General features: G+C 38.2%; 2 protein-coding genes across 6 annotated transcripts; both read left to right on the plus strand.

The window, feature by feature from the left end:
• Positions 1-16,890: 16,890 nt before the first annotated feature.
• Positions 16,891-77,273, plus strand: LOC6543275 (mitogen-activated protein kinase ERK-A). 3 transcript variants are annotated; one of them, XM_026982803.1, is made up of 8 exons: positions 16,891-17,051; positions 17,213-17,401; positions 45,966-46,092; positions 47,172-47,282; positions 57,226-57,360; positions 69,070-69,354; positions 69,409-69,597; positions 76,787-77,273. In XM_026982803.1, the coding sequence occupies exons 2-8, from the start codon at positions 17,244-17,246 to the stop codon at positions 76,910-76,912; spliced, it is 1,131 nt and encodes a 376-aa protein (XP_026838604.1). In that variant the 5' UTR covers positions 16,891-17,051; positions 17,213-17,243; the 3' UTR covers positions 76,913-77,273. The 3 variants fall into 3 exon arrangements, with proteins under 3 accessions (XP_026838604.1, XP_015014683.1, XP_026838605.1); XM_015159197.2 differs by having other exon boundaries at positions 16,893-17,051; positions 17,230-17,401; XM_026982804.1 differs by lacking the exons at positions 69,070-69,354; positions 69,409-69,597; positions 76,787-77,273 and adding an exon at positions 64,849-64,911 and having other exon boundaries at positions 16,898-17,051; positions 17,230-17,401.
• Positions 77,274-113,172: 35,899 nt separating this feature from the next.
• On the plus strand, positions 113,173-136,713 carry LOC26527072. Of its 3 annotated transcripts, XM_026982814.1 has the most exons (7): positions 113,173-113,589; positions 130,982-131,086; positions 135,053-135,267; positions 135,337-135,448; positions 135,507-135,662; positions 135,718-135,885; positions 135,938-136,713. In XM_026982814.1, exons 3-7 carry the CDS (start codon positions 135,061-135,063, stop codon positions 136,099-136,101), a joined length of 807 nt encoding a protein of 268 aa, XP_026838615.1. In that variant the 5' UTR covers positions 113,173-113,589; positions 130,982-131,086; positions 135,053-135,060; the 3' UTR covers positions 136,102-136,713. The 3 variants fall into 3 exon arrangements, with proteins under 3 accessions (XP_026838615.1, XP_026838616.1, XP_015015599.1); XM_026982815.1 differs by lacking the exon at positions 130,982-131,086 and having other exon boundaries at positions 135,337-135,367; XM_015160113.2 differs by lacking the exon at positions 130,982-131,086 and having other exon boundaries at positions 113,174-113,589.
• The last annotated feature ends 7,466 nt before the right edge of the window (positions 136,714-144,179 follow it).

A 144,179-nucleotide genomic window follows, 5' to 3' on the forward strand; every position in this document is an offset into this window, starting at 1 on the left:
TACGCTTGACGATTTCAATTTTCAATATATCTATTTCACACGATCGTACTTAGAGCCTAGCTTAACGGAGGTTGGCAATGAGCGAGAGAGAACTTTATTGTGCTCCCGCCTTCGCACTAAACTAACTTACACTAAATGTTTTCCTTGTTCATACATCGACAAAAAAAAAAAACAATAAACAACTATAACATAACCTCCACGGCTTCAACCAATTGGCAGCGGAGCCAGCTTGTGGATCGCCCTCCGATCAGCCCGTCTCTCCTGCTAAGGACGACGACTCTCCATGCCATCCTCCCCTGCGTGCGTCGCGACGAATCTTCCCAGCAGCCACTGTTGAGGCGGCAGGTTGTCCTCTGCTACGACGACGAGTTGGCCCTCCTCGACGTTGTTCTGCCAATTGCCACGAATTTTAAAGCCCAGGACAAATAAGGCAACGTAGGACTTGTACGAAGGCCTTCCTCGAATTTTCAATGTCGAATAGACGGGCCACAAGAATCAACGCCACATATCATAATGGAGAGGAGAGCACGGAGTTTATCTGCGGGTAGATTTCCCATAATTTGTGTCATTAGTCGAGGCTTGCATTTAAAGCATCGCAAACATTATCGAACTGTCTGACTGCAGAGTTCCTGAGCGTTTACGGCCCAAATACGCTGTCGTAGGATGCTCACAAGTGCTCGAGGGCCGACATGAAAGTTTAAAAAGTGCAGATGCCGGACGTAGCTCTGCCCAAATTGGGAGGTATAGGAGAGTTATCAAGTCGCCCACGAACTCGCAATAACGAGAAGTTACACCAAGTGCACGTGTCCTTATGAATGTATAGCTATCGATTTTTTAATTCCTATTTGATACTCTTGCTTTTAAACTGTTTCGGTACTCTTATAAAAAGCTTCATTACATTCAGTCGGTTGTAGAGTTTCTTCGAAAACTATTCTCCTATTTTTTCATTTTCTTATAAAGCGGAACATCTAAGCACTTTGAAGTGTGACGAGAATTCCTCCTCGATGACATTCAGCATATGAGAAGTTTGCTTCCTTGCTTCCGGATGCAAGACATTCTTGGGTCATTTTTCCTCTTCGTCTCTCAGAAATGGTGGTCCAGTGAATCAAGTTAACTCGCCAGACCTAGAGAGAGTTACCCAACCCATTTGGATCGGACTTAAGCCGCAGCCTAACTTCATACCGTCTTGATACCAATACCTAAGTAGTCTTCCTGTAATGGTCTTCACATAACTTGTGCTCAGGCGTCAGAATTTTCTATAGTGTAGCGTTCCTTCACTACAACTGAAACTATTCACAACTTGTTTCGGGACCGCAGATCTGCCCGAGACAACCCAACCCAGAAGGTCTCTTGTAAAGTTGGCCATCAGCTAGCAATTCGAAATATGATTCTGCTCTTATCAACATATAAATTTTTTGTGACTTGTAGAAATATTGGTCTGTTAATGGTAGGTTCTTCGGCATCTTCCAATTACCGACTTTCTCCGATGGCACAGGATTGTAACCAGAGATCGATTTCAAGATCGAAAAATGGAACGAGATCTCGCTACCATTTGTTCTCGACTTCACCACTGTGTGTATCTTTTTCTTAATTTGAGAATTTTACTCGCCAAAATTCGCTCTCTTTGTGGGGTGGCAACGCTAAATTGATCTCAGGCAAAGTGTATCTATGTAGAAGAATGTGGTGTGAGCGGTCATAAGCTCACAGCATTTATTAAAAGCGTGGGCGTGGCAATTTTGGGCGGTTTGTTTGCGTTAGAGTGGGCGTGACAACATATGGAAACAAACTTGCGCTGCATCTATGTCTCTGGAAGCTGCATACTTAATCTCAACATTCTAGCTTTTGTACTTCCTGAGATCAAGGCGTTCATACAGATCGACTCGGCTATTGATCGTGATCAAGAATTAACATACTTTTTATGGTCGGAAACGTTTTCTTCTGCCTGTTACATACTTTTCAACGAATCTAGTATACCCTTTTACTCTACGAGTATAAATATTAGTTTGGCAAATATCCCCCTTCCGCCTTTTTGTCTTTTGAATTTCGCGGCTATGTACAAAGCGCTACAGAGCTCGTATCTGGCAATACTATACATAATTTGAAAGGTCTTGACATAACCTACAAAACGCTATGCATGATTAGTTTAAATATTGCGTTCAACAGTTATAGACGTGTAAACGTGGAGTTCACTAACGCCGAAATTCGCGCTATTTTAAAGTTTTCCTTCGTTAAAGGCAAATCCGCTAGAGAAACGTTCCGTGAGATTAATGGTTTTTTGGGGGATCACTTCGAACCGCGGAGGAATGGTTTCGACGATTCAGAGACGGTGAACACGACACCATGGATAAGCCAGCCGGCGGAAGACCTGTGACGACAAATACCGATCAAATCATGGAATACATCGAATTAGACCGGCATGTGGCATCTCGTGACATCGCCCAGGAGATAGGAGTTAGTCACCAAACCATTTTAAACCATCTGCAGAAGGCTGGATACAAAAAAAAGCTTGATGTTTGGGTGCCGCATGATTTGACGCAAAAAAACCTTCTGGACCGAATCAACGCCTGCGATATGCTGCTGAAACGGAACGAAATCGACCCATTCTTGAAGCGGATGGTGACTGGCGACGAAAAATGGATCACATACGACAATATCAAGCGAAAACGGTCGTGGTCGAAGGCCGGTGAATCGTCCCAAACAGTGGCCAAGCCGGGATGGACGGCCAGGAAGGTTTTGCTGTGTGTTTGGTGGGATTGGAAGGGAATCATCCACTATGAGCTGCTCCCATATGGCCAGACGCTTAATTCTACCATCTACTGCGAACAACTGGACCGCTTGAAGCAGGCGATCGACCAGAAGCGTCCAGAATTGGCCAACAGGAAAGGTGTATTGTTCCACCAGGACAACACTTCGTTGATGACTCGTCAGAAGCTACGGGAGCTCGGATGGGAGGTTTTATCGCATCCACCATATAGCCCGGACATAGCGCCAAGTGATTACCACCTGTTCCTGTCCATGGCGAATGCCCTTGGTGGTGTAAAGTTGAACTCAGAGAGACTTGTGAAAAGTGGCTGTCCGAGTTCTTCGCAAATAAGGAGGGGGGCTTCTACGAGGGAGGTATTGTGAAGTTGCTGTCTAGATGGAAACAGATTATCGAACAAAACGGCGCATATTTTAACTAAATCCGATCACTGTAACACTTTTTATAAAGCATTGAATAAAGAGCAAAAAAGCGAAAGGGAGATATTTGCCAACCTATTATATCAGGTCGTCTGAAGTTTGGGGTGTTGTTGGTTCTTCCATAGTTGGCCATTTTTGTAAGGCTGCGCGCATCAACGAGTTTCTAGTTCATAGGAGTGGTACCGGGATTCCACAGATGTAGTCGTTGTGCTGAAGTATTCGATCACATGGGGTTTATTGTTTATTCGGTGCAAAAGTATTGCTCCATATCCAAATGTCTGGTCGAAAATTACCAGAACAGGTTCATTTGTGAGAATCGTCAGACCTTTGAATCTGATGTCTTCAAGCTCAGCGTTCCATGTAACGCTACCGTTACCACATGATAGCGAATACAAAGGTTTCATAATCTGGGAAAACTAGACACGAGTTTGCGAAAGTATTGTCTAACGACAGTAACAGTTTGAGGAGGAGGCAAGGAGATTAACGAAGCTATATTTTGTGAATTAGGACGAATCTCTCCCGCTCGTACTTCATAACCTAGATACTGAACCGTTGTTTTGATAAATCTACAGTTACTGAGGTTAATGGTGAAACCAGCATTCAAAACAGTTTTTTTGGGTAAATCAGAAGAGTTTTCATTTCACCTGTATTTAATCGAGTATAAAGTATACCCTTGGTAAATGAAGCTGAGTGCTTTGAAGTAACTCAATGAATAGAGCTTTTTAATTATCGATTAATTCGATTAATGTCGGACGAAGTAAACGATCGCTCAGTAACGAAACAGTTGTAAACAGTTTTTGATTTTATAACTTTAAACTTATCAAATGAAAAAACTACGCAAAAGCCCTGTTGAAGTATTTGTCGCCCTATCAAATTATCACTCTTCAATTGGTCATTCGAGACTACATAATATAATATTTCCATAGTATTTTCGTTAATGGTGACTTCGCTCAAGACATGCAATGTACTGCACACACTGCCACCACCGATGCATCCTCTTATCATTACAATGTTGTTTATGTGTTTCCCAGATAACTTATTACTAATTTCATCCTTAATCAGGGAGCACTATGCGCCAGAGTCAAATCAAAAAGGGATACCCCTCACCTCGTTGCCGCAAACTTCCTATTCGCGAAACAAAACATTGGTAAACGGTCTTCTTGTGAAACATGTCTTATTTAGCTGCATTTCCGTTTTTGGGACACTGATTGAAAACATGTTCCAGTTGACCGCACCGATAACAAATAACATTTGATTTTTCACGCTGTGGTTTCGCTTCTATATCCGGTCGCATTTTACTTCGACATTCAGAAATTTGATGTCCCGGCACAATAGGTACTCTACGGTGCTTTTGGTCAGGCCCAAGATGGTCACGAGCATGTCATTTTTTGTCGAACGTAAACGCTTTTAATTCCGCCTGTAGTGTACTCCTACTGCGCACAATGAGATGTAAAAAAAACGCTCTGCAAACGACTGTCAATGTTTGCCGAATATTATTCACATATTTTATTTTAAAAAAAATTTCAAACCGAAGGGATGCTGAGGAGCATCGTTTTGTCAGTCTTTTAATTTATATGTTTTTTAGTTCGGTTAAGGTTATCCTGGATACGGCATCTGCCCTAAAATTGTATTTTCCCTTTAGATACTCGAGTAAAAAGTCATATTCTTCCTGAAAGACCTCTCCAACCATTCTCACTTTGGGTAGACTTAAAAGGCCTCTCAAACAATCTTCACCCGGGTAGACCTAAAAGCCTCTCAACCTTCGTCCACTAACTGGTAGACCTGAACTGCCTCTCAAATTTTGTATCGTTCACAGACATTGGGAAACTCGTCACTGTGAGCCCAGAAGGCTCTTGGGCTAGCACCTCGGGATTTGGTGCGAATCCACGCACGCATCCGCTGCCGAGCCGCACATCGACCGGCTTCGTCCTCTCCTATGGGACCGGGTCTGATTGTCTTTCAGACCATCCCTAAACCATCCGAGCACTGACAGATCATAACATTAGCGCCCGAACAGGTGTAGGGGTTGCAAGAGAACCAACATCGAGAGAGGAATGTCAAACAGTTGCGAAGAGAACGGATCATAGCGGAGCAGTTAAACAGAGATCCGCAAAGCTAACGTGTAAAGACAAAAAGTATAAAAGTCCAGCGCGCAATTCGACACCAGAAATAGTATTAACGCTGGCAGCGGAGCAGAAAGGGGAAATGGACACAGAAAAGGATACGAAGAAGGAGCGAAAAGTCGAAAGTCGGAAATCGTAGACCGGGTACGAAACAGGGGTATCCGATTTCAAGGGTCGAGCAACCCGTTAGAATTTCTGAGCAAGATGGAGCAAAGGGCCACCGGTTAGACCAGGTCGTTCAGACGATGCCGTTTATCCTGGAAGGAGCGATTGGTGAAATGCCACCCAATCCAAGATAAACAGCTGGGCTGAGCTGACAACAGAACTCCTGGAATACTTTTTGCCACCGAGATACGAGGAACAGTTAGAAATGCAGGAATCGCAACTACGACAACGGGAAACGGAATAGGTACGGCAGTATGTGATCAGCTTGCGAAAACTAATGCGGTTCACCAGGATATTCGAGGAAAAAATACTCAACCGGATCTACAGGAACTGCAGAAGCAAGATAAAGCTATACACGCGTAGAACGGGATTCGAGACGCTCAAACAGTTCCTCAAGCTGGTAGAAGAAGTGGAGGAGATAGAGGCCTCCGAGAACCAGCAGCTACGACCACACGAACAGGTTACGCGGCACGAACCTGTGGCAACCCGCCGATGGTGTTCTTCTGGGTCTGCGGAAGGAACGGCAGGAGAATGACAGGATGCTGCAGAACGGGGTCGGGAAACGCAGGAGGCCTAAGAAGATAAAGCTTACGGCTCAGGCGGCTACACAAGAGCCAGCAGAGGGGGAACAGTTGAGTTGCGATGGATTCAAAATAATAGCCTTGATAAGAGTAGGAAGGAAACTGGCGAAGGGATAAGCGTGTGATAAGCTTGAGAAAGTACAAGAACCTCAGAGAAAAGGTCAAATGGAGCGGAACCCGATCAGAGATAACCCTAGGACTAGGACTAAGATCAAAAGATGGGCGCTACGACTGCAGCCGTTCCAGTTCGAGGTACGGTACCGAAAGGGAAAGTTAAACGCGGTAGCTGACGCGTTGTCAAGGACACCCGAGATCCAGTTGAAAACAATCAGTACGAATACCTGGTGGGAACAGAAACATCGAGAAGTGGAAATTGGAAAAGACAACGAGAAATTCTGGATAGAGGGTGGTAGACTTTAAAAGCAATGCGTTTAACGAAACATCCGAAGTAACTGGCTAGGCCTAAAAATGACCTAAGCTCATACAGATTCGTTGGTTCTGGGTATTCTTTTATCGCTTTTACTTTTTCTGGGTCGGTTTTTGCACCTCCATTGGTTACAATAAATTCAAGGTATTCCACACTTTGTTATAAAAAATGGGTCTTTTCATTGGACACCTTCATGTTGGCGTCACATAAAACCTAACATGGTCTTCTTTGTAAACATAGCACGATTTGCCAATTTGTTCTCGTAGGACATCTTCGATCGCTCTTTGGAAGATGCTTCCAGAATTTTTCAAACCAAACGGTAGTCGACAAAACTCATACTTTCCGCCATTCACCGAGAAATCGGGTTTCTCGCGGTCATGATCGGCCAAGTAGATCTGGTGGTGGCCGGACTTTAAATCCAACGTTGTAAAATACCTGGCTTTACCTAAACTCGCCAGTATCATTGGGATGTTGGGCATTGGGTACTTGTCAGCAATGGTTTTTTGTTAAGTTTCCTAAAGTCTATTCTTTCAAAGCGCTTATTCTTATTCCCCAGATCATCGTGACCATTTTTGCCAACGACCCATGTCGGGTTGTTGAAAGGCGACCTTGAAACTCTAATAATGCCTTTTCCTTCCTTTTCTGTTATTTCTTGTTTTACAAACTCTGCCACACCTAAGGGATGGGGGCATGGTTTGGAGAATATTGGATTCGCACTTGTGCGAATCGTGGCAACAACGGATGTGTTAAGCGGCAGGACCTCGTTAGAGGCTGAAATGCCTTAGAAATGTTTGTGATCATGTTTCGAAATTCGATTTTTACAGATTCTGGTACGGTAATGTCATTCACGTTAGTAAAATTTACATTGTCGCCATTATGATGCTACAGCTCTTCAACAACTTGAGCTAGAAAATCAAAACCTATAATGCCATCAAAGGGCGTTAATTGCATTCAATTGTCGAACCTACATGTTTTTCTTCCTAACTTCCTAACTCTTACAGATTCCGGTACGGTAATGTCATTCGCGTTGGTAAAATTTACATTGTCGCCATTATGATGCTGCAGCTCTTCAACAACTTGAGCTAGAAAATCAAAACTTATAATGCCAAAGGGCCTTAATTGCATTCCATGGACGAACTTACATGTTTTTCTTCCTAACTACCTTGTTAAGATATTAACTTCTTTATGTTCGTTGGGCGCCAAATTATGTATTTCCTTATGGTCCAGATGTCCAGATAAGTGCCTCCGGCAGATAAGAAGTACGCTGACATGCCGTAGTCACATTTGCCGACGTCGTGTGCGCCACCTACAGGTCGCGATGCGAGCACGACGCAGCCGATGGTATCCAGAACTTTGCAGATTAGTTCTCGGTATGGGCAAGGCGTTGAAATCAATACCATCAATGAAATCGTTGGATTACACACCCGCTTCCTAACTATTAAGCGCAATATAATACCAGGTTGTTCTCTAAATTTTGAGAGGAAAAAACCCTGACAAGAAGGATGACATCTCCCAATCTAGCTACAATTGCCGATCAAATCGTTTGGGACTTCTCGCGGACACGCCAGCTGATCTTGGAAATGACGAGCAGTCCAGCACTAGCCGCCAAGCTGGTATAGCTGCGCCGCAAACGGCTGCTACTAGCACAGCCTATAGCGCATCCAAAACCACCCTTAATTATGCTTAAAGGCGTCAACGACGTCAATTTGTTGATGAGGGGCATTAAAAGAGTGGTAGATATTAGCAAAGTCGAAGCTAGAGCATCACTGGATGGTGTCATCAGACTTTACGCTGCGGATGCAAGCACGTTTCGTAGTATCGTCAGCTGGCTCGAGGACGAGCAATAAGAGATTCATTGCTACCAGCTTAAGGAGGACAGACCGTATAGAGTCTGCATAAAAGGTCTGCACCATAGCACACTGTCCACCCAGATAAAAGAAGAAATTGAAAAAGTTGGTCACAAGGTGCTTGATGTGCATACGCCCCTAAAGCGCAGAGAGCCTGGCACTCCCACAAATAAGCCAGTCAATATATTCTTGATCAATATTGCCGTTACGGCCAATAACAAGGTGATCCTAGCAGTGAAGATTCTATGCCATATGAGAGTGGTAATAGAACCACTTCGCAAGCGCACTGCTATAATGCAATGCCATCGATGCCAGCAGTTTGGTCACACGGCCAAATCCTGCCGCAAAGTTCACATCTGTGTGAAGTGCGGTGGAGAGCATCCTGCCAAGGATTGCACTCGACCCCGCAGTGAGGAATGCACCTGCTACAACTGTGGTAAGCAGCACCCAGCCAACTATTCGGGCTGCACCAAGTACCAGGAGTATCTACAAAGCTCGAGGCCCAAGAGTGGACTTGGAAGCAAAACCGAAGGCACTGAGAGAAGTTTGCTACACCACCGGAAGTAGGCCGACTGCTACCCTTCTAGGGCAGCAGCAGACCACTTTAACGACCGGAGCCGTAGCCGAAAAAGGGCGACGAGAGAGCCACTACAGCATTCGATGGACCAACAACAATATCGAAGCCAAATCGAAGTCGCTGAGTGATAGCATCAACTCCATCCTGGCGTTCCAAGAAAAACAGATGGAGATCATGATGATGTTGCTAAAGCAGCAGCAACAACAGACACAGCAGCAGTGGCAGATTCTTAATCTGCTCACTGCCGTCCATGCACAGCAAGCCCCATTATGATGCCGCTGCGCATCCTAGTGTGGAACGCGTATCCACGAAGTTGCCTAAAGTGGAGTGCTTCGTATGACGTCACGAAATCGATGTTTTACTGCTCAGCGAGACACACTGCAAGGGGGCAGAGGCAACCAAGTTATTCGGCTATGTAGCTTACACTGCCCATGATCCGTGTGCTGGCAACGCCAAAAGCGGGGCAGCCATCATGATCAAATCTAGTCTTGCCCACTTCCCGCTTACACCAATAGCCACTAAGAAGGTGCAACTTGCGCTGGCTATCGAACCAGCACTTGGCTCTATAAGCTTTGGAGCGGACTACGGACGCGTTCAAGGACATTCTGGAAGATTTTCGGACTAGATTCAACGTTGCTGGCGATTGGAATGCATCCCACTGGCTCTGGGGTGCGGTAAGGAGGCCTTGCACAGGCGAATCTCGTCCTAAACTCATAGGTGAACTCACTAGCAACAGGAGGACCAACAAGATACCCGTACGGCAGTAAAGGCTCTCCGGGCTACATTGATTTTGCGCTGACAAGGGGTGTGCTGGGCATCCACGCTAGCATATGTGCGGTTGTTGAGCATAGCTCCGACCAGCTGCATCTGGTAATTACGGGGATGCGGGGGCAATATGCTACCCCAAAATGGACCGGCTAATCACTAGGCGCACTAACCTGGAGGTATTCCAATCGCAACTGGAGTCAACTCTGCCCCTCAACACTGCCTTAAACTCCGAACAGGATGTTGATCTGTTCACCAACAACATAAAGACAGCAGCTAGATTTACAGCCCGCGGCTGAGAAGAGGAGCTTACGCACTAGGGGTGGATGAGCTCACGCCACCCGCTGGAGAAGACGGAATGGAACCGAGCGCTTCGTAGGCTCCGTTGCCCGTTGGTGCTGTACAAATCATGGTTCGACGAAAGGCTTTCCAACACTAGAGTCGAAAGTAAAGCGGCGCTATCAAAAGGCGTTACACGAGGAAGGCGCCTTTAGTCGATAGTAACGGGACATGCTGTCGGACCGACTTGGGGCAAGTGGAGGTATTCGCTGACCACCTCGCCGAGCGATTTCAACCATTCAATCTTGCCATCCTGCAACGGGTTGAAGAAACTCAGGACAAGTTGACCCAAGAGCTTCAAAGGGATCACACCGTTTGAATCTTGCGAGAGCCGATGTCATTGCGAGCCAGAGTAGCAACAAAACACCAGAACAGGACGTTATCTGCAACGCCACATTGAAGGCACTGCACAGTCATGTGAACATGCGTTGGGTTTTAATGCTATTGTGAGGTTGCAATACTTCCTTCATCAGTGGAAGCTCGGGATAATCTCCATGATCCACAAACCTGGAGAACCGGAAAGGAAGCCCGCCTCCTACCGGCAGATCAGCCTTCTCCCTTCAATTTCAAAGGTGTTTGAGAGACTGATTGCTGCCGGGATTTTAAGGATCATGGAAGCCCAGGGGATTACCCCTGAGCACCAATTCGGTTTTTGTGCTGGCCACTACATTCGAGAAGCGTTTGATCGAGTGTGGCACATTGGACTCCAACTAAAAATCAAACAGACGCTATCTGCTCCATATTTCGGGTTGCTGAAATCATACCTGGAAGGAAGGCGATTCGTTGTGCGTTTCCATTCATAACTTTCCACCGAACATAATGTGGCAGCTGGAGTTCCGCAAGGTAGTGTCCTCGGCCCCCTGCTTTACTGCCTGTATAACCACGACATGCCGCAGCCGGATGTAAGCCTATATCGGAAATCTATGTTGGCCACATTTGCCGACGACATGTGCGTGACCTAGAGGTCCCGATGCGAGCACGACGCAGCCGATGGTATCCAGAACTTTGAAGACTGGTTCTCCGTATGGGCAAGGCGATGGAACATCGGCATCAATAGCAGTAAATCCACCAACGTCTGCTATACTCTAAAGCGGAGAATGCCACCGACCGTCCATATCAAGGAAGCCCCCGTACCACAGCCGAACTCAGCAAAGTACCTCGGAGTGCTGCTGGATTGTATAATCACATTTGCCAAGCATGTGACTGCCATCAGAACGCAGTTACGTGCTAATATGGCGAAGCACTACTGGCTACTCTATACGCGCAGTAAATTGTCACTCTCCGACAAGCTGAAACTTCCAAACTGGAAGTACGGATGCCAAATCTGGGGCTTGGCATGTAACAGCCAAATCAAAAGTATCCAGGCTATCCAAAACAAGGTCGCAAGACTCATCACCGGCTGCAAGTGGTTTGTGCGAAACACCACCCTGCACATATAAACAAGCACTCGAGTCGAAACCATTATAGGCTGCCAGCGCTCTAAACAGATTTCGTCCACCAAGGACGCTAGATAAAAGGCAACCGAGGGATCTCATTTCCCGATCTCCTTTGACAAGGATCAGCAGAAGCTGACGCTTATCATACATTTTATTTGTTATCTGTGATTGTTATGTTATTGTTGAAATTTTGTTAAATTTGATAAAGCTAAGTATACCATAGTTAGCCGGCGCGCCCAAATGGGCTGAAATAATAGAGAAAAAATTCACAAAGGGGTTCCAAGATTTCCCTGTATGCCACATTCAAAAACATTAAAAAAAACAAAAAAAAATTCTTGTTTGTGTGAGTGAAAACAGTAAGCAAGAAAGTCTTTATGTGTGCGTACTAGAAGACGATGGGCTAGAAGACGATTTGCGGTCCGAAATCATCTATGAAACGAATTTGATTAATGTTTTGGTCAATTTCGTTGTAATATACGTATCTAATAAAATATTATTAAAAAAGTTTATGCCTTGTTTCTAGTTTTTTAACTATTGCGTTTTGATGTATTTTATGTATGTACACTTATTTTCAGTCAATTAATTATATATTTTTTAACATGTAGGAATTATCACTTATCACCAGTTAAGTTTTTTTTTTTATCAGCTATCACAGTCCACTTGCAATGTTAAAAAGGTAAAACTTTTATGAGTTTGTTTAAAAGATCAATTTGATGCACATAACATTTATTATTTGAGTGTAACCATAATGAGAAATCGATACTTTCATTTGTGCACTTAATGCATTGCTCTACATCGCAGTAGTTTTCTATTATTAAAACAAAATAATTATTAAATTATAAATATTAAAACAAACAAAATAGAAAAAAAAGGAAAAATGTTAACCTCCCCCCAGGATAATAAAGGGGAATTATCAGCCACTGCTCAGCGATGGCGGTGTACAATTCAGGTACTATCGGCACTAAACTCGTGTCAAACAGCACTTAGAAAGCCCCTCGGCCTGCTCTCAGCGCAAGCGGGAGGCCGCTATTGTCTTGTTATTTCTATAATTGAGTAATTATAATTTCTTTAATTACTATTTAGTAAATAAATCGTATTAATTGTAATAATGGACCAAAACTCAATCATTCGCTATCTAAAGATATGCATGATTTTTAGGAGATGAGAAAAATAGCTGGCGCAAGCTCTAAAACAATACGATCCCAAATATTAAACAGCATCAGCCGATATTAATTATTCGGACTCATTGCACTCTTACCCATCGGTAACAACAAGTAGTAACACTGAAGTTACCTGCACTATCACCATGCACTATCACCATGACAGTGGATCACCTACAACAACTTACACCGTTGCGGCTACTGCGGGATCCAATACCTCTCAACAAAACAACGACATCTACAGTCCCAAAGAAGTGTTTGTTTCAAACAGCAGGCATGAAACGTAAAGTAGTTGCTCAAGCACCCCAAGTTACTCGTAAATCTAGGAAACAGATTACTAACCTGCCCCCAAGGTTGTGATAATTTCCCCATCGTCAAAGTCTCTAAGCAATAACCGATTTGCAGCTTTGGCTGAAGAAGAGGAGCTTATGATGGATCAAGACTTGCATGAAACTGTTCCTAGACCTTCTGATTCCAATATCAGTGGAAAAGAGTTCTCAAATATGCCATCTAAGCCTCCAGCTATATTGTCTCGGAATATCCGGGATAATATTGTTTATTATCGTTTATAAACAATCCCCACGCCTTTGAACAGGCACTAAATACGTGCGTTGGTGAGAATAACTATAATATTTGCACCTCTTGATTCGGTGTATCACGGATTTACACAGCCAACTCTGATGCTTTCCGAGCTGTTTTAAGGCATTTATCACTGATGAATTATAAGTTTTGGCATCATCAACTTAAGGAGGACAAGCCATACCAAATTGTGATTCGGGGAATACACCCAAACATGCCCAAAGCACAAATTGAAATTTATTTTGCTGACCTTGGATTTGAAGTCCTTTATGATATTGCCCGAGAAAGCAGATTGGCAAAACAAATAGATCTCTGAAGATGACGACGAAGCAGTAATCAACTACAAGACATACCTATTTTTCGTTAACCTAAAACATGGACCGAATATCGACAAAGCACTGAAAATAACTCTGCTTGGCAGATATCGAGTCACTGTAGATCTCGGTCGCCGCCGAAAAGACATGTTACAATGTCTCCAGAATCAATTTGTGGTAAATGTGCTGGATACCACACAACTGATTTTCTATTGTGACCCGTGAATTTATTATGCATCAATTGTGGTAGTGACTACGCTTCAACTGACAACATCTGCCCAGTTAGTGTTGAAAAATTAAGTAGGCTAAAAACAAGACCAAGGACCTTTAGTTCAATCTCAAATGGCAACACTGCAAAATCAAAAAATTCGAATTTACTCCTAAGGCGGATTCATTCCTGCTGAGGCAATAAAAGGTATATTTCATATACCGATATAGCTCGACCTATTGGGGCTCAAATTGTCTCAAATACGACAAAGCATTCTCAAAGAGAATCAGACTCATCAAAAGATTTTGGTGTCGGGAATAAATTCCAGGCACTGGAAACAGCCATCCTGGATATTAACGCTAGAATCGAAAAATGTTTAAATTAAATTAAAGCATTTCGAGAAGTGGTCCAGCTTCTTTTAACTCGGATTCCAAAATGACTGAACCAATCATAACAATTGGATTGTGGAACGTACGGGGGCTAGCAAGAAAGTGTGATGAGCTCCGTGTCTTCCTAAATGTGCATAATTTAGATATCATGATCTTTACCGAAACACACATGCGTGAAGGACAGCGCATCTATCTACCTTCTTACAACTCTTACCACGCCCAGTGGCAATAGCAGAGGAGTTGCCACAATCATCGTGCGTTCATCCTTGTGCCACTGCCCCCAACTTCCCATCTCAACGAATGACCGACAAATAGCGATAGTTCAGCTGCAGACATCGGAGGAGCTGTGTAACTCCCACCCAATGAGCGATTGTTGAAATCTGTGATTGAATCCTAACTAGGTATGCTAGGCAACAAATTTATAGCAGGTGGCATAATGACAATGCAAATCACGCTTGGTGAGGCAATCCTAGGAGCTGCACTAGAGGCAAGTTGTTGCAGGAAGTCGTTGCAAACGGCCGGTACAAAATATTAGCAACGGGAGAGTCAACATTTTACTACTCGAACTCTCGATTAACACCATCTGCACTCGATTTCTACAGAACCAACGGGTACGCCATGAGCAGGTTCAATATCCGAAAGCTTCATGAGCTCTCATCTGATCACACTCCACTTCTGGCAGAATTGCACACTATGCCGGTGAACAAGGTACAACGCATACGGTTACTTACTCATGTTGCTAATGTAGAGGCTTTCAAGACAATTGATCTGAGCATGGAAAATATACAAACTTCCCATCAGCCTCAACTACCCTCCACAATCGCTAATCTTCTTCGGCTTAAACGAAGGGTCAGAAAAGAATATACGAGAACAGAAGATACATACTAGAATCCAGCAAATTTAACATAGACTTGGAATCGCCTTCATAAAGTTCCGCCTGGTAGCGGAGTCGGTAGAACACCCTTCCCTAAATCACTTCCTGTTGAACCAGTCACTCTTAAAGAACTATAGTGTCTGGTCTCTAAATTAACACCAAAGAAAACTCCGGATGAGGACCTTCTGGATAACAGAACCATTCCAATGTTGCCAGATCAAGCCTTGAGGTTCTTCGCAAGCAAGTCTGGAAGGTTGCTAACATTATCATGAACCTCAAACCACAAAAACGATCAACTGTTGTGGACTCCTATGGACCAATCAGCCTTCTTTCCTCTTTCCGAAAGATTTCAATACCAAAATTTCAATTTGGTTTCCGGATCCAGCATGGCACACCGGAACAGCTGCATAGATTGGTCAACTTTACATTAGAGGCGATGGAGAGGAGAGCAGCATTCTTGGACATCCAGCAAGCATTTGACAGAGTTTGGCACCTTGGGCTCCTGTACAAAGCCAAGAGACTCCTCACACCACAGCTGCTTCAACTTGCTAAAAAAAAGCTTCTTGGAAGATCGGACATTTTTCGTGACGTGCGATGGATGCAAGTCTTCCTTAAAATGCATTGTGGCAGGTTTTCCTCAAGGAAGTTTTCTAGGGCCAACATTGTATCCATCTTTACTGCAATCCATCTTATATGCCCACAACAATTACCAGTCGTAATCGGAGTGATATGTTAATTGCCACATATGCTGATGACACAGCAGTCTTATCTAGAAGCAACTGCATTAACCAAGCAATTAGCGGACTGCAGCAGTATTTATATGAATTTCAGAATTGGGCTGTAAATTGGAACATCGGCATTAATGCAGACAAATGTGCAGACAAATAATGCAGACATTTACAAACCGGACAAAAAGCTGCCCTGGTGTCTCACTTAAAAGAAGAGTTTTATTACATAAGACCCACTACAAATACCTTGATATCATTCAAGCTAGAAAAGTAACCTTTGGAAGACACCTAACCTCGATACATGATATCTGTAATATTATATATCATTCTGCATTTCCTTATACAACTCTTGTACAACTTGTTTTTGAATTTATGGGCAACAATTTTTTTTTTATATCATTTTTTACGTTCCATTAAAATAAATAAAATAATGTATTACATAAAATATTAAACGGGGTATAATATTTTAAATGTTTATACTTGGCGTATTTGGTATTTCTTAGAAATCAGGATTAACAGTAAAAAGATAATGTAATGAAGTTCATTCGGATTTTGTTGTAGTCAACAAATGTACATATAAAGTTATTTGACATTTGATAGTATTTTGATTGAAGAGAATAGTCCATCATTTGTCGCAGTGGAGAAATTAAAATAAAAAAATAAAAAAAAATTTTCTTGTACATATATAGCTTCTGAATAGTAGGGTGTTAAAAAAGTTTTCCTAATAAAAAATAAAAACTATTTATGGATTTGTTAACATTTGATTATACTTTTCGTTTCAGCTTCTTGAGTTATCATCAATTTTATGCATTGTCCTTACTGCATCTGCATCAAACCTTAATAATGGGAAGAGTACTTTTAGTTCCGCTTTCACTGCTTTTAGTCTGTTAACTGCTTAATTTTTTATTTTTAATGGGAGAAAAATTGGTTAAAATTAGGAATATAAAAAAAATCAATAATTTTTAATCATTTCCGACCATAGGCAAATGTTGTTAGAAGAACTTTTCAACCTTACATCTCGCCTAATGTTGAAGGCCAGTTTCCTCCTTTAATACCAAAAAAAAAATAAAATAAACATTTTAAATTATTAAATAAAGTTAAAGATTATATATATTGTTAAATGGTCAAATTTTTTATATTCATCAAGTTAAGCTTAGTTACTATTCTGTCTGAAATTCCCACTAGGGATGTGCTTTGTGTGATTGGGTTATAAACAAGTCGCTAACTGACTAGTGTCGTTAACTTTACATGTTCTTTATGATTTACAACGTCGATTTTGATAAATCATATTAATCCGTTTGTGTTTGGAGTAAATAAAAAGTTAAAATATATATTCATCTCTTAATTTATAAACTTCAGGTAAACCATAATAAAGTAAATAATATTTTTTTTATGTATTTATGTTTATTTAGACGCCATAAAGGTTATTAAAAATATTCGATTGCAAGAGTGTTATTTTAATCTACACATACCTTGCGAATTTTAGAGATACGGTGTATTTTGTATTATAAAATATTTAGTATTTCAACTTTTCCAGAAACAACGTTAGACATGGAGGAATATAATTCGAACGGATCAGTGGTTAATGGTACGGGGTCTATGGAAGTTCCGCAATCTAGTGCTGAAGTTATAAGGGGCCAAATATTCGAAGTGGGTCCTAGATATATTAAACTAGCCTATATAGGCGAAGGAGCTTATGGCATGGTTGTGTAAGTACATATTAACTATTCTCAGTCTACAAATGTACAACTGTATTCTGTATGCGTTTTATCAAGAACAAAAAAAAACTGTTTTGAAGACTTTAATCTGTAATGTTTTCACATAATATAGCCATTCCTTATTGTTAATTTGTCCACAATTAATAATTTTTACTATCTTTATATTATATCTTGTTACTATCATTACGGGATAGTTTCTCACATTTTGTATTTCTTCCTTTTTGTCTGGACGTGGACATGGAAAACCAGCTATTAATATCTAAATTGCACTAAATATATAAACATATATCAGATCCGCAAGCTGTTTATCATCTAAACTGGGATAAGAGAATTCCTTTATTGTATGGATTAATATGGTTCTTATCTTACCTTATAATTTAATTCAATGATTTTGCCACGCCCATAAACCCAAAACTGTCACGGCCACCTTTTTGAAAAATGTTTTGATATTTTTTTCATAATTTTTTAGACTTGTAATTTTTTTTTTATCGATTTGGCAACAAAAAGTTGCTCACACTATTGAAAAATTAAAAATTTTTTGATTAAATTTTTTTGTTTTCAATTCCACTACCTGAGTGTGGGTAGTAACGGGTATCTGATAAATAAACACTCATGTGTTTATTTTGTGAACTATGCGGTCTTTTTTCTGAATCCAGAAACGGATTAAATACAGTGCAGCCATCAAATAAAACTGAATGGATATGCATCCGTTGGGAGTCTTAAATTTTCCTTACTCATTCCTTACGTTGGTTCATGAAGTAAAATTAAAATTAAATTAAATAGGAACAACGGTTCTTATATTTTATAGATATTTAATTTCAATATCAATGCTTCAATGCATCATCTGTGTGCTTCGATCATGGGAATTTGCTGACACTTGCACTTCACATACATTTTGCGAGTCCGTCAGCTTTATGTTCAGGCTTTTATGTTTACGTACACTGCGCGACAACCGATTAGCACACTCTATGCTGCTCGTCTTAGAAACTAAATATCAGGAAAAATAAAAAAGCATTTCAAATAATTTTTTTTCCCCTTAAAAGAATTCCACACGGAAATTAAAAGAAGATAGGATACTAACTTTATTAATAATATTTTAAATTAATGTAAACAAACATAACATAAAAAATTCACTATTATTTTTGAGACAGCCGACTAGCACAGTCACTTGAAAACTTAAAATAACAAAGAAAAATGTGTTCAAACTTCATTCAAATTGTTTTTTAATATTAATTTATATATTTTTAACCTATTTTGAAACGTTTGTTTCTTACAACTCTTATTTTTTTGAAAAACACCGACCTTCTTAATTTAAGTCTCAAACTGAACTCTCCTTATTGATCTAGATTGATTGACGTTCAAGCCTCTGTTTCGAGCTTTTCAAATATATATGGACTTTGGATTTTAGGATTAAGGGAGAGATTTGGAGTTATTTGCATTTCTCTTGGATTCAAGTGCATTCGCTCTAGGATACAAGTGCTCTTAGATTCTTAAGATTTTGTTTATTTGCAATTTAAAACTTTTGTTTTCGAGTTTGCGAGTCCGAACTTTGAACGTGGGAACGTGACAATTATGTGAGGGTTTAGGCAAAGAATGTTTAGTCTACCAGTGGGTTATTTGTATCAATTGCATCCTGTACTCATATGACAGTCTGGTTCTTATCGATTGGGTGGGTACATAATGGGTAGTGTGGGGTGTATTGTTTATACTCAGTAGGCTTAAGACTAAAAAACTTGAGGATATGTCACTATTTATATGATGTTTATGATATTGCTTATGTATGGATATAGTATGGATAATTAATAGAAAATCTTCAATCTATCTTTATGTACGTTTTGTTTTTTATTTGTATTATTTGATATTATTATGTTATCATTGTTTTCTACGCTTTCTACATTACATGGTCCCGTATATTTGAAGTCTTGCTTGTGACCAGTTATTATCATATGGTAATGAGCTAGTAATCGTGTGCCATAGAGGGCGTAGTGTTGAAACAGTACGTGAAATACGGGAGCCAAGTCCGAATCGGTTTTGTCTATTGAAATGTAGGACGTAATGAATTTACAAAATGTTCTATGACTTATTTCTACGGTTCCTAAGGTCTGGTGATGGTGTGTTATGTTTTGGATGTTTAAGTTTTTACATAAAGCTTCAATGATTGAATTTTTGTATTCTGTTCCCATGCTCGTTCTTCAGAATAAAATCTTCAAATATAGCTTTCGCTATACTTTGCCTTGCACTTTTGTTTTTAATTGGGATTGTAACAAGGTATTTTGTTAAGTCGCAGATTAAGGTTACTGCATATTCATTTCCTTTTACAGATTTGGGTAGTGGACCGATCGTTTCCACAATTACCCCGTCGAAAGCCGTTTGTGGCGTTTCAGTTATAGTCAAAGGGGGTTTGTGTGTTTAGTTATTTTTTAATTTTGGCATTTCGGACATTGTTTTATATATTTTGGTGTTTATCGTGTTATGTTTATCCAATAATAATGTTTTTTTATTTTAGTAAATTTTCTAGCTATGCCTGTATGATTCTTGTTTTGGATCATCATGGAATGTAAACAGTATTGCTTCTTTATCTTGATCACCGGTCATCGGCTTGAGTAGTGCTACTCTAAGAGATTGGAATATTTTATTGCCCATTTTCTTAAAAGATTCTGTTGCGATGTTATAATCTTTTCGCTCGGGTTGAGTTGGCTGATTTAAAGTATACCGGTTGTTTTTCAAGCCTTTGAAAGAACTGACCTATGTCGAGAATTTCATTGGTAATCGCTAACATATATTCTTGCTATAACTTTTTTCATATGTTTCATTAGACATAGTGAGTCTGTTACTCGCAAGGTCACTACTTTTCGTACTTCGTCATTTACAATGACTTTGTATATGTTGGGCTGAGAAGCTTTATTTTGAGTTAGAATTTTTTTTATTACTTTTATTTCTGGTATGTTTATGTTTTGGTTTATGTTTTTTTAGATCAGATATCGTTATTCTTGATAGTGCATCTGCTACATGGTTGTCTTTTCCCTTAAAATATTCTACAGTAAAATCTAGTATCACGCGTTTAAATTTTGAACTGGGGTTAGTCATAGAAAACAAGTATGTTAGGGGTCTGTGGTCGGCTTTTACAGTGAGATGTTTGCCATAGGTATATGGTCGAAACTCTAACTCTTGTTCAGTAGTATTTTTGTTTCTCTCTCCCTTGGTGAAAGATCTTGATGCCTAAGCTACAGGTAACTGTGTTCCATTATGATCTTGTGTTAGCGCAGATCCACAAGCTTGCATCTGTTGCATCTCGAAATCTGAATACTTTAATAATGTTGGTTTCATTAATTGAACTTTTAAATATTTGAAGGCTTTTGGCATTTATCTGTCCATTTGAATTTTAAATTCCTTTTACATAATCTGTAAAGAATGAATAATCGGAAAAATGTTGTATAAATCGTTCGTAATAATTGCTAAATGTAACGAATCTTCTAGCGCAGGGTATTTTCTATTTTTCCGAAAATTAACAATTTTCTGGGTGCAGGTGAAGATTTCTTTTTCTACATAAGTCAAAAAGGTTTGTGAGGTTTTTGATCATACGTTTTTCTGAACATCCGATGACAATTAGGTCATCCATATACATACAATAAAGCCTGAGAAGGTTCGATACCTGAATATGCGATTGTCATTCTTTTTTAAATCCTATGATAATCGCGTAAAACGATAAGACCCATTGCACTTTAAAAATAAGGTAATATTTTTGGAATTTTCTTCGAGTTCTATTTGATGAAAACCTGACATTAAATCTTTAGCTCTTCATAATTGGTCAAGAATATCATCTATCTTTGGTAATGGAAATTTATCGTATACGATTTTTTAGTCAATTACTAACCGCAATCTCTTATTAGTACAATTTGGTAAAGCCTTTTTGGGTACTATACCTAATGGTCTGTTATATTCAGGTTCTAGATGGTTCTACTATTTTGACTTTTATTAATTTGTTTACTTGTTAGTCTACTTCTTCTTTTTGACCATGTGGGATTCGGTAGTTTTTTATATATATTGGCTCCTCATCCTTTATTCTTATTTTTTGTTTGCAAAAATTATTAGTTGATCGGTTTCAATTCCGAATATATCTACGTACTTGGTGTAGATTTTGTTCAGATTTCCTTTGAATTGTGGTTGAAAATTCTTGATCAATTTATTTAAAATTTCTGTCTGATTTACTTGTTTTTTAGTTTTAATTATTTCGTAATCTTCTAGAGGTTCTACTTTTAATTTACTTATTTAATTCAATGATTACTTTTTTATTTGTTGTGTTAAGAATTCTGAATTTGGTATCAATAGCGTTTACAATGAATATTGGATATGAATATTTCCATTTTTGATTTCTTGGTTTGGTATAAGAAAACTTTGTGTCGGATTGTATTGAAATTTTTCGGACGACTTCGGATCTTGCTGGTAAAACAGTTGAATTGTTTTGAAGGTTATGGTGTATTAGTATTTTAATTGGGTGATGGATATTATCTGGCCTCAGTATGAACCAGTCGATTTCTGGATTTAAGTATATTTGACAGTTAAATTTTTTCATGAAGTCTATGGCTATTATGCCATCGAACGGAATAGGGAAATTCGAGTTTAAAGAAAGAAGGTCTTTTGATACAAATCCTTTTGAACTTGTTGTTCCTTCACCAATGCCTGATATTTGAGAAATTTCTCTGTAATCTATGGTTCTGATTGAATCCGAACTTTTTTTTATCAAAGAATTTTCTGCACCTTTATCAACTAATAATGTGTATCGTTTTTTAGTATTTTCGTTTTTTATAGAAATAAGAAGGTTTGAGCTTAGAATAATACAGTAAATTTTTTGTTTTAATTGTTTTACCTTAAGGGGACTGTCGAACATTATTATTTTGTCTGTTATTGACATAATTGTTGTTGTTAGTGTTGCCAATATTGGCTCCACCCTGGTTGTTTCCTCTGTAATTTCCTTGACCTCCATTGTAGTTATTGGTCTGGTTATTACTTCTGTAGTATCCATTATTTTTGTAGTAGCCGTTGTTGTATTAGTCACTACGATTGTTTCCTCTAGCACGATAATTACTTCGATAGTTATTACCGCGATAGGGCTGATCTCCCCTGGTATAAAGTATTGACTAGGCATTTCCTGTCATGTCATTGCTACTTTGTATATATTTTGTGACAGCTTCGTTCATGGTCTAAAAATTTCCAGCCTCCAGGATTGTCTTTTGTCTGCCATGTTCACAATTTTTGATCATCGTGGTAATGGCTTCCTTTGTACTGAATTTGTCTGCATGTTTGGCTGTTGAACCCTCATCCATGTACGATGGTTCAAGTCGCTTTCTTAAACCATCTATTTCAGATGTGAATTTTTCTTCTGTTTTTCCTTTTTGGATTTTTCCTAATTTGCTTTTACCACGTCTGATGTTTCTCCGACGACAGTATCTTGCAATTTTTTTATTATTGCTTTTATTGTAGTTTCATCTTGTATTTTGTAACGAGTTACTCCTAAAATTTTATATTTTATTACTTCAACTGCTATGACTTCGTAAGGTCGTTTTGTTAAATTGACCAGTCCGCAGTAACAAATCTTTTCAAATGGATCTTTTCACCATTGAATTGTGGAATGGCATTTGAGATGTGTTTTATGTATGCCCGTTGGGCAATTACTTCATCTGCCATTGTTTCGCTTTTTATTTCTGGTATGCTAATGCTTGAATCTTAATCTGTTATTTCTTGACCTGATGATATATCTTGAATTCAGAATTCTTCTATTTCAGAATTCTCAGTATCAGATTGTTCTTGCTCTTCCGAGTTAATTGTTTCTGTTGCAACTGATTCTGATTTGCTTGATACTAATGTTAAAGGGGTATTGTTATATTCAAATTGTATTTATACCCGTTACTAGTAGAGTAAAGGGGTATACTAGATTCGTTGAAAAGTATGTAAGAGGCAGAAGGAAAAGTTTCTGACCATATAAAGTATATACAGCTGCGGTAAATAGCACGACTGCAGGTGGAAAGTTTATTTCCTAAAAAAAATGATTGAATGTTTATTTTTTTTAAAGTCAGTTTGCATTAATAATAAGTACCATATGTTGTCTCTCTGAGCAAGAAATTTTTACTCTCTCAATGTAACGGTTCTTTTTGTTTTTGGGCACTTTCTGTAAAAGCGCCCGAAATGAGGCGGTAACAAAACTAGCACTGACCACGTATTTGCTGAATAAAATTAATAGGAGTGATTGCTTTGGGTTTTTTTTTCGACAAATTTTGAAAAAAGGAGTTGCATTAAAGGTTTTAATTGAATTTTTTCCAAACGAAGACCAAAAATTCTCTAGTCATGGGTCGCGGAACGCATTGTACCGTCGAATAAAGAAATTTGATTAAAAACATGGTCTCTGAAGGAAAAACCTACGCTAAATTTGGTCGAATTTTTAATTGTTCAAACAAAATGATCCGCAACGCACTGCTGTTTGTCGAAAAGAACGAAACACGTGGAAGAAAGTCCTCAATTTCCAACGTGGAGATCAAGCGCTTGGTTCGGCAAAGCAAGAAGGAGCCTTTTAAGCCGGCGACGGAACTGAAGAAGGAGCTTCAGATAGCTGAAAGCGTGAAAACAGTATGTAAACACTTAAGACAAAACAACTTTAATGCGTGGAGTCCCAGAAAAGTCCCGCTTTTGACTGTGAAGCATGTGGCATAGCGAATGGAATTTGCCAAGATACACAAGGATTGGTCTGTGGAGAAGTGGCGCAACATTTTGTGGTCAGATAAGAGCAAAATTGTGTTGTTTGGTGGAAAAGGCTCTCGGTCTTATGTTTGGCGTCCACCACGACCTGAATATAATCCTCGCTTCACCTCTAAGACGGTAAAGAACGGAGGATCAAACATAATGGTATGGGCGTGCTTTTCATACTATGGAGTAGGTCCGATCCATTGGATTCAAAGCATCATGGATCAGCATATTTACACAGATATCCTGGAAAATGTGATGCTGCCATATGCCGAGGATGAAATGCCGTTAGTTTGGACATTTCAATAAGGTAACGACCCAAAACACACGAGCAAGAAAGCTCGAAAGTGGTTTGAGCAGAAATCGATCAGAGTAATGAAATGGTCTGCTCAGTCACCCGACTTGAATCCAATCGAAAACCTTTGGGCGGACGTGAAAAAAAAGGTTTCTGAAGCCAAACCCAATAATATCGAGGAACTTTGGGGTGTGCTCAAGGATGCATGGAGCAAAATTCCTCAAAAACGGTGCCAGGACTTGGTGGACTCCATGCCAGGACGATGCGCAGCTGTCATCGCCAACAAAGGTCACGCAACCAAATATTAAGATTCTTTAAACATAGTTCTTAAGATATAATTCATTTGTTGAATTCTTTTTTTTATTTTTTTGCTTAGTTTTAGCAAACTACGAAAAAAGTGCTATTTTTGTTATCGCCTAAATTTGAAGGTTTTTTTTTGTTTTGCCAATTATTTTTAAAATATCCATTAGATCTGTTACTAATTTTGTTATTTCGATTGAAAATCATTGTAGTATTTAAGTTTAGTGAGTAAAATGATGAAAAAGTGTCAGAAAATACAGAATCGCTGGGACAAACACGAAATGTGCTTATGGTGCTATTAATGTCTCCGCAACTGTATATTCTTGATCAGGATCCAGATGTCCGTCAGTCTGAATGCCTCGATCTCAGGAACTACAAAAGCTAGACCGCCGAGAATAAGCATACAGCTTCCAGAGACATTGACGCAGCGCAAGTTTATTTCCAAATGTGCCACACACGCCCACAAACCGAACAAAACTGTCACGCTCTCAATTTTAAAAAATGTATTTTTTTTATTTTTGTATACATTTTGAAAATTTCTACAGATTTGTCAAAAATCTTTTTGCCACGGCTACCTTAACGCCCAAAACTGTTAAGCCCACACATTTAAAAAAATGGGATTTTTTTTCACTTTTTTATATATCCAATATTTGCCAAAAACTTTTTGCCACACCCACTCCAACGCCCAAAACTGTTACGCCCACACTTTTACAAAATGATCCAATTTGATCGAAGTCTGATCAAAAATTTTGATACTTTAGACCAATGGGCCATTTCTAATTTGTCTCCCTGTTTATGTATAAATGTTCCTGCGTTGTTAAAACTGTCTACTAATATGCGTGCAAGTTATATAACCCCTAATACAGTGACCCGCATTTGAAGCATAAACACTTTCGTCCAAAACAAGTACGTTCATTTGTTGCCTTTGTATCTAGCAATTGGCTTTTGCCTTAGCCTTCAAATCAATTCACACAGCTTTGACTTTTATCGTTGCCCATGCCCTTCAGCTGGACCACCAGCGAACATAAACATAAACAGAAGCTTCCGCTTCTACTGCGCATTAGTGCAGCACCAATTACATACGCAAAACAATCGAATGTCATCACAAGTCGAAATGAGCCTAGCTCAATTCAATTGCAAAAGAAAAAAATAAAGTAAACACCATCTGGCCGAGGTTCGTTGGAAGAAATCTGGATCCGCAAGATCCAGTTAATTCGACACCGTGAAGATCAACGGTTGTGCAAATTGCATCAAATTCCAACTAGCTTAAGCTAGCGCGTAGTCAATCTCAATGTATTTCCAAATATTCAATAAATAATACAAAAACTAAAAAATATATTTTTTTAAATGAATTCGTAAGAGAATTCTTAATTGGCGCCCAACGTGGGGCGGTGCTAACGAAAGTTCGGACTAAAAAATTCGGTGAATAAAAAGTCGAATCATAATTCACGGACTCGCGCCGCCAACCCAGCAGTGAATGTTCAGGTGAAAACTGAAGGTAGATGATAAAAAGTCATACCATCACCACGAACTAAGTACTACAGTGAAATATTTTTTGTGAAAAAATAAAAAAATGTCGCTCGATTTTGATCAAATTAAAGCTACTGTATATTCAATTAACACGCTTTATAATAAAAAAAAAAACAAGGAAGATTGCATTTTTATAAATTTAATAAAAGCTAAGGTAATCATTTTCCGAGTGTTCCTTTGGTACCTACGCGATATATAATATGATAAAGTCAAAAGATTTAAAATCAGAAAACAAAATTATCAAATAACAACAAGCAAATCAATCCAATGTAACTGGTCAGATGAAAAGCCCAACAAATATTTTTTTGGAAAAATTGTTTTTGTTTATTCAACATAGTTCTTACCCTTCAAGGGTATTACCATTTCAATACCATTTCTGTAGTACGTTTTTTCCTTTGCTCCAAAATAGACCTCAGTTTCGGCGATCATTCGACGAAAATTTCTTCCCAGCGAGCATTCTTTTGAGATCTGAGAATACGGTGGATGGGAAATTCTTGGATTTTTGACATCGTGTTCACTGGCTTCTGACGTGGTGCATTGTCTTGGTGAAGCAGTACTTTCTTTTTTCAAATTCAAATTTTTTTCAAACCACGATTACGATTACGGCTTCACACTAACTTCAACTCGGCTGTACTTTTTGATCTGAATCTTTTCAAAGTGACATCAGTCTTATAAAATCATTGTTATTGATTTTTATAGCATAAGCCTCACCCAAATTTATACTGTCTTCAATGTTTCCCACAAGTTACTTGATTTAACCCTTCAATTATGTATATTACAAGACATTATGTTCTAACATTGAGTTTCTAAATGTTCTACCGACGGTGAATATAATTTATAATACCAACTGCTGTGGCACACAAACAGGCACAAACCGGCATCAGTAACCTTTTTGCTTTTTAATTTTTCTACCGACTTTGAGTAGCCTGTTGTCTGGACTGACCAAGATATTTTTGACACGATTCCGAAAATCTTCAATATCATATATTATATGCCTATTGTATATACCTGGTCACTAAACCCCTACCAACATACTACAAATGAACTATATTTGACAAACATATTAGTTTGGCAAATATCTCCCTTCCGCGTTTTTGTCTTTTGAATTTCGCGGCTATGTACAAAGCGCTACAGAGCTCGTATCTGGCAATACTATACATAATTTGAAAGGTCTTGACATAACCTACAAAACGACGCTATGCACGATATGCACGAAATATCTCCCTTCCGCGTTTTTGTCTTTTGAATTTCGCGGCTATGTACAAAGCGCTACAGAGCTCGTATCTGGCAATACTATACATAATTTGAAAGGTCTTGACATAACCTACAAAACGACGCTATGCACGATATTGCGTTCAACAGTTATAGACGTGTAAACATGGAGTTCACTAACGCCGAAATTCGCGCTATTTTAAAGTTTTCCTTCGTTAAAGTCAAATCCGCTAGAGAAACGTTCCGTGAGATTAATGGTGTTTTGGGGGATGGTACTCTATCACTTCGAACCGCGGAGGAATGGTTTCGACGATTCAGAGCCGGTGAAAACGACACCATGGATAAGCCAGCCGGCGGAAGACCTGTGACGACAAATACCGATCAAATCATGGAATACATCGAGTTAGACCGGCATGTGGCGTCTCGTGACATCGCCCAGGAGATGGGAGTTAGTCACCAAACCATTTTAAACCATCTGCAGAAGGCTGGATACAAAAAAAAGCTTGATGTTTGGGTGCCGCATGATTTGACGCAAAAAAACCTTTTGGACCGAATCAACGCCTGCGATATGCTGCTGAAACGGAACGAACTCGACCCATTCTTGAAGCGGATGGTGACTGGCGACGAAAAATGGATCACATACGACAATATCAAGCGAAAACGAAAACGTGAATCGTCCCAAACAGTGGCCAAGCCGGGATTGACGGCCAGGAAGGTTTTGCTGTGTGTTTGGTGGGATTGGAAGGGAATCATCCACTATGAGCTGCTCCCATATGGCCAGACGCTTAATTCTACCATTTACTGCGAACAACTGGACCGCTTGAAGCAGGCGATCGACCAGAATTGGTCAACAGGAAGGGTGTAGTATTCCACCAGGACAACGCCAGACCACATACTTCGTTGATGACTCGTCAGAAGCTACGGGAGCTCGGATGGGAGGTTTTATCGCATCCACCATATAGCCCGGACATAGCGCCAAGTGATTACCACCTGTTCCTGTCCAGGGCGAATGCCCTTGGTGGTGTAAAGTTGAACTCAAAAGAGGCTTGTGTAAAGTGGCTGTCCGAGTTCTTCGCAAATAAGGAGGGGGGCTTCTACGAGGGAGGTATTATGATGTTGCCGTCTAGATGGAAACAGATTATCGAACAAAACGGCGCATATTTGAACTAAATCCGATCACTGTAACACTTTTTATAAAGCATTGAATAAAGAGCAAAAAAGCGGAAGGGAGATATTTGCCAACCGCTTCATGAATGGGTCGAGTTCGTTCCGTTTCAGCAGCATATCGCAGGCGTTGATTCGGTCCAGAAGGTTTTTTTGCGTCAAATCATGCGGCACCCAAACATCAAGCTTTTTTTTGTATCCAGCCTTCTGCAGATGGTTTAAAATGGTTTGGTGACTAACTCCCATCTCCTGGGCGATGTCACGAGATGCCACATGCCGGTCTAATTCGATGTATTCCACGAATTGATCGGTATTTGTCATCACAGGTCTTCCGCCGGCTGGCTTATCCATGGTGTCGTTTTCACCGGCTCTGAATCGTCGAAACCATTCCTCCGCGGTTCGAAGTGATAAAATACCATCCCCCAAAACACCATTAATCTCACGGAACGTTTATCTAGCGGATTTGCCTTTAACGAAGGAAAACTTTAAAATAGCGCGAATTTCGGTGTTAGTGAACTCCATGTTTACACGTCTATAACTGTTGAACGCAATATTCAAACTAATGCATAGCGTCGTTTTGTAGGTTATGTCAAGACCTTTCAAATTATGTATAGTATTGCCAGATACGAGCTCTGTAGCGCTTTGTACATAGCCGCGAAATTCAAAAGACAAAAAGGCGGAAGGGAGATATTTATATATCTCGGAGAAACAACAATATTATTGGTCCGCCTACACCGGTTATCTATATCACTTTAAAGGCACTGGCAGACCTTAATAAAAGAGCTTAAGGCGACTAAAACGACATTTGACAAGTCGTATAAATGTCTCAGCCAGAACAGACAGATTCAACAGGGCACTATAAATAGGCATGAAAATTAAGAATTCTCTTACGAACTAAAACGACATTTGACAAGTCGTATAAAGGTCTCAGCCAGAACAGACAGATTCAACAGGGCACTATAAATAGGCATGCAAATTAAGAATTCTCTTACGAATTCATTTAAAAAAATATATTTTTTAGTTTTTGTATTATTTATTGAATATTTGGAAATACATTGAGATTGACTACGCGCTAGCTTAAGCTAGTTGGAATTTGATGCAATTTGCACAACCGTTGATCTTCACGGTGTCGAATTATCTTGCGGATCCAGATTTCTTCCAACGAACCTCGGCCAGATGGTGTTTACTTTATTTTTTTCTTTTGCAATTGAATTGAGCTAGGCTCATTTCGACTTGTGATGACATTCGATTGTTTTGCGTATGTAATTGGTGCTGCACTAATGCGCAGTAGAAGCGGAAGCTTCTGTTTATGTTTATGTTCGCTGGTGGTCCAGCTGAAGGGCATGGGCAACGATAAAAGTCAAAGCTGTGTGAATTGATTTGAAGGCTAAGGCAAAAGGTAATTGCTAGATACAAAGGCAACAAATGAACGTACTTGTTTTGGACGTAAGTGTTTATGCTTCAAATGCGGGTCACTGTATTAGGGGTTGTATAACTCTCCCCCTTCTAAAATGGATCGTCCCGATTCATGTTGTTAATTGTGGTTTTACTATTAAATGTTATTAGAAATGATCCATTTAAATTAGGAGTTGTTTACAATATTGTATCCACTAAGAAAAATGGCACCGTCTTGGATGATATCTATTTTCTTATTTTTTTCTCTTATTTTCTTACAAGTCGATTTCTCTCCATTTAATAACTTGGTAATACAGTTTTTTTTCTGATTTATTATACCGAAATTGTTAAAGATTGCGGTCTTAAATGTAGACATTTCATAATACGTATCGTCGCATTTTGCGACTTGATTGCTTATTATTAGTTTTCCATCGTTTTGGGAGATGGCTTTAGCATAGTATATATCGCACCTGTTATCAATTATAGGGTATTTTATATAAATTATTAAGAGTTCTTTGTGTAGTGTAATTTTGAATACTGATATATCCATTAGGTCTGCAATGATTACCGGTCTTTGTTCGTGATTTAGTATTTCTTTTGTCTTCGTTGTTTGAAAAATTTAGTATTGAAGACATCAATTTTCGCCTATGTGATAGTATCGATTAAATTTTGCAAATCAAATGTTAAAAGTCTTAGGCGATGTTTTCGTAATGGTAAATCTTGATCGATAAATACATGTTTAAATTCATCAGAAAGGGATTCTATTTCCATGAACAATTTGGCGTTGATAATAAACTGTTTATTATTATTTTCTATTAGGGCATTGATTTTATTTTGTACTTTGATGAAGTCATCATGGTCTGGAGTTCCAGCTAACCATTTCCACACAGTGCCTAACTCGGTAATTCCCCTTTTTGGTCTAGTTGATATTAACTGTGACAAAATTAATTCAATTACTTCTTTTATTAGTATTATTAGTTTCTTTCTATTTATTAGTATCTTTCTTAATGTTTTTTATGATTCAATATTTATTATTTCCTTATAAAAACTTAAATTGGTTACGTGGAATAAATCATTATAGGACTTATAAGTAAGGACACCCTTTTTGTCCTTGAACAAAAAGAACTCATGGTTTGAGTAATCGATAATTTCGGAACTGGCCAGTATAAAGATTGATACTAGGTGTATTAAGGAATGCATTTTCTGTAAATTCAAATAAAGGTATATATTACGCATTGAGATTATCTTTATGTATTACTCGGTTTCTATTATGGATTATTATTTTATTAGGTTTAACCTCCTTAACTACTTGTTCTTTGTATCTGGGTTTGAGTTTATTTCTTTCCCCAATTTTCTTTTCGTAAACTACTTGTCCGATGTGATAATCTTTTTCTGTACGATTTTTATTATGAAAGTTTAACATTTTTTCCTGGGCGTCCTGTAGTGTTTGTGGATGTTGGATTTGGTTATAGAGTATTTCAAATGGTTTTTGTTTAGTCGTGGAGTGAATTGTTTTGTTGTATGCCTGGGCGGCTCTAATTAGTATCTCTGAATGATCTACTAATCTGAATTCTTCTTTTATACAGCGAGCTAATTCTGTTAGTGTAGAGTGTGCTCGTTCTACTTGACCGTTAGTCGTACTGTGCCTTGGATCGGTAAACATTAGGGTTAATCCACATCTTTGTGCAAAGGATGTGAATTGCGCTGAAGTGAAGCTAGGTTCATTGTCCAGCATAATTATTTTGGCCATTGGGAACTGCTGTAGCAATTCCATTACTTTGTTTTCGATATTTAATTTGTTTTGAATTTCCTTTACTACTAGGAATTTCGAATACGCATCGATACATGTCAAAAACGTTAATTTTTGAGCGTAGTATATGTCGATGTGTAGGTTTTCTCCTTCTTTTGTTGGGATTGGAACTTCCCCTATTGGGATCTGGATTGGATGTCTATTATATTTATTTTCGTTGCAAATTTGGCCATTTTTAATATATTCCTTTAACTTTATGTATAAATTTGGCCAGTAATACAGTCTGGTTTTTTGTTTGTAGTTTTCGTCAAGTCCCCTATGAGCTCTACAATGCGTTTCCTCTATTATTAAAGCCTTGTCTTCGTTTTTTTCAATATCCTGCAAAAATATTCTTGTATAAAGAAATTTGTTATTGAAGTTATTTTTTAGAAATTCTTGAATTTGATATAGGTCTTCTATAGTACAGTGTATTCCTATTGTTGGGAGGTAAATACTCTCTCAGTATTGATACAGATTTTCTGGTGTATCATATTCGATTATGTGTCTAACTTTGTCGAAGACTGTTAGGCGTTCGTGTACCGTGAGCCTACCTGTGGTTAACAACAATTGTTGTTGAAATTGGTTCAATAGCTTTCCGGTTTCCTAAATGAAATTCTCGAAACTACTTTCGGCTGAATGCTGGGTATTAATATCTGAGTCATCTACGTTTTCTTCGTCACTTTCAGTGAGGTTGTTTAGCTTTAGCCTGGATAATGCATCGGCTACAACATTTGTTGTGCCCGGTTTATACACTATTTTAGGTGTAAATCCTTGTATGAACGAATACCATCGTTTCATTTCTATATTCGGATTTTTGTCTGATATTGAGAACGATAATGACTGATGGTCAGTCTGTATTTCAATACCAATTACCCCATATAAATAATTCCTTAGATTTTTTAAAGCCCATACGATCGCTAATAATTCATTTTTATTTGTCGCGTATAACTGCTCTGTTTTATTTAGGGTTTTGGATATAAACGTGATTGGTTTATTGTCCTGCGATAAAACTGCACCTATGGCTATGTCTGAGGCATCTGTAGTTAAAACAAAATTTTTGTTGTAGTCTGGTTGTGCCAGTTCTAACTTGGGCTATCAGATTTTCTTTTAGTTCATTGAAAGCCTGTATGGCTGCGGTGCTTAGCTGGATGGAAATCTTGGGAGACATTTGTCTCGTGACCTTTCCATTTTCTCCACTTAAGTACCTTGTTAGAGGTTTGGCAATTAGGGCGTAATTTTTCACAAATTTTCTATAATAGCCTGTTAGGCCTAGGAAGCTTCGTAGCTCACGAAAATTTCTTGGAAGGGGATAATATCTTTTCTTCTCTGGATCTGTTTTTATCACATTGTGTGACACAATATAGCCAAGAAAAGGTGTTTCCAATTTTCTCCAACGATATTTTCATATTGGCTTTTTGTAAGATTTTTATAATTGTCAATAAATCTTTATGGTGCTGGGTCAATGATTCTGAGAAAACAATTATATCGTCCATATAGAAGTGACAGATTTTACCAATTTGATTTCTTAAAATATCATCCAAGGCTCTTTGGAAAATTCGGGGAGCATTAGTCAATTCGAAAGGTAGCCGTAAGAACTCGTATTTTCCGTTGTTAATGGAAAAAGCGGTTTTCTCAATATCGGATTCAATCATGAGTATTTGATGGAATCCTGATTCTAAATCCAGTGTAGAGAAATATTTTGCCTTGCCTAGGTTTGCCAGAATGACCGATGGATCCTGCATAGGATACCGATCTGGTATGGTATTTTCATTTAATTTTTGAAATCAAAATACTAGTCTGTGTTTAGGGCTACCGTCTTCGTTGAACCATTTTTTCGGTACAACTAACGCTGGTGAGTTATACGGACTCTTGCTTGGTCTGATAACGTTTGCTTCGAGCATTTTTTTTAATTTCGTTGTTAACGAAATTGGATACTGATAGCGCATAAGGATATTGCTTACTGTATATGGACCGTGTTGGATACTCTATCACGGACCGTGTTGATTTCCCCTCTTACGTCTGTTCTGAATGGAATGAGGGTATCGATTGCTGTATGCTCGTTTTGTATTGTTTCAATAATTTGTCGCTCCAATTTGATTGGAGGAGGCATTTTTAATATTATTAATATGATAAGTGTCGGAATTATCATCGACGGCGTGTTCCGGATTTTGTAATCCGAAACTAGTGTACTTTTGATTAGCGCAAGGAACATCGCTGGCGTTCTCGGGATTTTAGAATCCCAAGTTGGATACAGTATTATTGGTGGCGGATATTTCTACGCCAGTATGCTCAGGATAACTCGATCCCGAGCTATTTATACTATCCTCTACAATAATTGATTCTGTTGTAAGTGCTTCCTGTTTCTCGTAATATTTTTTTAGGATAAATTCTCTCAAAGGGAGAATATTGTTCTTTTTTGTTAATAATGCTATATTTGATGCATTATCGTCATCGAAACGTAATTTTTCCTCTTTTCCGTTGCATTTTATAATCCCCTTTTGTATATCGATCTTAATACCTATTCTTTTCAAGAGGTTACATCCTATTAATAAATCAGATTCTAAGCCCTCTACTTCATAGAATCTCTGTCTAACGTTAAATATAACTATGTAATGGTAATATTTAATAATGGTGTGACCATTAATGTCGACACCCTTTTGTGTATTGGTAATTCATATTTATTCGGGTAGATTCCCTTTTTGATATAACATGCTGTGGCTCCAGTATCAATTAGTATTTTTAGTTCTTTGTTAGACTTTTGATCTACCCTTGTTAAGTAAGATAGTCCTGCTCCTGGCTTTGGTCTAAAAAATGTTCTTCTTCGATATTATTTATCCTCATTGCCTTTGGTTCCGGTTGATTAATTAAACCGGTAGGCATTCTCTTTAACGGTCCGTTTTGTTGATAATTTTTTTTGGTTCTCGGTGTTTACAACCGGTGGTTTATACCGGTTGGAACTATTTCCTTGATTGTAATGATTTGGGTTTTTGTCTGTAATTTCTGTTGTTGTAGTCACGTCTGAAATTATTGTTTTTGTTATAACTGACGGGCGGTTGGTTTTGAGTTTTGATGGACTCGTCAATCTCCATTGGTTCTGGAGTTGGATATTGGCGATTATTATTGGGTTTTCAATTATTATTCTGGCCCCATTGATGACCCCATTGATTCTTGTTAAAATCTTGGGTCGGTTTCTGATTTTGTTGGGGGAAATTGTTTTTGCTGAAGTTTGTATCATTACGGTTGTACCGGTAATTGGGACCGGATTTGTTTTGAAAATTCGAATCATGATATCTCTGATTCAATCCAGTGAAATTATGGGCAAATTTTGCTCTCACCTGGTTGCTTTTCATCTCCTGGACCAATGCCATTGCGTTTGGCAAGTCGGTCGGATTCATGGAATATAGAGTGGCTGATATTAGACCGTTCAGGCCGGTTATGAAAACTCTTAAAGCGTTTTGCCTATGTCTGTTATTAATTTCGTTAGTAATAGCTTGGTTCCGCCTATATGTCATAATGGTTTTATTGGTCAGCAAAGTCAGCTTCCTATAAACTTGGTTATAATATTCTATAATGGTCATTTTTCCCTGTGTCCAGATACTGAGTTCCTGCTCTCTTATATGCAGTGGTCTTCGGTCACTGAACACGAAATCTATCCTTGCTAAAATGGCATCAAAGTGTAATACAGTGCCATGTCAATGCGTCGTTCGCTTTTTCTGTTATTTTGTTTCTGAGGATTGATAGCGCTGCGAAGTATCTTTTACTTTTGATAACATATTGCCCCATCGCGTTTTCTGCGGCCTCTCTCCAACTAACGTACTGTTCTATTTGTCCCTTAAATTCTGGTACCGATTTGATTATCTCATATGATTCGTCACATACTATGGTTCTATCAACTTCCTGAGTTTTGTATTCCTCTACCTTGTTTTCATTTGCTTGTAGTTGAAATTTCAATGATATTATCTCCTGTTTTAAGTAGTCTACTTCGGTGGTTACTATTTGTTTTAATTGCTGACTGATTGCTTACACTAATTTTTTTCTTTTCCTTCAACTAAAAATTTTTTAACTCGTCACAATTGTTTAACTTAAAAATGATTTTATTAGTATTTTTTTATTTTTGCTCACAGCAGATCCTCCTCGTAATTGTTGCTGATTCTCCAGGTGTTTGTTTATTGGTAGCGAGGGATGGCCCTCAGCTCTTCCTTCCTTCTTTTTTTGGTTATTTTTTTTTTTGATTGAATGGTGTTTTGGCGAGGGATTGCCCTCAGCCCTTCCTTCTTGGTAACTGATTTGTTGATTTTTTCGTTTTTCACCAATTTTTTGTTTCACTGGTTAAGATGTTTTTTTTATCTCTCTGTATAGCTTGTGTTTATCGACATTTATTTTTTTATATAAATTGTCTGGTTATAGCACTTAATTCTTGATGATCGTGTGATTTTTTTGGTGGCAAGAACAAATAATTTATTAGGCGGCGACGAAAAAGAATGCGCGTACGCTTATTTCAATTTTCAATATACATATCTATTTCACAAGATCATACTTAGAGCCTAGCCTAATGGAGGTTGGCAAAGGTGGGGCGAATTAACAATGAGCGAGAGAGAGCTTTATTATGCTCCCGCCTTCGCACTAAACTAACTTACACTATACTTTAAAATGTTGTCCTTGTTCATACATCGACAAAAAAACCAATAAACAACTATATAACATAGATTCAGCTAACACCGTCCCCATTAAATGCCTCCACGGCTTCAACCAATTGGCAGCGGAGCCAGCTTGTGGATCGCTCTCCGAAAAACTGCCCGTCTCTCCTTCTAAGGTCGACGATGCCGTCCTCCCCTGCGTGCGTCGCGACGAATTTTCCCAGCAGCCACTGTTGAGGCGGCAGGTTGTTCTCTGCTACGACGACGAGTTGGCCCTCCTCGACGTTGTCCTGCCAATTTGAAAGCCCAGGACAAATAAGGCAAAGTAGGACTTGTACGGAGGCCTTCCTTGAATTTTCAATGTCGAATAGACGGGCCACAAGAATCAACGCCACATATCGTAAATGAGAGGAGAGCACGGAGTTTATCTGCGGGTAGATTTCCCATAATTTGTGTCATTAGTCGAGGCTTGCATTTAAAGCATCGCAAACATTATCGAACTGTCTGACTTCAGAGTTCCTGAGCGTTTACGGCCCAAATACGCTGTCGTAGGATGCTCACAAGTGCTCGAGGGCCGACATGAAAGTTTGAAAGGTGCATATGCCGGACGTAGCTCTGCCCAAATTGAGAGGTATAGGAGAGTTACCAAGTCGCCCCCGAACTCGCAACAAGGACACCAAGTTACACCAAGTGCCCGTGTCCTCATGAATGTATGGGTTCAATAGCTACCAATTTTTAAAAAAATTCTATTTGATACTCGTGCTTTTAAACTGTTTCGATACTCTTATAAAAAGCTTCATTATATTCAGTCAGTTGTAGTTTCTTCGAAAACTATACTCCTATCCTTGCATTTTCTTATAAAGCGGAACATCTAAGCACTTTGAAGTGTGACGAGAATTCCTCCTCGATGACATTCAGCATATGAGAAGTTTGCTTCCTTGCTTCCTGATGCAAGACATTTTTGGGTAATTTTTCCTCTTCGTCCCTCCGAAATGGTGGTCCAGTGAATCAAGTTGACTGCCCAATTTCGTCGACATCACAACCTCTAGAAACGATATCTGCTGGTTTCTGCTTTGTGGGAACATTCCGCCATGTAGCTTCTCCTGACCATTCGTGAATCTCCACTACCCTGTTCGAAACAAACGTCGACAACGAAGATGGATAAGATCAAATCTAGTGAAGAGTAACTTCAGATTCCAACCAGTAATTCGTTCGATAGGGACTTTTACTAAGGGTTTGATTCTATGACAAAGATCTGCGAGAAGGTAAGCGGCACATAACTGATGCCTTGGGAACATTTTGATCTTGAGCGGCGCTACTTTTGAATACTACTACTCTACTACGAATATAGATGCAAGCTCCGTAAGCTTTCATGGAAGTGTCGGCAAAAGTATTTAAGTGTACCGATAACATTGGGTCGGTATGCACGCACCGAGGAATAGATTTATAGCATATTCCAAGCTGTTTCCAAATGCATCGGAATTGACTCATCCCAATCTAACTTATAATAGGATCTAACAATAGGATCCTTCATTTAATCACAATGGTACTTAACAAGCCGAGGGGGTCAAACAGCTTCGATGTCACTAATAGTATATTCCGTTTCGTCGCTCGAAGACCCATGACAGAAATACCACTTTTGAACTTGAAGGAATCTTCGCTAGGCAACCACGATATTCCTAACGCCTTAGTCGACTCTGAACCCGAGATAGATCTAGTACCATATGTGACGGTGTTGAGCTTGTATAATCTCAAGGATTCAAAGGGGTCTTTCTTCTACACTACGAGTTAAAATTTCCTATCCGCTTCATGAACCATGACTTGACGATACATTTATTTAGATCGGCTGTCAGGCCATGCCTGTGCAGCCGAAAGCGGAGTAGAGTGGAGTACAACTCTTCTTGGACCGTCCACCATGTCACTTAAGGCCACCTGAGACGATGTTTTGCAGGAAGTATCGAACACGACGCGCAACTCTGCCCGGGACAACCCAACCCAGAAGGGTCTTTTGTAAAGTTGGCCTACAGCTAGCAATTTGAAATATGATTCTGCTCTTATCAACATATACATTTTTTGTGACTTGTAGAATAGTGGTCTGCGAATGGTTTGTTCTTCGGCATCTTCCAATCACCGACGTTCACTTATTGATCAGGATGGTAACCGGAGATCGATTTCAAGATCAAAAATCGAACGAGAATTCGTTATTCTCGACTTCACCAATGTGTGTACCCTTTTTTTTTGACTTGAGAATTGGACTTGCCAATACCAAGTAAGTTGGTACACGACTCCTCTCTGGGAATATGTAAGCGGTTCGTCAGTTCTTCTGTTTTAAATTAGTTTGAGACCCAGAGTTCACTGTCACCGTTTTTCGTGCGGACACTTACGATTGATACGTGGAAGGTTGATTTTGGTTAAAAAGAGGAGAAATGCTCTCTTGGGCGGTGGCAACGCTAAACTGTTCTCAGGCATTGCGTATCTATGTAAAAGAATGTGTTGCATTTTGAAATAGTAAGGCCTTTTCGAGACAATTAATACATAAGAAGGAAGGCTTAAGAAACTCGAACCTTTGCCCAAACGGGCTACAGTTCTGTAATAAATGATCTGCTGATTAATGCTGATGTCGGCGATTTAACATTTTCTCAAAATCGGACCAAAGCGGCAAACTCTCATAATAGAGCTGTTCTTCGCATTTTTGTTTCATAACTGGGTCGACTCTATTCAATAGCAAATAAATCAATATTGCATTCGAAATTTTTGTATCGTCTCCTACAGAACACCATAAGTCGACGAACAGTATCAAAAAGGTTTCTCCAGGTGGATGCGGACTGATATTTTAGGAAGACTAAACAATGTTGAGATGTTATTCATAAAGATTAGACATTCGTTATCGTAAACTTTTTTTTAAACTGGCTAGTGCTATTTCGTAATTGCTCTCGGTGACTTTAAAAGCTTTACTTGTTCCTAAAGCTTCACCATAAGAAATTAAATGGTTAAATTTTTGGATAACTGGAATACTGACGTCTTTATGAACCAAAGTTTCGAAAAGGCTGATGTAATTGCAATGTAATGTAATGGCAATGCCAAATTTGAAAGTCGCGCACGAGTTGGGGCTACAGCAGCTGATCCCGAAGTTTCGTTGACGCTTGCTGTTTTCAAGGCAGATAACAGAGACATTATTTATGCCTTAGCCACTATACAAAGTTCTTCCAACTCGTCGCCAAATTCATAGCCACAATCTATGTCTTTTATCTGTTCTTGTAATTGATTTGCCCTATTATTTGAAGCATTTAAGTTTTAGAGTCGACATTTTAATACTTCCTCTAAAATCGGAATAGCTCCTGGTCTAATCGGCGAATGGTACTGACCAGACTTTGGAGCTTGATTTTCAGCTCTTCCAGAAAATATTTTTTTTTCGTTTCTTTAAATATTAGTTTGGCAAATATCTCCCTTCCGCCTTTTTGTCTTTTGAATTTCGCGGCTATGTACAAAGCGCTAAAGCTCGTATCTGGCAATACTATACATAATTTGAAAGGTCTTGACATAACCTACAAAACGACGCTATGCATGAGTTTGAATATTGCGTTCAACAGTTATAGACGTGTAAACATGGAGTTCACTAACACCGAAATTCGCGCTATTTTAAAGTTTTCCTTCGTTAAAGGCAAATCCGCTAGATAAACGTTCCGTGAGATTAATGGTGTTTTGGGGGATGGTATTTTATCACTTCGAACCGCGGAGGAATGGTTTCGACGATTCAGAGCCGGTGAAAACGACACCATGGATAAGCCAGCCGGCAGAAGACCTGTGATGACAAATACCGATCAAATCATGGAATACATCGAGTTAGACCGGCATGTGGCATCTCGTGACATCGCCCAGGAGATGCAATATCAAGCGAAAACGGTCGTGGTCGAAGGCCGGTGAATCGTCCCAAACAGTGGCCAAGCAGGGATTGACGGCCAGGAAGGTTTTACTGTGTGTTTGGTGGGATTGGAAGGGAATCATCCACTATGAGCTGCTCCCATATGGCCAGACGCTTAATTCTACCATCTACTGCGAAAAACTGGACCGCTTGAAGCAGGCGATCGACCAGAAGCGTCCAGAATTGGCCAACAGGAAGGGTGTAGTGTTCCACCAGGACAACGCCAGACCACACACTTCGTTGATGACTCGTCAGAAGCTACGGGAGCTCGGATGGGAGGTTTTATCGCATCCACCATATAGCCCGGACATAGCGCCAAAGGATTACCACCTGTTCCTGCCCATGGCGAATGCCCTTGGTGGTGTAAAGTTGAACTCAAAAGAGGCTTGTGAAAAGTGGCTGTCCGAGTTCTTCGCAAATAAGGAGGGGGTATTCTACGAGGGAGGTATTATGAAGTTGCCGTCTAGATGGAAACAGATTATCGAACAAAACGGAACACTTTTTATAAATCATTGAATAAAGAGCAAAAAAGCGGAAGGGAGATATTTGCCAACATATTATAAATTATAATAGCCGAAACTAAATTAGGCCGACAACAACAAATTTATAACCTTCGAATAAATAATTCTAAACTTTAAAAAAGTTATTTTAATTTAATGAATTATTAATTTATTATCCGAAAAGTGTATTTTCGAACAACAACGAAAAATTATTGAAAATAAAATCAAGTCACGCAGTATGAATTTAGAATAGTGGGTGCAAAATGACGCAGAAAAGAATATTCCCAACGAATACAGGATAGCGCGTCACTTGGTGTTCCGCTAATCTAAGCGCGCCGAACGAAAAAGGGCCAAACAACAACGACGTAGGCTCCGCTGCAGAAGCGAAAACGAAAAGTTCACCGCTGCAGCTGTTTGTATTAATTAACAAAATATTATCTGCGTTTATTAAACTTTATGAGATCCGTTTAGATCTGTTTGCGGTTCTCTTAAAACTAACTTAAGCTTACATTTAGAAGCCTAACCAAACCTATGGATACCCGGCAACGTCGCGGAAGAACGCTGACCATGCGCCTCGTGTCGTGCTGTAGCGGCCACTTGGTGTACGGATCTGCTGACCGTGCGCCTCGTGACCTTCTTCGTCGGCTGCTACGTGCGCGGATCAAGTTACGCCGCCGCTGGCAGCCATTGCGTTAGCCGTTGTCTGCCTCGATTTAGCTTAGCTTGTGTTAACTCCTCCCTCAGCTAAGTGAAGATGGTCCTCGGTTTTCCTACTGTTTGTTTGTGGGTTCTTGATGATCTCGCTTCGTTCCCGAAGTTTCGTGCGTTTTTGGATTTTTCGCACCAGTATCAGGCCAGTCATGCCTCCGCAGTTCCATATGGGTCTGTAGGTCAACAATGTGCAGTTGAAATGTGTAGTTGGCCAATGTGCTGTAAATTCGTCAGACTCATCTGCTTGGTCCTTGGTCACGTTGATTTGAGTGACTGCAGAAACAACCGGCTTTCTTATAAAAACACCATAGTTGTTGGTGTAACGTGTTCCGTTAATTGTGATTTCGTCGTCAAAGTTCACCAGGTAGGTTCCGGAGATAGACGACGCTGAGCTCGAATAGAATGAAATGTTTACAGCAGATGATGATCGCGCCGTTGTCAGCCTATCAAAATGGCCAGGGCGAGTGCTGCATTGCGCTAGTATTCCAGCTATTACTTTCTGTACACATATGGGTGTTTCCAGGTTTTTGCAGAACGTGGTGCTAACTGCTGAATTACATTCGCCAACATAAAAGATGTCCGTACCGCAGTCAGCTACGATGTTTGTGTCTTCGAAGTCCAGAATTGTGTCAGAATGTTGTACGGGAAATATATTTATTTTTGTACATACTCATTTAGGTATGGGATACTTAATTAGGAAGTATTTTGTCCTTATTTTGAAATGTTTTGATAGAAACTACTTCTAATACATCTGTTATGCTAATATTAGTGAAATGCTTAAATGTAATCTCCTTAACATCAACGTTGTTTAACATTAATGGACTGATCAAGATTATTTTTGAAAGTGTAACGGCAAGGATTAAGTTCTGTAAGTCTGAAATAATCATTCTATTTTTTGCTCAAATTGTTTCGTATCAGAGTCAATTTCATCTGTTTTGCTAATTGAGTTAACTATTTCGGTTAGTTCGTTGAGCCTTTTCTGAAATTTAGTGTTTAATTCTTTCTGTCGGTTTTCTGAATCGGTAAGCTGTGTTTACCTAAACTTAATCTGTTTCAAGTCATCGAAATCAGGAGTCCCTGCTACAACCTTCAGAGCTGTCCCCAGTAGGTTTATATATTATTACTTGCGTTTCTATGGTTGACCTTAAGTGTCGAAATTAGTGTGTCGATGTGTCCAAGGTCAGTAAGCAGTACGTTCCGTATGTGGTCCTTTTTAAATAAGTTTATTGTCTGTCTGGTTTCTTCCGTGTACGTCTCAGATCAGCAGAATCAGATCTGTTTGTCGCTTTGTCAAGTTTCATACAACGAGCAATTTATATAGTGCTGTGAGACCATTCCACTTGACCGTTTGAAACACTGTGTGATGGAGGTGTATTTACAATTTGAATTTTAAATTTGGACAAGACGGTAAAATTTACCGACTCAGAATTTTGAGACCTTTCATTGTCGCAATAAATAGTGTTAATGTTGGGAAAAATATTTATAAGTTGCAAAATTGGGTTTTTGATGTCTACGATTGCCCTTGAGCAAATTGGCTGAGTCACAGCAAACTTTGGGAATTTATCAACACACGTTAGAAAGTATTTTTGATCTGTAGAAAATACATCAATGTGTAAATGTTCTCCTGCGTAGGTGGGGATTGCCCTTTCGTCAACATTTATTTTTTTTGGATGTCGGTCAAACTTAGCCCTTGAGTAGACACTACAGTTTGCAACGATTTCTGCTCTTAATTTGGACATATTAGGAATAAAATAGTCACACATTATTTGCTTAACATTTTTCTGTGCCGCTCGGTGGGCTCGGTTATGTTCTGCCGTTTTTATTTCCCTTTGTTCTGATTTAACTGGGATGTCAGTTAGCAAATCCTTTGAGTATCGAAATGTTGTTGACGAGAAAAGTTCGCTCAGTGTGTGTTGTACAAAAGCAAGGATCGGTAGTTCGCAATGGATTCCATTGATGACTCCTGAATTTACTACGTCTTTTAGTGTTTGGAGAAGAGTGTTCCGATAAGAGATCCCAATATGATACTTTTTATTCCGAAATAGCATGAAAGTTTTAACAGATGGGGAATTACTATCTGATTCGTGAAGCAGTTCACTCATTTGAGTGAGTCTCTATATTGTAAGTCAGGGATTCTTCGCTATGGATTTTAGCAATGTCGGAACATTGCGAATCACGTTTTGACGTGACAATGCATCGGCTACATAATTCTCCTTGCCAGGTTTGTAAATTATGTTTGCATTATGCTCGTCAATAAAAGCTTTCCAGCGCTTTATTTGTGCATTGGGTTTTCTATCGGACACAGCATAATTCAGCGGCTAATGATCTGTATAGATGTTGAGGTTTCTCTCACCATGCAGGGATCTTTTTAAATTTTTTAAAGCGCAAACAATGGCATTCCACTTACATGAATCTCATTTTTTGTCTAGAAAATAACTTGAAAAGGCATCGATGAAGTAGCGGCAGATGAGTAACTTGAAGAGGTCGATGAAGAATCAGCGGGTGTTGCGAACGTTGCAGAACTGTTTAATATATGTATAATTTTATACGTATAATTATGTATATATATATTATATATGTATATAATTATAGAAAATAAAAATTGAATAATCTTTATGCAATCTATTGATACCCATGTGCCAAGAATTGAAAGCGAGTTGCAATATTTCAACACAAAAGACAAAAACATTAAATTTGTCTCCAGCTCCAGCTTTTAATTTTTTGCACAAATACCTCGGGTTTCCTTTGGGTACTTTTAGCAGCCACTTTCCATTGCGTTAGAGTTCCCTCGGTGGTGACAGCAATATTCAGGAACCAAAAATTGAAAGCGAGGTGCAATATTTCAGCACAAGAAAAAAAACCTTAAATCTGTCTTCAACTCCAGTTTTAAATATTTTGCACAAATACCTCGGATTTTCTTTGGGTAGCATTTTTCTTTACTTGGGTAGAAGCACTTTACATTGCGTTAAATTTTTTCGTATAGTAGACTTTGGAGATACGAAAAAATTTCATGCGTTACATGATATACATACTATTATGTTAAGAACAGTTTAATTCAAATTTAAATTGTGTAACTTCGTCTTTGTCTTAGATTACGCATTTTACCCGTTCTGGCATTGATTTTAACAAATTCGGGAAGTGTTCTCGGGAAATCGAGTGACATCTCTTGCTACTGTTAAGGTCAGATGTATTTAATTGTGGCTTATTTCTAAGCTTTCGTTTTATTAGCCGTCAAATATTTTCTATTTCAAATAGAGTTGACCTATTTGATGGCCAATCTTAAACCTCAATATGTTTATATTAAGAACAATTTTGGGGCCATTTGGCTGTGTGCTTCGTCCTACTGAATGCACATCTGCCAGTTTTTGTATTAATGGCAGCAAACTTTCTTCTAACATTTTGTATTTTTCAGCGTCCGTTTAATGAAATGCAGTTTTCCTTATCCTTTGCCAGACGTATTTCACTATAGTTTGCAGGAAACTTTGCTGTACTCGCCTAACATCAAACAAGGGAGAACGATATAGTCGAGTTTCCCGACTATTAGATAGCTGTTGCTCAACTAGTGGGAGTGCGAACAATGTTCGACAATCTTTTTGGCATATCGATATCGATTGGCACAAAAAAATAATTTAAAAAAAAAAATCAAACAAATTTCAAAATTGGGGGCTTGGAGGTTATGTTCGGCTTGTGGGCGTTACAGTAAGCGTGGCCAAAAATTTTTATAACATCGATAGAGTAATAAAATGAAAAAGTATCAACTTTTTTCAAAGGCCATCGTTTTGGCTTGGCTTTCAAATCTAAAAACATTTGTAAGAAACATAATTCCTGAAATACTCTATGCTGTTCCACGCAATGCATGGCATCATGTAAATGTTTTTTCTAATTATTACGTTTCTCATGTACTAGATTCGTTGAGCGTTCATAGCATAACTAGTATTTCTAATTCTAGTCTAGAAGCTAATAAGCGAATGAAAAACGTTCCTATCGCATTGTTGCTGTACACGCAAGTATCTTAAGAATTAAATGCGTTTCGAAATCGAAGGAGTTTTCGCTGGCTTCCTTTGCGCTGCGAAAAGTATAGACAATCCAAGCCTTACGCCTCTTCTCTTTCAATTAATTCGGTTATAATTTATTGGAATACTTAATCATATAGCTGCCATAGGAACATTCTGAAAATAGTTATGTTTGTTATAGTTATGTTTGCATAACATTATTATTTCGTTGTTTTCGATCATCACGTCTTCTCATTCTATAGTTTTACAGAAATGTTTCAATACTGCAAGCGAAGGTCACCATCTTCTTGTCTTCAAAGATCTAAAAATAACAAAGTAACTTGTATAAACATAGTTTTATTTTTCTTTTCAGGTCTGCAGATGACACGGTAACTAACCAAAGAGTTGCAATAAAAAAAATATCGCCGTTTGAACACCAAACTTATTGTCAAAGGACTCTCAGAGAAATAACCATATTGACCAGGTTTAAACATGAAAACGTAAATACATACTCGCATAAAAAGATACAAATGATTATAATTCACTAGATAAAACTGCTTTAAAAACAAATGTGCTGATTTTCCTAGTAATTGTTTTTTTTTTGTTTTAGTTTTTGACCTCACCCAATTTTTTAGAGGCTAACAAATCAATACATCATTACATTTTTGGGTATCAGGTATCTGTCACTCCCGGGCTCGGTTTCTTTTTAAAACTTTTACATCTCATAAGTTTAAGAAGAAAGTTAAAAAAATAACGTAACTGATTAAATTAAATAAAACAATTTTATTAAGAAAGTTTGTAATACCTAATTAATACCTGTTTTTGACGGTGTTTTCCCTCCGCAGAAATTAAATAGGTGCTATTAATGATGTTACTAACATGCTGTTATGTGGTGAATGCGGAAATATTACTAATATGCTTACAACTTAACATTTATAATGATCAAACATTTTAATGCCAGTTTCATATAAATGGAAAAAATTTTTTGAAAAAAGAAAGATTTGTAATACTGTAGTTTATTTAACATTAAAATAAAAAGTCAGTGTTGAGCACGGTGATTTAAAAATTGGAGCAATATCTCGTAGCTACCTTAGGAGCTAGTTAATGAATGCATAATCAATAGCCAAGTCGATCTAGTCATGTTCGTCTGTCTGTCCGTCCGAATGAACGTCGAGATCTTAAGAACATTAAAAGCTAGAAAATTTAGATTAGGCATGCAGATAAAAACTGTCACGCCACATTTCGTACATTTCACCAGTAGTGTGAATCGGGAGATGGTATCATAAATTGTAGGTCCTCTTGGGTCCGCACGGTTTGGCATTGAAATCGCCACGCACATAAATATATCCTAATTTTGTAAGCGCATCGTATCTGCAGTGAGCGCACTGACAGACAAAGTTAATCTTGGAGTGAACAGTAAAGATAACCATTCGAGGCATCTGAATGTTTTGGCGAATTGGTTGGCGGTAATAGAGCGCTATCAGTACTCAAATCCTAAAAGGGTTAGCTTGACCAATATAGCTTAATTTCTTGAAATTTTAATTTTTTTTAATTAGTGTGTATACTTGTTTCATTTCAGATTATTGATATTCGAGATATTCTTCGAGTTGATAGCATAGACCAAATGAGAGATGTTTACATTGTACAGTGTTTAATGGAGACTGATTTGTATAAACTACTTAAAACACAGGTAAGGATGATTCCTGGTATTTTATTATAATTTATTGAAAAGAATAGTAGTTCTATCGGATATGTGTGTCAATTTTAATATTAAAGTCCATGTGTTGGTTATTACTTCAAATACTAAATCTTACAATATTTGAAGCTTGTCGGCCGTTGAAAATTATGGATTGTAAAAGTGAAGTGCAGAAATGTACCGAAATGTATCTTTTAAACTTCAAGCTTTCAAAATTGCTTGGCAAAAAAAATTCCAAAATCCCTGACTTGCCATTATATTGTGTATGTTTTAAAACGAACTTTACCCTTTAAATTCGTACCGATCTCTATAAAAACACCTCGAAACGCACGTCGGATTTAACCCCATCTGTCACAGGACACTACACCATCCACTCCCTGTCAAACCACCTTGTCGTCTCCTTTTTTGCCACGGCTCGCTCGGGTCAAAGGTTCAGCAACTTCTCATAAATTCATGAAGCGTCCAAAGTCCGCACCGTTACCAATCGACTTCTTCGCCCTTGGCCGGTACGAGTCTAAGGTCCGGTGCGACACCGTTAATTCACGGTCTCTCTGCATTGCTGTACGACAAGATCCATTACTTCGTTCGTTGAAAAGAAGCAGATAGAAGAAAACTTTTCCAACCATATAAAGCATATAAGTGAAGCTTTTCGTGCTAGTTGCGTGTTCGATACAGATTAACTGTTAATAAAATTCGTCATCTTTGATTGAGTTAAGATTTATTTCTTCCTTTTTCCTTAAATTCTCAATTGTGTTTATACCCGTTAATCCTAGCTAGAATGTATCCGTTACAAAATCTAGAATGTTGAGATTAAGCATGAAGGCTCCAGAGACATAGATGTATCGCAAACACGGCACGCAAACACATGCCACATTCCCACACTTTTGAAAAATGTGATATTTTTTCATTTTTTTATATATCTTGTAAATTTCTATAAGTTAACTGTCACGCTCACACGTTTGAAAGAAGTTTTAATATTTTTAATTTTTTTATATATCTTCTAAATATATACATATGTATATAAATTAAACCAAATACGTTTGTATTATTAAATGGTTCTTTTATTAGAGCCAACTGCTCTGAATTCTGGTCTGTTACGAACTAAAGACAAATCAAATTTATTTAGGCCGCCAAGTCTTCGGTTGGAGGCAGCGGACTCAGCAGAGCGCTTGGTCAGCGCCTCGTGCCGTCTGGAGTTTCCTGCCTTAAACGGTCACCCAGCGCGCGCATGCCCGCCTGGCATTACGCTGACCCGTGCACATCGCTTTCGCTAAAGCGAAATCCGCACATCCGTTCTTGGATGGCATTTTGGCGGGTCGTTGCACCCCTCTGACTTGCGCGTGTTAACTCCTCCTTGTCTTAAGATGAAGTCGTCCCCGGATTCAATGGTCTTAGACGGTTGTTGACGTTTGGCTTTCAGACGGTATATGAGAAAGATGATGACCAGGGTTATTGAGGCTGTGGAGGAGACAGAGCAAAAGATCCAGGTGTTGCCTGATGGCAGTCTGGATTGAAGGTGGTTGATGTGCTGCAAGTTTTTAACGCTCATTCCGTGAATTGATGACAGACTAAGGCGCTCTAGATGTCTCAGAACGTTTACTTGAGCCATGGCTGAAACTGCGGCCTTCTTCTTTTATGTTCCGATATTGTTGACGAAAGGAGTGCCGTTTATTTTAATTTGTTCGGTATATGATACCAGGTAAGTTCCTGATATTATCCGGCTTATTCCCTTTTCGTCGGTGATATTTATCGTTACATCGTTGGTGATGAGCATTCCCTCGTCGATCATGGTGACTGGGTCCAAGTGTCCAGGCTGGGTGTTGCAATGGGCGACCATGCCAGAGATGAGTTGTTGTGCGCAGGTTGGCGCATTCGATCTCCTGCAGAAGGTGGTGCCCGCTGATACATTGCAGTCCTTGACGGCGAAGGTTTCTGTCCCGCAATCCGCGACCGTGCTACCGTCCTCGAAATCTAATATTCTGTTTTCATGCTGTACCGGGAATATTCGTATTTTCTACAAGTTAACAAAGGCTTCGGAAATTTTATTAAAAAGTACAATAGGTCTCGATTTTGAAAAGTTTTTATGCTGGCTACCTCTAAAAATCTGACACGCTAACGTTTGTGGGATGCTTACTTTCAATCTCCTTTACGTCAACGTCATTCAAGATTATTGGACTTATTACGTTTAATTTGGAAAGGGTGATTGCAAGTATTAAATTTTCAAGTTCTTGAATTACAACACGGTTTTTTGCCAAAATCGTCTCGTACAAATGTTCTGTGTCTAAGTTGTCTGATTTTAGAATAGAATTCATGGATGAGGTCAGTGTGTTTAATTGCAATTGTATTTTGCCGTTAATTCCTATTTCTATCACCCTTAGTGTGTCCAGAAGAGTTTCTATTCGTTCCAAGTCCGTTTCAAGTACCCGTCTCATGTGCTCCTTCACGAAAAAGTCCATCGCGTGTTTCGTCTCGTCCGCGTAAGTCTCGTACGATGTAACGTTCGTTGTATGTCCCATGTAACTGTACTCGTCCCATAAAGTAACGTCTCCGGCCATTATTGGTATGTTGTTAGCGTGTGAGTACTCGTTTAGTTTCATGGTCCAGGAGGGAGTTGTCAGTAGGACTAGCGTGAGCAGCAAGTTTCCCAACCTAAGTGCGAAAAATATAAAATATAGAGAGTCACAAACGTCACTAAAGTATAAAAAGGTGATAATTTGAAATAATTTATAAAAAATATAAAATTAAATTAGGCACCCTCTTACCGAAGGTTGTCCTTATGGACCACCCTCCCTTTAATAAGCACTGTCGTGCCCAGATCAGCCTCAATGACCTCTTCTTTTATCCAGACTTTTTCGCCTACTTGGTACTTATTGCTTTTGTGTGCATTTGAGTACCTAAGTGTTTTCTCTTGAGCAAGATCTGGTGGAATAGCGTGGACTATTTCATGAGGCTTTTTATTTGTAACCGAGTGGACGGTTCTGTTATATTCTATTGTTGCGAATAGAATAAGGTCGGTCGCCTCGGTTATGTTTTGATCTATCTTGATGCACCGTGCGATTTCCGCTAGGGTGCTATGAAATCTCTCAACTCTCAAATCTCTCAAAGATGTGCTGTGTAACGGGGGCGCATTTGAGACCTGTATACCATACCTATTTTCTTGGATGGTTCGTATGGTTTGTGAGTTGATAGACCTTTCATTGTCGCAGTAAACTGTTTTTATTTTGGGGAACAGATTTATTAGTTGTAGTATCGGAGTTTTGATATCTACGATTGCTCTTGAATCAATTGGTATGACTATAGCGAATTTTGAAAACTTGCCGATACCAGTTAGAAAATATTTTTGATCATTTGAAAATATATCTATGTGGATAATTTCCCCAGTATAACCGGGAATTGGTGTTTCCGCTATGGTTTGTTGTACTGGGTGACGATTGTATTTTGCTTTGGAACACGTTCTGCAATTTGCGGTGATTTCTGCCGCTAGCTGGCCCATTTTGGGAAAAAAGTAGTCACGAAGGACCTTACGTTTTCCTGTCCTGCTCTATGGGCTCTATTGTGTTCCGTGGTCATAATTTCCCTTTGTTCGGTACTGTTTGTTATATCGATGACCAAGCTCTTACAATGTCTAAATGTCGTCGAGGGAAAAGCGACGATTAAATCGTGCTGAATGAAGGCGAGTATAGGTAGGTCGCAGTGGATTGCATTGACGACATCTATTTTTACTAAATCTTTTAGTGAGCGAACCAATGTTGTGCAGTCTGTAAATCGCACAATGTGACGCGTTTTTGATTTAAAAAGGATGATTGAGTTTATAGACGGGATCACTATTTGGTTCCTAAAACAGTTCACAGGTTTTTCTGTTGACTCTACAGTGTAGGTCAACGACTCCTCGCTGTGGATAGTAGCGATGTCGGAGTGTGTCTCATTATCTAAAGCATTTACGTGTTGTCACGACAAGGCGTGGCTACGTTGTTTTCCTTTCCCGGATTGTAGAACACTTGTGCGTTATGTTCATCAACAAACGCTTTCCACCTCTTGAGCCTGTGATTCGGATTTTTATCCGACATTGAACCGGTCAGTGGTTGATGGTCGGTATAGATGTTTAACTTCTATACGCCCTACGTATTACTCGTAACGTTCGAGAAATCATGGTGATCGGACGACCTTTCTGTGAAAGAACAGCCTCTAGGCCGCATCCAGAGGCGTCAGTGGTCAAGTCAAATGGCTGGGTGAAATCTGACATCCTCAGACTCCAGGATGATTCCTAATTTTTCGAATGGTTTTCGCTGCTCGTTGGTCAGTTTAAGTTTGACAATTTTTGAGTTGTTTGCACCAATTTTTCCGTTGTCACCTTTTAGAATATTCGTCAGAGGTCTTGCGATGCTAGCAAACCTCTTTAATAATAACTGGTCAATCACAAAAATGACCTGAGACTGAACAATGCGGATGGAGGTTGTTACTCTATTATAGCCTTAACCTTCTCAGGTGAAGTTCTAATTCCCCCTCGGGACACTATGAATCCCAATCTACGTTCTCTTTAAAGAACTTAGATTTTTCTACAGACATGCCTGCATCGCACAAAGTTTTTAGAACCGTGTTTATATCGTTGACCTGACTCTCCATTGTTTGGGAGAAAATGATTACGTCATCGACGAAGACAGCAAGTTTTACCGATGTGTTCTCTGAGAACATCATCTATGGCCCGTTGGAAAATACTAGGGGCATTTTTTAAACCAAGGGAAAGTCTGCAGAATTCATACTTCCCGTTGTTGACCGAAAAAGCTGTCTTTTCTCGATCGCGCTCCGCGAGCTCAATTTGATGGAAGCCCGACTTCAGATCAAGAGTCGTGAAGTACTGAGCTTTTCCAATGTTCGACAGTATGGTCCATATGGATAGTATAGGAGACTTGTCGTCAATTGTTTTCTGATTCAGTTTCCTGAAATCAATAACGAGACGCGTCTTATATGACCTTCTTCGTCAAAACCTTTCTTATCAACAACCCAAATTGGGTTATTGTAAGGCGACCGGGATGGCCTTATTATTCCGTCTGCTAGAAGTTGTTTAATCTCCGTATTGACGAAATCGGCTACACCCATCGGATATGGGTAAAGTTTTGAATATATGGTTTCCCCGTCAGTGCGGATCGTGGCGACCGTATTTATATTAAAGGGGAGGGACTCGTTTGGGTTCGCAAAGGCTTTCGATCTGTTTTTGATCATTTTGAAATCTTCGTTGACGGTGCCAAACGCCGTCCACGTCATCGATGTTAATAAAGTTTACATTTCTGCATTTTGAATAAAAAATTTGCTCCGTACCATGATCATGCTCGATGATGTTTTTTGTTAGATCAATTTTTGCGTTGACCCTTTTTAGCACATCTAGTCCAACAATTCTGTCATATCCGTTCAGGTTGTTTAACAAGAAGTATAACTTAACATTGAATAGATGGATCAGACACTTTTGTTCTATTTTTGTATGACCATGGATTGATGTGACTTCGAAGGGTGTTTCCCCCGGTTTTAAGTGATTTAATTCTGTTAGAGGTTTTATGTGATTTTTGGAGGCTCCTGTATCCAACAGTAACCTAATTTTCCGCCCCGCTATCGTACGAATTATGTACGGGAGCAGGGACCTACCCCTAAAAAATTACATGATTCGGAATCGGACGTGTTATCTGCCTCGATTTTCGCTGCTTCGTAGGATGACTTTACCCTATACTCCTGGTCATTTGACTGCTCTTGAGTTGTATGTATCGCCCCTGAATTTAGAACGTGATGTGGGGTCGACGTCCATTGGTTCAGGACCTAGGTTTTGCGTATAGCCTTTCCGAGGATTATTTGATTCATTGTTCTGTTGCGTTTGGCAATTGGTTTTTAGAAAATTGAGGGTGCTTAGCTTGAATACTAGTGCCCGGTGCATTATAGTTTTGGTTTCTCTTGAAAGCACCCTGGGAGTTGTTGTGATCATTACCTTGGCGGTTACCCTGGCGACGGTTTTCCGAATTGTAAGATTTTTCTTCTAAATTTTTATTAAAGCTTGCAACGAACCTGGCTCGTTCATTGCAAGACTCTGCAAGTTGAGCCAATGCTGATGGCAAATCTTTGGGCGCAGCTGAGAGAACTACGTGTCGGACTGATTTTTTTAACCCGGTCACAAAAGCGTTCAAAGCGTCCTGCCGTGATCTATTATTTAAGATAGCGGCAGTACCTATGTCATAAGACAACAAAGTCTTACTAATAATAAGAGTTAGCTTTTTCTCAATCTCATTATAAAAAGTCATTAGGGGAAGTTCTCCTTGACGCATAGTAACCATTTGCTGCTGCGTAACTTCGATGGGAGTTTGTTCTGGATATGCGCAGTCCATTCTAGCTATTTTAGCATCGAAATTAAGTACTGTATTATGTGACGTAAGCATTACTCCCGCGGGGCCTATTACCTTGTTACCTTTGATTCCTACGGCCTGATAGGTTCTAGAACTACCCAAGTATGGTTTGTAGATTTCGTAGGCGTTAACTGCTGCGGTTCGCAATGCGATATACTCATCTTATTTGCCGTCAAAAATTGGTATGAACTTCACCAAGTCTATTGGTTCATCACTAGGGATAGCAGCGTTGTGTGTTATTTGCTCGAATACTACTACGGGTCCACCCTGATTTATTATTTGCCTATTTTCAACCTCTTTAAGCTTTTCTGCGAATATTCTTTGTTGGTGCTCTAGTGCGCCATTTACGGCCGCTTCCATGAGTCTAATTACATCTTTATTACTCATGGTACCTGATGTTTCCTGTGTTGGTATTGCCTCTTGTTGAAGGTCCTGTGTTGATTTTGAAATTGTTGATCGTTAACCATTTTTACTTTGTCTGTAAAGCCGTCTATTAAGTTTTTTAATTCTATATCTTCGTCGGTCTCAGTAACCCCCTTGTTGGTTATTATTTCTTATGTCTTTATACCTCTGTATTAAGTCCTCGTCATTGTCGTTGTTTTCGTTACTGTTTCTATACATCGGACAATGATACATTTGCGATTTTTTTACTTAATAAAGAACTACTTTTTAGGAAAGACTTTAATTTTCTTTCTTCATTTTTTTTAAACAATTTGTAAATGAAAATCACTATACGTGAACTTTTAATTGGAATCAAACTTTTTTTTTTATTTATTCTATTTCGTTATTTATTATGTGTATTTTTTTCAAAAAATGGCACACATGTCTGGTTGACGTTAAAAGAGGTAAATTGAAAATAAAGATCTCACTTACATGTTATATTGGTATATTGAAATGCAGCGAGGACGGTAGCTGGATGATCCGTTTATCCTCTGGCTGTCGTTGATTTAGCTGTTTACTGTTACATTACAGCGGGTTTCACTGTTGCTTGTGCAGCGTTGTTTTGTTTTTGTATGATTTTTTTTGTTTTTGTGTTGCTGTTCACTGTTGTTGTGCAGCGCGCGAGTCCGAAGTGTTTCCAAGAAAAACCGATTACGAGACCTTGATTTCTAGATCTTTTTATTACGGATTTTACGTTATTACGACACTTAGGCGCGTTGGGCGTCAATTAAATCAAATACGTTTGTAGTATTAAACGGTTCTTTTATTAGAGCCAACTGCTCTGAATTCTGGTCTGTTACGAACTAAAGACAAATCAAATTTATTTAGGCCGCCAAGTCTTCGGTTGGAGGCAGCGGACTCAGCAGAGCGCTTGGTCAGCGCCTCGTGCCGTCTGGAGTTTCCTGCCTTCAACGGTCACGCATGCCCGCCTCGCATTACGCTGACCCGTGCACATCGCTTTCGCTAAAGCGAAATGCGTTACTGAGCTGGCTCAGCGTCGTCAATGTAATTCTTGGCACATCCGTTCTTGGATGACATTTCGGCGGGTCGTTGCACCTCTCTGACTTGCGCGTGGTGAAGGGAGACAGAGACAGAGACAGAGACAGAGACAGAGACAGAGACAGAGACAGAGACAGAGACAGAGACAGAGACAGAGACAGAGACAGAGACAGAGACAGAGACAGAGACAGAGACAGAGACAGAGACAGAGACAGAGACAGAGACAGAGACAGAGACAGAGACAGAGACAGAGACAGAGACAGAGACAGAGACAGAGACAGAGACAGAGACAGAGACAGAGACATATACATATACATATACATATACATATACATATACATATACATATACATATACATATACATATACATATACATATACATATACATATACATATACATATACATATACATATACATATACATATACATATACATATACATATACATATACATATACATATACATATACATATACATATACATATACATATACATATACATATACATATACATATACATATACATATACATATACATATACATATACATATACATATACATATACATATACATATACATATACATATACATATACATATACATATACATATACATATACATATACATATACATATACATATACATATACATATACATATACATATACATATACATATACATATACATATACATATACATATACATATACATATACATATACATATACAGCATGCAGATTCAAGAGATATAGACGCAAAATATATAGATATAAAAAAAAAATAAATAAGTTTTTTTTTAAGCACAAATAATGCTGCTTCGGTTAAGTGATTAACGTTGACTGTCAATTACAATTGTTAGTGGTACTCATTTTGGTAAAGCCCAACCGCGCTGGCAGTAACACAGGCAGCGGATGGCATAATTATGTTAAACTTATATAAAAGAAGTATAAAAAAAAGAGCAGCGTGGAGAGAACATGTTTAAGGTGCGCATTTACAATATATCAATGGTTGGTCAGCTTGAGAATGTTGTTTCCGCACTTAAGCCGTTTCAACTTTCAAAATTTCTAAGTGTGTTATAGCAATTATTTACCTTATTTATTATAGTGTATTTATAATAATAATACAGATATTAATACAGATAATAATACATAATATATATATACAGAGGTGGTCAAAAGTATTTACACAACGTGCTTTTTTTTCAATTGTCAACTTTGATCGCTTATTGCTGCTGCTTTTGTACTCAGAAACGAACATAACGGTATTTGTCGTGCTTCTACATCTATACAGAAGCAAACGAAAGAAGAAGTGGAAAAATAACTGTTCATGGGCTAAAAATAGAAGCATTGAACTGATGCTTGTCTGTTGTCAAATTTGATTTTTCTTTTGTGGACCACGACGTACCAGATATATTAATATCGCCTAGTACACTCAATTGGACCCTATCGGACAGCTTATTTGAAACGGTGGATGGTGGGCAAATGGTTAAATATTCTTGCAGTTATCCACCTCCTACGCCACGAGGGAGGGATGATCGTGCCTGTAATGTGTACATACTGGGGAAAACTTCAGAGTTTAGAATTCTCATTTTTAACTTAGTCTCTGTAAACAAAATAATAAGGAATTAAAAGGATGGGGCTATCAGAATAATTTAGTTAGCTTGCTTGTATTTTGATAAGATATAGTGAGGTTAGAAGTTAGTTATTTGAAGAAGAAATATAAGAGGAGGATGGTTCAGTGGTCTGGCTACGTTATCTGATACTTGATTAGGATTTCTGGCCAAAATGTTCTAGGCATGTCCGTTTGTTTGCTTGTATAAACGTTATGATCTAATGTAAGAAATTTAGTCCAAAAGATATCAATATGCCAAAAGTGTTTTGACCACGTCTAGTGGGCGTTACAAAGCGTAAAAAACTGTCACGCCCGCCATATTTAAAAATACTTTGATTATGTTGATTTTATAGTTTTCTTGCCAATATCTCTTGATTTGCCAAACAATTTTTAAATATTTGATCCGCGCTCGACTATAGTTTTCTCTCTTGTTTTGTTCTATATGTATATATATATTTATTTTGCCTCGTAATAATGAAAACCTAATTTGCTTTCATTTCAGAGGCTAAGTAATGATCACATCTGTTACTTTTTATATCAGATATTGCGTGGACTTAAGTACATCCATTCAGCAAACGTCTTGCATCGGGACCTTAAGCCAAGTAATTTACTGCTTAACAAGACGTGCGACCTAAAAGTACGTAAACAATTATAATTTCCATATTTTACTTTTTATATAATACAGTTAATAAATAATGTAGTATAAAATCTTTTTAAGTTTAAACAAGAAAAAAACTCATATCTTAGCGGGAAAATAAACATTTAATGCGGCGTCTATCGTATCGAAAAATATCGTTTAAGCTAATTAGTTCCGGATAAATATAGGCGATCATGAAAATACGCGTAGAAAATATTGAAAGATTCGCAATGTTATCGGTTCTGGTTTTCTGATATTCAGTCAGAGTGAAAAATATATAGTTTCGGTAAAATGATTAAAATGTAATGATTGCATGGCTTGCATGATTACATTTATTTTTTACAGCTTCGACGTATAATAGCGTAATAAAAAAAATTTATAAATAAGCCGAATGCACTCTTTATTACAATCAAAATCAAACTGAACTTATATTCCTGTACTCGGAATACTAAGAATCTTTTGGCCACACCCCTTCTAACGCATAAAATTTAAATATTTTCGGATTATTGTTGATTATCCTGTATTTCTTGCAAATTTCTATCTCTAGCTCAGAAAACTGTTGAAATTTCTAGAACCCCTACTAGCTGAGTAACGGGTATCTGGGTATCGCGTTCTGTATTTTTAAAATTTTAATATTAAAAGAGAGCAAAATTTTATGAAAAGAAACGAATAACGCGCAAAAAAACCAAAAAATATGTACTTTAATACACAAATTTGAAAACAAAAACGTATAAGCAATCTAGGCAAATCAGGGTTTTTATCTCAGCTCAGCTGACAAATGAAAATACAATTTAAGCAACGCTTTTGGTCCCTGATTAAATACGAATTCCTTATACACACAAATTGTGTGCGAACTAAAATTGAAATAGCAGCAAGTGTTTTATTAAAGTATTCCCCAGTTTCGTGTCTGGCACGAAACATTTTTATTAAATTTTAATATCTAGCAGGAAATGATTCAATTTGCTTTGAATTTTAAATTCGACGCGAAGAGCAGAAGGCCGGGGAAAAATTGGGAAGACGACATGGATGAAAGAAGCTATTCTAAGTATACCGTCTTATCCAAAGGAAGTCTGACAGACAATTACTAATCCATGGAATGATTATTTCTATATTTTATTATTTCCTTGCATCCTAGGACAGGGAACATCTTGGCAGTTTTTCAAGTGGTGTATCGTCATCTGATGCCTTACAGAACGACATCCATGTCGTCGTCCACGACTTTCACACATGGAATTTCTTTCCCGGCAGCTATTCACGGAGGCTTACATCTCCACGCTGCTACGTGGACAGCCGGTTCCACACAGGGCGAAATCACTATCATTACTCTCCAACAACTCTGGGCTCTCTTGTAGTATTTTTTTTCTCTGCCATTTCTTCGTCGAACTCTCTAGAGGTAGTTGAGATATAACCAAGAAACACTCGTGTGTTCAATTCAAGTTTTGGCAAGGTTTAGAGCATTGACGGGATTGTGGCCAACACACTTATCTAAAAACTACCGCCTGGCTTTTCATAGCGATGTCGGTACTCCCTAGGCCGACAATTCGTTAAATTGGTGTCAGGTCTATACCTGACAGGTGGCCCTATGCCACCAGTGGTTTGCAAAAACCCTGGCCTACGTAAATTCCGCTCGCCTTCGCGGTCAGGAACTGCCACGAGAGATGCCGTGGACCGATCAATTTACCGCTCGTTATGAATCATCGAATAAAAAATTCATCCTTTTTGTCAGTCGCTTAACCTCATGTGGTCGACTTTGGAAAGGAATATGCTACGCGACCGTGCGGGGACTATCGGAGGCAATACGGTCCACCACGCAACCAAAGCCGGATGTGGTCCACTAATTAACTCCCGTCATCCTCGCGCGGCGGAGGTTGACAGCTTACCCTGAAAGCCCCAGCGATCAGCTGCTGGCGCACCCCATTCCCCAACAGTGGTTCAGCAACCAGTATACTGCTACTGCTACTATACTTTCGTCCTGGTAAAGAAGAAGGACGGTTCCACCAAAGGCACAAGAAGCGTAACGGCCACTTTTTTTGGTGGTGGTAATGATTTCTCTCTTTCCGCTGACGTAAAACTGAGAGCGTAAAAATAGAAAAATATAATTGCTTGTTTGAGTAATAAGGAAGAAAATGAATGTGTATGTGTGTTAAAGGACGATTTTTATGTCGAAATCAATTTTGATCTAAAAACGAATTTGATTAAAGTTTTGGTCAATTTCGTTGTAATATGATCTAATAAAAAACATTGATAATTTTGTTTAAAATATCAATTATATGTACATAACATTCATTATTTGAGTGAAACCATAATGAGAAATCGGTACTATCCTTTGTGCACTTAATGCCTTTCTCTTCAATACATTCTTTAATAAAAAGTTGTTTTTAATTATTATATACGTTAATCGTAGAGTACAAGGCTATACTAGATTAGTTAAAAAGTATGTAACAGGAAGCGTTTCTGACCACATAAAGTATATATATTCTTGATCAGGATCAATAGCCTAGTCGATCTGGACATGTCCGTACATCCGTCTGTCGTATGAGAGTCGACATCTCAGGAACTATAAAAGCAAGAAAGTTGAGATTGGGCATGCAGATTCCAGAGACATAGACGCAGCGCATGTTTGTAAAATGATATTGCCACGTCCACTCGAATGCCCACAAACCGCCCAAAACTGTCACGCCCACACTTTTGAAAAATTATTTTGATATTTTTTTTTAAATATGTTTTTATATTTTCTTATTTTTATTGACTTGTAAATTTTTTTCGTTTTGTCAAACAACTTTTCAAAACGCCTACAATCAGCCCAAAACTATAATTTTATTTTTTTTTCCACAATTTTTACCGATATTTCAGAAAATGTTTCAATTTCTCGTTCGCACTTTCACTTGCTGAGTAACGGGTATCTGATAGTCGGGTAACTCGACTGTAGGTTTTCTCTTGTTTATGTAAATGTTTTGAAGAACTGTAATGTGTAAAATACATACAGATATTAAAAAAGATCTGGTCGTGCCTTTACTTTTCCATAGTCCGATTTTATAGAGTAGTTTTTCTCATGTATGAAAAGCTACATACTAGTAATTTGTACTTATAAATATACTAAATAATTAAAATACTTCAAAGGCAAAAACAAATTATTATGGTAACTAAATACATACATTTTCCAAAAAAATAAAATATATATTTTTTAAATAATTCATATTTAAAAATATACAATCTGTTTTTTGCAAAAATGGATTTCTTGGGGCACGACGCACCTAAGAATTACTGCCTTAACAATTTTTTTCCACGTCACAAGCTAAATAGTTTAACGACAATTATTCTAGTATAAAGTAATTTATGTAATTTATTATGTCTTATTATGTATGTACATATATGCTGTATTCGAATAATTATAATTTTAAGGCAATGCAACATTCGAGTTTTTTACATGGTGACAGTCGTTTAAAAATAAAATAGATTTAAAGTCCATAAACTTGAAAAGTAAATGGCATATTTTGTCAAATTTACATGGCGTGTGCACTCATACAACGGTCGAATGGCGCGGTATGCGTAGAGAGAGTTGCTGGCTTTTAAGCCAAAATTCGAGAGAGCGTGGAGCTGTCTAAAAAAAAAATGGTATGGCGTGACGCATCTTGATATTCTAATACATATGTTTGGTTCCATCCGGTTCTATGTGGACTATCGACGTCTAAACGTCTTCACTATAAAAACTATTACCTTCTACCAAGGATGAACGACATCTTGACCACGATGCATGGCGCCTGCTGGTTCTCAAATAAAATTAATTTATCTACCATCAAACTATAATTACTCTTATTATATTTAAAATATAATTTATATTGTCGTGGATATAGATAAGCCAATGGAGCATTTTTAGTTTCAAAAGTGGCTTTTTGGATTCAGTGTGCTTGCGCTAGGAGAGTCGCCTATCCTTATGGATTCCAAGATAGGTTACCTCGTCAGTTTGCGGGATGAGTGTGTTGTTCAAGACAGGTTTGTTTGTTGAGTGTAACCATAATGTGCTTTCGTTTTTTTCATTTATTTTAATTCAGAAAGATTGCCGAGCAATATTCCCGTTGTTTAAATGCAGTACGAATTTCTGAAGTGATGCGATTCTCTCTAAAGCCAAATTGATGTGATGTGATTCGATTTTTAAGAACAGCTTTGAAAGACTTATTGGTCTATATGGCGGTGGATGCGCTTTTTCTTTACCTGGGTTCTGAATTATTACTAAAATGGACCTTTTTCACCTTTGCGTAAAAGGATTTAATCTTAGCAATTGCGTTAAAATTTTACGGTTAGCAACGCACTGGCTCTTTCTTCATCGCTAAGTAGCCAGTGTCCAATAATGTGTAGCAGAGGCACCAAAGTTTCGGTTGGTGTCGAAAGATTTCGTTGAACTTTCCTAAATTGATGCTTTTTTACTAGTGGGCGACAGTTTTTCAATGTACCGATATTGGGTAATTTCTTCCTCTAGCTTTAAGGCTTTTGTAAGTCTGCGTGTGGCTATCTTCAGGCTTGTGTTAAGTCTGTTAAAATTTCTCTGTTGGGTGGGTTTCCAATGGGTTTAGATGAAACGTGTGTTCAACTAGTGTAGATTCTAGTATACCAGCCCATTTATCAATATCCGCAGTATTTTATATTCCTGAATATGGGACAATGTGGGAACGTATGAATTTCTTGTACTTGTCGAGTTGGTTCTGTAGCTTATAAGCTTATACATTCGCTCGGTAAGTAAGACTGGAGAGTGATCAGATGACAAATCTGGAAGTGACTCGGCAGTTAATAGACTTTAGTGATAGCAAAATCAATGAAGTCTGCCAGCTTTTAAGGATCGGCTGGCCAGAATATACATACCTTATACAGCCCTTGAACAAATTGAAGAAACGTAGTCCACCTTATTTTGCGGCTTGATGATCACATTGTATAGCTGATTTCCTTTTGTGGTTACAAGACGAGATCAATTCCATATAGACATTGTTAATGGGGCTATTATGTTGACTTAGATGACACAAACGAAACGTACCGTAATTTTTTAAACTCTACCCAAAACTGCCACGCTCATGTCCGCTCTTCCACTACCTGTGTAACGTGTTTCTGATAGCCGGGGAATTCGACTATAGTCTTCTTCTTCTTTTGTATTATTTTCCTTTTACCGGTATGATGCCAACTGTTTTAAATAATCCTCCACTAGCTGAGTGACGAGTATCTGATAGTCACAGAAATTGATAATGAAATTTTCTTTTGTTATTATACCCGTTACTCGTAGAGTAAAAGGGTATACTAGATTCTTTGAAAAGTATGTAACAGGCAGAAGTAAGCGTTTATAAAGTTTATATATTCTTGATCAGGATCAATAACCGAGTCGAACTGGCCATTTCCGTATGAACGCCTCGATCTCAGGAACTACAATAACTAGAATATTGAGATTAAGCATGCAGCTTCCAGAGACATAGACGCAGCGCAAGTTTATTTTCAAATGTTGCCACACTCTAACGCCCACAAACCGCACAAAACTGCCACGGCCACACTTTTGAAAAATGTTGTGATATTTTTCATTTTTGAATATATCTATAGATTTGCCAAAAAAAAAAATTTTACCACGCCCCACTCCAACGACCACAAAACGGCCATTTATTTATTTTTCATTTTATTATTTTTTCCCTTTTTTTACGGATATTTGAGAAAATTTTCAAATTTTTCGTTTGCACTTCCACTAGCTCAGGAAGGGGTATCTCATAGTAGGGGAGCTTGGACTATAGCATTCTATCTTGTTTTTTTTTTTGTACAAAATACTGATAAAAAAGGTCTTACATTTAGAATACAAAAGAATTCAAGTCTTTTTAATCACACGTTCAAACAAAAAGTAAAGTCAAAGGTTTACACCAATCCAGATGACACAAAAATCGAGGGCACTTTTAGCGAATTTCTTTTTAAATCTAAATTCTGAATTTACGATGGACTTTTCCGGTTCCTTTTTTCTTGTGTATAATAAGTAAACAAGTAAAGGCTAAAAATAAAATGTAAGATATGATTTTCAAAGCTATTTAGTTGAGCAGCACTATATATTATTTATCAGTTTCAATATCCAAGTCAATATAGCCACATCCGTCTTTCCGTTCGTTTCTAGTTTATTCTGATTTAGACTTTTAAAATTGTTTATTTGTGCAAGGATACATAATCTTCACCTTGCGGAAGCTAGGTTCATTTCTTGTTTTGTTTTTTAGGCATTTTAATTCTAGCTTGAATTGATTTGCTTGTTATTTGATATTTTTCTGTTTTTAAATCGTTCGACTTTATTATATATGGGCCAAAACAACACTCGGAAAATTATTATCTTTAATGATTTTGGCCACGACGCCGCACATTATTGTTACGCCAACACTTTTAGAAAATAATTTTTTTTTTTAATTTTATAATTTTTCTCGCTAATACCAGAAATATACTAAATATTCGATATACCAGAAAAATGTTTGCACATGCACAAGCTGAGCAACTGTTGTGTGATAGTTGCAGACTCGACTAAAGTGTTTTTTCTTGTTTTTATCCTGGCTAAGGAAATTTTTGAAATTTCTACTTCGCTCACCCTAGTTGAGTAACGGGTTAACCTTGCTTTTCGGACTATGTCAAAAACTTTAACGCTTCGAATGGGACGGATAATCATAACGCTGTTATAAAGGCTATGAAAGAACATCACTTTGTGGACGATTTCGTAGCAAGTTTGAATACCGAATACGAAGATAATACGGTCAGCAGTGAAGTCGAAAACGTCCACAAACTGATCTGAGTGAGAGGCTTCGTTTAAAATGTTTGGTTATTCAAGATAAGCTAAGCGGTGTAGATACCAATTCGAAAACTATAGTTTCCACATATGTTGATCTTGATTCGAGCTCAGTGGACAAAATCTTCGGAAAGTTTTGGGATAGACGAATTGATGCTTTTTTGTTGGATCTAAAATTTAATACAGAAAACGAAATAAGGCAAGGAATAAAAGTTCCAATAAAGGGGTCAGAATCATAACGACGGTACAGCTATAAGCAGCAGCTAAGGGCAATCGCCTAAAGACCCTCGTTATTTTGGACAGATTCTAGAACAGTGGAAAGATTGTACAACTCGCAGTTAGTCTAATACAGGATATCAAAAATTTTAGAGCCCACAAAGAGGCCACAAAGTGATTGGTGCTGGATCCCAACACTTCTTAACCAGCAGCTCCCTCGACTGCGACAGTTGACAACTGTATATGTGCACACGTATGCTCATGTATTGTAAATTTAAAAATATATGTCATTGACTTTACAAGGTTATAGACTATATATTATTTTTATTGCTATTATTATATTTGACAGATCCGATTGCCACCATGTAAAAACTCTAATTTTACATTGACTTAATATTATAATTATTAAAATACAGCGTAGAAATATTTATAGCCGAATAAAACATAATAAGTTTTATAAATTACTTAATACTACAATAATTGTCTTTCAGTATTTATCTTGTGAAGTGGAAAAAATGTTTGAAGGCAGGGATCCTTAGGTGCCTATATCCGCTCGTCGTGCCTCAAGAAATCAATTTTGAACAGGTTGCATGTTTATATTTATTTTATAAATATTCATTTTTAAATATGAGCTAGTTTTATAAAATATATTTTATTTTTTTTAAAGGATATGTATTCAATTTCAATAAAAATAATAATTTGTTTTTGCCTATGAAGTTTTTAATTATTTAGTATATAGTACAAATTGCTAGTATATAAGTAAAAAATATTTATCAATATCCGCGAAAATATATCAAAAAGAAATAGTTAGATTAGTTGGGGAGCATGGAAATATTTTTATCATCTAAATATTTGAAGTCGACTCGATGGCTACGATGTACGATGTACGATCCCTTTACAATTGTAATGGCCTCCCTGTGGTATCCCCTGGGTACCATATATTACATACTCGTATAACATATAAATATATATGTATATATGTAAAAATGTATGTAAGCTAACTCGAACGGCGATTTTAACTAACGAATATTAAAAAAAAACTTCGTTAAAAATATAATAGTCACGGCATAAATTTTTAAATAATGTTTTCCTAGATCATAATACAACGAAATTGACCAAAACTTTATTCAAATTCGTTTCTTTGATCTAAATTGATTTCGGCACGAATATCGTCATCTAGCACAATTACGCATACATACACCCTTCTTGCTTACTGTTGTTATTTACACAAGCAAGTGAATTCTATTTTTTACGGGAGAGAGAGAAAATATTTCCGCCACCAAAAAAGTGGCTGCATAGTGAAAATCCAATGTTTGTATGGTCGTTACGCATCTTGTAGTATTTTTGTGTAGCGAATATTATTTTTAGATCTTGTAAAAAACCTGTACTTTTAGCGAGCATCCCCATTTTGTTCTAAAGAAAATGTAATAAAATATTTTATCGGAGTTAAAGAAATATGTTTACTACAATATAATGAAATTATACATCCTTATATCATTATCCTTATATTCAATATCTTTACGAATTGCCAAATGTTAGAAATCATGGGCATACAGTAAACTTTTACAATGCAATCGATAAATAATAAATGAGTGAACTCCGTATTGCGGACTCCAAACTGGTGATCCATGCTCTGGAATCGGATGGACTAGCGAAATGAATAAGGTTTTGGTCATGTAAGGATCATCAAATTCCTTTGACCACCTTAACCAAGCACACCCCTGGCCTTATTGACAATAGTCTGAAAATTTTAGATTAGTGTCTAGAAGGACACCAAGATCTGTCCAAAGAGCAAAGTGTATGTTGCGGGTTAACACGACAAAAGGTTATAACATTATACTTGGAGCCATATTGCTGGCATAATAATAACATCGTCTGCGTATAAAAGTACACACGAATTGCTTCCTTGTGGGACGCCGCATGGGATTACAAGAAAGAGAATTTTTAAAAAGAGCCGTTGCGTCTTGCCATTAAGATTCCATTTAGAAGATCAACAGGGAAACCTAATAAATCAAGTTTCCTAACCAAAAGTGAATGATTAACATATGCTTAACAAATACTTTACTAAAGTCAGTGTAAATGACACCTGTTTGAAGATTATTTTTGAAGCTTTGTATTAGGACGGAAGTTAGGTCCTTTAGGAAAAGGTTAGTGGTTGATGATCTGCGTTACATAAAACCGTGCTGACACGGTGATATAATTGATCTACAAAGGTGCTGCATATAAGGAGTGATAACATATTCAAAAAGCGTGTAGGGATAGCCGACAATTTAGAGATTCCTCTTTAATTGATTGAATTTGTTACTTTTTTTTTGGAGATGGATTACGAAGGACTCCTTGCATATATGGGGGAACTGTGAAGATTACAGAGATAATGTAAACAGTTTCAGAAGAGGCTTGCACAGGCTTTCGCACAGAACCTAAGCAGACCTGGCGAATAGACAGGCTTAACACGCTGAAAATCGTAAAGCAGTGAGCCACCATGTAAAAACCTCTAATTTTGCGTTGACTTAACATGATAATTATTCGAAATAGCCAAATAATACATAATAAATTTTATAAATCACTTTATACTGGAATAATTGTCGTTTAGTATTCAGTGAAAAACAGTGAAAAACATTTTTGAAGGCAGTGATTCTTAGGTTCTAATGGCCGCGCGCAATTCCACAAAAACCATTTTTGCAAAGAACATTATAAATATATAAAATTATAAATATTAATTTTTTAATGAGAGCTATTTTTATAAAGTATATTTTTTATTTTTATTTTATTTTTATTTTTTAATGTAGATTGTTGTAGAACGGAAGCGAACATGTTACAGCTCCATCATTCATACATGAGATAAAATACTTGGAACTAACGGCACGACCTGATCTTTTTTTTTATAGTTGCCAAATATAGATTAAATTTTTTGAAAATACTTAAAAAAAAAATATGGACTATGATAGCTGAAAAAAGATAGCAAAAAAGCAAGTAAAAAATATAATTAATAACAAGAGAGAATGTTATAGTCGAGTTCCCCGACTATCAGATACCCGTTACTCAGCTAGCTTTCGTACGAACAAAAATTTCAACATTATGTGGAATATCGGTCGAAATTGGGGAAAACAAAAAGATAAAAAAAAACTTTTTAAAAGTGTTGGCGTGGCAGCTTTGAGCGGTTTGTGGGTGTGGCAAAAAGTTTTTTTTTTCATATCGATAGAAATTTACAAAACTAATAAAAAAAAATGAACGGTTTGTGGGCGTGACAACATTTGGAAACAAACTGGCGCTGCGTCTATGTCTCTGGACGCTGCATGCTCTATTTCAACATTCTAGTTCCAGTTCGACTCGGCTATTGATCCTGATCAAGAATATATATACTTAATATGGTCGGAAACGCTTCCTTCTCCCTGTTACATATTTCTTAACGAATCTATAGTATACTCTTTACTCTAGGAGTAATGGGTATAATAATAACAAGATAGAATGCTATAGTCGAGTTCCCCGACTATCAGATAGGTACCCGTTATTTAGCTAGTGGAAGTTTTTTGGTAAATCTGTAGAAATTTACAAGATATATTCAAAAGTGAAAAAAATATAAAAACATTATTCAAAATTATGAGCGCGACAGTTTTTTGCGGTTTGTGGGCTTTAGAGTGTTGGTGGCAACATTTGAAAATAAACTTGCGTCTATGTCTCTAGAAGCTGCATGCTTAATCTCAACATTCTAGCTTTTGTAGTTCCTGAGATCGAGGCGTTCAGACGGACAGTTGGACATGGCCATATCGACTCGGCTATTGATCCTGATCAAGAATATATATACTTTATATAGTCAGAAACGTTTCCTTCTGCCTATTACATACTTTTCAACGAATCTATTACTTTTTTACTCTTCGAGTAACGGGTATAATAATTATATATAATAAATGGAAAACAAAATGTACCTTCGTCATCGCAAAGTGTTATTTTTATCGAGGAAAAGACTAGTATATGTATATACAGGAAATTAAAATTTGCTGTGGTTGTCTTTTGAGTTGTCAAAAATAAGCATATATTAACACTATATATTGCCTAAGGATATGTAAATAAGGAATTAATAGACCTATTCGCCATTTCGTTGCCTAATCAATTTCAATGATGTAATTTTCCTGCATTCAGAAAGTACGCGACAAAAAAAAAGTATTGAATTTGCAGTTCTTATCTAGTCTCTACAGGATTATTTTAAATGTTTTTTGAGCCATTGATAGAGATCGGCAATATAAATAATAAAGTAAAAAACATTTTTCCAAAATGTGGGGGTCATTTTTTTGTCTGACCACATTTAATTTAATAAGTTGGCAAATCCAAAGAAGTCCAAACATTTCAATTCCATTAAAAATTCCATTCAATTAATCGATAGAAATGGACATCGGAGAAAGGGTGGGAATCTTTTGAAAGAAACGTAATTGCATGATTCTAACATTCTTGACGTTCATTCGGACGGGCAGATCGACTCGACTAGTGGTCCTGATGAAGATACATCATAAGGTTCAAAAAGCTTCTTTCTACCTGTTACATCTTTTAATCGAATCTGGTACACCCTTGAACTGTACAAGAAACGTGTTGAAAAATGGGTATCTATATTGAGATGCTTATATTTTCTTGACCTTATACTGGAAGACTATAGAATTGCACAACAAAAAACAAACTTTATTATTATAATTATTATAATGGTTGAATTTATTTTATAGATTTGCGACTTTGGATTGGCTCGTATTGCAGATCCCGAGCATGACCATACTGGCTTTCTTACAGAATACGTTGCCACCCGGTGGTATAGAGCACCTGAAATTATGCTTAACTCAAAAGGATACACCAAATCAATTGATATATGGTCCGTTGGCTGTATATTGGCTGAAATGTTAAGCAATCGACCAATATTCCCTGGAAAACATTATCTGGATCAACTTAACCATATTCTTGGCGTGTTGGGGTCACCGTCCCGGGACGATTTAGAGTGTATAATTAATGAAAAGGCAAGTATAAACTATATTCTGAGTTCAAATAGCTAACAATTTTTCCGACTTTAGGCACGCAACTATTTGGAATCTTTACCATTCAAGCCAAATGTACCCTGGGCGAAACTTTTTCCAAATGCTGATGCGTTGGCTCTAGACCTCCTTGGAAAAATGTTAACATTCAACCCGCATAAGCGGATTCCTGTCGAGGAAGCTCTTGCACATCCCTATTTAGAGCAGTATTATGATCCTGGAGATGAGGTACTACTTATAAGCTACAAAAAAACATTTTTATAACATTTTTCATTTTCTTTGCTTGAAGTCTCTCAAAATATTTATTGACATTTGATGATATGAGAATCTATGTAGGCTATAAACACTTAATGTTATATTATATATATTTAGTTTTTCGTTTGTATGGTTTTTATTAAACAAGTAATATATAATATAGCTTAAAAGTGTAACAAATTATTTATGATCTTCAAGATTTCACATTTAATTATATAGACTTATGACGAACTTTATTATTTAGATTTAGTAACAACCGCTCTTGGCCATTCTTTACTCGTCTCCCGACTCTACACTCTCTTCCTTTCTATCGATAACTTGCTCTTGTCTAGGGTTGCATTTTAATCAAGGCTGCAATGTAGAAGTATTGAAACATTTAATACCTATTACCACTGCGAGTATTCTTACTCGAATAAATTCATAATTCATAATATATTCATAATTTAAATTATCTTTAAATTTTGTAAATTGAATTTTTCTTTGAATGTTTTACTTGAGCTGCTATAGCCACGGTTTCCTTTGCCAAGCTAGCAGACATGGTGAGGAAGAGGAACTAAAGGTTTTGAGAACCATTTAAAAACAAAAGGTCGAAATGCTTACCTTAATAAAGCGCTTGTAAATTACAAGGAAGCACTGATGATCCTGGCGGAAGAGGTTGTCCGATGAAGGTGGAGCCATAACTTAAAGAAGAAGTCGAGATCAGCAAAAGACAACATTTCATGAGCATCCGTGTACTACCGTGTACTACCGTTGGTCCTGGGCTAGAACTTCCTCACACAAGCTAAACGGAAATCTGATGCGCCGAGCACGATAGTTACATAGATAGTTTCGCAGTCAACGTTTTTAAAAACTGCTCCAAACAATACCTCATTCTTGAGTATGAGCGCTGAGCGCAGAGGAGTAAACATTTGCCATGAGGAAACGCTTGGCCCAGACCAGTGTCGTTTCATAAAAAAATATCGGTCGGGCTGACAATCATTAGTTCCACCATAAAAATATTTCCAGGAATCGGGATGTAAACATTCTTAGAAATGCAAAAAAATGTAGGTCATAATTTTTTCAGGTTTCAGATTTCACAATATTTTAGAACGGACGAACTGCACTCGGGAGGAAGTGGCTGCAAATAGTATTATTTGGTATTTATTTTAGTCATGATCGGAGCCTAACCTAGTGCATACTTGAATTCGACAGCACTTAAACGTATTTAGTTAAATAACATTGAGTCGTATTTGGATTGGAAACTCACCGGATATACTAACGGCCACCATGTCTTCGGGATTAATATCGGAGAAGAGAGCTCAAATGTGTTTTTTTTTACATTGATTTCTATCGACGACGGCATAATCCTTGACTCATAAACAAATTTTTTAAAAGCTATAACTGTCCGGGTATTGAAACAAGCGCTAAGAAGTCGGATGGTGCTCGTTTAATAAAATAAAATTTCATGATTCGTGGATTTTGTCCTTACTTCCAACTTATCGCGGCAAACTTCAATAGAATTATTTTCCATCTTCTTATTCTATCTCCCCCACTCCTTTGTTTTTACAAGTTGGCCGCGTCATTATAAGAGGTGTTATGTTAACTAACATTCAAATGGCGAGGAATTTAAGTATTTACCCAATTATATTAATTGGGTTTAACCCAACATACCGGACCCCTTAAGTGTATGCGATCGACCTTCAATAGACCGGAAATAAAGCGAGTTCCGTATAGGGTGGCAGATAACTTCTTTGGCAGTGCGTACGTTGGCTACACGCACGATGATCCTGCGATGGTGCTGACTATGAGACCAAGAAGCCACCGTTGTAGGGAAAGATTATCGTCGTGAACGATGGCCATGTCGTTGATAGCTAGATTTGGTGCAGTCTTCGTCCAGGTTGTGCGCTCTTGAAGTTTGTATATATAGTCGTAGATCCAGCGACTCATGATAAGATGCTATATGGCGCTGACCTTCTTCTATCGATCCAACTTTTCCATAATGTCGTTGACTGGTCGCCTACTAAGAAGTGGCATCCAGGTCGTTTGGGTCTGATAATAGCGGCGTTAACGGGCGAGAGTTGAGGATCGCCTCTAGGTTATTTGGTCCTCAAAGGTTATTTGGTGCCTCGCTGAGTGCGGTTCAGTAGTCCCTTGACGCATTTGTCTGCAGCTTCCCATATGCCGCCGAAGCATGGAGCCCTGTACGGAATAATGTGGAAGTTAATGAACTCATGGATTGATTGAGTAGTTTCTTGCTTAAAAATAAACTGCTTCAAAGCTTCTAGCTTGTTGTAAGCTCCTGAGAAGTTTGTAGCGTTGTCACGAAATGTCCGAGGGAAGTCCGCGTCGGGCATAGATTGAGTGATGCAATGAAGCTATCCGTCGTAGGACTTCGACATGTATAGCCTTTGTGCCAAAGTAAAGAAAGACGGCTAGGTAGGCCTTGGTGGGCGGCTTACCCCGCATGCGCAAATTGGTCCGCAAAAGTCTATTTCGCATCTTAAAAACGGTCCAGACAGTATCATACGTTGACTCGGCTGTCCTTTAGTCAATGTTGCTGATGTTGGCGTAAAAACTCAGGTCCCTCGAACCATATCGATTGTTCCAACCCGCCGATGATGCACCCATAGTAGAAAGAACATGTCTTCAGGTTGATAATGTGGCCGAGTGTTGGCTATTACAATGTAGAACAATTTGAGCGTCGCACCATATGTACGAGGTTTGCTCTCTGTCTGTGAAGATTCTAATGATTTTTTGAAATGTGCTCCACAAAGTTCTAATTTTGGCAGAGATAGCTTCTCGGTGGAAGAAACTCTAGATTTCGATGTGATTACCCTTGCCTTAGTTTGCCCATCTGATCCGAGTGTGCGAGCTTAAATGCAGCATCCTTACGCTCTAATGGAGGCATCACAGATGCCGTGTATCCGATTGGAGATAATATTGTGATATTGGTACAGACTCCAACGACGTAAGCAGGGACATCCAAGCTGTATGAATGCCTTGGGGTTCTGACTCGTCCCAGTGTAGGTTTAGTAGCCGCAGCTCCTGCAGAATGATTTTTGCCACGGTGATGATGGATCGAACGGATCGATGATGCTACGGAAAAAATCGTGCGCTTGGTAACGTTGTCTGAATCTACTCTTGGTGAGAACGAAAACATGAATGTGTCTCATTTTATGTTAATTGGATCGTCATCGACAGACTTGCAGTGATTTGAATGCCATTTTACGAGTTCCAATTGCCTATACTGTAGACTATAGATATAACATGCTGACATCTAGCCATATATGGCGAAGCCACTGTGATATTCAATTCGAAGATACTCAATGGTTTGGGATGGCGAAACTCCAAAGGAATTATTGGAACCTGTGATCCTCGGCTGGCACGTTGACTTGGCGGAACATCTTAATCACATCAGCAGTGATTGTATAGCGATGTATACAAAAACGAAAGAGTAATGCATTAAGATCTGGCTGAATGGTAGGCCCGACCATTAACAGATCGTTGAGCGAATTCTGGGACGTTGCCTTGCACGATGCGTTGAAAACCAATCTAATCTTTGTTGATGTGCTTTTAGGCTTGAGCACGCAGTGGTACGGAATAAATTACAAGACTTACAAGACTCATGTGTCCTAGGTCTTCAAACTTCTGCATGAATTTTACATATTCGACTCTTCCTATTAGTTTATCCTTATCCAGAGGCAGTGAGTGATGGGCCCCTAGGGCATAGGTGCCACATTTCTGCGTCGACGGGCAGTTGGCTACAGGATGACCCTTGCCTAGGCAAGGGCGCCTGTGGCGGTTTACTGCATTGAGTCGGTTTTTTAGGGCGAGATTAATTACCTCTGGGCATCTAAAGATCTTGTGGCCTGTTTGAACAGGACCCTATGGCCACTAGGTTGGCTCATAGGGGCTTCAGCAGTAGGCTTCTTATCCGATTGCAAATATTGGTAATCCATTGGTAATAATAATATTAGTGTAATCCAGCGATTCTCTTTACCATAACCATGTAGATGACCATGGCCTTGTGATTCGGCGCCCAACAAACGCAACGAGTTCTATAAAGCGGATGCATTATCGATTAGGCTGCGCAAACTTTTGCCCATATGATATATGAACGATATATTGCCTAAGAATATAAGAGTTGGGTTGTCAGTTCTACAACTGGTTGAACTTGTCCTCATCTTAGACGACTTGATTAAAGACGTACATGATTAGACGTCCAATGTCAGCAATGACAAGCGCGGAATCTTGACGTGTGGCCAAAATTAACTGTGGATTCATTAATGCCGGTGGTGTTTGCGTCGGCTTCGTATGCTCTATAAGTTCCTGAGTGTTTATGAGTGTTTAAAAGATGACAAACGGCTGGATACTTCAAAAGGAGATAAATTCAAACCAGGTTCCACTGATTTGCTCATACACGTAAGGTTTTTTCGAGCACTCGTTCGCTGAGCCTTAAGTTGCTCCAGCGAAGACATTTTACAGATGTTTGTTTACTTTATTTATTATACCCGTTACTCGTAGAGTAAAATGGTATACTAGATTCGTTGAAAAGTATGTAACAGTCAGAAGGAAACGTTTCCGACCATATAAAGTATATATATTCTTGATCACGATCAAAAGCCGAGTCGATCTGGCCATAGTGTATGTCCGTAACTTTTGAAAAATGTTATATTTTGTCTTTTTTTTTTTTAAAGATCTTGTAAATTTGTATAGATTTGCAAAAAAAACTTTTTGCCAAAAAACGCCCACAAAAACTTAGTTGATTATCTTATGGAAGAACATCAACCGGTGGCAAATCCTACGATTCTATAATTACGATTGGTCGAAGAGGCGAACTGTATCGACAGGATCGTCCGGCTCCCAATTTAATCCCCGTAGATAAAATGTATAAAGCTGTTTCCATTCCCAAGAATGGGTTCAAAAAAAGATATGTGAGATATGAGAACCGCGTTAAAAATGCGAAAACCAAAAACTCAAAATAAAGTGATCGGAAATGTTTGAAATTCCTCTGAGTTTAGACACTTAACAAAAATCTGGATAGTGGATAAAGTGCTGATACGGGTTCTTAACACACAGAGAAGAAATTTGCACGATTTTGCGCTGAATTCTCGAAATTTATCCTAAAGTGGATGCAGTACTAAGTGCTAGCACAAATTATAAATTTATCCGACGAACTTTATTGTATTGCCCATATTGCATGCATTTTGTTTAGAGTCGTAAAAATCAAAAGAATCAAAAGTACGCAATAGTCGAGTTCCTCGAATATCAAATACACTCTACTCAGATAGTACAATTGCGAGGAAGGTAGGCGGTTAGTGGACATTATAGTGGACATGTCAACACTCTAAAACAAACTAGAATCTACATGCCTTATCTATCGCTCTCCAGATCCGAATAGTGAATGCGGTGTCGAAAATGTCATTCGCACAACGTTATAAATAGCGAAAACGAATTAAATTAGGAAGGGTTTCTCAGACGAATTGAAATTTATTTGTGTTGAGCTAATAGCTATTTTAGGTTCTTTATCAAACAACAAATATTAGTAATCAAATCTAAGTAATTTATTTTAGTTTCAGCGATGAATATATGTATAAGTATCGAAAGCGAATAACGATGCGCAGGCGTATTGCTGAGCGAACAGCAGAACGCAAACAAGAAATGCAACAGTGAGTATGCAAAAGAGGCAGGCAGATTCGTGTTTAGATGATGTTTTACGATAAGAGCCGCTAAAAGGTACTGCAAATGAATTTAACAAAGAATGGACATTACTTGTCACAAAACAGTCATCCAACTATGTACGTGTGCCAATTGCCAAAAAAGTCATTTTGCTGCACACACAAAAAGAAAGAATAATTTTCACTTCCGATTAGACTGGATTAGGATCACAAGCATTGCATTGAAGACATGGTCAACATTTTAATCTTAACCTTAAAATAGTGTTGTTAGAAAAGTTTGAAAGCCATGCTACTTCTTACTCAACAAAAAGTTCGTAAGATAATTTTTAGCGTAATGTTTATAGTTATTTACATATTAGTTTGTATCGTCATGTAGGTATATGATAGTTGCAGATTATAACGGTCTCCTTTGTCAAATAAAATTATAGTTTACGTATACGTTACGTACGTATATAAGGATTTCGGAATTAATACTTTGTTCCTATAAAAATTAGTTGATTAAACAAAAGAACCAATAAATTTAGTTGACTTACAGATTCCGAATCCGGTCACGAATAAGGTTCGGCCCTCAAAGTTAAAAAACGCCAATAACATACTAGGGGTTTCATGGTCATTGCATGATACGCATACGTATCAGGTTGACTTTAATATTATCTCTGGATCTTATCTTAATTTGTGAGGAAAAACAAAGTCTTGCTAAAGAAATAAAGACTTTATTTTCCCTTACCTTAAAGATGATCTAGTTGCTCTTCTGTAGCAGAAGATTACGTGATCCCCTATACCGACTTCGCCACATATTCCGCCGGAAAGATCCGCACTTTATGATCCGGTGAATTCAGACCTACTTCGACTACTCGAGGGACATGAGGTGACGGCAATCAAGCTCCCACTTCTAGGCGAGCAAGCGAGCGTTATTGTTTACGTCGTCCACCAGAAGCATCACTTGCTACCGCTAGACCCCTCACCCAATATTTTCGGCGGGCTAACAAACGATGTCCATATAAAGTATAAGTTTTCTTTCATAGAACCTTTTGGAAAATCCTCTAAACCATAAAATCTAGATAATGGATACATTTTATTTTTAGACAATTAGATTTTACAGACAATTCAGCATCGCAAGTTAAAAACAAATCGACAAATAAAAAAAACCATGTACAGACATGGTATAGACTTTATGTTGCCAGCAAATATTTATTTAGTTAGCATATAGGTAAGTCCAAAACTTGTCCGAACTTTAAGATGTAGATGTTGAGCTCTTAAATTGTAAGTAAAAAATGTGCCGGTGGGTGACCAATCTTGGAAAAATTCGCTCCTTTACTTGCATTTCTTCCATTCCCTTGAGTTCTCTTCTTTTTATAATATATTTGTATTAAAATAAAATTTTCTTAGTTACTAAATAAATTTACTATAGATGATTAATCATTTGTCTAAAATTTATAAAAAGAACTTACTTTTATTGATGTTCTCTTCAAATATTTCAATAAAACATTATATTCTTCTTACAGCCTGTCGCTGAAGTGCCATTTCGGATTAATATGGAAAATGATGACATTTCTCGGGATGCCCTGAAGTCATTGATTTTCGAAGAAACTTTAAAATTTAAGGAACGACAACCAGAAAATGCGCTTTAAACTTTAAGAATTTAAGTATATAGTAAAAACAATTGCTCCATTAGTGTAACTTTTATCGTAATTTTCTCCGATCTCACACTAGGGCTTTTACACAAAAAGCTTGCTAAAATGAGATAAACTCCGATTCTTACAAATTTCACTTGAATGTGAATATGGAAAATTGGCTCTAATGATTTTCTAAAGATAGGAACTAAAACTTTGTGTGATGTTCGTATATGCATTCATTTTTTTATTTATTTTAAAATTAACTAATATTTAGGCTACCTGTTGTAAGAAACGTATGTATTATTCGGATAATAACGTCAAAATATTTGAGATCTATAAAAGAGTTTAAAAAAGTTTATTAAAACAATAAACCTAAGTAATGCTTTGTATTAGTTGAAGTTATTTATACGAAAAATTCAAAAAAAAAAAAAAAAAACTCGATTGTACCAAATACGTTCTTTTTGATTTTATAGTCAAAATTAATATTACATCTATACATTATATATAAATTTTCGAATCGCGTCATTATTTCCAAATACATAAAATTATGGTAACAATTTGTTGTGACCAACTGATACCGCTTATATAAAATAATACAGTTATATCATAATTTAATGTGATTTATTCAGACAAGCAGGGTAATCCTTTCTTGGATGTAATTAGGCTAATCCACATTTCTAATTATGCCATAACACGAACGATACCAAATTTTAAAACTGTTTTGCGATTGTTTAGCTATTACTGCAAAACATAAAATTGGGTACAACTGAAATTTAAAATTTATTTATTTTGTTTTTTGTGGGAACATAGGTTTTTTCTAAATTTTAACTATTAACAACTCTGTTCTGATACTAAAAAAAAATTAAAGGCAACGAGGGATAGATAGAAAATTGTACATTTTTTAATGTTTCGGAAATTCTAAGACTTCACATTGTTAAATATTTGCACACTTTAATACAAGAATAAAAATGACTAATTATATTATCAGCTTACGAAATTTAAAAGCAAATTTAAAACATTTAAAGAATTTCCACTTCAATAAGATATACTCTTAATCAAAATCATTTCGTATACTTTTGGTAAATAAAACTGTACGCAAATAAATAAAATTATAAATTATATGTGTAGTTGTGCAATTAATTTCTATTATTATACCCGTTATTCGTAGAGTAAAAGGGTATACTAGATTCGTCGAAAAGTATGTAACATGCAGAAGGAAACGTTTCCGACCATATAAAGTATATATAATAAATTTTTTTGGTGATAGATTTAATGAAAAAAAAAATATATTTTCCTTTTTATGATCTTTATTTGAATAAGTTTCACCAGAGGTCAGTTAAGAACTAATTTACAAATGTATTCTTTCGGCCCAGCAAACCTTTTACAGAGGATTAACATAAGCCTTTTAAGTTCTACTTAGCTTTATATGTCAAGCTTAACAGATCATTAAGCTCGTTACCGTTAAGCGGTTCGTATCTTGGGGGAATGTTATTTATGAGGCTTTTGGAGAGTGAAGCTTTCCAAAAGATCGGCTTTAGCTTTTTTATATGAAGAGTGAATATGTCGTATGAAGAAATGAATATGTCACTATATGTCGTATGAAGAAATGAATATGTCACTCCCCCACCTTTTAGATATTAGCTTGTCCTCAAGCGATTATTTCTGGATATAAGTGTGGTACTGGATTTGAAATTTCAGCTATTTCTGTTTTTGTTTCTGTTTCTTTTTCGATATTTTTGTTAGTGGTTTTACTTGGTTTTAGGTAAGAGATAATAATTTTGTGTGGCGCTGTTTATAATATGTAAATTAAAACTAAAACAGATATGAAGATTATTAGTATGTTTCTGTAAATTGTGTTACTCTTATTGTTTAACAAAATCATTTCTTTAATTTCTATGTGTGACATTGGTTCGATTTTTGTTACATTGTGTTCAGTAAATATTACATTTGTGTATTGTTGAATACCATTAGATATTGTAATTTGTTTTAATTCTGCTGCGCAGTTGGATATTTTTATAATTTTATTATTTTCAATATAAATCTCCTGACCGTTACAATTGTGATAAAGTTTTTCTCTTGTCATATTCCAGGTTATAAGTATATTTGGTTTAATGTATTGAATATAGGATTGTTTACGATATTTTTGAAAAGTACAAGTTGGTGTTTCGTGTTTTATTATGTTAGTTATGCAATGGTCATTGACAATATTCTTTGTTAGTGTATTTAAAACATAGTTGTTATGTGAGTAGAATTTGCCTTCAATATTTTCCTTAATAATTTGGCCATTATTGTCGGGGTAAGGTGCAATTATGAAAGTTGATCGTTCAATTGAATTCATAGGAATGTGGGACATTAGGAATATTTCATTAGTAGGTACGTTATACCAAGCGGAAGTTTTTATGTTTATCAGATTTTTGTAATTAATGTTGCCAATATTGTCATGTTTTAGTAGTTTAGGATTAAATATTCCTAGTCGTGTTAGTTGTGAACCCATTTCAATGTCTTCGATATATTCGGTAAAATGTTCAATATTAAATATTAATAAATTCAATTTTTGTTCCTTTTTCAAAGAATTGGACTGGTTGTTAATTATTTCTATGCCATTATTGAGACTGTCAATAACGTGGTTTAGAGTGCTGACCTGTACTGTGTCTTGTGATAGAGGAAATTTGTTGTTCAATATGTTGTCTGTCGTCTTCGTCTAGTGTGCCAAAAAGATATCTTAATGTGGAACCTACAAAGTTAGCCAGTCCTCGTTTGTTTCGTTTTGAGATGCGTATGCCATTTATTTCTCTTTCCATTTTCTCGGTTAAATATTTAATTTGTGTGACATTTTTAAATTCTTGACATTGTTTAATTATACTATTAAATGTTTCTTCAACTTCTGTAATATTTATGGTGAGACAGTGATGCATAAAGGTGATGGGGATTTGTATTGTTCCAGATTCAAACAAGATAAATCCTTGATTGTTTTCTATTGGGTTGATTTCGATTGTTCCTGCTGTAGTTTGTGTCGCAATACAAGTTATTATGGTGATTATGAGTCCGATGATTGGGAGGTGTCGGTTTGCTGCAAGTATTTGCTGTCATTAACTTTCCTTTTCTTTTTAAATTTGCTTTTATAATAAATAACGTTTTGACCTCTATTATTTTCGTTATAATGTTTTTCGTCTAATTGTTCTATTCTGCCTGTTTTTCTAAAGGGATTCTTTGATTTTGCGCGTGTTAAGGGTGATTTTCTAAATTTTGTGTCGATTTCGAAATCCTGTCGTTTTTTGTTAAGATTTTTGATTTTCATTTCTTTAATCATCTGGGTATCATAAGTAGGTGTGTCTGCGTAAAGAAGGATGTTAGCCGGTATCTGTCTGGTTGTATTATGTTTAGTCTTGTGGTTGTATATGTATAAAATTGTTTCCATTCGTGTTTCTTTATTTTCTCTATTGTTTTCAGTATTGATAATTCTGATTTTTTCATTTATGGTTTTATGAAGGCGTTCTATGTCTGCTATTCCTGTTTTACTTTTGGTAATATCTATTTGTATGTCTTCGTTGTTTAGCCAAGTTTTTAAAGAAGTGCTTATAAACGCGGAGTCCTTGTCTGCTTTAATTTTCTGTGGTTTTCCCATGTCGTTAAAAATTCTAGTAAGGGCTCGTTTTGCCTCTAACCAATCTCTACTGTTTGTTTTAATAAGTGAAGCAAATTTTGAATAAACGTCTATGCAAGATAAATACTGTTCGTTGTCAATTGCATAAAAATCAATAACATAAATTTCTCGTTGGTTATTTGTCTCTGGAGTTATTTCGAGTTTTGTTGGTCTATGTTCTGTCTTTGCAAGGTTACAGATTTCGCAATCATTGATAATGTTTTGAATAAGTTTATTATAATCGGGAAAATAGTGAGTTTCTTTAAATAATAGAATCATTTTTTCAATACCAGGGTGTAACAATTTAGAATGTTGAGTAATAATTCTTTAAATTTAGGATAAGATTTTATGTCTTTTAACTTTATGATACTTTTCAGAATTTTCACGTTACTGTGTGGGTTAATGGTTTCTCGATATGCTTTTTGAAAAACTAAAAAGCCTTTATTGTTTTCCAGGTAAATAACACTGTTATTATTAAAGATGTATTTAATGATATCTGTTGCTTTTGTCAGGGTCATGTCAGTGTATTTGATGTTCAGTTTTGTTTTGGAAATGTATTTCGTTGTCTCTACTTGCTCCACGGCATCTTTAATAAATTCAATTTGTCTTGCAAAATAGTTTATTGGTTTTTCTGTAATTTCAATGTAGGTTTCGTTGCTTTCTGCGTATTGTTGCTGCTGTTGAAATATTTTATTCTTCGCCTACCATGTTTTCTTTCACTTTAACGCGAGATACCTTCTAATTATTTGATTTTGAAAGTATATTCACTAAGCCTAATTCGCCAACGTTGTAGTTTCATGTTAGGTTCTTTAATATTATTTTGCCTCACAAGTGGTTTGTGATCGCTCAAAATCTCAAAGGGGACTCCATATAGATATGGGCGGAAATATTTGGTTGCCCAAACGATTGGTAGTAGTTTTTTTTCAATAGTACTATAATTTTGTTCATGATCATTTAATGTTCTGCTTGCAAAGCTTACTGGTTTATTATCTTGCGATAACACTGCTCCTATGGCGAAATTGCTAGCGTCAGTAGTGACTTGAAATGTTTTTGTGAAATCGGGGCAAATCAAAATTGGGTCGTTCATTATGAGTGTTTTCAATTTTTCAAATGATTTATTGTATTCTTCGTTTCTTGTGTCTATTTTAGCTCCTTTTTTTAGAAATATTGTCAGAGGTTTTGCAATCTTTGCAAAGTCTGGAATGAACTTACGGTAGTGTCCGCATAAGCCTAAGAAAGATTTGATTTCTTTTGATGTCTTTGGGAGAGGAAATTTTTCGATTGCCTTAACTTTCTCTTTATTAGGTCGTATGCCTTCTGGACTTATAATATGACCTAAGAAATTTGTTTGCTTTTTTAAAAATTCGCATTCGCAACAATTGGAGTTTTAGATTGGCTTCTTTAAGTTTCTCAAAAACCTTCCTCAGTGAGTCTAGGTGTTCGTTCAGAGATGTTGAATAGATGATCACATCATCTAAATAAACAAGGCAATGCTTATTTATGAGGTCTTTTAGGACGTAATTCATGCACCGTTGGAAGGTTGCAGGAGCATTTTTTAAGCCAAATGGCATGCGAGTGTACTCATAGTGACCATGTTTGGTCGAAAACGCCGTTTTTGGTATAGACTTAGGGTCCATTTCGATTTGATGAAAGCCTTTTGCTAAGTAAATTGTAGTAAAATACTGGCATTTTCCTAATTTGCCTAGTATTTCGTCCATGTTAGGAATCGGAAATTTATCATTTATTGTTATTTAATTTAGATTTCGATAGTCCACGACCAACCTGAATTTCGGTTTGCCAGAGGCATCCATCTTTTTGGGGACAATCCATAATGGACTGCAATAAGGGGAGTCGCTTTCGCGTATAATGCCTTCTTTTAACATTTCCTCAATTTGCTTATTTACTTCTGCTTCGTAGGAAAACGGGTACGAGTATGGTCTTTTGTAAACTGGGTTTTCATGAGAGGTTTTTATATCGTGACCTATTATGCTTGTGAATGTAAGGTTTTCATTTTTGGAATATTGAATGTCATTGAACTCTTTTAATAAATTTGTAAGTCTATATTTTTCCTCACTATTTAAATGTTCTAGTCTGTATGTGTGTTCTGAGTCTATGTTGTTGTCCATGGCATAGTTTATTTCTGATGTAAAGTTGTTTTCTTGTAAGAGTGCATTAAAGTTTTCCGAAGAGTTCTCATCACATGGATCTAGTTCTTTGTGAATGAATGTTCTTTCGTTAATTATTGTTTCTTTCCGAGAGTAGTCTATTAAACCGTTATTCTTCATTAGTATTTTTCTTCCTAACAGAATATCATAATAAGGTGAAAATGAATGAATATAGAATTTTTGCGTTTGTTGAAAAAGACCGTTGGCTGGAAGGTCTACATATTTATTTAATTTAGAATAGCCTGTCATACTTCGGACAGTTATTTGCTTATCTTTAACTTGAAGATTGAAAAAGTTTGAGCTCATCAAGTTTATCGAAGAGCCAGTATCAACTATGCATCTATATCTGTGGTTATTAAACATGATCTCTATGTATTGGTGGGATCCCAGGCTGGTATTGGAAAATTTTCAGCTTGTTGATATTGCTGATCTGTAAACAATTCTGTCTGAGTATTCTGTAATTGATCTTCGTGGAACTGTTCGTCGTTATTAATGTAGTGTTCAGTTTCGTTATCGTAATATAATTCGTGCTGGTGAAAATTTTCATTTGTCTGCATACGCGATTGTTCGCTGCTTTCTCTAAAACGCTTATTTGGCACTCTTGGTTGCTGGGGGGGCTGATAGTAGTTTCGGGTGTCGTTTTGACGGTCCTGAAGTAAGTCTGTTCTGAATCCGTTGTATAAATTTCTGTACTGATTAAGTTGCTGTTGTCTCGTCGGAGGAATTTGTCTAAAAGGGGTTTGATTGTTTACGTTAGTGTTTTGGGTCTGTGTGGGATTTAATGGAATAAAGGGGCGAATGAATCGTTGGTTGGGGTGAGTGTTTTTGAATTGGTTAATGTTTGTATGTTTATAGGTGTTAGGTGAATTTGAGTTAAATTTTGGCTGACTATCGAATGTTTTTGAAATTGGGTCTTCGTATAGACCTTCTTGTTGGGCGGTTTGCCTTAATTTTTGAACGGTTGAAATGTCATACTTCGCTAAGGTCATGAACAACCTATCGGGGAGTGAGCGTTGAATTGTATTTCTCTAATGCTAACTTATTTATAATTACACTGGACTTATCTTCTAATTGTTCACAGAATAGACGTAAGTTACCCTTAAAAGGTGTGCGATACAATCTTCCTAGTAGTTCCTCCAAGGGCGTCTGAGTCTTGAATTCCGTGATTAGGGCGTCTCTTAAAGTTGTCCATTCGTTGTGCATTCCAAATTGGGTAACCTTTTCCGCATCTCCGACAATTTGAAGTTCGATGGCTCCAAATATAACCGCCTTCTGTCGAGCGTCGTTTGAAGGGTATAAGTTCAACAGGTATTCGATACGTCTGATGAACGAGCTGAGATTTGATGGGTCTCCAGAGAATTTCGGTACTTGTCATTCCATTTAATTCCATTTTAGTTTTATTTATAAGTTAGTTTCTGTTCTTGTTCACAGACTGCTGCAGTATGTCGAGACTTATGCCTTAAGTGAACTGCACTGTTTTAACTTTTTATTGTTTTATATAATAGTAGCGGTCGCACTTTTGATTTTAGTGGGCTACTGCTTTTGTTCACAGACTGCTACAGTATGTCGAGACTTATGTCTTAGTGAACTGCACTGTGCGCCTTTTAATTGTATTACACCTTAGTGGAGGTCTCACTTCACGAAGCGGTCCACAAAATTAGGTCCTTAAATTAACTCCGATCGCACAGGTTCTTGTGCGGATACCGATTTTAGTCACTTTAAACGAACCGAAATCTCTTTGTTGCGGCCAATTCGCGGGTACAATCAGAAAAGGTTACTTGGTCGTACAAGTTTTCCTCTTTTCACTAGATTGTCAAAGGATAACGAGCTTACTAGGACTTTTTTCAGTATCCTACCGACTGCGCCAATAAACTTTTTTGGTGATAGATTTAATGAAAAAAAATATATATTTTCCTTTTTATGATCTGTATTTGAATAAGTTTCACCAGAGGTCAGTTAAGAACTAATTTACAAATGTATTCTTTCGGTATTCTTCGGTATAAATAATAAAGGTAATTAACATAAATGCGAGTCTAGAAGTAAAAAAGATTTTGATAATCATTAAATAAGAAAGCATTCAAAAGAAGCTGAAAATATTGAACCTTGCTCATTGCCTATTTTTTTTTTCCTAATTTGCCTAATACATTTGAATTTACCAATTGAGAATTTTCTAAAAGTTTGCGCGTGAACGTTTTAGGCGGTTTGTGGGTGTTAGATTGGGCGTTAGAGTGGTCGTGGCAAAAAGTATTTTGGTAAATCTATAGAAACTTATAAGATATATAAAAGGTAAAAAATATAAAATTTTTCAAAATTGTGGGCGTGACAATTTTGGGTGGTTTGTGGGCGTTGGAGTGGGCTTGGCCAAAAGTTTTTTTTTGGAAAATCTATAAAAATTTACAATATATATAAAATATTAAAAAATATCACATTTTTCAAAAGTGTGACCGTGACAGTTTTATGCGGTTTGTGGCGTCTATGTCTCTGAAAGCTGCATGCTTAGTCTCAACATTCTAGCTTTTGTCGTTCCTGAGATCGAGGCGTTCATACGGACAGACGGACGGAAATAGCCAGATCGAGAATATATACTTTATATGGTCGGAAAGGTTTCCTTCTGCCCTTATCAATGAATCTAGTATACCCTTTTACTCCACGAGTAAAGGGTATAATAATGTAAAAATAAATCTAAGCATTGGCGGTGTGTGGGCGGTACTAGGGGAGTGGTCAAAAAGAATATTTGCAAATCGATAGAAATATACGAGATCAAAAGTGTGGTCGTGGACATACCGTTATACGAATCTAGTATATCCTTTTACTTTACAAGTAACGGGTATAACACGAGTGAAATTGGGAAACAAAAAACAATAAAATAAAAAACTGTGGGCGTTGCAGTTACGGGCCGCTTGTGGGCTTTAGAAATGCCCCTTCTAAAGGCCAACATGTTTTTGGTATAACGATAAAATTGACAAGGACAAATATTACAATAAAAAAAATCAAAACATTTTCAAAAAATTTGTTGACGTTAGAGCCGGCGTGGAAAAACATTTTTTGGTGTACCGATAGATTTGCGGCACCCAGCTGTGGGGGAACTTGAGTAGCAGCAACTCGAACAGAATACAAAATCCTCAGGGTTATCAGAAGTACCGGGACAAAATAGCATGTTTGAAACGACAACATTCATAGAAAACTTGCCATGCTACCCGTAAAAGATGAAATATCAACCAAAAGCGACCTATCACTCCAAAACAACCCCTTAACCCAATCATTTTACCTGAACTCTATTCAGCTGAGCAATAGATGTTAGAGCTCCTAAATTTTTACTGTCTAATTTTTACAATTATTGTTAGTCTCCTTAAGGAAAGATCTAATAAATAAAAGCAAGCTTAAATGAAAAAAAAAAGTTCGTGATTGGTGGCGAGGAGGCTGTTGGAGCTTAGGGAAGCTACTGGGCTAGCTCTGTGCTGGCCGGTCTCGTTATTTGCCTTCTCAGTTCATACGGCCTTACGCCAGCAGTCCCTGTAACAAACGGGTGCGTACGTATCTAGAGACGGCTTGTTCTGTGTCCGTGCCTTAGGCTTCCTGCGTTGCTCGCGGTCCTCGATTGTCGTCCTGCGATGCAACAGCACGTCAGAGTCCCGTGGTCTTAATTTGATGACTTGCTTTGTCCCGCTACGTCAAGCTTGCTCCTTGCAGACTTTCACGACCATGTCTCTTTCGACTTTTACTTGCTCTACGTTTCTCAATTGCATGATTTTTGACGACTGTCCCGCTTCCAGTGCTCGGTTTGCTTATATTATTTAACCTCCTTAAACCAATAATACTCGACGTCTCCGTCCGTGACCGAGGTCCAGCTTTGTTTCGCTACATTCTCTAAATCGGCACGCAGACGCTCTATTTCCTATTTTGCTCTAAACTCTTTCTGCAAACTACGCGCTGATTTCTTTCGTAACTGACAACATCCATGCCATCCTTCGGCAGTTGATCTCTGCATTTGTGCGCTCTTTTCGAGTTGGATAGTTCTACAATGAACAATTTGAACAATTTGAACAACAACATCGGAAGTCAAAGGTACCTAGAAATCGATCGAAAAAGACGTCTGGAATTTATTTATTTTCATATAGCAAAATTGACAGTTTCTTAGAGAAATTCATATGGTGTTGTTGCCCTTGCAACACGTCTGTCTTCTGTATTAGTAGAGTTGTGGTAGCCTCCATAAGCTACGCAGACTGCATTGAGGGTGCAGTGTGCAGTAAGACCCAGAATGCGTATATTCCCAGCACTATATATGGCATTAACCAGTATCGCGGGCACGGCTCTTCTACGCACTTCACACCCCGCTCGATGAAGACGGGAACCATTCAAAAAATGTGCTGGAGGTTAAACATGGAGATAAAAAACAAACAAAACATATTCATATATCTCGCCATTCTGAAGGTTATCGTTCTAGGAAAATTTATTTTTACACAGCCGCTGAGGAAAAGTAAGAGCAACAGCTGATCAGACATCAAACCAGGCTACCCAAGCATTTTCGTAAAATCGTAAAAATTGTCAAATCTATAGTACAAGGTGCGTTCCAAAGTAAAGAGGACTTTTTGAATCTAATGCACTCTAGTTTTGCCGTCTATTTGTCTAGTCTAGTGCGTTAGAATCTGTCATCCTTTATCGACATCCAGTAAGAATTTCATGACATTTCATTTATTGGAACTGAAGATATGACGTTTTAAGTGTCGGTATGTTTTTGTCGGTGGGGCGAAAATGAGCTTCGAACAAAGAGCCAACATTAAATTTCATTTTAATGTTGGTAAAACTTTTACCGAAACGATTCAATTGATGAAACAAATTTATTTGCCTATCCCGTAGCAGAGAGCACTTGTGGTTTCAACGTTTTCAAAGTAGTCTTGAGGATATAAATGATGTATGATATTCTCTCCCGAAACTCCTTCCAAATCGCATGGTGCATTTAGTTTAAAATTACCTTTGGATACTATGCGGTAGTATTTCTATTATGTTGATGGCCTCTTTTCATCATTATCATCAACATAAAAGTCGCAGTGAAGAACCCCAGCCCCCACTGGAAATAACAGCTTCTCATCTATTGATAACTGCTGAATGAACCTCAAATATAGGTAGGAATCCGTGCCATAAGTATGACAAAAGTATGATTTTAAAATGTAGGAACTAATAATTGCAACTAGGATAACAGGAAATTATAACAACAATGAGTTTAGACAATATTTTTGCCTACTGTTGAAGCACTCGCGTTCTTTGTCTTCCTCTTGTTCAAAGGTATCCTGGATGTCACCCTACCTTCTTCGTCTGATCGTCAGGTTATCCAATGAAGCCGCTAGGTGGTTGTTGTGGGCTTGGAGCCGATCGTTGTAGCGACTTAAATGGCGTTTGATCTGCTTCTTAACTGAGGGGATGTTGAGTGCATTAGCGATGCCGAAAGTTTTTGTTGAGTCAGACGCACTACCCTTATATTTGGACGTAATAGGTCATTGAAGGGGCTACTATCGCTCAGTAGAACAACACTTTGTTGCTAAGGCTTAGATTGCTTGCTGGCTTCAGCATTCAGTTTCAGCTCTACGTGAGTGGCTTTGTCAGGGTCAATTCCAGGTACTGCGGCTGTGGAAAGTGAGGGATGAGTGTAACCCTAGGCAGGGTTACCCGGTTCTCTGGGATACGGCAGGTGTAAAGGGTGCATAAAACAGGACCCAAATAACTAATTTGTGAAACGCCAGCAAAACTGCATCTGCTTGCTCACCTCTCAGTTCGACCCTGAATTTTCGCTCCAGCGGGAATGATATTAAGAGGAGATTAAAAAACCATTAAAAATTAAATCATCATGCCACACTCGATCAAAGGCTTCTCTCACGTCTAGGAAGATAACAGAGCTGTATTGCCCGTTTTTAAAGGCACCTAGGATATGCTGCGTTACTTAATGAGCTTGTTAGGGCTTCCACGGTGGTTCTGAAAGCCGAACTGGTGATCTAGAATGACATCCTGAACGTAACTTACTGCCATCATTCTACTAAATAAATTTTGGAGATTGTGACCTTCTTTTAGGTCAAACTTCTCTTCTCCTTGGATTTCCGTTCTATTTCCAATAACAATATCATATTCCCAAATCAAATTTCATTGATATCAGCTTTGAATTGGGAGAAGAGCTCTAGCTTTTTAAATGTTCGTTGCAACAAAAACAGCCTGCCATGTACTGCTATTGTATGCAATTTGAATTTGGTTTGGCTTTCTTTCTTCATAGATTGTCTTCATTCCAACTCTAGTCGCCATCGTCAAATGTTCACCATGCAATTTGTATTGATCTCAGCGCTCCCTGTAGATCTTAATTTTTGTGGATCACATGCCTATGGGCTTCTGGAAATTATGCTTCCTTTGCCTTAAGCAGCTTTAGTGAAGTTTCATCAACATTTATTGTTGATGGACCAAGACTACCTGTTGCGCAGTCATCTGCTTTCTTTATCAATTGCTCATTAATATCTTCTCCTACAATTTCGCTTGAATAAATTCAATCTGATTGCCAGCTGATCAAACAATGTTTTTTTTTAGTCCGATTCGGACTAATATTCTACGCAGTGTTCTCAGTAGAAATTGTGGGCATACTCATAGAATTACTTCCTATCCCGGAATGCGCTGCAATTCCTTATCACGAACCATTAGCTATTACAACAACACCACCCAATGCAGCTAGCATGAGAGCTGAAATTATTAGCCTTAATTTATATTCTTTATACTCTTTCTAAACTGGTCCAGCTGTGATGCTATCGTGATTACGATAGCGACTTCAACAGAATGCATTGCGCGAAAAGTGTTGGCCTGTTGGCAGAGGATCGACGTCGATTATTAGAATTCAGCCTGGTTCATTATTCTAAATGCTTGTCCTAAAGCGGTTCTAGTACAGGGAATGTGGTTGAATTGATAGTGCAAGTATCGCGATGATTTTAGTTTCTGTTCCTGGTGTGGGTTATCCTCCTCTACGTTGACTATATGTGTCCAAGCCTAGGATGGGAATCAGAGCAATGCCAAAGAACATGGTTATCGTGATCTGGAGTACCTACTATGCACTTCCAACCTGACCCTAACCAATTTAAGGACCTAGTTTGGGAAAGGCTGTAATTGTTTGGAATATGTGATTAGTTGTGATTATCTCATAGTGGTTATTTCGGTTATTTTTTATTGGTTATAAGGTTATTTTCATGTAAAATGTTTAAAGTGGTTTGTATTTGGTAGAGGTCAATGAGGTGTATTAACTTCTTAGTTGAAGTTTATAACTTTCCGATCCCCTTGGTTATTGACAATATCTGTGCCTTAGTGTAGTTCGTAAGATTCATCGTTCTTCAGACATCGCTTGTAATCCATAATAAAATCCTAAAAAATTGTATATTTTGATATTGCTTTTATGTACTGTTTTTATCGATTCAGTTATTATTGGATTTTGCTGTTTTTCCTTACCTGTTCTTTCCTATATCGTGGGGAAAATTTGAAATCTAATCTAGTAATTATCGAATCTAATCTTCCGAATATATCTTCTCTAGGTTGGTTATTATGTATTTCCTTTTTATTCTCATTATGTTATGTGTTCCATTTATTTTTAAGTCTTTCAATGTTATTTTGTCTGACTGTTTTGTATTGGTCCGGGTCTGTCGTTACTCTCCTGTCGTAGAATACTTCTAATGGTCGCTTCTTCATAACTAAATAAAAACTGATGTTATACTCGTAAAGTGCCCCTTCTCGAGACATCTCATTACTCATGATAGTGTTGAATGAAAGCGTTATATCTGACCGTTATCGGTACTTTTGTATGGTGGTGTAGTATAAACATCTATCTGTAACTGCTCCAGCATAAACTTAATTGATTAGGAAAGCTTTTTCGTTGTCTATAATGATATGTTTACGGACACCGAAATAAAATATTATAACGCAAAGGGGTTCTGATATCCACTATTACTTTTGAATTTATAAATCGGGCTTGCGCTAATTTAAAAAACTAATCTTTTGCAGTGAGTACTAAGTCTCTTTCGGTAGAATATATGTCTGCAATATGTGACCGATGTATTCATCATTACGAAAATTTCTTTTCTTTTTAGTCCCATACACCGATCTTGTTAAGGAATAGGTATATAAGTTAACACGGTTAATGAGTAAACTTAAGTCGGTATAAGTTCAGGGTTGCTACCCTAGTATTTTATGTGCCTTAGGGGCCGTGCCTGGTTCCCAACGGGTTCCCAGTATTGGGAGATATGCAGTTTTTGCTAGTGTCAGCACTTTGCTGGACGAGCGGTCGGCTTGCCGGCCGCGAATAGCTGAAGTAAAATAGTATAGTTTCAGTTTGATTTTTATCATAATAAAGAGCAGTCGCTCGTACTTATAAACTGACTCCAGCGGAAGCTGTTTTATTGATTTGGTTGTCTAGCCTTAAGGGCAGATAATAACGGAGAAAGTTCTCCCACCACACTGATCATATTCAGGAACGGCGCCGCGCATCGGCCAGCGCACCACCCTACCTAGCCGAGAAGCCAGCTACATCGACGATTACGTCATCCCAGAGAAGAAGGTCTCCGACAACAGCCCTAGCGGAGCAGACGGCAGACGCCCTCACCCCCCTTTCCCCAGCAGTGCGGCGCGGGACTACACGACAGGGCAAACACTTAAAACATAATTGGCACCCAACAAAAGAAGAATTCACGACCCCCATAAAATGTAAGTGGGCTGATCAAACCTAATACAGATTCAAATACACAGGAAAAAAAATAAAAAATCCCTACTTATTATTTACCAAACAATTTTTTTCAATACAGTGCTGATACCTACAAATTATTAATCAAAAGATTTTAACACATTAAATTTAAATAAGTGTGACTGTAAAGGTGACTCGCATAATAAGGCAAATATTAATTAAATAAATATTTTCATACGCCAAATTACCAAATATTCGGCCTGTCTATACTTGTGCTTAGTGTTACCAGGGCCTTATGAGTTTTCCAGGCCCATATAGGGAAAAAATGCGTGATTTAGATAGTGATAGTGAAGAGCTGGAAAAAAACAAGTACACAATGAACGCGGCCCAGATTGAAATGTTAATTCAGGCCTCATTGACCAGAGCCGAGTTTGCTGATCAAATTAGTGCTGTTAATCAACAGTTGAAAGATTTGCGTGTAGAAGTGCCAGACCGGTAGAGACCTACCAAAGAGTATCTGTAAAACCGAATGCAACTCCGTGTGATATTCCGTTACATATTGTAAAGTCAATCCCCGATTTTACCGGTATTGAGGACGAATACGTGGCATGGGGGCAATTGGCCACCAATGCTTATGAACTATTCGAAGATTATACAGGTAGTAGCGGACACTTCCAAGCCGTTACAATTATTAGGAACAAAATTAAAGTGCCAGCGCGCGCGCTGCTAGTTTCACATAACACAGTGCTTAACTTTCAAGCCATTTTCTCCTATGTTCCATTTTGCTCCTATGCAGACAAGACAACCTTGCGCCTATTACGACAGGGTCTCGAGTCGGTTCGTCAGGGCGACCAGACCCTAATGCAATACTACGATGAGGTCGAACGAAAATTGAAAATCGTTACTAACAAAATCGTCATGACATATGATGACGAAAGAGCGACATTGCTTAATACAGAGGTTAGGGCTGATGCCCTACACGTATTTGTTTCAGGTTTCAGGATCCTAAAAAAATCCCTAAGGGCTGTTGTTTTTCCAGCACAGCCCAAAGACCTGCCAGCAGCACTGGCATTAGCAAGAGAGGCAGAGGCCAGTATCGAGCGAAGTATGTTCGCGGCCACATATGCCAAGGTGATGGAGCAAAGAAATCAGAATACTTATTTCCACAAGAGCCACCGCGCGCCTGAAAAACAGGGCAAAAATTTTGGTGCCAACCACGGCCCAGAAACAAACCCCCACTATTTCAAAAAGCCAAACAAGAATCAAAATAACGGTTCATGGCGCAAACAGGACGACTGGGTCCCTGATCCCAAACAAAATCAGTCCCCAGAACCAATGGACATAGATCCATCTTCTTCAAAACTTCGACTCCCCACAAACTTTAGGCAGGGAAGTAGTAAACATGCCCCTAAAAGATCAAACTGTTCTGAGAGAAAATCTGGCCAAAGGCGCCAGAGGGTTTTCAAGGTCGAACAAGACGCTAACGCGGAGGAAGATGACGATTACGAAAACGCGGCTGTAGCCGCTCTTAATGCAATTGAGGACGACAGTGACTCATTGAAGTCCAACGACCTCATTAATTTTTTAGAGGAAGGTCCCGCTTGCCCTTCATTGAACGAAGGCTGGCGGGGAGAGTTTTAAGAATCCTCATAGATACTGGAGCGGCAAAAAATTATGTAAAGCCCCTAAAGGAGCTCAAAAACATAACGCCTGTCGACTCCCCATTCACTGTGAGTTCCATTCATGGCTCTAGTAAAGTAAAAAGAAAGTGCCTAATGACGTGGAAGTCCCAAGTTCAGTGAAAGCTGAATTTAAAAAAATGATCCTTAAGAGGAAACAAGTGTTTTCGCACTCTAACGAGGCGCTTCCATTTAACACCTCGATCATTGCCACAATTCGTACGGAGACTAACGAACCCGTATACTCCAAGCTATATCCTTATCCCATGGGAGCAGCGGATTTTGTTAACACAGAAATCAAACAGCTGTTAAAGGATGGCATTATTCGGCCTTCTAGGTCGCCATTCAACAGCCCAACATGGGTTGTAGACAAAAAAGGGACCGATGCCAACAGGCAAAAAAAAAAAAAAAGACTTGGGAAAAAACTTAGGAAAGGCAAAATTTTTACCTACCCTAGACTTAAAATCGAGGTACCACCAGATTTATCTGGCTGAAAAAGACCGCGAAAACACTGCTTTCCCCATAAACGGAGGAAAGTATGAATTTTGCCGTCTACCTTTTGGACTAAAGAATGCAGGAAGCATCTTCCAAAGCAAATCGGGAAAATTTGTTACGTCTATATAGACGATGTGATCATTTTCTCCGAAAATGCTGCGGACCACGTCATACAAAATATGAAATGAATGTTGTCCCGCGACGATCCAGAGTCTTCTGTCCTCGGACGGCGGTGATTAGACAATCACGTCTGTTTGGGTCTTCTTATGAAGATTATGTTGGAGGGCTTGACTTCGCCCCCTTGATGAGATTTACTAGCCTTGTGGCGTAGCAATGTAATTGATAATAATTTCAATTGGGTTTGCGGCTGTATGCCGGAGCAAGTAGTGGTTTATTATAACTCAAAACTAAGAATGAAGAGTTGACAATTATCGAGACTAAGTTTACCCTCACAGCAATGCATCGCGCCACCACGACAAGTCGGCAAGCCGACTCAGCATTCCTTGCAGCGTGAAGCAACACTCCGAATCAGAAGTGTCAGCTTTCCGCTGCCTGACGTTCTTGCGCGGAGCGCTGAACCCAATTCTGGCGTGTCAGCATTGTTTACGCGAAGCTACTTAGTTGCAAGAAATACATTAACAGTTGTTAACTTACACATCGACACAGTTCTTAAATGCCTGTGTCAAGCCAACATTAGAGTGGCCCCAGAAAAAACCAAATTCTTCAAAGAAAATGTTGAATTCTTAGGTTTTATTGTCACATCAAACGGAGCCAAAACAGATCCGGGAAAGGTAAAAACCATACAAGAGTACACTGAACCAAAAAATTTGTTCAGCCTCAGGTCTTTTCTTGGATTGGCTAGTTACTACAGAAGTTTTGTCAAAGACTTCGCTTCTATAGCTAGACCACTTACCTCCATAGTTAAGGGAGAGAATGGCACTGTTAGTAAACACATGTCAAAAAAGGTCGCTATTGAATTTGACGATACCCAACGCAGAGCGTTTGAGCGCCTGCGAGATATTCTGTCATCTGAAGATGTGATTCTTACTTATCCAGACTTCAAACTTCCTTTCGATTTGACAACCGATGCCTCAGCAAGCGGTATTGGTGCGGTACTATCCCAAAAGGGCAGACCAATCACAATGATATCTCGCACATTAAAAGACTGCGAGGTTAATTACGCAACAAACGAAAGGGAGTTACTAGCAATTGTATGGGCTATTGGGAAATTGCAAAATTACCTATATGGCACCAGAGAAATCCGGATTTACACGGACCACCAGCCGCTCACCTTCGCTGTGTCCGAGCGGAACACTAACGCTAAAATAAAACGATGGAAAGCATTCATCGAAGAACACAACGCCAAAGTGTTCTATAAGCCTGGAAAGGAAAATTTTGTGGCCGACGCCTTGTCCCGTCAGAAAATTAATGCCTTGGAAAGTGAACCCCATTCCGACGCAGCCACTGTGCACAGTGAACAGTCGTTGACCTACACGGTCGAAACTACCGATAAACCCTTGAACTGCTACAGGAATCAAATAATCCTGGAAGAAGCAGGCCAGCTCTCACGGCGACATTTTATTGTTTTTGGAAACAAAAACCGACACATTATCAGCTTTGATAAGAAGGACTCGATGGTTGGATCGATTAAAGAAGTTGTAAACGTAAATGTTGTCAATGCTATTTACTGCAACCTCCCCACACCAGCATGCATCCAGCATGCCTTGGTTACGGAATTCCCAGCAACCAAGTTTTGGCATTGCAAAAACTTCGTTAATGATATCTCTGATGCTAATGAGCAGAGGGAAATTATTACATGCGAGCATAACTGCCCCCACAGGGCTGCCAGGAAAATGTTAAACAAGTCCTTCAGGACTACTATTTTCCAAATATGGCAAGACTCGCCAACGAGGTGGTTATAAATTGCAAGATATGTACCAAGCCCAAGTACAACAGGCACCCCAAGAAGCAAGAATTTGGTATCACCCCAATTCCTTCATATGTGTGCGAAATGCTGCATATAGACATCTACACCACGGATAAAAAGTTATTCTTAACCTGTGTGGATAAATTCTCAAAGTTCGCCGTAGTATAGCCATTAAATTCTAGGGCTATAGTTGACGTACGCAGCCCCATACTACAATCGGTAAATACCAAACTATAAATACCAAAAATCCACTAATAAATACCAAATACCAAAACCATATACTGCGATAATGAGGCATCCTTCAATTCAGAGACCATAACTTCGTTATTGAAAAACCAATATGACATTGACATCGTTAATGCACCCCCTTTACACAGCAGCTCCAACGGGCAAGTGGAGCGATTCCACAGCACCCTTTCGGAAATAGCTAGGTGCATTAAAATTGACAAAAAAGTTGACGACGCCGTCGAGCTCATCATGAGAGCCACGGTAGAGTATAACAAAACGTTACACTCAGTCACAAATTTGCAACCTAAACATGCCTTACATTCTGCAAGCGACGCTCAGAGGCTGGCAATAAAAACCAGTATCATAAAAGCGCAACAGGCTAACCTAGCGAGGTGTAACCCTACTAGGCAAAACCGAATTTTTGAGGTAGGTGAAAAGGTTTACCCCAGAAACAATAAAAGGTTAGGAAATAAACTAACCGCACTCTACACAGAAGAGCGTGTAGAAGCAGACATGGGAACGTCTGTCCTCATTAGAGGGAGGGTGGTCCATAAGGACAACCTTAGATAAAAAATTCTCTCTTGAATTTACATCTCCCACAATTTTTATGTCTTTATTCATGCACCTTATATTTAAGCATACTTATCTTTATTAGATGCACATTCAATTTATCCTTCCGGATTGCCGGAATCATATTAATTACGTTAGCTATAGTTAACGCTAGTTAACGCTATAGTTAATGCTAATTACATCCCCATAACAGACGGTGTTGCACTGGGAACAGAGAAATTGGCTTAGGCATTCTAGTAATTTGTCCGAATTCGAAATGATGATAGAAGAGACTAGTAGGTTGTCCGACCTGTTTTCAGAGTCGCATATGCGAAAATTGTTAGACGTCGATACCGACCATCTCAGAAGTTTATTGTCCGTATTGAAAGTACATCATAGGATTGCCAGAAGCCTAAACTTTCTAGGCACCGCACTTAATAATAATAGCAGGCACCCCCGATGCCGCCGATTTTGAAATGCTAAAAATATCCGAATCTCGATTAATAGAGTCAAATAATAGGCAAGTGGTCATTAATACGCAAACTCAAAACAAGATTAACGAATTGACAGAAGCAGTTAACGAAATCATTCGAGCAAAACAAAATAATATGGTTGACACTCCCCACTTGTACGAGGTACTCTTGGCTAGAAACAGAATATTAATAACCGAAATTCAAAATTTAATGCTTACCGTCACACTGGCTAAAGCCAATATCATAAACCCTGCCATTCTTAACCATAACGATTTGAAGTCTGTATTAATTGATCACCCCACAGAAGTCCCCGTTATAAGCCTAATAGTGGCATCTAATATTAAAGTCTTCCAGTCCGATAGTATTATCCATGTGATGATTGCATATCCTAATATTAAAGCCACCATACTGATCATATTCAGGAACGGCGACACGCATCGGCCAGCGCACCACCCTACCTAGCCGAGAAGCCGGCTACATCGACGATTACGTCATCCCAGAGAAGAAGGTCTCCGACAGCAGCCCTAGCGGAGCAGACGGCAGACGCCCTCACCCCCCTTTCCCCGGCAGTGCGGCGCGGGACTACACGACAGGGCAAACACTTAAAACATAATTTATACTGTTGCAATTCTTCCGCCGATTAATTAGCACCTTGTATAACCATTGTCATTTGGTTTTCTAATGTCAAGTTCGTCCCCGTAATGAACAGTCAGACATTTCGAAATCGCTAACCAGTTCAATCGGGTATTGTAAATTCTAGTGCTATGTAGGGATGACCTACAATCTTATTAAGTATAATATGCAAGATACCATAGAATTTTGCAGTACCCTGGAATGCACTTTACGCTTCTAAAATACGGTTTTTCCTTTTTCCATGAACTGTACTCGGACGGATAACAAACTATTGGATAGCTTTTACAACATCCGGCACTCTGTCTAAGTCACCTGCGTGTTCTGGGGCAATTATCTGGTCTGTTAAATTTGTAATTTCTTCTGACGAATTGTGAGGTCTCCATAAACCTGGCAATTGTTGTGCTAGGATTTTACTAACGATAGCTCCTATTACAGTTCTGTATATATGTTCAACTATGTTCCTCAATAATCCTGCAATTGTTGCTAGGATTTTACTAACGATAGATCCTAATACTTTTCAGTATATATGTTCAACTATGTTCCGATTTAGGTCTAGTCGGCTGCGCTGTTTAGCAGCTTCTGGACTAAGTTCACGTTAACCAAAAATCACTATGTGAATCCGAATAAAATAATTGGTCGAGTTTGATCAAAATCAAGGAAGTTAATGATCTTAATGATCTTACAGAACAATCTGAATTTCATTCTTTTTGTTCCACCGATTACTGGGGATTCTGCGATGAGTTCAGGGTTCATGGGTGGTCTTTAGATCTGTGTTCAGTTCTTGGAGTCCATCGATGGGCAATGAAGAAGTTAAGTTCGATTTGCCGGAGTGAATTTGATCGAACGAAAAACGCTGGTTTGCGTGTTGCGTAATTTCATGCCAATGTAATTTCTAGCCACAAAACTTACAAGACGTTTTGCTGTTTTGTACGTGTACCAGTTCCTGTTTGGACGCCATTTAACTATTTGCAAAGTGCACATAAAAAAAATTAATTGGAAGTAAATTCAATAAGTAACTAACTACCTAATTAATTTTTTCAAACAAAAAGGTATAATTAGAATTAATATATGAAATCTTCGCCTTCGCTCACCACTCGCTCAGAAAAGATGTATGAAATTTTCATTCCCGTCCTTGTATTTCTCTGATCACCGTCTATCAATCACCGTCTAAACATTCGATATTTGGCCTGCTCTGTGGTAACGATGTTTTGAACGAAACATCTATAGCCCATATCTTTTGGACTTAAGTAATTTGAATGTTCCAGTAAAAAGTATTCGCACATTGGACCCATTTAATGAAATCAACGTTGAGACAAGAAATTAAATTTTGTATTATTATTTTAATAAGATAACATTAAAAAATGAAATTCTAACCAACCTTGACATACGATAAAAAATAAAATAATTAATAACATTAAAATCAATAAATAGTTAAATAATAAATATTATAACATTATTTGGTAAGAATATAAAAAGATTTCGGAATATTCAATAATGAGAAAAATTCTATATAAATAGGAAACATTGAGACAGTAAACTAACGGTGCCGCACTGGACCTTGGACTCGCACCAAGCAAGGGCGAAGAGGTCGTACTATTAGAATAACAAGATGCGTAAGTCCATACGATTTTTTTTTGTACTGGCTCCAGCGCTGGCTCCAGGGTCTCTCTAATTTTGGCTCAGAAGCCTGAGAGAGAGCGATCTGGAGCCAATAGTTCCCTCGACAGCGACAGTCGACAACTGTATTTGTGAAAGTAAACACTATATTGTGAGTGAGAACAGTAAGCAAAAAGGTGTGCATGCGTGCGTAGTTGTGTTAGTAGACGATTTTCGGTCCAAAATCAATTTTGATCTAAGAAACTACTTTGATTAATGTTTTGGTCGATTTCGTTGTAATGTGATCTAATAAAATATTATTTAAAAATTGATGTTATTTTAATATTCGTTAGTTAAAATCGCAACTCGAATTTACATATCGCCACCCGTTTACATATGAACTTTACATATCAACTTTTATTGAATATAAATGCTGAAATGTATAAGTTAACTAAGTTAACCGGACTTATTGTCCGTACTCCAGCACCGGTCAAATTGCTGATCAAGCATTTGGCCGGAAGCTCTCACATAGCCGGCAGAAGCTCTGCACATTGTCAGAGGCCGCTACGAAGCTTTTCTTTTGTTAGCTCTTAAGCAGCTCGTTGAATATCAATAAAGAGCACAAGCTCGAAAACCTACTCCGGCCGCCGTCGTTATTTTTTATAACTCACCCCAACTATCAGAGTCTCTAGGCCAGTAGTTAAAGGAAGACAGTCATCTTCCCAACCTAATCGACATAACTCTTCAAGAGAAGACACCATCCCCCGTTACCATACGAGGGGCTGCGGATTATCCACGGCCAACCGGCTAAACATCAGTGACTGCGGCGAGGAATCCCCCCGGCAGCCACCACTTATAATAATTGGCGCTCAACTACAGGAAACTGAATCCACAAAACTACACACAAATTATGTAAGTGAGCTACTTAACCCAAACTCCAAACTGCATTATTTAAACATTAAAATATTTTTTGCGGTTCAATAAAATAAAACAAAATTTACACTGCATTTCCATAACAATAAAAACTATATGTGTTTTGTGAATTACATTTATGTGCTAGTATTGCAACATTTAAACGTTATAGCCGCTGCGCTGAAGAAGTATTTAATATTAATTGACCTTGCGGATATATTTAATTTCAAATATTGATTGACTGTGCGCGGTTATATTATTCCACACTAGTCGCAAGGATTGATGAACTTACAATTTATATTCTATTGTGTGCATTTCGATCCACTTTTGCATATGTCTGGACACTGTCGTTTCACTTGAACTAGCCCCATAGCCGTCTCGGGCCTTCTTATCTCTGCCCCGACACCCGATACAGCAGCGCATGCATTGCTATAGCAATTTTTTGCATTTTATATATCTCTTTGTCTTTGCTGTTACGATTTGTTTGTCATTTATATATTGGTTTGGCTTAGCGGATGCAAGCTCCCCGCAAGCCCCTCACCTTATCGTTCTGGACGAACCTACGGCTTCGCTGAACGGGCCCTCGGCCAATGTTATTAAACGCCGACTCAGCCCCCGCGAACCCTCGCCGTACTAGTGCTCCCTATGGGCAAGACGGCTTGAGTGGTTATATACTCAGCTCCTCATGAGCAATTCATTCCGACAGTATAGGAATTCGAAACCGTACGCTAGCGACTCAGAGTCTGAAGGCGACGATTCTACAGAAAACTCTGTATGTAAAAGTATCCCAGCTAACGCATTTATTTCATATAAAATGTCTCTCGAAGCAGAACAGATTAAAACTCTCATAATGGCGTTACAAGAGCAGGCCTTAGAAAGTCAACGCATGGAGGCTGACTTGCGTAAAACAATTGAGGAACTTGCCGGCCAGGTCGCGGCTATACAGACTGCCCCTGTGCGGACTGAAACCCCCCCGATTAAAGTTTACAAGCCAGTAGATATCACCGGGCGGGTCCGTTGTGAGGAAACATTGGATGCCGTTAAATGTCTTCCGCGACACTATCAGGCTGTAATTATCATCAGCAGCATAGTTAAAGGCCCTGCTGATGCAGTTCTGTCGTCCTTTGGGACCATACTGAATTTCGATGCGATCATAAGTCGTCTCGATTTTACATACAGCGACAAACGCCCGATACACGTTATCGAGCAAGAGCTAGGCACCCTCAGACAGGGAAGCTCTACACTCCTTCAGTATTATGACGAGGTTGAGAAAAAGCTCACCTTGCTCACCAACAAGGCAACCATGTCCTACGAAGCGTCGGCAGCAGCGGTTCTATGTGAGAAGTTCCGGGATGACGCTTTGAGAGTTTTCGTCTCGGGACTCAGGCGCAACCTCACGGATGTGCTATTTGCGGCAAAGCCGAAAGACATGCCGTCAGCACTCGCCTTGGCGCAAGAAGTGGAGTCCAACCACGAGCGGTACACCTTCGCAACTTCGTTTGCACAAAGCCAAGAGAATAGGGACCGTAGGCAGTATCCCAAAATGCAGGAACGGCAGCAGGCCCCCCCACAAACCGGCTCGCAGGGAAGTGCCGGGAAGAACACGCACTTTACTAAGCAGCATAGAGCACAGGTGCACTCCGCTTCACGTAGCGACCGAATTAGGGAACATGCCGGAACCCATGGACGTTGACCCCTCATTGTCCAGGATGCAGCCATCTCACGCCCCAGCTTACCCGAAATCGAAGCCGGCCACGTCTGGCCGCTCGCTTCCGCCTAAAAGGCAAAGGGTCAATCATGTCGCCCAGGCCGCGGATGATTCGGACAACGCTTATGCCACCGCAGCCTCCAGTGCAGCGGTTAAAGTCGACGATGATGCCATCCTAGAGTATGACTCGGATGCCATTAATTTTTTAGGGGAAAGTCCCTGATACCCGTCATCAGACGAAGAGTAGCGGGGATCGACATGAAACTGCTGGTTGACACGGGCGCGTAAAAATATTTCATCCGACCATTTAAGGGGTTGAAAGGCGTCCGCCCGGTGGAGTCCCCATTTGCAATCCATTCGATTCATGGTGTGACTACAATCACGAAAAAATGTTTTGTGTCTATTTTTAACCTTAAAGCTACCTTTTTCTTACTACCAGATTTGACCTCCTTCGACGCGTTCGTTGGCCTAGACCTGTTAAAACAGGCCGGCGCGTCGCTTTGCCTAGCTTCCGGCCAGCTCAAATGGGGCTCCGAAGCAGAGCAAATTGATTTTCACACTTGCCCCGATGTCAATTTTACCAACGTAGATTACTCGGTCGCACCGCCCTTAATCAAGGGTGCATTTTTGAAAATGCTCAGGAATAGGAAAAAAGCTTTTGCTGATCCTAATGAGGCTCTTCCTTACAATACGTCTGTGGTAGCGACCATCCGGACGATTGACGAGGAGCCCATTTATGACAAGTTCTACCCATATCCCATGGGAGCAGCTGACTTCATCAACGGCGAAATTCAGGAACTGCTGAAAAATGGCATAATCCAAAAGTCGAAGTCCCCCTACAATAACCCAATATGGGTCATAGACAAAAAGGGCACCGACGAGGCGGGCAACAAAAAAATGCGTTTGGTACTGGACTTCCGCACACTGAACGAAAGGACAGTATCAGAGAGATACCCCATGCCAAATATCTCAATGATATTGGGGAATCTCGGCAAGGCCAGGTACTTCACGACACTCGATCTGAAGTCTGGCTATCACCAAATCACGCTCGCCGAACGCGACCGTGAGAAAACGTCATTCTCAGTGAACGGAGGGAAGTATGAGTTCCGAAGATTGCCATTCGGACTCAGGAATGCTGCAAGCATCTTCCAGAGGACAATTGACGATATTCTGCGAGAGCAGATCAGCAAGTTCTGCTACGTTTACGTCGATGACGTCATCATCTTTTCAGAAGATGAAAATGCTGTTAGCCATAGTCTGGGCGCTAGCCAAATAGCGACACTATCTTTATGCGGTCAAAGAAATAAACATCTTTACCGACCACCAACCCTTAACGTTTGCGGTATCGGAATCCAATCCGAACGCCTAGATCAAGAGGTGGAAAGCACGCATCGATGAGTCCGGCGCACGAATATTTTACAATCCCGGAAAAAATAACGTCGTTGCAGATGCACTTTCCAGGCAACAACTCAACGTTGTTGATGGCCAGGAACCACAGCCACAATCCACAGCGAACTTTCGCTCACATACACTATCGAGTCAACGGACAAACCCGTGAATTGCTTTCAGAACCAGATAATATTAGAAGAGGCGCGCTCCCCTTGGAAACGCACTTTTATATTATTTGGGAATAAGAGGCGACACTTGATCAATTTCTCGAGAAAACAAACTTTGCTAGAGGAACTCGCTAAAATCATTATCCCTAACGGTGTAAACGCCTTCCACTGTGATCTTCACACGTTGGCGCTAGTCCAGGACGATGTGGTGCGACAATTTCCAGCCACGAGATTCTGGCATTGCAAAAATAGGGTCACCGAAATTTTCGCGGTCCAGGAGAGAAAAGAAATCCTCACCGTCGAGCACAACAGAGCTCACAGGTTGGCCCAAGAAAACGTGAAGCAGGTATGAATACTACTTCCCGAAAATGATCAAATTGACGAGCGAAATAGCAGCCAATTGCAAAACTTGCGCCAGAGCGAAGTACGACAGGCATCCAAAGAAACAAGAGCTCGGAGAAACTCCAATCCCGGGCCATGTAGGAGAAATTTTACGCATCGATATTTTCTCCACGGATAAGAAATACTTCCTCACCTGCGTGGACAAGTTTTCGAAATTCGCCATGGTTCAGCAGATTCCATCTAGAACCATAGAGGAACAGTTACAGTTAACAGTGCTACAGTTAATGAATGTTTTCCCCAAAGCCAAAGCCATCTACTGCGACAATGAACCATCATTGAAATCGCAAACAATAGTGGCTATGCTGGAAAACCATTTCGGCGTCAGCATCTCGAATGCACCGCCCCTACATAGCGTCTCAAACGGACAGGTGAAGCGATTCCACAGCACGTTAATCGAGCTCGCTAGATGCCTAAAAATTGACAAAGGCATAAGTGACACGATGGAATTGATCTTGCTGGCCACAGCCAGATATAACAAGTCCATCCACTCTGTCATCAACAAGAAACCGGCTGAGGTCATGCGGGCAGATCCGGACGATCCACAAAGTGATGTCCACGAAAAAATCAAAAACGCCCAAAATTTGACAAGAAACCTAGAAAACGCTTCTCGGCGGAACAGAGTGTTTCAGGTCGGTGACAAAGTCCTAGTAAAGTCAAACAGTCGACTAGGCAACAAACTCACTCCTCTATGTAAGGAGAAGACCATCGAGGCAGACTTGGGGACCACAGTCCTAATTAAAGGGAGGGTGGTCCACAAAGACAACCTCAGGTAACCCGAGCAGAGCCTAGTTGCAGTTCCCGCGGAGGTTTGTTTTCATTCTTTCCATTTGTAGCCTCTTGGCATAAGTTTTCAGTTACATTTTTATAATTTATACCCAATTGGCATAAGTTTTTTACATTTTTCATTACCCTTAGCCACTCGGCATAGTTTTCACTACTTATAGCCGCTCGGCATTAATTTTTTATATCCATTGGTGGTGGGCAACTCTAAGTCGAACATGTATTAATCAACCACAAATATTACAGGTCGCTTCCAATGCTTTTACTCTGTCTTCTGGCAGTGACATCGGCCTATATTAGTGATTATTCCCAAGCAAATTATATTCCCGTCATCGACGGTCAAGTCTTGGTCTGGGAGGAATATGCCTACGTTAGACACTCAGCTAATCTCTCTGAATATAGGCGAGTAGATGATGAAACTGAAAGCATGCTCGATATGGTTCCCCAGTCCCACATGAGAAAGCTTTTGAGCATTGATATCGCTCATCTCCGTGATATGCTTAAATCGTTGAGCGTTCATCACAGAGTTGCCAGGAGCTTAGAGTTTTTGGGAACTGCGTTAAAGGTTGTCGCTGGGACACCTGACGCCGAAGATTTGGAAAAGATAAAGTTCACAGAAGCACGACTAGTTGATGCGTACAATAGTCAGATCGAAATTAATACTAGAGCACAAGTTCGAATTTACGAACTCACAACCACCGTCAATCAAATTTTGAAATTTTCTAAAAATGCGCAAGTTGATTCAGGCCACCTATTCGAGATGTTATTAACTCGTAATAGGATTATTGTTATGGAAACACAGAATTTGATGCTAACTATCGCACTCGCCAAAATTAACGTAGTCTGTCCAAGCATCTTGGATCATGCAGATCTGGAGCAAGTTTGGGTTGAGAAGCCCACCAACACCCCCATAAGGGAAATTTTGCTTCCGTTGCGTCTGTTAAAGTTTTACAATCTCCTAAAATATTGCATTTCATAATTAAGTTCCCCAAAATTAATATGGCCTGCAACAAGATCACCATTCTTCCGGTGGCACACCACGATACGGTGTTAAGGTTAGAGGATAATGTTGTATCGGAGTGTAACGGAGAAATCCGCACCGTCAAGAACTGCTCCATGTCACCCGGGGCAACGTTCGCCCAAGAACTATACACTGGAGTAGGGGCCACAGTTGCGGTACACAGCAGAGCAATCTTCATCCGATCACCTATGTCGACGAAGGAATTATCGTAATCAACGATAGACCAGCACTTGTTCGCGTGGATAATGGAACATTAGAGGCACGCACCTGATAACATTTACTGAGAGTGCTATGGTCAATGAGACCGTGGTCCAGAAAAGGGCACCAGGAGTAGCTAACTCCCCTGTCCTTACCATCTCTATGAAACACGAGATCCTGCGAGAAGCTGCTGGTTGTGACGCTATATCCGCTGCGTACTTGAAGCAGCCCAACACGAATGATCGTGTCCAAACTTGAGTACCTTTAGAGTAGTTTTGCATATAATTGTTAATTTTCCTAATAATATGTACTTATAAACTCTACGATTCTAATTTAGTGTACTTTGTGGAAGATCTGAGAAATATATAGGTTACTTGATCTCCTAATTGGTGGTCCAGAGGTCTTCCGTCTTCTGCAGAGGTACGGCTTGACACCTTTTAGGTAGATTAGGATGGAGGGCTTGACTTCGCCCCCTTGGTTATATTGCTAGCCTTGTGGCGTAGCAATTTGTTTGTAATTAAGAACAAAGGTATTTACGGCTATGCGCTAGAACTTGCATCTGAACTTAACCTTTAGGTAGGCTATTAGTATGTGGATAATGTTTGCGGACTGGAGGACTTTGATTTTAGATGCTTATATTAAGCTTATTATGGGCGTGTCTTGTTCGATAAGTGATTTCAAATCGGCATGATCAAGGATTGTGGGGTTTACTATATTCGACTTGGCCAGCGTAATGGTAAGAATCAAATTTTGAATTTCCGTAAATTCAATTTCTTGCCAATACTGCTTCGAATAAATGTGGGGTGTCAACCAAGTCGTTATTTCGGGCAGTAATAATCTTATTAATTGTGTCGGTTAATTTATTAATTTGTTTTTGAGTCTCTGAGTTGAGGGTTATCTGCCTAGAGTTAGATTCCACTAGCTGAGCCTCCGTTATCTTGATACTTACGAAATCGGAGAAGCATCAACTAACTGTAAATGGAACGCCTACTTGAGGTTGTCCTTATGGACCACCCTCCCCTTAATGAGAACAGACGTTCCTAGGTCTGCTTGCATTTTTTGTTCCGTGCATAATGGGGTCAGCTTGTTTCCTAACCTCTTGTTGTTTTTTACAAAGACCTGTTCTCCTACCTCAAACACACGGTTTTGTCTGGTAGTGTTGCATCTTCCGATGCTTAGGCAACGCTCGTGGGCCCCTGAGTGAATGGTTTTGTAATATTCTACCGTTGCCCTCCGGATTAGTTCTACTGTGACATTAGGTTTTTTGTCTAGCTTCAGACATCTAGCAATTTCTGCCAATGTGCTGTGGAACCGTTCAACTTGGCCATTGGACGAGTTGTGGAGTGGGGGCGCATTCACTATGTCAATGTCGAAGCTGTTCTTGAGCATTGAGGTGACAGTTTCTGAGTTGAATGCGGGTTCGTTGTCGCAATAGATCGTTTTGATATTGGGAAAAAAGTTAATAATCTGCAGCAGGGGTGCTGCACTATTGCAAATTTCAGGATATCTGTAATCGGACGGGCTATGGCGGCAAAGTCTTTGGTAAAGACTCTGTAGTAGCTGGCCGAGCCAAGGAAAGATCTAACTTTGTAGACGCCATCTGGTTCAGGGTATTCTTGAATAACCTTCACCTTTTCCGGATCGGATTTAGTTCCGTCCCTGCTTACTATAAAGCCGAGGTATTCTACACTTTCTTTAAAGAATCTAGTCTTTTCCTGGCTTACTCTCATATTGGCATCAATTAGGCATTTCAGCACAGTATCGTTTTCTGAGAAAATTATTACGTCATCTACATAGATGACCAATTTGTTCTCTGAGTACATCGTCTAAGGCTCTTTGAAAAATGGTGCTTGCATTTCTCAAGCCGAACGGCAGACGACAAAATTCGTTTTTGCCGCCATTTACCGAGAACGCCGTCTTCTCGCGGTCATGCTCCGCAAGGTATATTTGCTGATACCCTGATTTAAGATCAAGGGTAGTGAAGAATTTCGCCTTGTCCAGATTCGCTAAAATCATGGGAATGCTAATCATGGGGTAACGGTCTGGGATGGTCCGCTCATTGAGCTTTCTGAAATCTATGACCAACCCCTTGGTCGGGTTACCGAAGGCGTCAGTGCCCTTTTTGTCAAAAACCCACGTCGAGCTGTTATAGGGTGACCTTGATGGCCTGATAATGCCATCCTTTAGCAATTGTTTGACTTCATTGTTTACGAAGTCAGAAACACCCATGAGGTTTGGGTAAGCCTTCGAGTACACGGGTTCGTAGTCAACTGTACGAATTGTGGCAGAGAACGCGGGAGAGCTTTATTTGAAGTAGAGAAGGCATTTTTCTTTCTCAAAATTGAGTCCTTGAACTCTTTTTTAACGGAGGCAGGTACCACAATGTCATTCACGTAAGTGAAGTTTACACTAGGGCAGCTGAAATAGCGAAGTTTTTCACAAACGCCCTGATACTCCAGAGAGTCGTCAGCTAGGTTCAACTTGAATCCGGCCTGTGTTAACAGATCTAAGCCTATGATAGCGTCGAACGAGTTGAGCTAATTCAATAAGAAGAATGGAGAGGTGTGCTCGAAAACCTTCATAAAGAATTTCTGCTTGATTTCGGTGGAGCCATGTATTGAGCTCACCGAGAACGGACTTTCGACCGGCATTACATTTTTTAGCTCCTTAACGGGCTTAATGTAATTTTTTGCCGCGCCGGTGTCAATCAACATCTTTAAAGTTCTCCCAGCCAACCGTCGTTCAATGAACGGCAACCGGAAGCGACCCCTAAAAAATTCAATGAGTCATCTCTTGGAGCGTATTCATTGTCACTGTCGATATGTTCGACTGCAGCCTTTGCTGCCTTCTCATACTCCTGCTTGGGGTCTTTTGCCTTAGGGGTTTCTTGGACAACATGGTTGACACATTGGCGTCTTGGACCTGTCGAACGGTCCGAGGAATTTCTCCTCTTAGAAGCATTGGACTCATTACGGTTGTTCTTATTGTACTCAGTGCGCTGCTGGTTGTCGTTTTTTGTCGCCTGACAAAGTGTGGATTTCTGTCCTGGTTCTGTTCTTCCTTGTTGTCTTTCCCTTGTCTACCCTGGAAGCATATATGGCCGATTGCCTGCAGGCCACATACTCTGAGAACTGAGAACTCTGGCACGGACTTGATTATGTCTAGTGGTAAGTCACACCTAACTTCAGGATTCACAGTAACCTTTTCGTACGTGATGATTTTCGGTGTCTCCACCTGCAAACTTTGTACCCGAGCAGCTAGGGAGTTTATTTGTGTTTGAAACTGGGACTGCTGTTGTGCCAATGCCTGTCTGACGGCATTTTCGACAAGTGCTTTGATCTGAGCGGGGTCCATGATGCTGTTTAAGGGGGGACTAGCTAACGGCTGATCTGCTATCGGGCTTGCTCGTTCCTCCTCCCAACTGTCCTCACTCTCGTATTCAACCTTTATGTCTCTGTATGTACCCGCCCAACTCATTGGTTGGTTGACACAACTTTTGTTTTTTTTTTTTCTTAAAGCTTTATTGAGGCGTACGGGGATATCTGGGAACCCCTTTATGTCCTTTTTCTCTATTGATTCAGCCCATTTGGGCGCGCCGACTAACTATAGTCTAGTTAGCTTTATCAATTTAACAAAATTTTAACAATAACAAAACAATCACAGATAACAAATAATTTATGATAAGGGTCAGCTTCTGCTGGCCCTAGTCAAATGAGATCGGGAAATGAGATCCCTCGGTTGCCTTCTGGTGGGCGAGATCTGCTTAGAGCGCTGGCAAGTCGATTTCTGTGGCGCTCCAGCCTGTCATGGTATCGACTCGAGTGCTGGTTTATCTCGTCAAATATCGTCGCGAGTTTGAGGTCTCAGTGCAGGGTTGTGTTTCGCACGAGCCACTCGCAGCCGGTGATGAGTCTTGCGACCTTATTTTGGATAGCCTGGATCCTTTTGATTTGGCTGTCACATGCCAAGCCCCAGATTTGGCACCCGTACTTCCAGTTTGGTGCTATGATCTGTTTGTAAATTGTCTGCTTGTTGGAGAGTAACAGTTTACTGCGCGAGCAGAGTAGCTAGTAGTGCTTCGCCACCTTAGCACGTAAGCGTGTTCTGATGGCAGTCACATGCTTGGTAAATGTGAGTCTGCGGTCCAGCAGCACGTACTTTGCTGCGTTCGGCTGTGGTAAGGGGACTCCCTCGATATGGACGTTGGTGGATTTACTGCTATTGATGCCGATGTTTCAACGCTTTGCCCATACCGAGAACCGATCTGCAAAGTCTTGGATACCATCGGCTGCGTCGTGCTCGCATCGGGACCTGTAGGACCTTCGACTCCAGTGTTGGAAAGCCTTTCGTCGAACCATACGGAATTGTGCAGCACCAACGCGCAACTGAGCCTACTAAGCGCTCGATTCCATTCCGTCTTGTCCAGCGGGTGGCGAGAGCTCATCCACCCCTAGTGCGTAAGTTCCTCTTCTCAGCCGCGGGCTGTAAATCTAGCTGCTGTCTTTATGTTGTTGGTGAACAGATCAATTGCATCATCAACATCCTGTTCGGAGTTTAAGGCAGTGTTGAGGGGCAGAGTTGACTCCAGTTGCGATTGGAATACCTCCAGGCTAGTGCTCCTAGTGATTAGCCGCTCCATTTTGGGATAGCATATTGCCCCCGCATCCACCGTAATTACCAGATGCAGGTGGTCGGAGCTAAGCTCAACAACCGCACATATGCTAGCGTGGATGCCCAGCACACCCCTTGTCAGCGCAAAATCAATGTAGCCTAGAGAGCCTCTACTGCCGTACGGGTATCTTGTTGGTCCTCCTGTTGCTAGCGAGTTCACCTCTGAGTTTAGGACGAGATTCGCCTGTGAAAGGCCTCTTTGGTTGCTCCTTCCCGCACCCCAGAGCCAGTGGGATGCATTCCAATCGCCAGCAACGTTGAATCGCGCCATCGAGACATGAGCGGCAAGCCGACCCAGAATTACTTGCGGAGCAGCGCAATACTCCAAATGGGGAGTATCGCAATAACAATTAATCGTAGTTGACTTGATGTAAAGTAAACCGAAGACGTAATGTAACGTAAACTCACAGTATCTGCATTCCTATCTTAATACTTTTTCTTTTTATTTGCTGTAAATAAACAAAATTACTAAATAAGAAATTACTAAATAACGTAAATACCTAAACCTCTATCTTTAAGGATTAGATTAGGAAAATGTATCGAAATATTATCTTTATCTTTGCTTTTATGGTGTCGAATATGAATTAATCTAATGTCTTTTTCGGCACCATAGGGTATGTAAAGCAACGGTTGTAAAAGGGATTTCACAGGTAGGGTGGGTATAACACGAGGCCAATAACATCTGGTCCACTTTCTTGTCTGATTCTTAGCCGTTTGGTTATCGTATTTGCAGCTATCGTATCTCTGTCTACTGTATTATAGCTGTGACACTCTTGTTCATCTTAACACAAAACCCACGTTAATTTTCCCTGAGCCAGCTGGTCAAAAAGAGCCAGCACAAAAAAAATCGTATGGCGTTACGCATCTTTTATTATACTAGTGTCTTTTGTTCAAGCTAAGATTGCCTTCCGTCCATGCCGGGTATTTTGCTGCAACATTATCCAGCTTTCTGTTGCATATTTTCCATTTATCACATAAAGTGTGCGCGCTTTCTTCCATAAGTGACTTTAATTAATTTCAAATATGCTGTCGTCGATATGCCCACAAAAATTAATTGGAACATTGCATTTAGTTTATCACGAGCTAGCATGCACCACACACTTCAACTAGGGCCGCATTGCGAATCGAGAGGTTGGTACCTAAAAGTTTAAATATCACGAAAAGGCGTAAAAAGTTATGACTACGGGGAATTGATAACTCTACAACATGAGCTAGCACACTTAACTGTTAAGTTTACCCGCAAAAAATAAAAAACATATTAGTAAAAGCACATAGTACACATTTGAAGAATGAGTATTCATTTCAAATTTTATGCCTTGTGGTTGAAAAGATATGAATTCTAGTAGGCACTAAAAAATAAAGCTCAGCGATGGCACGTGCCTCATGTCTGCAACAGCTGACTTTTCAGATGTTATTTTTTAACATTGGAGTGTTTATTTAACATTTCCGATACATAACATAAACTTTTGATCAATTCTAAATCCGTTTAAAAAATTTTTCAAAATTTGCCAAAAAATTATAAAAACACATTTCTGTTAACAAATCAGTTGGAATTCCCCATAGTGGACTGGATGCTCGTGCGCAGTCGCAATTCAAAGCATATTTTCGTGGGCGCTGCGAGTCTTAAAAAGCTTTTAGTTTGGTTTGATTTTGTATTCTTGAGAATAAAGAGCACAAGCTTCTCAACTCCGATTAACATCGTAAAATCCTATTTTTTTACTATTAGTATACCAGACCACAAGGCTGGTAACTAAAATAGAAAAGTTCCTCGCAACATAAATAACAAATATTCATTTTTAATTATGAATTACTTTTATAAAATATATTTTATTTTTATAAAAGTATATGTATTTAATTTCAATATTAATAATAATTTGTTGTTGCCTATGAAGTTTTTAATTATTTATATATTATACTATATAATATAGTACAAATTGCTAGTATATACGTAAAAAATATTTCAATATCCGCGAAAATATATCGAAAAGAAATAGTTAGAAAACTAGATTAGTTGGGGAACATGGAAATATTTTTATCATTTAAATATTTGAAGTCGACTCGATGGCTATGTAAATGTAAGATCCCTTTACAATTGTAATGGCCTCCCCGTGGTATCCCCTGGGTACCATACATTACATACTCGTATAACATATAAATATATATAAATATGTAAAAATGTATGTAAGTTAGCTCGGCACGAATATCGTCTTCTAGCACAATTAGGCATACATACATACACACTTCTTGCTTACTGTTTTTATTTACACAAGAGCAAATTAATTTTTTTTTTTACGGGAGAGGGGAGAGAGAAATTATTGCCGCCAATGTATGTATGTATGTATCCAATGTCTGTATGTATGGTCGGTACACATCTTGCGGACATGGGAAGAGGGAGGATAGACCACTGGTTCGACCTAGCGGACGACGACACACCACGAGGACGTAGATATCCCTTAACTAAAGCTGACGATAAATTCTGAAACTTCTTCTCGGTCGGGCGGGCAATCACACAAAAACATTAATTATGGTATGACGAACACGCAAAATCTTTGAGCTAGCCACTGCAACTCGTTGAGAGCAGCGTTAACATTCGTGACCACAATAACAACTAGCTACCGTCGCATTATCAACACATTCCCACATTTGAAGAAACTTCGATTCAAAAGCTCAAAAGCTCAGAGCCCATAGCCGAGGTATAATCGCAGATAAAGTTAGAATTAGGAGTTAAGTTTAGTCTAAGATTTGAAACTAAGGAAAATCTATTTACTTATTTTTTTGTTGTTGCTTATAGGAACTATTAAACCCTAGCTGAGAACATGAAAAACAGGCAAATAAATTAGCACAATATTATATTACCCGTGATAATAAAAATAAATAGTTGGTGAAATAAAAGTCTTTTAAAAGCTTGCCAATAAAAAAGCTTTTCATTTTAAGACACAAACCAAAAAATCAAAAATCAAAAGTTTTGTAGTATTTTTGTGTAGCGAATATTATTTTTAGATCTTGTAAAAAACCTGTACTTTTTGGAGCGTCCCCATTTTGTTCTAAAGAAAATATAATAAAACATTTTATCGGAGTTAAAGAAATATGTTTACTAAAATATAATGAAATTATACATAAAGATTAAATCCTCCTTATATTCAAGAGCTTTACGAATTGCCAAATGTTAGAAATCATGCGCATACAGTAAACTTTTACAATGCAATCGATAAATAATAAAAATATGCACAATGTATTTTCGTGTTAAATATTGAGAGGAAAGAACTTCAAGCACAGTCCTAAAATGCGTTTTCATAAAAGATCCAAGTTTACCAGATCATAATAGTAATATATTTGAAAAATTTACTGAATTCGACGAATAAAGGTGAGTTTGCCATTTTGTTGAAAGGAATGACGTACAATAAAAACGGGTGTATGTCTTAAAATTAACATTATATACATACATACATACAGATATACATATATATTTATATACTTTTATAATTATTTTTATAAAATATACAAAAATATAAAATTTTTGCTTATCTTAATAACCAAATACGGATGTTAACCTGTTGAAATATGTATGTGCAAAAAAACACGACTGAGCTGTATGAAGTTTTTTCAAAGTGATTTGGGCGTGTAATTTAGATCAGGACTATATTCGAAAGCCACTTGGTTTTTAGAGTTCATTTTATGCGATTTACATATCGCTACCGAAAGTATCTTGAAAACTTTAGCTTTAAAAAAGCTAAATCACAAGGGGCAGAATTACAGTAGATTTAAGTAAAACTTTTCAGTATGCAAATATATAATAATCCGAATATTATATATATGTATATGAAAAATCGGAAATACACAATGATACCCAATGATACACAACAATGATAATGTCACACAATTAAAAAGTAGGCAAAAAAAAGGATAGCTTAAAAAAAATGGTTCTAGACAAATATCAGTGAGAATGTAAACATAAAAAATCCAAACAGTTGTAGTTGATTAAGCTGGTAGGAGATAATGCCCCACAGAAATATTTGACAATTTTTGATGAAATTTTGCAACGTATGACAATTAATTGTTAAAATCCAGTGCAACGTGTTCTTTTTGTCGCGCGAATTCCACTGCCATACCTCCCGCCTAACCGACCGTTGGGCGCTGCCGTGTATCGTACGGGTCGATTCGCGTGAAGATAGACGCAATATACAAAATAGTAAGGGAACGAGGAAATATGTCAGGATTAGAGTTAATAGGATAAAGTCTATTATAGTCAGAACATAATAATAATGAAATGTTCTTATATTGCAGGCATAATTTAACATCGTCTGCGTACAAAAGTACACGCGAATGTTTTATTGCCAAAGGAAGGTTGTTAATAAATAATGTAAAAAGGGGCAGACCAAGGTGGCTCCCTTGTGGGACGCCGCATGGGATTACAAGAAAGATAATTTTTAAAGAGGACATGTTGCGTTCTGCTATTTACATAACTTAAAATTCAATTTAGAAGATCAACAGGGAAACCTAAAAAAAAAAAGTTTCCTAACCAAGAGTCAAATGCTTTACTAAAGTCAGTGTAGATGACACCTGTTTGAAGATTATTTTTGAAGCCCTGTATTAGGAAGGAAGTTAGCTCCAAAAGGTTAGTGGTTGTTGATCTGGGGTTTATAATTGACCTACAAAGGTGCTGCAAATGAGGAGTGATAATATTTTGAAAAGCTTAGGTATAGCCGACAATTTAGAGATTCTTCTTTAATTTTTTGCATCCAATTTGTTACCTTTTTTTGGAGAGGGATGACGAAGGACTCCTTCCATATATGGGGGAACTGTGAAGATTACAGAGATAATGTAAACAGTTTCAGAAGAGGCTTGCACAGGGCTTCCGCACAGAACCTAAGCACACAGCCAGGAATTCCGTCGGGACCTGGCGAATAGACAGGCCTAACACGTTGAAAATCGTAAAGCAGTGAGCTTTCATTTAGAGTGGGACGAAGTATTAAATTCGATTTTGATACCGCGTAAGAATAAGGCTGTTCGGAATAAGGTATCGTAGAATATGATTTTTGAAAAAATTGGGCAAATAGATCGGCTTTTACCTGATCCGATGTTACAGTAGAATTTTCAAAAATAACGAGAAAGGGTAGGAAAACGTTCTTCGCTTCGTGTTAACGAAGTTATAAAACTGTTTCGGATCCTGTGCGAACTGAAACTTACAATGGTTTAAATAGCTTTGTAACACTGAGCATTAGGCACGGTAGGCACATTAACCGAGCACCTAACTATTTAGAAAAGACAGATGGTTTTTTTAAATTTTGAATGAAGTCTGGACTTTATTTTTCTTAGGTGTTTATTAAGCCAATGAGGTTTGTTGAAGATAGACGAATAGTATATCGGAACACAAAAGTTACAAACTTGATTTAATTGCGCTATACAAAATTGTTATGGCATCCGCCAACTTTTTGCAGGAGTAAAGATCGGACCAATTAAAGCCAGCTTTAAAATTTTTTACCCTCAGAAAGTTTGTTATCTTTTCTGATTACTCTTTTATTGCGGTACCTGTGTCGATTGTCACCTCAAAAGTTGGATGATATCCAACCAATCCATATCTTCAGGTAGAGTAAGAGGTGCTACTCTGGACAAAAACATTTTCAAACCTTGTTACAAGACATAGTTCCAAAAATCGACCAAGAGAATTTTGAATATAATTAACTTACTTGTGATATAAGAAGAAGTATATTCGATTTTTCTTCTGTGGACCACCTAGTGCCAAGTATATTAAAATCACATAGAACTACCAATTGGTTCCTTATCAGACAGCTTAATTGAGACGGATTGGATAGCGGACAAATGATATTTATTCTGGGAATTTAGAAGACAGCGGAAAGTAAGAGCCAGTTATATAAACGGAGCCTTCGGCAGAAATGGCAGTGGTTTGCCACGTGGGGGAATTCCCACGGTCAATTTTTTCTAATTTTTATACCCGTTACTCGTAGAGGGTAATCTAGATTCGTTTAAAATTATGTAACAGGCAGAATGAAATGTTTCCGACCATATAAAGTATACATATTTTTGATCAGGATCAATAGCCGAGTCGATCAGGATATGTCCGTCTGTCCGTATGAGCTCCTCGATCTCAGGAACTACAAAAGCTAGAATGTTGAGATTAAGCATGAAGCTTCCTGAGCCATAGACGCAAGTTTCCAAATGTTGACAAGACTGTCACGGCCACACTTTGAAGAATGTTGTGATATTTTTTTTTTATTTTTTTGTACATTGTGTAAATTTGTACAGACTTGCTAAAAAACTGTTTGTCACGCCCACAAACCGCACAAAACTGTCACGCCCAAAATTTTGAAAAATGTGGTATTTTTAATTTTTTAATATTATATATCTTGTAAATTTCTTAAGATTTGCCAAAAAAATGTTTGCCACGCCCATTCCAAACCGCTTAAAATTGTGACGCCCACAATTTGAAAAATGTGATACTTTTTTTTTTATATATCTTCTAAATTTCTATAGATTTGCCAAAAACTTTTAGCCACGCCTACTCCAACACTCACAAACCGCACAAAACTGTTATGCCCACACTTTTGAAAAATGTGATATTTTTTCATTATTTTATATATATTGTACATTTCTATAGATTTGCAAAAAAACTTTTTGCAAGCCCACAAAACGCCCGAACTTCTTCCGCCCACACTTTAAACAATATTTTCTTTTTTTTCATTTTATTATTTCCTTTTTTATATTTCAGAAAATTTTGAAATTTCTCGTTTGCGCTTCCAGTAGCTAAGTAACGGGTATTTGATAGTCGCGCAGCTCGACTATAGAATTCTATCTTGTTGATCTTGAACTCTTTCACTACCAGTCTATCCGACTAAAAATCACAAGAACATATGGATGAAACAGCTCGTCAGAGACAGTTATCTTGAACGATGAAATAAGCGTAAGAAAAATTAACTTTTTCCTTTTTATGCTATCGGTTTGTGTTTTGTTTTGTATACAATACAATACATCAGATGATCTGGGAAAACGAGAAACGAAAATTTGTTTCTTGAGTGTGACCACCGTGAAGGGCAAACTTGCACCGGTAGTCCGGGACTCAATATTCCTTTTTGGTGGTTAACTAATCGGGACAGGTGGAATCACTGCTTGAGAAACCAGTGCTGGTAAAGCGAAATCTCTAGCAGGCCCAAATTGGCCTCCCTTGATCGGATTGCTCGGAATCTTTTTTAGCTGCCGATCTAAGCAACATTTGAGGCTTTGCTGTGATCGACAACTGATCAGCTGTGGATTCGAAAAGAGTTTCTCAAAACAAGGATTTGATTGAAATTTGAAAAAATATATGGTTTGTTGTATGCGTTGTCTTTTTGTTTGTTTATTAAAAACAAAAAGTTATTTACGTATCATAGAAAGAGCTCTAAATAAAAAACTTTAGCTCTACCACTTTTGGAAAACCCACCAGTTATATATAGCTTAAACTAGAGACTGAGAGACTAGTTTAGGTAGAAATAAACGGACGGACGGACTGTTAAGAATATATATTCTTTATGGTCGCGAATGTCTCTTTTACTGCCTTGGAATATTAACTATAATATTATATAACTATTATATTACATATGAGAGGACCTTATTAAGAGAGGAGACAATTAACCCTTTACAGCGTAAGCATTTTGAATTATTCAAAAGCTTAGTTTAAGATACTTTAGTTGTACGACAATTATAAAAAACTTATTAAAATAGATAATTTTTATACTGCCATAGATTTCAAGTAGGAGACTTGAATTATACATTATAGAAAGGGTATTTAAAAATGCCATATATAATTTTTTTTAAATACCATACCTTGTGAATTATTACAAAATATACCTGTTTTTAATTAAGTTTATGAGAACGACTTCTGGAAATAGTATTAGGATGTACATAAACCAAAGATATTGAAATATGAAGATGTTTTCTTATAATCTGTAAACGCCGTTCATAATGAGACAAATGTGTGACATTAACTAGTAACTGCTTATACGGTTTATTCTAAAGTATAATATTAGTCTAAGGTATATACACATATTCTTAACGAGTATCAACAATAGCCATGACGTCCGACCGTATGTACTCAAACTAATCTCTCAGTTTTAATGGTATATGCTTGAAAATATCTCAAAGTTTTCGTTCTACTGCAGGTAGTATTCAGAACGGTTGGTTCTTCATGATCATCTTCATGTGATCAATTTTTTTCCTGGATTGTGCACAACATAGCAGCTTAATTCCTGAAATCGCATCAAAAATTCTGAAAATTCCTGCGGAATATCGTTTAAAATTAATGCCTATAAGAGTGCCAAATAAATGTGACGTTCGGCCTCTGACGTTAAGGTGTATCAGGTCTTGGAATATTTGATTAAAAAATCTTTTAAACACAGCTGCTGAACTTTCAAGGCCAAGAAGAGTATAATTTAACTGAAAGGCCCTTCAACTACAAAGTGAAAACCCCGTTCTCCAGTAAAGAAAAATGTGACCAATTGCTTGTTTTCCAATACTTTTGCCATGAACGGCATTAGAAAACGACTGGTCGTTTTGTCTGAACAATACCATGCTGTTCAGTTTTCTGTAGTCAATAGAAACGCGTAGACTAACTTTATTCTTTTTGTCTTCTACGACTCTATCGGCTACGTTTGACGCTTACTTACGTTTTATTCCTTGGACCAACCATTCATCAGCATGTTTTTGACCGCCTTTACGGAAAAACGAGATAGCGAGAACGGAAGACGGTTAAAGCTCAAACAAAACCTTAAACTCCTGGTCTACTGGTCTTGAGACAATTCTCAAGACGATCTGGCAGCCTGGAAAACCACATAAGCCACCTGGCAACCCGGTAAAAAACAATCAAACCGTCAGACGCTTGCGAAGAAAACATCCACTTGATCTCATCCTTGGCAGAATAAAGCGAACCCTCCCCAAACAACTCCTAACTGCATCCCTTAAGTGAATGTACTCCCCACATTATTTAATTATTGTTCACTTAGATCTTAAATAATAAATTATCTGCTATACAAAAAAAAGTAGAAACTCGTAAACTTACTTTATTACAATATACTTTATAACAATAGCAACTGTGATTTATTATTAATTTGCTTTTTCATTCCACGACTTTAATTCCACATTGGATCTTTTATCTTCCATTGTCTCGTCCTCCTTTATTTTATTCATATAATACATTTCTTGATTCTTTTTTGCATTAAGTCGAACCACAGTTCATACGTGACCGTAGTGAAACAACTGATATTAATTGATATTAATGTTAGCTATGACAAAGTAATTAAAGCGTTTCGGTTTTCTTTAATCTTGCGGCTGTCCCTGCTAAATTCCACTTCTCGAATGCCGCCTTTTTGTTCTTCCTTGTCACTCTGCTTCTCTTGCTGCTCTGCTTTAATTCTGATGAGCTACTACCTTCACTGCTGCTCATCTTTAATTCCTGCTTGGGCCCTGTTTTACTTCCGTAATCGCAATAGTCTCTCTTACATTCGGTCCCAGATGACAAATCGACCTCATTGTCCTGGACCCCACATACAATCTCTGCTGGTGGTAGTGTTCGATGGGCGTTGAATTTCAATCTTTGCATCCTTTCTCAATTGCTGTCGCTGCTCGTCAAAATTCAAAAACATCTCCACCTCCAAAAGGCCTTGTATGCCCTCTTTTGACACTCACGGCCTGCTCTCTCTCCCCGAGTGGTTTCTTGCTGCATTCTGCGCGTTCCCACTGACCGGTATCTTATCGACGGGTGCGTGCTTATCCCCGACGGCGATCGGTTCTGAGGTCTTTAATTCAGGGTGCGTCCTCTTTGTGTATGTACAAAGTCCAAACCGTTACCGTTTGACCTCTGTGCCCTTCGCCGCCTCGAGTCCAAGGTCCAGAGCGGTACCGTTGATTAACGGTCTCTTCGCTTTGCCAGGGTCCAAGGTTAATTATTTCCCATTTGACCTGGTTGCGCTTGACTCCTCCTGCATTCCAGCCTCCTTCGTTGTTGCTAGGCAGCTCTCCTGCACCTCGATTTGTGGGGAGTTTTAAGACTCCTCACTATATATACTGATGTTTTGTTTTTGAATCTCACCTTTTGTTAGTAAAAATTATTAGCTGATTTGGTTTCTTTTTCGGAACAAAAAAAATTGCTTTATTTAGCGCATCATTTCGTAAAATCGTTTTTAAATAACGGAATTTAAAAAGTTTTAATACTGCTAAGGTCTCTCCAAATTATTTTCTGATTGCTTTGATATACATCATAGTCGTCAATTGATTCGCTTTGTATATTTTCCCTGATTATAATAGCGTCTTTATTTGTTGTATTATTTATTTATCGATTCGCATTATTAATCTACAAGATCTGAGTGTATACAAACCATTGTTTAAGCACTAGCTTGCTACCATTATTTAAGGTTATAATTACTAGTTTGCTATGATTATATGTTGTTTGATAGTCGTAAGTTCAATTATTTGAATGATCTAGCTGTCAAAACTATTTCATTATCTTGTGAGCGAATTATAGGAATTTTATATTCCTAAAGTCATTGTGTCTTGATGTTCTCCACGCTCGTGGAATTCTAAAATACAATTGAATCTTTTATGAAGCCCAAACTGAATTTATCATTGTCAGGCACTTCAGGGAAATTGTCAGGCACTAAATGAAATTCATATGATATTGCTGCATTTGCAGCACCCATAGGCACTGAATTCCTGATACATATCAGGAACATATACCAAACATTTGTTATATTGTTTAAATTTACTTTATTAAGATTGTTATTTCTGCATTTTAGTAATAACATTTCCACACCTGTATCTATTGGAAGAGTTATCGTTGAATTGGTACTCACCTTTTTCAATCGGACAAAAATACTAAGGCTAAGAGTAATTCTAAATTTACAGTTGATTTTCGATCAAGGGGGTCTGAGTGTTGCTAACCTTTACGCCTCTAACAACCGAACCGCCATTCACTTGAATCTTGGAACAGATTTTCGGGAAGATTTCCACTTTTGAATATATCTTGTAAATTTTTATAGATTTGCCAAAAACATTTTGCCATTTTCTAACGCCCACAAACCGCCCAAAACTGTCACGCCCACACTTCTGAAAAATGTTGTGACATTTTTCACTTTTTCATATATTTTGTAAGTTTCTATAGACTTGCCAAAATACTTTTTGCCCCGCCTACTCTAACGTTCACAAATCGAACAAAACTCTTACGCCCACACTATCAATTTTTTAGGTATTTTGCATTTTATTAATTTCTACCGATATTCCAGAAAATTTTGAAATCTCGATAGCACTTCCACTAGCTGAGTAACGGGTATTTGATAGTCCGGGAACTCGACTATAGCATTCTATCTTGCTTTTTTTTTTTTTTGCAATTTTTAACGACATTTAACATCACGCCAGCCGTAGCTGGAAGCCGGAACGCCCCACGCTTGGCCGTGGTGACCGCTGCTGTTTTTTTTCGCTCTTTAAAACCAGCTACTGCATCTGTGCGTTCTTGTTTAAAAAAGGAGAGAATGTTCAGCAGCAACCGTTTAAACTGCAGAACGATTGCTATCATCTCCTAATATCATGGCCGATCTGCTACCCACGCAGCCGCCGATCATGTGGCGATTGTGCAATCTAAATAGCTGGTACTTTTGCGGTGCCATTTGGCTGATCCGCCGTGAAGGCGCACTGCAGCAGCGGATGGTGCTGCTGAACACGTCGGAGCCAAGCTGGATGTCTATCCGCTATTAATATCTTGATAACTACCAGCATCTAGTATTCAGCATCCTCCTCCGGTTTCGAACCGAGTCTTTGGTCCCAAAACTCGTGAATAGCATTTCATAAACCTGCGCAAATAAGGATAGATTTTTTCTCTCCCTTTTTTTTCCAATGTTCTAAGTAGTTGATTCGTATACAAGAAACTAAAGTTAACTAAAGTATTCAAGTTAACTAAAGTTAACACAGCCAGAAAATCAAATGAGATACGACAGCATCGGCATTCTCCAATGTAAGCATTATGCCGGACGTCGTTGCATAGACGGCAAACACGGCATATTTGGGTGGCCGCTGTGAGCATGGGTTCGAAACAATACGTTTCGTTTTCCTTCTCTGCCTTTAATTTCTATACTCTGAAAGTTAGTTTGATTTTGTGCTCCAACGCCACAGCTACTCTTGGCTCGGGATAATAAATAATAAATCTGAACTACTTGTCTTTTATTGTCACGGCACCGCCGGACATTGGACTCGTAGAGCCGCAAATAAATTGGCGCCCAACTAGTGGTAGTCACGCCACGACCCGGTCTCGTTTTTTTGACAAAAAACAATGCTGAAGAACGAAGTGACTAATCAAGCGATTTACGGCCACACAGTGACAGTAATAAAGAGCTCAATGTACTCGCGAGCGCAGCAACAGTGACACCAAGCAACAGCGCTATTTACTAAATTTAGATCATACACCGAAGCTGCTGGAGCTTCGGATTATCGCCAGATCAGCGCGCAAGATATCTGGAGCAGCAAACTACACAAACACCAGAATGGTGACCCCACACTCACCGATAATGTAAGTGGACACCTTAATTTAAAGTGTACTTAAGTCTGAATGAGCTTATATATAAAATCAAGTCACATAGCTTTTCAGAGGTCATTGCCAACTTCGAAATACTTAACAAAAAGAAGTGCTAAGAAAAAAAAGTGATTTATCAGCGCGCATGAGGTTTTTCCGTTTGCCTTTGTATCGTTCGGTCTGTATTGCCGCTCAGCGTAACACGATCCGTTAAAGAATTGCAACTTTGTTGCCTTAGCCCTCAAGCATTGAAGTTACTTTGCTTGCACTAGAAGCCCATGACTTCACCTTCCTCTGTTTTAGAGACCGCCGTCAGCAGCCTAACGATTCAGACTCTGATTGCGACAGTCTCATTCGCACTCGTGCCCCAAGATATATAATTACGGCTCCCCCCGTACCCAGTAGCATGGACGCGGAACAATTAAAGCTCATTATACAATAAAGCCAGAGTAAATCAGGCCCTGGTCGACAAAGTCAACTTACTATCACAGCAGGTGGCAGCAACGCAACTTGCCCCACCTCAGGTGCAGACTTACACGGGCATAGAAATAACAAATAACGCTAAATGTGACGAGCCGTTAGACGCCGTTAAAAGCTTGCCTGAATTCACAGGGGTACAGAAGTCGTATGTTTCATGGCGACGGGCAGCACCCGCAGCTTACCGCATATTCAAGCCGTACGATGGCACTGCGCGCCATTATCAGGCCATCATAATCTTAAGAAATAAGATTATGGGGCCTCCTGTAGATGTTGTATTAGCCTCATTTGACACAGCGCTTAACATTAATGCGATCATAATTCGCCTTGATTTTAAATACGACATACATAACAACAAGCGGCCAATACATTTAATTGAACAGGAGTGAGGCACGCTCAGGCAGGGCAGAATGACCATGCTGGAATATTATGATGAAGTTACAAAGAAGCTCACATTGTTGACTAATAAAATCAGCATGTCGTATGATGCAACCCTGGCAAGCGACTTTTGTCAAAAATTTCGCGAAGACGCTCTGCGGGTATTTGTCTCAGGGCTAAGGCGCAGTCTAACAGACGTGCTATTCGCAGCCAAGCCAAGAGACTTACCACGAGAGATATGCTTTTGCGGCCAACTTCGCGAGAGGCAGCGAAGAAAAAGGGCACAGGGAAAACGCCAATCAGCGTACTAGGTCATATTAGCAGGCTGAGGCACAACCAGACACTCTTAATTTTTAGGGGTAAATCCCTGCTTCCCGTCATCAGACGGATGGGGATATATATGAACTTCCTCATCGACACCGGCGCGCCAAAAAATTTTATCAAGCCACACAAGGGGCTGCGTGGCGTCCGTCCGGTTAGCTCCCCGTTCAAAGTACACTCAAAAAGTGCTTTGTCGCGTTATTCAACGTTAAAGCAACCTTCTTTCTCCTACCAGATTAGTCAACTTTTGACGGGATAATCGGCGCATCACTTTGCTTGGTCTCCGACAAGCTTAAATGGGGCACAGAAGTTGAGAAGATCTCCTTCCATACGTACGCCAATGTCAATTTCACTGACATAGATTGCTCAGACGCACACGCTTCGGTGCGAGATGCTTTTTTAAAAATGTTGAGATCCAAAAAGAAGGTCTTTGCAGATCCCAACGAGGCCCTGCCTTGCAATACCTCAGTGGTTGCCACAATCAGGACAGCGAGTGAGGAGCTTATCTATGCTAAACTTTACCCGTACCCCATGGGCGTAGCCGACTCTGTCAATAGATTCAAGATCTTCTAAAAAATGACAGTCCAAAAATGGGCATCCCCTTACAACAACCCCATATGGGTTGTAAGTAAGAAAGGAACCGATGAGGCGGGCAATCGTAAAAAGCGGCTAGTTATAGACTTCCACCAACTCAATGAGAGAACTATTCCCGACATTCCCTATGCCGAACATCTCAATGATACTAAGCAATTTGGGCAAAGCCCACTACTTTTCAACCCTAGTTCTTAAATCTGGCTATCATTAAATTTTTATTGTCACGGCACCGCCTGACATTGGACTCGTACAGGCGCACGCGTTATTCGCCGGCAAAGAATTAATTTACACATAAGTACATAGTTATACAATATACATTTGATATATTGCAGGACCCTATTCTCCCTCCCTAAATCCTATGACGGCCACACCACAATATAAGAACCGACCGGATAGAACGACTCTATAATATAGCTTCCCTGTTTATAGAAAATATTTAATATGGGTAATTTAGAAGCAATAGAAGCATAGAAGCAATCGGCAATTTAATTAAAAGTAATAAAAAATATAGTTCTTTTAGGATTTGGATTTGGAATTATGAGTATTTTAAAAGCTGTAGTACTTTAATCAACCAGTTTTATTGTAAAAATACACCTTTACATGACCCACATTATATTGTAGCTCGACCAGCTGGTCTACAAAGAACCTATGGACATTGTTAAATCACAACACATTAATTATATGAACAAGCCCGTACGCTTCGAAACTGCAAATGCCTCTACACGAGGCTGCAAAAAAAAAACTGTGTAAGAAAAACGAATTACAATTGGAATATCTGATTAAGAATACTAATACGATTATGCTTAGCTGTTTTTTATTAAACCCAACTCCTCATTTCCTTATATAATATAATATAAAATATATAATTTTGTTAGTTCTATTCACATTAGTGAGTTGATGTATCTTCTGAAGTCTTCTTATATTATTTTCTAAGCGATCTCTAATTTCTCGGTATATTTCATTTTGATGTGTCATAATGGTAACATTTTAAGTAGAATGGAGTTTCGGTATTCGTTAATTTCTTTGCTTTTATGTTTCTTGTGGTTTGTAAGTTTTTCGTTTGGTTCAGCAAATAAGTTAACGTATTTCTGAATAAGTTGTAGTTTTTGCACTCTTACTGTATAAATTAGAATTAATGCTTAAAATTGTTTTCAATGCCTTTCCGTATTTTCAAAGACATATAATATATATTCTAACACAAGCAGAAAGAGCCGTTTATAAAAGTAATTAGGTCCGATGTAAAATTTTGATTGGCTGAGCCTGGAAAGATAACAAAGATCTCAATGATTTAGAAATTACAGAAACAACGTCAATAATTTAATAAAATGTAACAATGACCAAATAATTATCAGTAATAAGCTTAAGGACAGAAATTATAATATAATAACAATTCTAAAATATCGATATTTTAGATCTCTTGCTTTTTTTCCAATATTTCTTCCATCAACGGACTAAAAATGATCATACAATACCATTGTCGGGTTTCGCAGGCGCCAGCAGTTACTAAATTGCAATATATCTCTACAGTACCTCAGCTATGCGATTATCTTTCACAGCTTGGAGAAACGCTTGTTTCTGACTCACATCATGCTGTCGAACCCTCTGCATTGCCTGGAATATCTGCTGCGCTTCTTGCACAGGATCTTAGTAAGGATGTTGTGCTCATAGTCACTGGCACCGTAGTAGTTCTTCTCCACTCTGGGTCTAAACTGCAGCTTATAGCATTCCGATTAGCAAATCAGCTTCAACTTAAGAAGGTGAATTCATCAGCTTGTGTTACCGAAAAAGGTGATTCTAGTTTTGAGATGGTTCGTCAGTCAATATTTTAATATGATCTCGAATGTCTAACTACTCGACCGACATCACTGCTGTTATTGCCTCCAATATTATCGAAAATCAGCCCTGCTCAAACATTTACTTTTGCAGGTGGAACATACCCCAAAATCTGTAGCTCGCGGACCCAGATTTTCATCGTTCTCAACACATAGATTTACTGATTGGCCACGTAGGGCATTAACGGAAAAACCAGTATTGGAATTTCGTCGAAGCGTCTTTCTTGGAAAATCTCCGTACACTAAAGGATTAGTACAGTCTTCTAGCTCACTTGCCTCGCATTCATCCTTTGTTAACCAAGATGGCCTTCGTCGAGTATATGGTCAGCTGGATAAGTCTTCGTTGGATTCAGGGACCGAAACCCATGAAACTCGATGAAGCGAGCAGTGAATGAGCTGCGTCTGCTGCCTCTTAGGGATTCTGTTAAAAGCTGCGCATCCAACGGGGGGATTATGTCGGGTTTCGCATCCGCCAGCAGTTACTAAATTTTCTGTTTTTGTTTATTGCCAACATTGGAGACACAGTTTATCTATACGGCACCTCACCTGTGCGATTATCTTTCTTTATCTAAGCTCGTCTCTCTTGCGATCTCTCTATCTTGTACTCACGCGTTGGCACCTTTGGCTTAGCAATCTGCTGTTCGCTCTGCATTTAAGTCGCTAACATCAATCGCCTTCGTAACTTATGCATATGTGCATCGATGCAGACTCTCACTCTAACAATTCAAATAAATCTTTTCGTTCGAAAACTCTAAATCAAATCGTCTTTTTATTCTGTAGAAGTTAGCTTTTAAAAAATCTTATTGGCTTAGTAACATAGTCTAATTGACTAACTTCATTCTTTATGTTTACTACGTAGTTACTAAGGGATTTTGTGGCGAAAATAAAACCACTTCAAACCCAATGAGCTTTCCACGGTAACATACGGGACGTCTAGCGCACCATTCATAGCAGTGAGGGTTCTACATCAGTTAGCAAACGAACATCAGACCGATTTTCCCTTGCATGCACGATTTGATAAAATAAGATTCAACAAAAACAAAGCAGAAATTATAAAACATAGGATAGGTGATCACGTTTGTTAAAGAATGAAGTACGCCATCAAACTAAACTTGGTCCAAAATTCACGGTTCCTGTTAAGATAGTCAAAGTCCTTTATAGGGATCGATAGAACTTAAATCACTAATAGGTTAATCTATCACTAATCACTAATTATTCTCCTGAATTAAGAGCTTTACCAAATAATCAAGAAGCGTTAACAAAATAGACGACTCAATTTGTGTGTCAGATTCTCAAGAAGGGATATAAAGACCGCACCATAACCTACGAACAGGTTCGTAGGCGGGGGACAGGAAGCCAAACTTATATTGTACCGGCTATGAAGAAATATGAAAAAGGAAATGAAAGTAAATGTTAATAATCTTGATTTAAGTGAAATTGAGTAAAAAGGATATTATTTTGAATAGAAACAAGATAGAATGCTATAGTCGAGATCCTCGACAATCTAATACCCGTTACTCAGCTAGTGGAAGTGCGTACGAGAAATTTTAACATTTTCTGGAATATCGGTAGAAATTGCGAAAAAAAAAATTAAAGAGTTTTTTTAAATGTTTGGGCGTGACAGTTTTGGCGGTAGAGTGGGCGTGGCAAACAGATATTTGGCAAATCGGTGGAAATTAACAAGGCTAATAAAAAAAATCTATCAGGTACTATCAGATATCCGTTACTTAGCTAGTGAAAGTGCGAACGAGATTTCTTAATTTTCTTGAATATCGGTAGAAATATCTTAAAAAAAATGGAAAAAAAATTTAAAACTTTTAACACTTTTTCAACAGAAAACGATAGAAATTTAGAAGACTAATAAAACAATGCAAAAATATACAATGCAATATACCTATGTCTCTGGAAGCCGCATGCAAAATCTCAACATTCTAGCTTTTGTAGTTCCTAAGATCGAGGTGTTCATACGGACAGACGGACATGGCCAGTTCGACTCGGCTATTGACCCTGATCAAGAATATATATACTTTACATGGTCGGAAACGCTTCCTTCTGCTTGTTACATACTTTTCAACGAATCTAGTATACCGTTTTACTCTACGAGTAACGGAGAGAATAAAATATTTGTAAAATAGTTTTAAGGATATTATTCTAAAAGAATTTATTATTCTAAAAAGGTTGAGAGAAATTAAGAATATATAATATAAGCTTACAGTTCACACATGATGGCGTGTGATTTGGCAGAAAAACCGTGTCGCAGAACGAATTAAATAGTGTTTTGAGACACCTTTCAATTTTGTACCGACGACAAGGATTCGCAGAATTTGTACTGGCGGCTAGGAGTCGCAATGCTCTACTGGTGAAAAGAAATGTGCGTGTGTTCTATGAATATGTGCACAGCAGGCAACAAAGAATATAATTTGAGACTCTGCCGCTGAGTGAGGTCTCGTCAAAGGAAAATAAAGACAAAAACAAAAACAGGACAAATTATTCACAAGGGCGCTATGCTAGCAGAATTGCGAAACAACAGAACTGACTGCTAGCCACGATCGTGAGACAATGAATCACTCTTTGACATATCTTGTAAGATCATCGATACATCTCGAATTATCCACCGACTCCAGCAGAAATACATTTCTGCCATGTCTGTCGATTTATGGACCCTTAAAGGTAAATTTATCGCTAGGACTATTGGCAGCACTTGCTAGCAATGAAAACGCTTGCATGAGGAACAAGTGAAACAACAAAGAGTGAAAAACTGCCGTTGACAGTTGACCCAAATCTTCCACTACCAGCACTATCGACGACACATCCGCGACGTCGACACGAATCGAATGAGTCTCAAATTTAACTCGGAAAAAAACTATTTAAACTATTTTGTTTGAGATCCAATTTCTATCGACAAAAATTTGAAATTTCTGCTCAAAATTTCTTCTAAATGAAATGAATATCAAAGCCGAGTAAGCCATGCGGTCCCTGTAGTTTTAAAATATTACCGTCTGAGTACGGCTTATTAAAAACGAGTTATTCCATATTATCACTGTGGCAAGGAATCCCAAGAGGTAAAGCCTATTTAAGAGTACAGTTTGATTTACCTTATCAACACGAGTAAAAATGTCATCGGTTTGGACGATTACCAGTATTACAGAGATGAACTCTAGTACCTTCGATATTCCGTAAGAATCTATTTTTGTTTCAGAAGATTACCAGGACCATAAATTTTTTAAATGTTTCGAAATTCTACATGCCTGCTTGCGATGGTAAAGGCATGTGAAATGTTCCTCACTAGGGTGCGGACTTTAACAATATACAAAAGCGTTGTTTTATTCAGCAAAAAGAACTTCCGTGGAGAGGGGTGGCATGTTATTTATTTATTTCTACGGCACCTAAGCTGTGCGACTATCTTTCCTTGTCTAAGTTCGTCTCTCTCGCGCTTTATCTAAGCTCGTCTCTCTCACGCTTGCACCTTTGGCTCTTCATTTAAGGCGCTCACTTCAATCGCCTTTGTACATTATGCATAATGCATCGATGAAGATTCTCGATCTAACAATACATATAAATCTATTCGTTCAAAATCGCTAAATACAAAACGTCTTATCGAGCCAAGCGAAATAGGAGGACAATTTGGAGAACCCAATCTTCCAGCATTCAATTTTGGATTGATTTCTTGAGCAGTGATGGAGGACTCTGGAGACTGCAGACTGGAGACTCTGGATTTCGCTATGGCAAGCTATGCGCCAGGTAACCCTGTGCGAAGTAATTGTATATATGATTTGCGTAGGTCCGCCTTGCTTGCCACAAGTCTCAGCACTCAATATATTATTGCCAGAGCTTTTAAAACCTGACCCCGGCTAATCGATTTAGAGAGGCAAAGAGGCTCGCTCTTTGCAAAAGGACTGCTCATCAACTGAGGCAGTGCAGCTGCCGTGCATATCGATCTAAGCACCATATCCTGCTTCACCTGAGAAACTTAGCCACTGGCACTGTACTAGTAAAAAAAACGTTCAGAACCCTTTGTTCCCTGCCATGGTCTTCTCGAGTCTGAATCTCAACTGTACTCCCGATTGCTGCTAATGCAACAGTCTTGGTTAGGCTGGGTTATTTCTGGAGGTTGCAGTCGCTCGAATGTCACGGACACATTCGTTGACCAAGATGGCCTTCGTCGAGTAAATGGTTAGCTGGAGTAGTATTCGTTTCGCAACAGCCGGCAGTGCCCCACATTTTGTTCATATTCATTAGAGGCAAAATTTATCTCTACGGCACCTCAGTTGTGCGATTATCTTTCCCAATGTAAGTTTGTGTATCTCGCGCTTGCACTTTTGGCTTAGCGATCTGCTGTTCGCTCTGCATCGATGCAGACTCTCGCTCTATTCGTTCGAAATCTCTATGGCTTATTTTGTGTAGATTATTTTCTTCTTTTACTAGCCTTATTTAGTATTGAAAACTAATGGCCAACTCGATCCTAACCGAACTGCTTTTTCAATAGAATTTTGAAGAGCGTTAGTTACTAAAGTAAGTTTATTCATTCTTTTAGTTGTTTATTATCTATGACATATTTTATTATTGTATTCTGCTCTGTTATTTAGATTATTTTCTATCTTAACCAGGTCGTCGATGTACGGGCTGCCGGTTATGAACTTCGAAACCTATACCTAACCAATTTAGGGATCTACTCTTTGTGACCTGGGGAATGTTGTTGATGTTTGGAAAGTGTGAGTAGGAATGATTATTATATGGTAAGGAGTAGCGTATAGTGGGCTTTCTCTAAGACTATTTTCAGTATAATGATGATGACAACCTAATATAGTTTGGATTTGGTCGGGGTCAATAAGATGTATTAATTTAGTTGTCTAGACCTTGCAATCATTGTCAACATTTTGATTAGCGTTACTGTAATTAGTGAGATTCATTGTTGCGCCGACAACTGGGGCCATCCATATCAATATGCTTTTATGAACTGTTTTTCCAGATTTAGTAATAATTGTAGTTTTTCTAGCTGTTTCATATTCGTTTGGATTTGTCAATATTCTCTTGCCAAAGAATACTTCTAATGGCAATGGTTACTATATTCGTAGACACCTCGATAAAATTTCTTTCTTTAAGCATCTCATTATTTCTGTCCGATAACGGTCCTTTTGTATGGTGGAGCGGTATTGACTTCTGTCTGTAATATCTTTCGTTGTGTCATTCGTTGTCCATAACGATGTGTTTAGGGACTCCAAAGTCTTCTGTAGCCATTGAATGTAATATAATTTAGAAAAAATTTATTTATTTCGATGAATACTAACTTTTTTTTTAATTCAAAAACATAGAAAACCTTATTGCTCTCTAAATGTGTAAGTATCTCATTTATTTCGGGAATTGGGTTCTGCAATGGTTATTTTATTAAGTTTCCGGTAATTAATACTGCGATATTTTTTTTTCGCATTTTTGCGCATCTACCGTCTTCGAAAAGGTTTTGTATTGCCTTGTTTACTTATTCTTTCAATCATGTCATGTGATATTGATTGAGTTTTGAGCAAACCGATCTGTTGCAGCCGACTGTTAAATAACAAGCTTTTAAATGCTTTTTTTAAATTTATAGTCATTTTTTTTTTAATAATAAATACATTTATTTAATTTTACAAACAAAATGTTTAAGAGCCTTAAAAAATCTTCTTCTTTCCATTGAGATCGCACCACAACTGCCTTATCGATCCTTCTGGATATGTAGTGGTGGCCGTCCATTGGCGTAGTCACGAATCGGTCAAGCCGATGTGTGATCGATATACACATAAGATTAATACAAAATAATTCGGAATTCCACTTTTAAAAGTTTTTCCTTCACCACCTTCTCCGTTACTTTAAAATTTGTGAGACACATTTCATATGAGCTCGTATCCAATCTCTGGGCTATTTTTATATGAATGGCGCGTAAAGTCCGGCATGCGAAAATAACACCCTAACGTTGTACTCATATTTGGCGAACCTGGCGGGTGGCACTGGTGCCATTTGCGGTGGTTCCGGGACGGCGGAATTGTTTTGAAATTTCTGAGCATTTCACGCAATCGAGGAATAAAATAATGGCTTCGTATTAAATAAATGGTCCCTTCATGATGATGATGATTTCTTTCTTGGAAGTCCTTTACTATAAAATGAGAGATGTGATGGCGATTTAGCAAAACAATTTGATTTAAGTTTTGGTTTATGGAAACCGACCGGCGTTAGGTGCGTAATACTCCGAAATCATCGATGTAAACGTTTAGTCCGATTAAAAAGCTCGCCTTTTTTATGACTCCCTTTTACTGAAGTGTGTCGATTTCTGATTTGAATGTTGAGCTTAATTGAACAATAGGTCCTTTGAGCACATTATTTGACCGAAGGTTACAGTCGTATCCATTTTTTCAAGTTTCGTCGTTTTTTTTAATCATGTCACTGAAAAACTCGACTGGATACCCATTCTCTTTCAAGTTGTTAATTTGTAGCTCAATCTTAGTGTATAAATCAGGATCTCTGCTGATTTTTGTTTTTTAGACAGTTAGTCTCTTCAGAGAGGTGTTATAGCCTTCCGGTAGGGGAGAGTTAGTACCGCGCCGAAGAAGCACGACTTCATGGCTTTTTCGTCATTGATGGAAAGAAACGCTTTTTGGATAAACTAAGTCGTCTTTAAAGCTCTATTTTATGGCATTATCAATTTCGTTCCTGTTGTATTGACAGTGATGCATAGAAAACGTGTTTTTGGTTCTGACGCAGCCTTGTAGTGCCCAGCCAAGCGTGCACTTTGAAGCGATTTGCTCGTTCCACTTTCGTTCTTTTATTTCTCGAGGAATTCCAGTTATTCGTACCAATCAATATTGCAATATGATTTTAAAGGAATTCCATTTAAATGTGGGTATTTGGTGATCAGCTCATTAACGTTGACGGTTTGCTGTGGTAAACCCAAGTTATTGACGGTGGGAACGTCATTTAGTCAGTAAGTTTTTGTATTGTCTGCCCCAGAGACTCGTATATTGAAGCGAACTGAGTTTCTTCCCATCCTTGTGGTTTGATTGGTCCACTGCATGCATAATGGATCCAAAGTGCCTTGTATGTCACCAAGTGTCCTCGAGGATCCCTCGTCCAAGATAGCGTAGGTGTCGACGGTAATATGATTGTTTCGAACCTTCATGGGCATGATTCGAAGATATTGTTTATTGACATCTCCTTCCGTGTCTTTTTAGGCATATAAAGCACAAGCGATTATCGCGAATGTTTAGTTGCTTTCCTTTATAGGTAAGCTTTTAAAACTTTTTACACTGTGAGACTTGATGCTGGGTACTTTGGCAGACAAGGCAAGACGTGTTTATTGACTGTTCGAATTCGTTTGATTCGATGTGCTGAAGATCTCAGTTATTGTAGCTGGTGTGAGTGTGCACGTTATTTGGCTTTGCAGATGAAGTTGAAACTACGGTGGAGGCAGCTTCGGCGATAGTAAACAGCCAATCGCTAAACGCCTTTACTCTTGATACTTTTCAATCATTTGGGTGCATTGCCCTGTTCAGCTTGTATTGGTTTGGAAGCTTGTCAAATAACTCCCTTGCAAGCATGGTGTTGTTTAATTGGGCATCAAGATGGCAGGCCTGCGTAGTAGCACAGATGTTGCCACTCATCAGGGTTCACGTTAAATATGGGCAATCCTGCTGGAAGTATTTGACGAGCTGACAACTGAGCGCTGGTAGGACCCTTCTGCCTTTTTTTGCTGTACGCCTTTAGGTTTTTCTGCGATCTGAGGCGGCACCAGCTGGACTTCCGTTTCATGGTTGGTGGCATGAGAGTTTTGTGCGTTTTGTGGGCGTTAGAAAGGGCATGGCAAAAAGTATTTTGAAAAAAGTGAAAGATATAACATTTTTCAATGCTAAACCGCTGTGGGCGGTTTGCGTTGGAGTGGGCGTGGCAAACAGTTTTTTGGCAAATCTGTAGAAATTTACAAAAATTTACTGAAAAAATATCACAGCATTTTTCAAAAAGTTTTTTGGCAAATCTGTAGAAATGTACAATATATATAAAAAAATTAAAAAACAGTTTTCAAAAGTGTGGCCGTGCGGTTTGTGCGGTTTGCGCTGCGTCTAAGTCTCTGTAAGCTGCGTGCTTAATCTCAACATTCTAGTTCAACATTTTGTAGTTCCTGAGATCAAGGCGTTCATACGGACAGACGGACATGGCCTGATCGACTACTTTATATGTTCGGAAACATTTTATTCTGCCTGTTACATTCTTTTCAACGAATCTAGTGTACCCTTTTACTCTACGTTTAACGTGTATAAAAATACAAACTTTTCAATTAATATTTATAAAATAAATATAAGATACAAGAAAATGTTGAACTCGATTCCCTAGGCTATTTCATACCCTTTACTCAGCTAGTGGGAGTGCTAGTGCTTTGTTCGCATAGCGATATAAATATAATATAATATGAAACAAAGGCAACATTTCTATACCTGTCACTTGTAGAGTAACGTAGAAACGTATGTAATAGGTAGAAGAAAGCGAAATCTATGGCTTGTTTAAAACGGAGACAGACTTCAAATACATGGCCGCCAAGGCCCCTCATCCTAGTCCGTAAATAAAAATAAAAATAAAACTTTAATTAAATTTTTATTTAAAACAAAAATGTATGAAAAATATAGTACAAACATTTCATAGTAAAAACAACATTCTAGGAATTAAAATGCATTCAGTGGGCATTCATTCCGCAATGGCGATCAAAAGGCAACGGAAACGTCGTGATGAACAAAAAAGGGCTCGGGAAAGACGCTATAGCACGCAAAGTTCTGAGAGCGGCGAAACATTTCATTCTCCAACAGGATCTGTGAGACGAAAATATCACCACCCTCGGCATGCAGTTAGTCCCGGCACCGGAATGCTTGACAGCCAGGTTTATGTTTAAGAATATCAAAATAGGAAAACAACAGTAAACTTTATGTTATTTATCGTTTAAATATAGGTAGTTACTAGTATTGGCATGTTGCATATAGGTATTGTATTCGTTGTGTTTGGAGTTTTTCTTTGCGGCGCTGGTATTATTCCAGACGAAACTATGTCATGGAACGTATTTAGTAAGTAATTTTAACATAATTTCCTTGTTTTATTTGCTGCATCTAATCGATTTATTAGGCTCAAGCTCAGCATGGTGGAATGAAGTTACTTGCACAGGATTATTTTCCCTTGGACTGGGACTGTTTTTACTAATTTTAAACTGTCTTATAAGTCGAAAGGAGGAGGAGGATCTTGAAGACTATGTACAACGTCAACTAACTCGATCTCGATCTGGTAATATAATATTACATATGTAAAATATTTTTCAAAATAAATACATAATTTTTAGGACACCGACTTGAAAGAGATGTTGAAACTGGTGTTTTGACAACGCGCCATGCTCGAAAAGCGGTTGCTTTACAAAAGGGTGGACGTAATAACTCTCCTACAGATGTTTCCGTCGTAAATTGCAGTTCTGCTGAAAATATGTGCAATGGACCGATAGTTGGCCATAATGGTAAAACAATTAGTATCAGCTTATTGAAATCAGTAATTAATAAAGTTTTTAGTCTTAAACAGCTCTGATGCTTTCCTCGAAAAAATTGTGGAGGAAGATACTACTTATTTAAACGACCGTAGCTCTGGAATATCTCCGATTGATTTAGAAAATGATAAGAAGCTGTTATTAAGAAGAGAATCTATAAATGACGCAATCAATATAACACGTATTTAAGAAGCTTCTTTTTTTACGCCTTACAAAAAGTATTTGAACTGATGGAAATCACTTTTTAAAATCCAAATGTTTTACAATACAATAATCATATATCTTCTTTGTCACTTTCGATTGAAATACATTTATAAACACTGCATAATCAATGTAACAAAATCCTTAAGGGAAAGTTTTAGTTAAAAAAAAAATGAATTTTTTAATAGCCTTATAATCATGCGTGACAGTATTGTATACCCAATAACGAAAATGGCGTTAAATTTCATTGCTTGTTACTCGTAGAGTAAAGGGGTTACTCGTAGAGTATACATTCATTGAAAAGTAATAGATAAGATATTAGGATAAATATCCAAAACCATCTAGCCACGTCTGTCTGTCCTAATAAACCCAAAAAACCAGCGCGCCCACATTATAAAAAATGTTTAATTTTTAATTAAGTTTTTAACATTACCTAGCGAACAATGTGTCAAATACGTTGGAAATCGGATTTTTATTTTAAAATCTATGGCTTGAGGTCTCTGTGTTACTTCTTGATTAATTTTCTTATTATTTCGATTTCATGATTTCCTGGGTGATAGCCAACCCAGGTAAGAATTGAGAATAAAATTAAAAAATGAAGAAAATGTTTTTAAAAGTGTGGGCGTGACAGTTTTGGCCGGTAGAGTAAGCGTGGCAAAACGATTTTTAACAAATCTATAGACATTTACAAGACTAATAAAAAAGTGAAAAACAAATTTTCAAAAATGTGGGCGTGGTATTTTTAGGCGGTTTGTGGGTGTTGTGCGTGTACATCTCTGGAAGCTGCATGCTTAATCTCAACATTCTAGTTCACACGGACAGACGAACGGTCGGACAGACGCACATATGGACATGGCCGGTTATTGGCTATTGATCCTGATCAAGTTTATATATACTTTATATGGTCGGAAACGCTTCCTTCTGCCTGGTACATACTTTTCAAAGAATCTAGTATACCCTTTTACTCTACGAGTAACGAGTATAAGAACCGATCGAGATTCTGCGGAAAAGACACTTCCAAAATACTATGGGCTTATACTGCTGCCTAGGCCGATTCAGATTTTCTAAGTTAGGGCCAATCTGTCACCTTATTTTGTGAAAAATGTAAATAATGTTATGGAAATATATCGAATTTTTTTTTATAAACAGACTTACCAAAATTTTGTTTTTCTAGTTCTAACGTCATCTACAATATACTTTGGTTTCGATTTATGGAGAGAATGAGTCGAGTTTCCCGACTATTAGATACCCTTTACTCACCTAGTGAAGGATTTTTTGGCAAATCGATAGTAATTTAAAAAAAATAACAAAAATATTAAAAAATTTCTAAACATTTTTCAAAACTGTGGTCGCGAAAGCTTGGGGCGGTTTGTGGGCGTTAGAGTGAACGTGTCGAAAAGATTTTCGGATTGACGAATCGATAAAAATAGATAAAAAAAAAAAATAAAATATCCAAACATTTTTTAAAAGGACCAATAGGCGAGTCGATCTGGTCATGTCCGCTTCCATCTCAGGAATTACAAAAGCAAGAATATTGAGACTAAGTATGCAGCTTCCAGAAACATATACGTTCTAATTATAGATTCATTTATTAAGGAGAAGTGTTATTAGGTAGTTTGCTGGAATTTGTTTACGGATTGGTAGACACCTTGTCATATGGATTATGTCATATCCATATGATATTCCTATTATGATATTATGATTCATATTATGATATTCTTTCTACCGATATTCCAGAAAATGAAGAAATTTCTCGTTCGCACTTCCACTAGATGGGTAACAGGTATCTCATAGTCGGGGAACTCTACTATTGCATTCTATCTTGTTTTTGATTTTATTAAAAACTTATTATTATTTAAAACATATTTTTCCAATTTCTTTTGATATGTCAAATCAGACAAATTCCACATGGCTAACAAAAACACCTAATAACACCTATCGCTTCTCCTTAATAAGGTACGGTGTATGAATTTAGAACTAGAACAAGTCATAAAGAAAATATAGGGACAAATCCAAACTTTTGTATGCAGGCCTCGTGGAGATTTAGCTTGTTAATATTGTTCTTTCCCGAATTACATATCACAGCAACAGCTAACCAAGTAAAAACCTGACAGATAGTGTAAGTAATATTTTGCACCTAATTTCTTTGTTAGTATGTTCTTATCATCAGGATAAGGGATGGTTTCTGAAAACTGGTGTTTTGGCGATACGTGGGGGGATGTTGATCATGATGTTTTTATTTTCAACAATATCTTAGAATATACTGGTTTAAAAAAAAAAAGTTTTAATAGTTTTAGATCGATAATTCCTAGTCCAGTTAACTGCATTCATAATTCTATATATTCTACGTGTTCTGTGAATTGTTGTACATGAAATATAATATTAAGACACTGGCCTGTTGTTCCTTTTGTAATTTTTCTCTTAATTCATTCAACAATTCTATCCCGCTGTTTACATCTTCAAATATCTTCAAGTCGATGTTTTGGATAATATTGGATAATATTACCATCCTCGTCGTTTAGGTTTAATGTTTCGAATAAGTACTTTTAAGATCTAATGATATTGAACAAATCTCTTTTGGTACGTTTGGCTATTTTGATTCTGTCAATTTGTCTTATAAGTCTTTACACTAGCTATTGTATCTGAATAGATTTTCAAATGCTAATGCGGTTTTGGTAATGCATTATGGTTGAATGGTTGAATACAAGGTATCCATTTTGTGCTTTAATATGGGTAATTTCGTTCATTACTATTAGCATTGTGGTTATCAGTTTTTTCAATAAAATTTTGTTTCCCAACTGAATTTGCATACTTATCGTACTTACATTTATTAATTTTGTTTCAATTTTGGAATATGGACTTATAGCAATTCCTTCCTCAGTTTCTTTAAAATAATTTATATCGAGTCGTTCTATGATCCTTGTGTTCTTGAAGGGAATTGTTGTTTTGGATTTTACTAAATGTGCTTGTCCAAATCTTGTGTCTACTTCATAATCATGATGATTTTTATTTAAACTTTGTATCTATTTTTTCCCTTCAGTGATAGGTAAGTTGAAAGTTCCATGTTGTGTTGAATTCATATTCGCATTCGATAATTATGTTCTGATTAGCTTATTAGCCTATGCTAGTCTGGGAAATATGGTTTTCTCTTGACCAATAACGTGTTATTAATTACATGATTTAGTGAATCTCAGTTCTTCTCAATACGGTTTCTTTGAATTCTGCATCTTCAGTTACTAGATTTTTGAAGAGATTTGTATTTATTAATTTACAGTATGCATTTTGGAATATAGGGAAATCTAAATTATCGTGAAGGAATATAGCTCTCTTCTTTGTACATAATTATTCCTTAATTATTTACATTTCTAATGTTTCTGTCATTTTCTTATATAACATTTTTATTTGTGAAAATAATGTGTAATCTCAATTTGAAATTAATAACTCAATTTGTTGTAAGAAGTAGTTTATAGGTCTTTATGTTATTTTAATTATCAACTGCTGTGTTGTGTATGGTTAAACCTATACTATTTGCTGTTTTTATTATTTATTAAAGTTCTAGTAATTCATCAGCTACATAAGTTCCTTTTCTGGCAAGTATATCATGATAGTAAAATTCAGTTTATTCGTTTATCTTCAACGTTTCATGTTTGGTTAATTCATTTTATGAAAGCAGTCTAATGATTTGTATTTTGGTTAGTATTTAAAGATGTGTGCCAAATGAAAATGATCTTAAATATTTTGTTGCCCAAACAATAGCTAAACGTTCTTATTCTATTGTTACAAAATGAGTTTCATGTTCGCTTAGGGTGTAATGCTTCTATATTTGCTTCCGTGTTTATTGAAATGGTTTGTTGAAGTCAGGGTAAATTAGTATTGGATCTAAGGTGGTAAGGATATTAAGATATACTTTTGAATAATAATAAAGGTTATTCATACATCTTTGAACGGTTTCTGTGTTGTTTTTGCTACCAAATGTATAAGATGTACTTGGGAGGCCGAACACGGCAAGGAACAAAGGCTTCTGAACCGTTTCCTAATACGGTAGCAGTAGCTAAGAAGTAAGAAGTAAGTAAGCTGAGATCATTCTTGTGGTGAAGGTGAGGACACGTTTTCCAGGTGAAGGAAAGTGTGAAGATTTTATCCGCATCCACGGAAATTAACGGAGTTTTACTATCAGGTTTTGAAAGCTCTGACAATAATAAATGAGGTCCCTGTGCAATTTAGATGACAGAGGTCGACGTTACGATTTGTCTTAGGAAAGGCGGACCTACAAGTATTAGGTGTTCTATAACATCCCCCATTCTTACTTCCCTAATTTATAAACACTAGTGACGGGTGACTTTAACAGTTGGCATCCGTATTGGGCTCGCCGAAATGGAACGTCAGGAGCAAACCTATAGCCAAATATTTAGACCGTTCTAACTATATCCTTCTCATCGAGAAATCTCTAGCACACTTCTCAACCCACAACACATACACCCACATAGACATTTCCATTTAATACGCTCCTAAAGTCAACTGGGAAGTTGATGATCTTTACGGCAGCGACCACTATACTAATATCCATGTTTCAAATCTCAACCTCACCTACGTTTACCGCAAAATCCTCAGTTCCAATAGGGCTTACAACTCAAATCCTAACATTAACCAAGATGCAGCTACCAAAGTGCTGAACTGCCCACTCCACAAAACACCGCCTTTACCAAACCATGCACTGTTCCCTGGTGAAACAACGACCTGTCTCGGATTAAAAACAAAGCCCATAAATGGTAGGTAGTCAAAAGGGAAGTAAGCTCCTACAAAATAATAGCGTACAAAAAAGTGAACGCTAAACTGAAAAGATCAATTAGAGAAGCCAAGAAAGCATTTTTCTTTAAAGTTTACCTCAGATTTCAACCATTTTTCAAACCCAACCAAAACATGGTCACATATTAAGAGGCTATGCTTTTTATTCCCCCAGAAAATCATCCATTTAATAAACAATCCCACTTCTTTTGTCCACATTTCAACTGATGAAGACGGCGATCACAACTTTTCGCCAACATTCCGACTTAGCAAAGTTTGTCCCAACCCAAAGTTATATCCCCACTAATACCGCACTGGAAATTGAAAAAGCTATATCCTACATTGAATTCTCTTCCGCCCTTAACTCCTTGAAAGGCAACACACCACACCTTATCCAATGATCATAAACCATCTCCTTTAAATTTAGAATAATTAGTCTTTTCAACCAAATTCTCTCTTCACATATCCGTCAATCATTTAAATTTAGTCTAAACCCCCATCGGCATAAAATCATACATACCTTCTTAAATTCATGTCTAGCCAAGGTCCTAGGCAAAATAATAGCCATAAGGTTGGATACATACAGTAATAAGTCAGCTAAGCTCCTGGAAGATAGGCACACGTATGATCAACTACGTCGAAAACTTTATGGCAAACAGGAAATAGTTAAAATAGTCAAAAAAATAGTTAAAAATTGCAAACATCTCTCCAATTCCTTCCCTCTAAGCAATGGCATCCCTCAATGATCCCCAATTTCAGTTCTTATATTGCTCATATCTTATAACTTCCTGACCAACGTTATCTCTATTTTCTATATGGGACCAACCACTTCGGCGAAGTCTTATCAAAATACAAGTGTCAATTCCTCCACATCCGCCGCAAACATAACTGCAGGCAAAAATTATCACAGGCCAACAACAGACACCCTCAAAATCCTAGGCCTCACAATCAACTATTAATATAAATGGAACTCCCACATAGTCAAACTAAAAACCGATCTCTCAAAACCGCTTGCATACTTAAACATTATTCCTCGATCAAGTACAATACTAGCTCCTCCTCCCTCATTCAAATCATTAAATCAATTATAATCTTCAAAATCGACTACTGTCTTCCAATATACAGCCAAATCTCACGTCAATCAGCTCCCACGTCCGTATATTAGAAGCCATTATTAAAAGTTAACAATGCACTATCGAAAATAAAAGAGAATTCCTAACCGGTAAGCCATCCAAAAACCTCCCCCAATCCATAGACACCCCACTAAAAAAAACTTATTAATTCACAGAAAGGTAATCACAGATTCCTAGCACAATCGGTCTAATCCAACTCTCAAAATATAACTTCCTCAAATATTTTCCAATGAAAACCAAAACCCAAGCAATAAAAAAATTTAACATGCCGAATATTATTAAAGCCACCAACACCACCCTAACAAAATACATCAAAAACTCTACACCTCCAATAGTATTCCTCCAACTCTTTGGAGCCCTTAAATCAACCTATCTCAACCTAAATTTTTATACACCTATGGCTCGAAGTCCAGAGGTATAACATCTTATGCCATTACCAAAATGGGGCTACTGCCCAACTTAGGAGACCCAGTCCTTTCGAGTCCTTACTCGTACTCCATTGGCACCGACCCCTCTCATCCATCTCCTCTATCACCAACCAGAACAATCACTCACACTCCGTCACCACTGTCAGAAACGTTATCACTAGACACTTCCCAAAAATAACCCTCATCAGGATCCCAAGCCATATAGGTATCAAAGGAAACGAAAACAGATGCTGTAGCCAAATCGGTATTTAAACTTACATTATTCTTCACACCAAACTATAACTCACTAGACATACCCCACACGTAATCTGCTATATTATAATCCCCTCGCTTACCACCCTACGCACCCAATCCTTTCAGAACCTAAACTTCATTCTAGCAATTGCAAGCCCTACCCCAACCCCAAATTATAAATAAAATTTAAAAGTCAAACGCTAAAAGATACATTTTCAACAATATAAATACAGTTATGTTAATAATATCAAGTTATATAAAGTTGATAATAAGTTAAATCAACAGTTGTAATCATACACCTGAGCAGAAGGCCTACAGCTGCTATTGTTCATTCCAATTGTTAGCCTGTAATTTGTAATTACTTAGCATTAAACAATATTAATAGTAAATACATTTCAACTAGTTTTATCTTAATAATAAAATGAATTAATTATTATAAACATTGTTATTATTATATCCGTTACTCGTAGCGTTACCGACCATATAACGTATATATGGGTTGATCAGGATCAATAGCCGAGTCGAACTGACCATGTTTGTCTGTCCATCCGTATGAACGTCGAGATCTCAAGAACTAAATAAGCTAGAATGTTGAGATTAAGCATGCAGCTTCCAGAGACATAGACGCAGCGCAAGTTTGTTTCCAAATATTGCAACGCCCACTCTAAAGCCCACAAACCGCAACAAACTGTCACAGCCAAGCCTTTGAAATATGTTGTGATATTTTTTCATTTGTTTATATATTTTGTAAATTCCTACAGATTTTTGCGACGCCCACATTCCTGAGATCGAGGCGTTCATACGGACAAACGGACGGACATGGCCAGATCGACTCGGCTATTGATCCTGATCAAGTTTATAATATATATACTTTTTCTCGCTTTTCTATTCCCGAAATCGTCACACTTTTCCGGTCCTCGACCACTCGACTCCTGAGGTCGGCTCCTCACTCGATGTCCACTGCTGGCTCAGCGCCTGTAGATCCTTCTTGGTGGTCTGGTCTCATAATTCACTTGCACTTGCAGCTTCTTTGCGCGAGTTACCGGTTCCAACCGGTATACCGACCCTTCAGCTGAGCCACCCAGGCTTATCCAAGAATCAGTACAAAGTATTATAATGTAAGCAACATATGTATATAATATGTAAAAAGAACGTGCCCACTCCTCAGCGGACCAGGAAATACGAGTCCGACTCAGCAGCTTACCCTGATTCAGATAATCCGACTCAGCATTTATGAATCCACTCACACATGTATTTATGTTTAAGTTCTATGTACTTATGGATATACTTTTGCATTTATGTGTTTTTATGAGCTTTAAATTCAAGGCGAATTTCTAGCAATATTTAAAATTATACATCCCCTAAAAAAATTCGGGACACACACAAATTTTTTTTTTCATTGTGTATTTCATGAGCTTTAAATTCAGGGCGAATTTCTAGCAACACTTTAAATTACATATACCCTAATAAAAAAAAAATTTGGGTC

This window comes from Drosophila erecta, unplaced genomic scaffold (assembly GCF_003286155.1).
Source record: "Drosophila erecta strain 14021-0224.00,06,07 unplaced genomic scaffold, DereRS2 tig00000219-arrow-pilon, whole genome shotgun sequence".
NCBI lineage: Eukaryota > Metazoa > Arthropoda > Insecta > Diptera > Drosophilidae > Drosophila > Drosophila erecta.

Coding starts and splice junctions, on each gene's coding strand:
- LOC6543275 (XM_026982803.1), top strand. CDS start 17,244: ATGGAGGAATATAATTCGAACGGATCAGTGGTTAATGGTACGGGGTCT. Junction 47,283..57,225: donor ATAAACTACTTAAAACACAG/GTAAGGATGATT, acceptor CTTTCATTTCAG/AGGCTAAGTAATGATCACAT. Junction 69,598..76,786: donor ATTATGATCCTGGAGATGAG/GTACTACTTATA, acceptor TTCTTCTTACAG/CCTGTCGCTGAAGTGCCATT.
- LOC26527072 (XM_026982814.1), top strand. CDS start 135,061: ATGCATTCAGTGGGCATTCATTCCGCAATGGCGATCAAAAGGCAACGG. Junction 135,268..135,336: donor CCGGAATGCTTGACAGCCAG/GTTTATGTTTAA, acceptor GTTTAAATATAG/GTAGTTACTAGTATTGGCAT. Junction 135,663..135,717: donor ACTAACTCGATCTCGATCTG/GTAATATAATAT, acceptor CATAATTTTTAG/GACACCGACTTGAAAGAGAT.